The sequence below is a fragment of the Lytechinus pictus genome, chromosome 5 (genome assembly GCF_037042905.1).
Source record: "Lytechinus pictus isolate F3 Inbred chromosome 5, Lp3.0, whole genome shotgun sequence".
NCBI classification, from domain to species: domain Eukaryota; kingdom Metazoa; phylum Echinodermata; class Echinoidea; order Temnopleuroida; family Toxopneustidae; genus Lytechinus; species Lytechinus pictus.
The window spans coordinates 17,210,433-17,354,611 of NC_087249.1; the positions used below are offsets into that span (position 1 = coordinate 17,210,433).

The 144,179-nt window shown below is 36.6% G+C and overlaps 5 protein-coding genes across 8 annotated transcripts; 2 read left to right on the top strand and 3 right to left on the bottom strand.

Moving 5' to 3' along the window:
* Nucleotides 1-22,762: 22,762 nt before the first annotated feature.
* Nucleotides 22,763-39,021, top strand: LOC129262341 (alkaline ceramidase 2-like). 2 transcript variants are annotated; one of them, XM_064099932.1, is made up of 5 exons: nt 22,763-22,962; nt 24,196-24,344; nt 27,646-27,902; nt 31,873-32,010; nt 32,596-39,021. In XM_064099932.1, the coding sequence occupies exons 2-5, from the start codon at nt 24,255-24,257 to the stop codon at nt 32,912-32,914; spliced, it is 804 nt and encodes a 267-aa protein (XP_063956002.1). In that variant the 5' UTR covers nt 22,763-22,962; nt 24,196-24,254; the 3' UTR covers nt 32,915-39,021. The 2 variants fall into 2 exon arrangements, with proteins under 2 accessions (XP_063956002.1, XP_054756422.1); XM_054900447.2 differs by having other exon boundaries at nt 22,883-22,962; nt 24,218-24,344; nt 32,596-35,946.
* A 1,426-nt stretch (nt 39,022-40,447) lies between these two features.
* On the bottom strand, nt 40,448-48,658 carry LOC129262340 (frataxin, mitochondrial-like). The gene is made up of 5 exons (XM_054900445.2): nt 48,185-48,658; nt 45,447-45,616; nt 44,198-44,318; nt 43,516-43,613; nt 40,448-42,987 (listed from the first exon to the last, which is right to left on the bottom strand). Exons 1-5 carry the CDS (start codon nt 48,272-48,274, stop codon nt 42,843-42,845), a joined length of 624 nt encoding a protein of 207 aa, XP_054756420.2. The 5' UTR covers nt 48,275-48,658; the 3' UTR covers nt 40,448-42,842.
* LOC129262339 (ubiquitin-associated protein 1-like) lies at nt 48,383-72,765 on the top strand. Of its 2 annotated transcripts, XM_054900443.2 has the most exons (8): nt 48,383-48,519; nt 55,222-55,273; nt 55,466-55,584; nt 56,397-57,323; nt 60,929-60,958; nt 62,386-62,580; nt 65,702-65,803; nt 67,231-72,765. In XM_054900443.2, the coding sequence occupies exons 1-8, from the start codon at nt 48,508-48,510 to the stop codon at nt 67,354-67,356; spliced, it is 1,563 nt and encodes a 520-aa protein (XP_054756418.2). In that variant the 5' UTR covers nt 48,383-48,507; the 3' UTR covers nt 67,357-72,765. The 2 variants fall into 2 exon arrangements, with proteins under 2 accessions (XP_054756418.2, XP_054756419.2); XM_054900444.2 differs by lacking the exon at nt 60,929-60,958 and having other exon boundaries at nt 67,231-68,418.
* A 16,430-nt stretch (nt 72,766-89,195) lies between these two features.
* LOC129260445 (uncharacterized) lies at nt 89,196-95,954 on the bottom strand. Its single transcript, XM_054898421.2, has one exon. It carries the CDS (start codon nt 95,280-95,282, stop codon nt 93,297-93,299), a length of 1,986 nt encoding a protein of 661 aa, XP_054754396.2. The 5' UTR covers nt 95,283-95,954; the 3' UTR covers nt 89,196-93,296.
* A 23,884-nt stretch (nt 95,955-119,838) lies between these two features.
* LOC129259298 (uncharacterized) lies at nt 119,839-136,161 on the bottom strand. 2 transcript variants are annotated; one of them, XR_010293670.1, is made up of 3 exons: nt 134,503-136,161; nt 125,120-133,429; nt 119,839-124,734 (listed from the first exon to the last, which is right to left on the bottom strand). XR_010293670.1 is itself a non-coding variant. In XM_064099933.1 (2 exons), the coding sequence occupies exons 1-2, from the start codon at nt 134,603-134,605 to the stop codon at nt 129,768-129,770; spliced, it is 3,765 nt and encodes a 1,254-aa protein (XP_063956003.1). In that variant the 5' UTR covers nt 134,606-136,161; the 3' UTR covers nt 119,839-129,767. The 2 variants fall into 2 exon arrangements, 1 of the variants encoding a protein (XP_063956003.1); XM_064099933.1 differs by having other exon boundaries at nt 119,839-133,429.
* Nucleotides 136,162-144,179: the final 8,018 nt, after the last annotated feature.

Here is a 144,179-nt window from a genome sequence, read left to right on the forward strand (position 1 = left end):
AAAATGTATATAGATATTATTAGTTTGCAATATTATAAGTTGTACTTTGTTGAGTAGACAAATAAAATAAATGCTGGAGACCGCTACCATAAGCAGTGCTTGACTAGGGTAGCGGCCTCAAACGTAATAGCGAAATAAACAAAAAAGAAAACGAAGTCAAATTCAAATCGGGCATTGACTTAAATAAATTATAAACAGATATTATTAATACGATATTTACATGCAAGGACCTTGTATGCCTGATAATATGTGCACAGTTGACGTGTTTGCATGTTTTTGTGCATGTGCAAACGTGTGCGTGTGTGCAAATGTATATTTAAAATTGTGTATACATGTATTTGATTTATTACCCTTGTATGTATGAAAAATGTGATAGTATCTGAATAAAGGCTTAAAAAAAGAAAAAAAAAGAAAAAAAGTGTGTATGTATAAGTGTGTGTGTGTCGAGAGTGTGTGGGTGTGTGTCGATATATGAGGGCGTGGGGGTAGTATTGATTAGGAATTATTGAATGGTTCCAGGATTACAGCTTGAACTAATAGAAACGTTTGATACTATGACTATACTTTTTTCAAGACATGATTTTTTTCTGATGTAACAGTTTATGAGATCAGATAGAAATTAAAAATTGAACAAGAAAATTGAAAATTGACCAAGACCCGAAGAACTCTTTTTATATATATTTATAAATTAATCAGAATTGTATTTGCGCATCATAATCTTTTTAAAGGATGATTTGAATGAGTTAAGAGAGGGACATTGTTTTAAGTATTGTGGTAAGGAATTCCAGGTATCTGGTCCATGATGGCGAACTGATTTTTGAGCAAGAATAAGTTTGGGGCTGTGTAAATGATAATCGGAAGAATGGCGGGTTGGATATGCATGTGTATTTGAATTTAAATTGAATAGACTTTGGAATAATGATGGAAGATTATTGTAAGTGTATCTAAACTTAAATATACCTGTTTGTAGAGTGTGAATATCCTGTAATTTAAGTGCATTTAAACGCTGAAATAGAGGTTCTGTGTGGGAAAAATAATGTACATGAGTAACGTTACGAATTGCTCGTTTTTGAAGAAGTAGAAGAGAGTTTATTTTCGTTATACTACAGTTACCCCATACAATATTGCAATACATCATATGTGAAAGTACTAGGAAGTTATATATAGAACCAATAGTGATTTTTCAGAAAGAAAGTCTTTTAATTTGTAAATTATTCCTATGTTTCTTGATATAGATGTATGTACATTGTGTATGTGTTCATTCCACGTTAGATTGGAGTCAATTGTCAAGAATTTGGTAGAGTGCTTTTCAGTAAGAGGTAAATCGTCAATTGATAAATTGGGAGCTGGTAAGTGTGGAAAAGTGTGTAAAATTGGTTTTGTTATGTTAAGTGAAAGTTTGTTTGTTTTAAACCATTGGGATATTTTAGAGAGTTCTGAATTAAGAATATGAGTTAGAGCATCTAAATTAGCATGGGAATAGAAAATACTGGTATCGTCGGCAAAAATTATGAAATTTAGAATTGGGGATGAATTTATGATATCATTAATGTAGATAATAAAAAGTAGGGGTCCCAGAATTGATCCCTGTGGTACGCCGCACTTGATATTTTGTTTTTGTGAGTTTTGAGATTGGAAATGTACGTATTGTTGTCGATTATATAAATAGTCTTCAAACCAGGATAATGCTTGTCCCCTTATTCCATATGATTTTAATTTATGAATTAATATTTTGTAGTCGATTGTATCGAAAGCTTTCGAAAGATCCATGTAAATTCCAATCAAACGTTCCTTTCTGGTGAAAGCTTCAATCATTTTGTCGTACATATATAATAAGGCATAATCTGTTGAGTGTCCTTCTCTAAAACCGAACTGATTGGGAATCAAAATATCATTGTTTTTCAGAAAAGTAAAGAGTCGATTATAAATAATTTTTTCAATAATTTTAGATATTGATGGTAGTAAAGATATGGGCCTGTAATTGCTGATTAAGGAGGAATCTTCTTTTTTATAAATTGGTATTACTCTTGCGAGTTTCAGGAAATCCGGGCATTTGCCTGTCGAAAGAGAGAGATTAAATATATTGGATAGTGGATGAGCAATGTAATGAATAATTTGTTTAAGCAAATAAACGCCAATTCCGTCATGCCCACAAGACTTGCTAGATTTCATTTGTTGAACAATACTAATTATTTCAAGTTCATTAGTTGGTTTTAAAAAGAGTGAGTTTTCACATGCTGGAGATAGGAATTTAGTGAAATGTGAATCATTAACATGAATGTTTGAGGCCAGATTGGGACCTACATTAGTAAAATAATAATTAAATGCATTTGAAATTGTTTCTGGGCTAGTAATTTCTTGACCATCAACATTAAAACTATTTGCAATATCATGTTTTTTCTTACCTAAGAGATCGTTGACAGTTTTCCATAAAAAAGTAACATTATTTCCGTTTTTCTCTTTATTTTTTTAATAGTACAGTTTTCGAGATAATGGATGTAAATTATTTTTATATTTTTTTAAAATGTTTCCTTACATTAAGTTTTTAAAGCTTGCTTATAGAGTTTATTCCGTGTTGATATTGATCGTTTAATGCCCTTTGTGATTTATGGCTGTTTATTCTTTTTAAGGACCTTATCTTTTACAAGAGGTATGTTTTTGTTATAATAATGTAAGAGTTTTTGAATAAATATTTCATAAGCAACATCAGCGTTAGTTTCGTTCAAAACTTCATTTCGATCTTCTTCAGCTAAATCAGTTTTAAGTGCATCGATGTTGCGTTGGGTTTCTTTTCTGAACATTTCTTTTTTGTTTTTATTTGTATGTTGTTGAATTTTAGCTTGATTAGAAATAACAAATAAAGGTAAATGGTCAGAAATGTCAGAATAAATTATGCCATTTATGAGGTTTTTGTTAGTTACATTGGAAATGATATTGTCAATGAGGGTTTTAGACGTACTTGATATTCGTGTCGGATTACTAATGTGCGGGTGTAAAGAGTGTGAAAGCAATGAGCTACATGTAGTAAATTTTAGAATGTAATTATTGTCAGTATTAATAAGATTAATGTTATAATCTCCCATTATGTAAATGTCTTTATTTTCCCGAGAAATAAGATTAAGACATTGATCGAGCTTATCTACAAACAATCAATGTTACCATTTGAGGGTCTGTACACATTACCTACGATTATGTTTTCATTTTTACTGTTTAAAATTTCAATGAAAATATCTTCCGTGCCTTGGATATGTATATCTGTCCTTACTTTAAAATTTATATCATTGCGCGTGTACAAGGCACCCCCTTTCATAGGCGGCGGAAGCGGGGGGGGGGGGGGGGGGACGGGGGGACTAAATTTTTTGTTGATAACCTTATTTATTATTATTTTTTTTTTTGCTTGTCAATATTTTTTTCCTGCGTCCCCCTAAAATTTTTTGTTGGTCCCCCCTAAAAGTTTTGGCTTCCGCCGCCAATGGATGCCCCCTTTACCATGCTTACGGTCAGAACGAATCAATTGATAATTATCAATGTTAATATAGGTGGTGAGTTTATGTGCAGTCAAGTTTCTGATAATAGAGAAGGGGTAATTGTTAATATCGGAAAGAAGTAATTCAATAGAATCAAATGATTTATTTAAACTTCTAGCGTTTATGTGCAGAAGACCTAAAGAATGACTAGACAAAACATGATTTTGAACACTAGCAATGCTGTTAAAGGATGTGTTGGTTTCAGTTGTAATAAAAGAATCATTCGGTGAAACGTTGAATTTTTTATTAAAATCTTCCGTTGTGAAATATTTACTTTCTGAGTCAATCAAGTCTTGGTCATGCATGCTTTCGTCACGGGGTATCATTTAGACTTTTTGAATGAAATGTCTAAAGGTCAACGAACTTTCGTTAAATGGCAAATTACACTGAGGGAGTTAAGAAAGCTTTATTATTATTTTTTTGTATATGTGTGTACTTTTTAATTTCGATTTTGATAAGTTCATCTTCAGAAGTCCTTATCCAGAAGATATAAATGGTCAAGCCAAGGTCAGGGAAAGGTCAAAAGTTCAACAAACTTTCATTGGTAGCCAAAATACACAAAAAACGGTTAGAATCTTAGAAGTTGGTTTTTTTTTTTGAAAAGTCTCTAATTAAGAAGACATTATCTATTAGATAAAAAATGGGTCAAATGTGCTCACTTAGGAACAAAATAGATAAACAGAGATATAGACGTCAAATACATTCAGTGTGGTTTCATAGTATTGCAGGAATACCTTGAAACGACTTGACAAACCCTTATGCCCTTAAAATCGTATCATCTTCATGATGTTATATAAGTGCAACCAGCTCTTTCCGAGTTTCTTGATTTAGGAATTCAATTCAAGTCCAATTCATTTTCAATAGTACTAGTCTTTGATATGTAAAGAAACATTTCATCCATTTGCTTTGTACAGAATATTTTATTCAACAGAAATTATTGTAATGTATTGGGGTATATGTGTAATACTATGTTAACAGAGTAAATACATCGATTGATCAGTGCTCCCAGCTCCTAAGAAAGATGCCTAACATCTTATTTGGATTAACTTACGAATACGATAATGAGGTTAGGATTGAGGATGATATGATAAGTTGGGCTCCAAGTGCTCCTTAATTAATTATAATGTGTGACGGTTATATTATTTCTGACAAAGAGGCAACATCGTCTATCTCTGTTTATCTATTTTGTTCCTAAGTGAGCAAGAACCAGATTCTAACCGTATTTAGTGTATTTTGGCTACCAATGAAAGTTTGTTGACCTTTTGACCTTTCCCTGACCTTGTCTTGACCATTTATATCTTCTGGATAAGGACTTCTGAAGATGAACTCATCAAAATCGAAATTTAAAAAGTACACACATATAAAAAAAAAAAAAAAAAGAGAAACGAAAGTTCGTTGACCTTTTGACATTTCCGGTCTTAATTTTTTAACGGGAGGTCAAGAGTATAAAGTTGTGTACACTTTCTTGTTCAGTATAACAAGACAAACAATTTGATGTATGACTCGACACAATCGGTGCAATTTCAAAAATGTACCCCTATTGACCCTATTTTGACCCATCACATGGTCAAGATGACCATTTGAAATTTGTCACCAAGTTGGAAGTTGTTCCTTATGATATCACCAATCACATAAAAGTGAAAAATTAGACTTAGCCAATTTGTCGAAGTAGATGACATATGCTGCCTGACTATTAGGAATAAAGGATTTTACTTCCGAATATGGAATAACACTCCTGTCGATCGATTAGGGATTTGAGAGACATACACTTCTAACCACATGGCCCTGGGAGGGGGCGGGGGGGGGGGGGGGTGGTATGTGTTATTCATCAGGTAGGTATGCTAAAAAGTAGAAATTCATCCACTATCACCTTTATTGCGTACTGAAAAAAAAATGCTTGTCAATTTTTTCAGATCGAAATCGCTTTCGTTTTGACGTAAAAACCTACTTTTTTTGCTTGTTTAACTTTTCTTCAAAACCAGCACCCGCTATTAAAAATCGTTTCCAGTGCCCTGGCTGTCCATTGGTCTGTTTGGAGTAGGATTAGTTGGTCTGACTCCTGCAACATACAGTTGGAATTTTACACAACACTGTAAAAAATTATGTGCTAATTCAGCACTTACAGTGATTGTATAGTGACTGCACTACGAGTGCTGATTTTCTAGTTCAAATTTAAACTAGAAAATCAGCACTCGTAGTGCAGTCACTATACAAACACTGCATGTAAGTGCTAAGTTAGCACATCATTTTTTACAGTGAACCTGCAATATTTTGCGATGCTAAAAATAATTATGATAATGATCTGTGTCTCCTCAAGATACAGTCACTTTATGATTAATCACCAAATATAATAGGCATTGCAATGACTCGATCTCCTTTAAACGATGGATGATGTGTGCTCAATTTATAATTGTGGAATCAAAACTTGATCATACTCTATATTTTCACAGATGCACTATAACAATAAAACATGACAAATATTTGAAATCGTTGATACGGATACTAAAATACCTCCACTTTCTCGAAATTCCGTCACTGGAACAAATATAATGCATAAATATCAAACATTAACTTAGTACATACCATTCCTTTGAAGAAGAAACACCAAGGAGAAATCTTCGAAATTCAGACTGCCATGATCTTACATTTAGCTGGATTTCAAAGAGTTAGAAACGATTGAGATGACGCCCCGTGCGAGTGGTCTGCACCGTGATGAATGTTTCGATCTGACGAGGGAGTTGGGAGTATAACTGGTGTGGTACTTTCTTGATCAGACAAGAAAGATACGGAGCGAGTGAAATATCAACTGCTTTTATAATGACTGCTTTCTCTTTGAATTGACTGGAAAGGTTGACGCCAAGCGACCAAATGAAGATGCTCACACGATATACATGTACATCAGACATGTCGGAGGATGTTGTCTTCATGTAATGGAGAGAGGGAGGGTGAGAAAAATAGAGAGAGGGGGGAGGGAGAGAGATCGGCAATCAATATATTACATTTAAAGGAAACGTCGCGGGGGCAGGGGGTGTCCGCCCCCATGATTTTTCAAGAAGAGAAACATAGATATATATATATGTGTGTGTGTGTGAATATTTATTTTTTACTGCAGTATATTTTATACTGCAGGGTAGGCCTGTCCACTTATGCAAAACTGCTTTCCAAAGGCGCCCTGTAGTTTAACGAATAACTCTACATCAATAGCAATTCAATGTATGTAACATAAATTATAATCAAGTAAAACTGAATACATTATACACACTGTAGTCACTATACAAGCACCGTAAGTGCTAAATTAGCACTTCATTTTTTACAGTGCATATAGAGCGAATCAACAAGTATCATGGAATCATTACATCAAGTTATTCAGTGTAATTACATGTATGACAGCCAGAATTTTAATGATTTACGGTGGTTTTTAATGCATGGTGGAATGTGCATTTGTGTATACCACAAGGGAGCGAATTAAATTAAGACGGCAGCAACGTCACATTCAGATTTTCTTTTATAATCCGTCCTTGGGCAGTGTATTTGAAGGGGACAATGTTCAGAATATCGTGTTTTATAAGTTACATTACGTTTGCAGATAAGTGGTTCTAGATAGGCTGGTGCTAAATCGTTTTGCATTTTGAAAGCAAGAACACAATATTGATACCAAACGATTCCAAAATTACTGCACTTGAGATCGAAAATGGAAACAAAGATACAAAAATTGCAAATCTTGTGAAACGTCTTGAAAGTCAAGAGGAATCGATGACTCGACTTCAAAATAAAGCAAAGGATGCTGAACAGTACTCGAGGAGGAATTGTGTAAGAGTATTTGGAATACCCGAAGTCAAAGGTGAAAACACGGATGAGATCATGCTTCAAGTTGCCAAAGAAAAGCTCGGCATTGACCTGCGCATCGACGACATCGACCGCAGCCACCGCGTCGGACCGATCCAGAAGAGAGAACCAGCGAGTGGAACGTCGCAGTCTACAGCAAATTCAACGCCGGATAGACAAATTAGACAAGCATCTTCACAGTCGACTTCAACACCGACATCGTGGGCCACGATCGCGTCAGAAGCCAAACGAAAAAACGCACGTCATCGCCCAATCATCGTGAAATTTGCGACCTACCGAGCGAGACCATCCATAATAGCTGTGAGGCGCCGACTGAAAAACTCCGGTATATCCATTGCGGAAGACTTAACCTCATCAAACTACGAGATACTGAAAGAAGCACGAATGTCACCAAAGGTATCTGCAGCATGGTCACAAGATGGACGTATCCTTGTAGCTTTACCAGCAACAAACGGAAAATCCATCAGAAAAGTTATCAGCTCTGTTGACGAAGCACGAAAACTGAAATGAACGATATGTTATATGTTTTTATTATCTCCCCTGGGAGGTCTGCGATATACCTCTCTATCTTAATATTTCAAACTTGACTTTTCACATTTCATTTTAAATTCCATACCCCCATTTTTGCGTTTGCTTTACTTGGAAAATATTTGAACAGTTACACAAAAACCCAGTTGCTATATATATCGCGATTGTAACATTGCACTTTTTAAATTGGAGTGCATCTTGCTTTTTAGCTTCTACTTGTTTTGTTTTGTTTTGTTTTTTGTTAATGGGAAGGGATCATCTTTGTGGGATATGCCAAAAATCCGTGAAAGTAAATCATAAAGGTCTGCTATGTACACAATGTTGTAAATGGATACATATTTCATGTGCCCATGTGCCTCAGAAATCATACAATGATCCATTTGAACACTTCATAAACTGGATTTGTCCACGCTGTGTATTTGAACATTTGCCTTTTCATCAGCTGGGTGAGACTCATGTCAACCCAAATAATGAGCAAAACAGTAAAGAACAAAGTATCAATATTTTTTGTGCTAATAAGCATAGTGATTCTGGTAATACTTTCAGGGAATTACATGGAAGGGGTTTGAAATTTCTTCAATTAAATGTGGTTAGTTTATTAAAGAACTTCGATGAAATTGGTGATATATTTTGTCGGAACGATATTGATATTCTGGCTCTCAATGAAACCAGGCTTGATGACTCGATTAAAGATAGTGAAGTATACATACCAAATTACAATATTGTAAGGAAGGATAGAAACAGAAATGGAGGCGGGGTTAGCATTTATATACATGAAAATATTATATTTGAAAAGCTGTGTATACCTAGTTCAGCTGAAAATTTAGAAATTATCTGTATTCTTATTCGCATCAAATATTCCAAACCTGTCATTTTTATAAATTGGTATAGACCGCCAAATAAAACAAATGTACTTCATTCCTATGAAGATTTATTAATCCATTTAGGGGGATTCAACGTTCCAATGATATTAATGGGTGATGTAAATTATGATATCATGAAACATCAAACTAATGGAGATACTCGCAAATATTCTGATATTAATGATATATATGGAATGTGTCAAGTTAATAGAACGGAATATACTAGAGTTACCCATGAATGTTCTTCTTTGATCGATCATGTGTTGACAACTAGTCCAGAAAAAGTTAATTCATTCGGAGTCCTCCATAATGGACTAAGTGACCATTCAATGAGCTACTTAATCTGGAAAGCTCACACCAATAATGATCCATTCATTAACTACGTAACCTTTAGAAAATCACATCAAGTAGATTTTGACAAAATGAAAGCTGAACTTCGAGAACAAGATTGGGCTGAAATCGAGGGAGTTAATGACCTTGACAAAGCCGTTGATAAATGGGAAAGGCTTTTTCTGGACATAGTTGTTAAATACATGCCGACGAAAAAGAAACGAGTTCGCAAAAAACACTCGCCTTGGTTGAATGAATCTATTTTCAAGCTCATGAAGGAACGTAATAAAATGAAAGTAAAAGCTAAAAAAAGACAAAGTGCTCTTTTTTGGACACAGTACAGACAGTTAAGAAATCGAGTGACATTTGAATTAAGACGAGCAAAAAAGAAATATTACATTGATAAATTAAGTTCCTGCAAAGATAGAACGAAATCTTGGAGAGTGTTGAAATTGTAGAGTGGCCAAATGTTCAATGATACACCTCACATAACCATTCGTAAAACAAGCAAACTCAAATCATATCAAACAGCCAGAAGCACCAAATAAGAAGGACCTAAAATATAATGAAGCTGAACTAAACTCAAAATAAAGATGTTGACAAAATGAAGTCCAGTGATGCTCTAATTTATTGGTCTGCAATCTAGACCTCACAAGGCATTGCCTTCACAAATTATATATTCAAATGTATTCAAAACATAGTGTCACATGATAAATTCAACCAATAAAGAAAGAAAGAATGGAAGAACCCAGAAAAGTGGAAGAACCAAGGGTGAAAGGTGAACCAATGAGAATGAGATAGGATGATATGAATGAGGAACAATGTTCTGAATGTAAATGAGAAAATGACAATAGAAACATGTGGAGATGCATGGAGTTGGAATGGCAATGGAATGATGTGATGTAGAAACTAAGGAATGAGAGAAACAGGTGTGTGACAATGGTATGGAAATAGAAAGTGAAGAGAAGTATGGAAAGCAAATGGTGAAATAAACAATAAGATTAAATAAGGCAAAATTCAACTCTTACATAAGCTTCCTTCTTCACTAAAAATGTCCTCATTTTTATAAGTTTCAAATTGATACCAAAAAAAAATCGTCAAAAGTAATTTTCTGAAAACTTTTGGATTTACAAAATGAGGATGAGTACTTTCTTTGAGGAAGGAAATCTATACATTATTTTTGTACATATAAATATCTGCATTTTTAGTTGTTGCATCTGTCAGTAGAACAGTTAAAACTGGTTATCAATGATGATTAACCAAAATCAGAATATCTAGAATTAAACATTCAAATCGGGGCCTTTTTTTTGCCTCTTACAAATAAAAACAATATTCTTATCAATTCGAAGTGAATAAAAGAACTTACAATAGATGCTGCTCTTCTGCCATTTGCAATATAAGTTCATGAACATTCAAATAATCCGTTTGTCTTTCATGTCAATAAATATATACATGGCATCAGATTTGTTTTGTCACTTTTCAATATACATGTTGCCGACAGAAAGAAATATAACAACTTTTAAAAATGGATTTTGATACAAATTTAAGTTTGTGTCCATTTGAACTGACACATGGAAATCTTTTTTTTTCTTCTTCTTTCAGTTGTTAAAATAAATTCTGTAACAAATTTGGAACTAAGTGCATTTTGGTAAACATGGAAAAAAAAATTGTATTCCATTTGAATAAGGGAAAGTATAATATATTTCTCTCCGTGCAAACAGAATATTGTTTGATGATACTAGATTGTCTTGCAGAAATTAGTCTTTTCTCTTTTATTTCCAAGGTATAACAAAATTTAGTTTGTATTTCCAAAAAGATTTTCCCTTTTGAATTTCTGTAATGAAAACAGCATTGCTCTTTAAAAGCAAGTAGGAAAATACAGAAAAATAAAAATTTTGAACAAATTGTCCCTAATCGAAATTAGAGAACGGAACAGGGAGAAAACACAATTATTTTGCAAAAACAACCTTTACAATTTTTCCCTGATATGTCCATATTTTTTTTCGTATTGGACAAAACATCACATAAATACTTTAAACGCTGATGGTAACATTTCAACATATAAGTCTTTTCTTTAGATTTGGAAGAAATATTGATTTCCTTTGTTTTTTTTTTTTTTTTTTGGGGGGGGGCTGATAATAATAAAATATGAATAAAGATAACTAAACTGTTTTTTTTTGTAACAGTTCATTTTGGTTTGAATTACAAGATGGCCAAAAATAGTTTACATCTTGCATTAAATTTTTTTTCTTTATTTTCTTTTTATCATTATTATTTTTTTTTTTTGGGGGGAGTGGTTGTTAAAAAAATAATCTGATCATAGGAAAAATTATTTGGTTGAAGCAACTATTAAACTAACAATTTTTTTACTATAAAACATAATTCCTTTTGAATTTGGAATACTTATACATCCATTTTCCATATTTCTTTTAGATATAAAAACAATTCCAGTTTAAGTATAACTTTTGGAAAAGAATCTGGAAGGTTAACATGTTGAAAAATACATAGTTATCAAATATTTGAAAATGTGAAACATTTCAGTCAAAACTTTTTCTTGTTTTAAATCTTTTGAATTTTATTTTTGTTTTAAATCAGTATTATGTAATATTGTTGCTTTTCCTGTTTTCACTTTGGATTTGTTTAGTCTGCCAAAAGTTATTAAAATAGTATTTTATCACATAAGAAAATAATTTGGACTATTTTCTTTCTTTTCAGAAAAAAAATCGTTCTGACTTTTGGTCTTAAAATGTGAGACTGAAAAGTTTCAATATTTTCTTACAAAACATTGCCATCTTCTTTTCTTCTTGTCTAGTCTTCTGCCCATCATTTGAGAATATAGTGATTGGCAGTTGACATCTGTGGCCATACTTCAGATCTTGAAGCAAGTCCATGTAGTTCGTAATGACTGTCAGCTTGGGTTGGTACCGAGTGTGTATGAAGACGTACAGGTTTGGAGGTGAGCGCCAGGGTTGATGGTACCCTGACCTCCCTTCCAAGAAGAAGGATGATACTCTGCTGTGGAGATCTCAGAGAGAATGAAAGAATCAGAGTTAAAGGTACTCTGATCATTCATCCACGAAGGAGGGTGAATGCTAGAATGGGGAGAAAAATGTGGAGTCTTGAAGTTAGGGTGATTACTGTAGGTGAAAGGAGACTGGTGAAGGATGAAGTTGGAGGCATCATCTTCTGTAGGAGACTCAACGATGCTGAAGTCATCTCCCGAGGTAGACTTGAAATTGCGAGAGTCAGCTTCTGTGGAAATCATGCAGACGTTTGAGTGGATATCTTTCGAGGAAGACCTGGGTTTCTTCTGGTAGTTGGATTGTTTCTTCCCAGTCTTGGACTTTTTCTTACTTGGTCCATCTTTGAATTTTTTTCTTGGTTGGCAAGATGTTGGGTGTAATAACTTGGTTCGGCAGTCTTTGAAGTCTTCCTGTGGTTGGTATGATGAATGGCTGATCCGGGAAGAAGGCTGGTTACCATTGCTTGCGTATTGGTTGGGATGACAAAGATTGCAAGTCTTGCAAAAGTTCAAGATGTCTTGGTGCATGAATGGCCAGAATAGCTCAGACTTGGCTTTCTCCAGGGTCTGATCAATGTCAAGGTGCTCTGCTGACTGATGATCATGGAGAAGTGGCAACATCTCTGGAATGAGATTCCTTGGGATGACCGCTTGGAAGATCCGTTTCACTTTCTTCCTGTCCATCTTGGATCGATAGAGGATGTCATCTTTAATGCAGAAACGAGGTAGTTGCCATAAGTAACGTCTAATTCGCGGGTGGTATTGACGAATCTCTTTTGGCGAAAATCTTTGTCCATCAGTTACAGTCTCTCTCAGTTTCCTTATTTCTCCGTCTTTCTTCTGATGTTCGAGAATTTTCAGTTCGAGGCTGGTGAAGGACTTAGCTGGATGAGGACTTCGTTGGTTGATTGAGATAGGTCTGCTGTCAGTGGTTTTCTCCAGATTGGTTTGGGTACCTGCAGAGACTGATGAAGGAAGCATGGGTGTGATGACTGAAACAATTGCTGGAGGAGGCTGAAAATTGGTAGGTGTATGTTGCCCGAGTTGGTGCTCTTGTCTGTTAGAGGGGGCATTCCTCTTGGCTTGGTGTCTTAGAGGGCTCGATGGACTGAGCTGAGGTTGTTGATGTGAGTGCTGGAGTCTCTCTAGCTTTTCTTCTAGTTTCTCTAGACGAAGGAGGACTTGCTGGAGCACTTCACCTACATTCCTTAAGGCAGCAACCTGAGACTCTTCATCTGGTGATGATTGCGATGAAAGGGAGTGGTCTGGTTCGATGAAGGTTGCTTCACTCTTGGAATGCGCATCAAAATGTTTCTGGTTGGTAGAGTTGCTGGATGTCTGGAAGTTGTTCGGGTTGCCTCTTCCAAAAATCGCAGATAGGACAGTCTTAGCTTCATGGAAGTCTTTCTGTCTAGATTCTGAAAAGCTCTCCCAAACTTGCAAGGCGGAACCTGCTAGACACGAGGGAAGGAGGACATGTATACGGCTAGGCGCATCAGGTACCATCTCTACGGCGACTTCAAACCGTCTGACCCATTGTCGAAAATCTTGCCCATCATCTCCTGTGAACGCCTCTGGTAATTCAATGTCAAACATGGTTAAACCTATGTCATCAAATAACTTGACACTGCTGAAAAGGGTAGGCAATTAAGACTAGAAAATCCCAGAATAATTTCAGAGTGCTGGAGAGGGTTGAGCATATACACATGAAGGAGGATGTGACGTAGTTCTAAACAGCTACAAACATTTCAGAAAGGACTTCAAAGTTATGGTAGCACAGCTTAAATGGAAGCAAGGCTGAAAATAACTGTTTCATCAAGTTGCAGTTTACAAAACCAACATGAAGAAGGGTGACTAGTAAAGGCTAACTATGATGAGAATAACAGGATTATACAGGCAAAAGGCTTACCACAGAAATAAGAGCTGGAACTAGCTGAATAGATTGAGTATTGAACTTGACGAAGGATGCTAGGGTGTAAAAATCTTGAAGAAAGGGCGTGGCAGGCTCGGAGTTTCCTGGGTAAGACAACAGGACCACCGCTGCTACCAGTTGTAGAGTGGCCAAATGTTCAATGATACACCTCACATAACCATTCGTAAAACAAGCAAACTCAAATCATATCAAACAGCCAGAAGCACCAAATAAGAAGGACCTAAAATATAATGAAGCTGAACTAAACTCAAAATAAAGATGTTGACAAAATGAAGTCCAGTGATGCTCTAATTTATTGGTCTGCAATCTAGACCTCACAAGGCATTGCCTTCACAAATTATATATTCAAATGTATTCAAAACATAGTGTCACATGATAAATTCAACCAATAAAGAAAGAAAGAATGGAAGAACCCAGAAAAGTGGAAGAACCAAGGGTGAAAGGTGAACCAATGAGAATGAGATAGGATGATATGAATGAGGAACAATGTTCTGAATGTAAATGAGAAAATGACAATAGAAACATGTGGAGATGCATGGAGTTGGAATGGCAATGGAATGATGTGATGTAGAAACTAAGGAATGAGAGAAACAGGTGTGTGACAATGGTATGGAAATAGAAAGTGAAGAGAAGTATGGAAAGCAAATGGTGAAATAAACAATAAGATTAAATAAGGCAAAATTCAACTCTTACAAAATCATTGCTACCTAATTCTAAATCAGTTACTAATTTTCCATTTTGTGAAGATAAATGTAAAGAAATGGCTAATGATTTTAATGAACATTTTGTAAACGTTGGTAACCAACTGAACAGTGATATTTCTGGAAAGTATGAGTGTATGACTTCTGAAGAATTAAATAGATTAGCATCATGTAATACAGCAAATATTAATTTTATTGTTCCCATTGTCACTGAATCAGAAGTCTTAAAGGAAATCAATCGTCTTAAGAACAAGAAATCAATTGGAGTAGACGGGATTGATTCTTTCCTATTAAAAACATTTGCACTAGAAATTGTTAAACCTGTCACCTATTTAATTAACAAATCGATTAACGAAGGGATATTCCCATCCAGATGGAAGATTGCAAAGGTAATTCCCCTGCATAAGAAAGGAGATAAACTTGTGGCTAATAATTATAGACCAATCTCTTTACTGACCTGTTTATCGAAAATTATTGAGAAAATTATACAAAAGAATCTAATTCGATTTCTCAGGGAAAATAACATTTTAACGGATTATCAATCCGGCTTTCGTCCAATGCACTCCACATGTACAGCCCTTACTAAAGTAACAGATGAATGGCTCCATTCAACTGACCAGGGATTATATACAGGAGCTCTCTTTGTTGACCTCCGTAAGGCGTTCGACTTAGTTGATCATCGAATACTGTTAAAGAAATTGTCTTCTGTAGGTGTTAATGGTCATATGCTCAAATGGTTTTACAATTATCTACATAATCGAAAGATGTTTACATCCATAAATAATTGTTATTCTGACGAGTTAGTAGTAACCCACGGCGTCCCGCAAGGCTCAATTTTGGGCTCCATTTTGTTCCTTATCTACATAAACGATCTGTGCGATGTATTTCAATTTTGTCATCTGCATTTTTATGCAGATGATTCAGTTATATATTATTCACATAGAAATCCTAGTACAGTTCAATCAGTAATTAATCGGGAATTAGTTTTTCTTTCAGAATGGATGTCCGAAAACAAGCTATTTATCAATTATGACAAGACGGTATCTATGTTGATTGGCAATAACACCATGCTTAATAAACAAGGTCACTTGAACTTGAAAATAGGACATTATGTTATAAATCAGGTAAATCATATAAAATATTTAGGGATGATCATTGACTCTAAATTGAAATGGAACCTCCACCTAAACGAACTAATCAAGAAAATAGGGAAAATGGTAAGCTTTTTGGGCAGGTTAAGGCACTCACTAAACGAGTCCTATCTCAATATAATCTATCAATCAATTATTCTCCCTCATTTTGATTACGCTGATACCGTATGGCAATCATGTCCAAACATCTTTCTGGACCAACTTCAAAAACTCCAAAATAGGGCTGGGCGCATAATTCTCAGAATAAGTCCCCACACTCACATATCTATATTTCAAATTCACGAACTTTTAAATTGGGAAACCCTGAAAACTAGGCGTAAAAAACACATGTATGTAATGTTGTATAAGATTTTTCACGATTTAGCTCCGAAATATTTACAAAATAATCTCGTTCACAAAGAAAGTATTTATGCCCTAAGAAATGTTGAAAATCTTGTATTGCCAAAACCTAAGACCAACTATTGTAAGCGGACATTCTCTTATCGTGGATCGAAAATATATAATGAACTCCCACTTAATCTTCGCAGACCCAACACACTCACTTTATTTAAAACTGTAAAACTTTTTTCAAAGCTGTCTTTAGCAATGTCATTTGGCAGTAATGTTTATCAACCTATGGGCAGAATTCTGTGCAAAAAGGAAGTCGATTTGTTTATTTATAGATGAGTGAGCACGCATCAAGGGGGGGGGGGTGGGCATTTTTGATACCACAGACTCATTTTCGGTTTCAAATTCGGTTTCAAACGTGACTTAATTTCCGTTTTTACTTATCATTCATCATTTTTTAGTGAGCACACTTGAAAACTTAAGAATGAATGCTCTTTGTACTGCAGAAATGTTTTTCTTTCCTAACAATTTTCAGGATCAGCTAGTTGAATTTGTGGACACATCAGTGGTGGATCCAGAAATTGAAAATGGGAAGGGCCGAGAAATTGGGGGTCGGGAGCCACTAACATTTTCCAATTTTTACCATAAACCCCTATGATGATCCGTGAAAAAAAATGTGCTCACTCAACCATGAGCATACGTTATCAAATTTTTGTTTGGAGTGGCTAAATGATGGATAGTAAAACAGAATTAACACCATAAAATTCACCACAAAACAACCTTTGCCCAAGTTTGTAATTACACAATCTGAAAAAAAACGACTCTTGTGACTTTCAAAAATTGTCATTTTTAATTTAATCTTTGATTGCTCATGCATGACTAAACCAATCAATTTTATTTTTCTTAAGGAGTTGCTTCATGAGTGTAGAAAGTCACCTAAGAAATGTTTAATCCCAAAGTTATTCTTTATAAAAGTTACAGCATTTTGATTTAAGGAAGACTTCCTTTTTTTTTTGTTTTGTATAGTTGAATAAAGGAACTGATAGATAGAGGGCGCGCGCCACTTAATTTTTTTTTGGCAATCGATTTCAGAGTTTAGATAATAATAATAATAATAATGATAATGATAATAATAATAATAATAACAACAATAATAATGATTATAATGATTATAATAATTATAATATTAATAATGATAATAATACTACTAATACTTATGTTTTTTTTTTACCCAGGGTAGCCACTTCAGTGAGAAAACTGCTCTACACTGTTAAAAAAAAACTGATTTTACACATAAAAAAAGAAAAGATATTGCAAAAAGCAATAACAGAATCATTCTGTAAATTCATGAAACAGGAAATTTTTCTGCAATTTAACAGAACAGGTCTGTTTAAAAAAGGGGAAAAGGGTGTTTTATTAAAGGAAATTTGTAAGGTTCTATACACGAAATACCAATTTCCTGTAATTTTACATGATCTGGTAAGATTACAGGTGTTCTCGAGACTCTGCTGCAGGAACTTCTTTTATTTTAAGGATACATTTTCTAACAGTGTACCAGCGGGCCCTGCATAACATAATGTCATTATTACCCTTCTCCAAACTAATTGCTGAGCGCCGAGCAAGAAGGTAGAAGGTCCCATTTTTATAAGTCTTTGGTATGGTATGACTCGGCCGAGGATCGAACCCACGACCTCCAGTTAATGAGGCGGACGCTCTACCACTATGCCACCATGCATATACATGTATATGCATCTGTCAGTCTGTAGCAGGCGTTAATGCGGTGGAGAGCTGCTTTGCCCAGTTCTTCGTGAGATTTTTTGTTCGTTTGTATGTTTGATTTTATTTTTCACCATGCATAACAAAAAATAAATTGACAAAATATGATATTACATTGATAATAATAATACACAGTAGGAGCAGAGTCCCTTAAGCAAGGGTTAGCCTCTTGTCGAGGCCCTGGCGGCTGCTCCCCAAGCGAAGCGAGGGATTTCCTAATTCGCAGCCGCCAGTGCCTCGACAAGAGGCTAAAGCAAGGGCGGATCCATGATTTTCCAAAAAGAGGGGGGGGGGGAGCACAATTTTCAGATGAAAATTTGAAAATCAAAAAAGAAAGGGGGGGCACACTTAGGTAAAAGCGGGATATTTACATTACAAATTTGATTATGGCTCTGGCTCGAGTAACTTCTATAGAAACAAGAATCTTTCTTTGTCCGAACCAAGACTGCTCTTTTAATATGACAATCATTAAGATAGTGTTACGTGCATTAAACTAGATTAAGATTTGCATGAAAAGGGAAATAGATAAACTATTTCATGAACAACAACAAAAATGAAAAAAAAGTTTCACCCTGATATCAATTAAATTGATTTGGACAGAACGATAAAGAAAAATGCAAATAGATAAAAGTTTGTCCACCTAGCTCCCGAAAGAAATAAGCTTAAGACAATGCAGATCCATCCAATCTTTCTTACCCACTTTCTCCACTCACAATGAGTGGGAATGTGACTGCTTCATTCTTCTAATTCTATCGCCATTTTCCTTCCGTTTTCTACCTTTCCTAGATATGCAATACTTTTTCTTATATTTTCAAGGGGATCCACATTCCACACCTTAAAAGCATTGCTTTCGGTGCTACTATACTACTACTACTACTACTACTACTACTACTACTACTACTACTACTACTACTACTACTACTACTACTACTACTACTACTACTACTACTACTGCTACTACTGCTACTACTACTACTACTACTACTCCTACTACTATTACTACTACTACTACTACTACTACTACTACTACTACTACTACTACTACTACTACTACTACTACTACTACTACCACTATACTACTACTACCACTACTACTATAATGTACTAGTCTATTTCTATACTATACTACTACTACTACTACTACTGCTACTACTACTACTATACTACTACTACCACTACTACTATAATGTACTAGTCTACTTCTATACTATACTACTACTACTACTACTGCTGCTACTACTACTACTACTACCACTACTACTAATGTACTAGTCTACTTCTATACTATACTACTACTACTACTACTACTACTACTACTACTGCTACTACTACTACTATACTACTACTACCACTACTACTAATGTACTAGTCTACTTCTATACTATACTACTACTACTACTACTACTACTACTACTACTACTACTACTACTACTACTACTACTACTACTACTATACTGCTACTACCACTACTACTATAATGTACTAGTCTATTTCTATACTATACTACTACTACTACTACTACTACTGCTACTACTACTACTATACTACTACTACCACTACTACTAATGTACTAGTCTACTTCTATACTATACTACTACTACTACTACTACTATTACTACTACTATACTACTACACTACTTTATTTTATTGTATTCTCTCAAATCAAAATACACATTCACATTCCATAAGCAACTTGTACAAACTATTTGATACATGATTATAAATTATACAATAAATCCATAACAAGTATAATTATACAAATTATACATCAAACTTCAAAGATACTGGAAATTAATACCAATGCGTTTCAGCAATTACAAAATGAAATATTAACAAGATGTATGAAATGATAAGAGAAAAAAAAAGAAAGATAAAAAGTGATGTTCTTCCTCCCACCCCCCCCCCGTCCCCAGGTTAGGAGCACCCTCCCCTTTATGCCTATGATTTCTTCCCTAAGAGAAGCCTCTTTGCTATCTATTTTCATATTTCGTTTCCAGCTGACTGGAATAGTTTTATAAATTGACTCTATCAAATGAAAATCATTTATGATTAAACCCTGTCTTTGAAAATACGAAAATGACCTTATGTTCCCATCATAATCCATAATATGTTTCAATCTTTTAATATTAATCTTTTAATCTTTTTTGGTTAAATATGCATTTCCCTTCAATTCGTACAAATTTATTGTTAAACATCATTATCGTAATCATCGATCATTATCATGTTATCATTGTCGTTTCTATTTATGCTATCATTCAGTTTTAAAATTATTTTTCGGCGAGAGTGGCCTTGTTTTGCAACTTCCAGGCGACAGTGGCTCAACTCTTTCGCAAGATATAATATGGCAATATAATTCGATTAGCTGTATCTATCTATCTATCTTTACTAGCACTTTCCCAGAGGATATGAAAATTGCAAAAGTAACTCCTATTTATAAGAAGAAAGATAAAACTGCTGTTGAAAACTATAGACCTATCAGTGTTTTAAGCATAGTATCCAAAATTCTAGAAAAGGCGGTATGTGTTCAGATCGAAAAATATTTTAAAGAAAATGATATGATTTACGAATATCAGTCTGGTTTTCGACATGACTATTCGAATGAGACATGCCTTATTCACTTGACTGATTATCTGAGAACTAATATTTCTAAGGGACAGTTTGTTGGGATGGTACTCCTAGATCTTCAAAAAGCATTTGATACAGTTAATCATGGCATCTTATTGAAAAAAATTACAAATAATGGGTTTTAACCAGGCTACTGTAGCATATGGTTCAAATCCTACTTGTCGAGTCGACATCAAGTAGTGGCTATTCGCGATATTCGTTCCAAAATTATGCCTATAACGTGTGGAGTTCCACAGGGAAGTATTTTAGGCCCAATTCTATTTTCAACTTATATCAATGACATGTCTATTTGTATTTGTATAAAAGCTGACTGTAAATTATTATTGTATGCAGATGATAACGTACTACTTTCTTCAAATTCCAACCCAAAATTTGTTGAGGAAACACTTAGCGAACAGCTGTCTATACATGTGTCGATTGGATGACTGATAATAGATTATCGTTACACTTAGGCAAAACCGAGAGCATTCTGTTTTGTTCTAAAAGTAATTATAAAACTTCATTTGAATTTGAAGTATCATACAATAATAAGATAATTCAGAGGAAAGAATCTGTAAAGTATTTAGGCATTGAATTGACTAGATCCCTTTCATTTTCATCTTTAGTAGAATCAATCGTGAAAAGGCGAATGCCCGTTTGAAATTTCTGTACAGGTATCGAAGTTGTTTGGATAAAAAAGCAAGGCGTATTCTCTGTTTTGCTCTTATTCAGAGTTTATTTGACTATGCTAACCCTGCTTGGTTTAGTGGCATAAGCGAACTCGATAAAAAGAAGTTGAAAATTATACAGAATAAAATGGTTAGATTCATTAACTGTTCTGGTCCCAGAACCCATGTTGGCTACACCGAACTCTCTGGAGCAGGTTTTCTTGAAGTCAACAAAAGATCAAAACAGCTTATTTTGCACCACGTGCATAAAATCTATCACAATAGATCGAATCGTTACATTGGATCAAACTTTAATCTAGTTACCGAATTACATAACTATAATACAAGAAACAGCCATTTCAACTTTTGCTTACCAGAAAGGGTAGGTAGTATTGTTAACTCCTTTTATTACAATGCTATAAAACATTGGAATTCCCTTCCCAATGATATAAAGGAAATAGGAAACTTTTTGCATTTTAAGAGGAAATTGAAAGAATATCTTTCACTTGAGAGTCAAAGAGAAGATGCAAATGATATGTTATACGGTTGATTTAGCCTGAATACTGACCACGTTCTTTTCTCTTCTCTACCAGGTATTATTATTTATTTTACATAGTTTGATTGAAGCTTCGATATGTCCTTTCTTCTATTCTTTCTATTTCTTTGATCTCTTCCTTCTATTCTCCTCTTCTTGTTGTTATTGTTGTCGCCGTTTTTGCTGTTGTTCTCCTTATTATTTTTCTTCCTCATCCTTTTCTTCCGTCTCCTTCTCCTCCTCCTCCCCTTTCTTCTTTTATTCCTCCTCCTTCTTCTTCTTCTTCGTTATATTTTTGTATATATTATCTATATATCTTATTTATTGGTTATAGTAAATTCTGATATTTTCTTCACTTTTTTTATATGTAAATAGTATAATTTTACCATTTCATTATCTTAATTTTGTATGTCGAGGACCCCACTGGAAATAAGCTTTCGAGCTTTCGTGGGTCATCCTGTGCAAGCCTGTTGTTTTAATGCTACTGTATATATGTTATGGTGACTTGCCAAATAAAATCAATCAATCAATCAATCAATCAATCAATCAATCAATCAATCAATCAATCAATCAATCAATCAATCAATCAATCAATCAATCAATCAATCAATCAATCAATCAATCAATCAATCAATCAATCAGTATATTGATTGTTTAATTGTATAGTTCTAAACTTACACCCATACACATCCCATGCTCTTATTTTTGCCTATGATGCGGCTCATCATCACCCCACCAAGAACCCGTCAGGTCATGGAAAGGTCATCTTTAAAACGGGGAAGCAATTAATGCAGTGAGCAAATACAAAAGTGATTTCAAGAGGAAGTTACAATTAATTATTTGGCGTGTTTAATTTCCTTTCTCTGAAAGCAATTTTGTGACAAGACCCCGGGACAAGACTATCCGCAGGCCGCAGTGATCATTATCTGACGCAAAACAGCTGACTGTGACGTATGCAAGTAAACAAAGTCGTCAGCAGGGCAGTCCTTTTTTGCAAGCGCTGTGCATACATACTTCGATGGTAGTTCTATGGCTTATGGTGGTGCAACGATGGACTCTGAACGCGGAATAAACACGTGCAAGTTGAATTAAAGATACCATTATTTATTGATGTACAGGGGAGACAAAGGCTTTCTTGAAATAGTACTCTGGTAAGAATGAGGAGTATTCATATTATGATTCTGTAATGTGTTTGTACATGCACATGCATGCATTTATTTGCATGTGTGAAACTGAAAATCTTTTGACTTTTGTCGACAAAATGAGTCAGGTGGCTATTTAACGTAACCCAGCCAGGGAGCTTCGGCCCGCTTCTCCCGGGCCGGAGCCCAGGAGTCGTCCGTGTAATACTACTAGGCAGACATGGGTACTCTCCAAAATGGGTTATAATTGGGTCACAATAGCACTCGAAATAAAAGGGGTAAAAATAAACTATGCACTTACCTCGATTATATGGATGAAGGTCTATCGTGACACAGAATCCTGACATCAAGGCACGAACTGGACACTCAAAAAAAGGAAAAAGTTAGACCTTGTCGCGTTCGTCATGTTCGTTCTCGGTATCGATTGGCCATTTTGTTTTCAATTTTAAAAGGAGAACGAGCAAGACAGAACTTTTCCTTTTTTGAGGGTCCAGTTTTGTGCCTCGATGTTGATTCTGTGTCACGTACGATAGACCTTCATCATGTTCATCCATATATTTGAGGTAAGTGCATATAGAACTCTAATTTTTTTTCTCCTCTTTTATTTGGGGTGTTATTGCGACCCCATTTTTGGAGAGTATCCTCTGCCTAATATTACACGGACTAGTCCTGGGCTCCAGCCCGCTTCGCGGGCTGGAGCTCCCTGGGTTATTGGCTATTGACAATATAGCGCATGGGGGATATTTACGATTCTGTGAATACAGCTCATTTGAATTTACGTGAGTTAGGAGCTAAATCCCCGGTCTCAGGTAGTCCTAACGTTAAATCTATAGCAAATTACTTAATTTCTGAATCTAAGTAACTAATAGTAAGGTCAACAGGTCAAAGAATCATCATCATCATCCTCATCATTTATGATGATGATCATCATCATGACATCATCATATATCATGACATCATATTCATAATCATCATCATCATTATCATCATCATCATCATCATCACCACCACCACCACCATCACATCATCATCAGCGTCATCAACATCATTATGTATAGATCTAGATTTATATCATTATCATCCATTCATTGTTATCATTGTCATCAGCGACCGACGACATCATCATCTTCATTCATTATTATCATTTTTTTGTTAATATTTCATTATTATTAGTTTACTAGACTTAGAAGAGTCTATTATTTTTATATTGAAATATTGATTATTTGACTGTCTTTCATGTAGGTGGAGATATTTTCTTATTTAGATCTACTCATAAACTGAAGGTCGGAAACAATTAAGCCATGGACAATCTGGAGCGAGGTAGTGCTGCTATTGATTGGTGTGAGAATAATTACGCCATAGTTCCTGGTATTGCAGAATTTTATAACACTGTAAGTATTGTACTGCATAGTATTCTCACTCAGACTCGCATTAAAATTCCTAAAGCTAAAGCACTACGTAGGCTCAATGAAACAAATCTATTATTCGGAAGCCAGTGGTAGGAAGATTTTTTATTGAATGCATCTGAAAAATACCCATCGAAAGTCCTAAATATGTGCGTATGATTGGCACAAAACCAAGTTGCATTTGATTTTATGAAGTACTATATGTAGTTATCATAGCAATTTTTATCCTTTCTGAAAAGAAGAAAACTGCCTTTGTTGCAACATCTGTCTCTTTGGAGAAATTTAACTGTGAGTGCTTCAGATTAAAAACATCTGTATATGCCCTGTTAGATATACTTAGCATATGTAGATAATAGCTTACACCAGATGCAAGCATGACATCTGATACTAGGATAGGGGTATGTTAAGGACTCAAAGTGAAGGTGTGAAGGATGTCTAAATTATATTGCGAAATTTGAGCTTATTCAAAGGACAATTTCTGACTGCAGTAAAGAGGAAAGAAGTAAATTTGAGCTTTGAAGTTTTTTTTCAATTCAATGCAATTGTCTATTTCATTTCATTTTCAAATAATCAACATGGTAAATATTTAGGAAGAATATTTTAGTAGAAAACTATACTGCGAATGATTCCTTCTCTCAGTTGTCCTCAGATTGTATCTAAAAACACACCGTCATGAAAATTATGTATAAAGACGCATGCGCAAAATAATGATAATTACTTTTGACCCTATAATGTTATATGTGTATGAAAAGCATAAATGAGAGGAATTAAAAACAACACCTTTAACCCTTTAGCACCTACAGATTCCTATGCATAATGGCAATTACTCACTGGAGGAAGCAATAAAACTGGTAATAAGTAGGCATTGTTCCAAACAAATTGAAATAGTTTTTTATAAATTTACTTTTGTTCATTACAAGTTATATTTATTTTGTAGCATAGGACCTGTTGAATAGAATGGTACATGGCAAAGTTCAATCAGATGTACGAATATTGACCTTTGACAATCGTTCGCAGCGCGAGAAGAAAAAAAACAAAAGTTCGGGTTTCAGCCGCCCCAGTCCCACGCCTTCAAAAAAATGTAAAGTATCACTGACAGAATACTAAAGTTTTCGCCAAATCTTGGATCAAATATGTCAAAAATTAATTCCAACTCACATCTAGATGTCACTCTGTGTGATATCCAACGTTTTTGATGAACTTATAGCAACGCCCGAGCTTCTTCGGCGAAGTAAGTGGTTTTCCGAGACATGGACGCAGCCATCTTTGCCGAGATCGACTGCGCAACAGTCTGGAACTTGCTACACACCGATGCATGTCAATCGGTTTTTGTCTCACCTGCATAGCAGAGTGAGACTATAGGCGCCGCTTTTCCGACAGCGGCGGCGACGGCGGCGGCGACGGCGGCGGCGGCGTCAACACCAAATCTTAACCTGAGGTTAAGTTTTTGAAATGACAGCATAACTTAGAAAGTATATGGACCTAGTTCATGAAACTTGGCCATAAGGTTAATCAAGTATTACTGAACATCCTGCCTGAGTTTCATGTCACATGACCAAGGTCAAAGGTCATTTAGGGTCAATGAACTTAGACCATGTTGGGGGAATCAACATCAAAATCTTAACCTAAGGTTAAGTTTTTGAAATGTCATCATAACTTAGAAAATATATGGACCTAGTTCATAAAACTTATACATAAGGTTAATCAAGTATCACTGAACATCCTGCATGAGTTTCACATCACATGACCAAGGTCAAAGGTCATTTAGGGTCAATGAACTTTGGCCGAATTGGGGGTATCTGTTGAATTACCATCATAACTTTGAAAGTTTATGGATCTGATTCATGAAACTTGGACATAATAGTAATCAAGTATTACTGAACATCCTGTGCAAGTTTCAGGTCACATGATCAAGGTCAAAGGTCATTTAGGGTCAATGAACTTTGGCCAAATTGGGGTATTTGTTGAATTACAGCCATAAATTTGAAAGTGTGTTGGTCTAGTTCATAAAACTTGGACATAATAGTAATCAAGTATCACTGAACATCCTGTGCGAGTTTCAGGTCACATGATCAAGGTCAAAGGTCATGTAAGGTCAAAGAACTTTGGCCACGTTGGGGATATTTGTTGAATTGCCATCATATCTCTATAAGTGTATTGGTCTAGTTCATAAAACGTGGAAATAAGAGTAACCAAGTATCACTGAACATCTTGTGCGAGTTATAGTAGTTTTCAAAATCAGCACTGCTGCTATATTGAATCGCGTGATGCAGGTGAGACGGCCAGAGGCATTCCACTTGTTCTCTATTATACTCAATAGGAGCATACACTTTTCTATGCAGATCTATATAGTAGCCAACCTATACGGTATGCACACGCATTATTACCACGGTAAATCATAGACAAGAGATACTATAGCGCAAAGAAAACGTACGGGCGGTTAAGGGCGGTTCAGTGTGTAATAGGAAGGGCGGTCTCGGGCGGTTCAGGTGCTATAGGGTTAAAGTTGTTGGGTACACCAATACTACTTTCTCCTTGGCTCAAACTTTGATATTTTTCCAAGATTCTTTGGTATATTTTGCTCCATAACTTCTAATGCATACACCCTATGCCATTTTTAAGTGCAGTTTTGGAATCCTCAGTTAATTTCCTATCAGAAAATGTATACTTTTTATGTACAATGGGTGAAGTATGTCAAAGTTACCGAGATTTAAATGAGAAAGGACACAATTTTCATGTTGCGAACACATGTCACATAAAACCGGCCCAACTCAAAACACATGGCCTTGTGCGTATATTACGAACAGCTATGAGAAGGCCCCTCAGACTGATCTAACGTTTACGTGGAGGTTTACAGTTCACCATGTGTAATATGAAGAAGGAAAGGAAATGCAGGCAGAAAGATTTAAATGGAAAGACGAGATACATGTAGGATGAAAAGAGGAAATTAGAAGTATTCTTTTCTTGAAAGTGAGTGAAGTCCTGAAAAGGACTGTAAACCAGATGAGATGAGCTGAATATGGCTCGAGTAGCGATGGTTTGAGTAGTAGCAGGATGAAGTGAAGAGAGGTTACTCGACGTTTCGGGCAGGTTGACTGTCCGTCTTCACGTTATAAACTCCACCATGCAAACCTACAAAGATCATCTGATCTAACGTTATGGAGAGGGTGCAAATTCTGCTGATCTTCTCTTGTAGCCTTGAAAAAAACATTCAATGGTCATTTGTATAAAATTAATCGTCCACCCTCTCTCTGATTCTGTTTTCAATCCTTCCTTCCCTCTCTAGGTCAGCAACATCCTGTTCTTCGTCATCCCTCCCCTCCTGCTCTACCTCTTCCGACAATACGCGGTATGGTACAACTGGCACGTCAACATCATGTGGATCCTTCTGATGGTGGTCGGGATCTTCTCATGCTACTTCCATGCAACGCTCAGCATGTTTGGACAGCTCCTGGACGAGGTGGCCATCATCTGGGTGGTCCTTTGCGGCGTGGCGCTCTGGTATCCACGGAGGTACTATCCAGCTAAAATCCATGGTAGCAGGTAGGTTGACCAATATGAAAATTCACCTCAATACACACAATGGCACTTTTCTGAAATCAGGTTTAATTCAAACTCTGGACTAATGTTTTGGTTTTACTATGTGTAGCCAATTTTGACATAAATTTCTAAAAGTAGTGGTTCAATATCCCAGCTCATTTGACTCTCAAATCATTATTAACTATCTAGGAAAGATAAAGATAGTTGTATTCATCATTATAAGTGTTGATTATTTTCCTCCTAACAAGGAGGGAAATAATCAACTAGTGGACCAAGAGGAGGAAGCAGGGCTTGTAAACAATTGGCCAACGGTAGAGAGCGAAAAGAGTAATTGGCATATAGAGTGAAACATAGATAAATTATACACCATATACATGTACATTATATTTTGTATATGTAAGTACAACATCACATGTATAAATTGAATTATTAGTATTGAAATAAAAAATAGCATCATTTTTAACTAGATTTGAGAAACAACATTATACAAGAAAAAAAATCAAATTTACAACAACATCTTCCCCACGATTAATGTCATAATGTTTGAAACAAATATAAAAAAAACAAAATACAATACCAGAAACATGAAATGTAAACAAAATTTGGACATATTTGACTTCCCATAATTTTAGCACAGTGTTAGACCCGCCAAGGGGGGGGGGGGGGGGGGCACTCGGTATATAATGCGTGGTGGATATGTGCCGCAGAGAGGACCCCCATTTGTACACTCAAATTTCCGTTCCAAAGCATAGCATTTTTATCTTATTGAGAAAAAGAATAAAGAAATCCGTTCCAAAGCTTCGCATATTTTTCATTACGCCGTACCGGCCGCATTGATCCGCTACAATGAGCTGCATTTTTGGTGAAAAGCGGCCCGCAGAGCGCTGACCGACCATCGCCTCTGACCATGCGCGTGTGCCGCCGGGCTAGCTGCATGCATTCTCATGCAGGCGAACCGTTCCAAGGACCCCAGCTTTCACAAACATTTGTAGTTCCGAAGACCCTCCTTTTTACAAGCCTGTTCCAATGCCCCCGTTTTTTGTCTCGCCCGTGGCACATACCTACCACTTTTGTGGTCAAGTGCCCCCCTGGGGTTAGACAATGGTCTAAATTTAACCTGACTTCAGAATACGGGCTAATAATACGTCAGCCAAAATAAGTTTTGAAATGAATTTTTTTACATTATGAAATCAATGTGGCAGTGGTTTTACTCACTGGACCAAAAAAGAAGCCAGAATGCATATAGTATGTGAAAGCCCCAATATGTTCTGTATAATAGAAAGCCTGAAGAAGCCTAAAATGGGAAGTGTCAGGGCCTGAAATCTGGAAAAAAGGCTTAAGACTAACATCTTTGATTAGACAAAGCAGACCCTGAGCTTTAAAATGATGTACAGTGCGTCCAGAAAAAACGAAACCGAGATTTAGCGATGATTCATCATAACTTAATCATAAATAAAATAGACAAATGACCTACCAATGTAAAGCTTAGAACCTCTTCTTTCATCTGGTATTACTTAGATTATTCCTCATTCACGCATGAGTGAGCATGAACAATTAGAAGAAAGGATGCCAAAAACTCATTTGGCGGGGGGTATCTGAATTTCAAAAGGAAAATCACATGACTAAAAAGTTCAATATCTGCTCTTTTCTTTGATACATTAATCGCAGAAAATGGTCGAGAAGTAAAAAAGTTATGATCCCTCGAAACAATGCTTGTATTTCCATAATTTCATTAAATAAACTTGTTTTCACCGGTTTCCCACAGAAGCCATCGCACGGTAACAAAAGACTTAATGCATGGCTGATCGTCAACAAAACGGAGTGTCGAGTGAGTTTGAACGCTAGCCTGTAAAACCTCTTCATTTTTTGAAATTATTGAAATTCAAGCCTTATTTCAAATAACCAGAACTTTGTTATATTTTGACCATTTTCTGTAATTGAGGTATCAAATTAAAGAGCAGATACTGAACTTTGAAAAATGTGGTTTTCTTTTTAAAACCCAGATACGGCCCGCAAAGTGACTTTTTGGTATCCACTTTTCAAATTGTTTTCGCTCACTCTTGCGTGAATAAGAAATAATCTAAGTAATATCAGATGAAAGAGGAGATTCTAAACTTTAAATTGGCAGGTCATTTGTCGATTGTATTTGTGATTAAGTTACGATAAATCATCAATAAATCTCGGTTTCGTTTTTTGTGGGACACACTGTATAACCCATTGGGTTAAAGTTAGGATTACACTACCAGTCACAATCTTATCAATTCAATCACTATTACCTGTCAAAACCAAAGAACAATAGGTTCGGTCCACTGAATCTATTCTTTGGTTTTAGTGATTCAAATGACTGGTAGTGTATATCCATTGAAAAAACCAAGTTTGGAGTTTCATATACTTTCAAGCATGAGGAATTTATTTTGATACTGACTGAGCTAGACCAATTCAATTCAATGAATAAATGGTCTTTATTGATAATCAAACAAGTTAACAATCGCACATGAAAATAAAGCAGGAGCTGGAAAATTCATGTTTACAAGTTGATGTTGGCACAATAAATTACATAGTAAAAAAAACCAAAATGCATTAAAAAGGCTATACATTTAAAAAGCTATAAATGCAATTCAGATTTAACATGATAATGGCAGACTTGAAGGGGAGGAGACTGGCTTTTATTTTAGTGACAAAAGTAACTGTTTGGTGAGGTGGGGGTGATCATTGTCCATTGCCTTTCCTAGTCGACACACTCATCTTTTGTTGAGTGTTTCAACCTAAAAAGGAAATAAACTGTTTTTAAATCTTGTTGTTCTTATTTGTAATTGTTGATAGTTTATACGACAAAGAGATATGTTTGTATGTTTTTACGAGGTAGCCATGTCTTACACAGAGGATGAATTGAAAGTAATTTTACAAATTCTTTATGCAGTGCCAGTCTTCTCTCCTCAAGTGTTGGTAAATTACATATCTGACATGCAATTGAAATTCTCAATACACTGTAGTTTGAAAAATAATTGCAAGTATCTTGGCTTTAATAGGTATAATTTTATGATTTCATGTTTGGACAGTAAGCCACTCTTTCTGCTGAACCAGTTTATTTTTTAAGCCTACATCTGTTCTGACTCACACTGTAGAACCTTGCCACAAGACTTATTGTGGGTTTTGAGGTGGCTGATCACAAATAGTCTCATGATGAGAACTTTTTTAGTTCAAGTAGTTTTTGACAGAGAAGTTTGATATCCTTGAATGGAGCTCTTGCTCCGAAAGCAGTAGCAGTAGTTAGTTTGTGTATACAGAGCAACTTAATTTCTCATATTATATTTCAATTTCAATTTTCAATTTCCATTTGAATCTTTATTTCCAAATTCAAGCATACATTTTACATTAAAAAATGTATGAAATAGTATAACAGTAGCATGAGTATAGAACATAAATATCAGAAATATATCTGGAGCATAAGAAAGAAAGAAAATGGTTTAGACTGAACAGCATTAAAATCGGAAAAAGGTGAGCAAGATTATAGTCAGGGTTGAGGCTTGTATGTTTTATCCCTACCTCAATGGTAATTGGGTACATTGATTATTTTGCTGTGATCATAAATTCATATAATTATATTAAACATTAATATTCACATTATAACACATACATGTACATGTAGATACTTGATTATGTAAAACGAAACAAACACGGGTATTCTGTACTTTTATCTTGTCTGCTGACCAAATGATTCATAGGGCTCTATGATGATATGTACAGTGAACCTGTCTAAAGGCCACCCACAGAGACTACAAAACTAATTCTTTATGAGCATGTGGTCTTCATGGGTAGGTTCTTCCAATGCATAACACATGTTTCAATGGACATTTCTACATGTATATTCAAGGAACACCACATTTGTGGCCATTATAGACAGATTGCCCTCCTCTACAGGCTTTCGATAGAAAGATAATGGCAGTATTATTTATGTTTCTCCTCTATATAGGAAGAAATTCAAGCAGATTATGTTGGTATTCACTGTTGCCAGTACCGGCCTTGCAATGGTCAGGCCGGCAGTCAACTCTTTCGTCATGATGTCATTCATCGGACCCTGTATATGCATGATGGTCCTAGAATTACGGAGGTAAGATGTCGTTTGTTCTTATCACTTTTGTTCTTACTGAATCCTTTGATAGCATACTAGCCAAAATTCACAAAGAAGTTGATATGTGCATGAGGGTTCATGAAAATAATCTGATAAGCAAGCAAAAAGAGGGCATTACTTCAAATCCTCACTTCAACTTCCTCCAAAAGCAGTTATGGTAAACTTGCCATTTTGAGGGGAGGCCAAAAGTTTTACTGTATTACTCCCATTTGATGAGAAGTACCCCCCTTCGAATTCTGCTCCCTTTTTGAAGTGATGCCCTCTTTTTTTGCTTGCTTGTCATATTATTTTTATGATGAACCCGACATGTATGTCACTTTGTCTTATCCCCTCTCTTTTAATCTCTATCTTTCACTCGCAAGTTCTTTGTCTCATCCTCTATCTTTCTCTTGTATTTGTCATTGCTGGTATTTCTACCACATTCACAGTTCTTTCCTTTCTCTTTCGAGTATTCATGTAATTAGAACATATCTGCCCCCCTCTTTCCCTCCCCTCTTTCCCTCCCCTTTCTGTGCTAATTTGTTCCTTCTCTCACCTCTCAAATTCACTTCTGCATTTTCTCAGGGCACACTGTCCACGTGTCGTCAAGCTGGGCAAGACCTGTGCGTTCCTGTGGGTAGTATCGGTCACCTGCTGGCTCAGCGATCGATTCCTCTGTGACTTCTGGCAGTCACTCTCTCTCCCGTACCTTCACTGCGCCTGGCACATCATGGTCTTCATCTCGGCGTACACGGGCTGCGTCCTCTTCGCTTACTTTGACGCAATGAACGAGTGTCCGGAGATGGGTCCTGTTCTAAAGTATTGGCCCAAGGACTCCTGGGTGAATGCAGGAATCCCTTACGTAACCCTTCAGTGTGCTGGTAACAAACCAGGATGGGACTAAAGGTCTTAATAAGCCATGGGAGTGTTTCATGAAGTGTTATAAGCTACTGGAAATCCTTGCATCTGATTGGCTGAGAGCAGATTTGTCAGTGAAAATCACTCACAAATGTCTTCATGAAATGCTCCCCATTCCCCCCCTGCAGAAGTGATCAACTCGAACAATCCCGATCAACATATTTCAGACCTGGGCTCCGTAACACAAAGATTAGCGATCAATCGCTAAATGGACTGGCCAATAAAGATCAATGTTACACGCGCATTTGGTTGAAAATACTGACCAGGAACCAATCAGTGTGGTTCTTTCATATTTGCAATTCATCGCAAACCTATGTGTTACGGAGACCCGGGCCTGTAACATAAAGCTTGGCAATCCATAACAGAAACAAAACTATGATCGATTGCATCAAAAATAATGCACAATCAATTGTGAAAACCAATCTTACATTCAGTCAGTCTGTCGGCTTGGACCATGGTCTGTCTACCTCTAGTGCAAAGAATTCAGGGTCGATCTACCATTTTGTGGCCAGCCAACCTTGATCAAGTTTACTCAGCTTCTTTACACAATTATTTTGAATTCTAGGAGGCAGCAAGAGCATCATGGAAAGGCCTGCTCAAGACAAATTTTGACCAGCCACCCCTAAACCAACAATAAGTCACCCAAAATAAAATTTGAGATTTTTGTTGAGCTAAAAGAAGCACATTCTAAGTTTTATGACTTGTCAGAATTGATCAACAATAACCCACACAAGTAATCAATTGAATACACAAGAAATTCAGTGAGAGAAAACAATGTTTGAAGTTTGGGGCTCACTCAAGCGTGAGAGGTGGACACTGCAAATTCGGTGAAACTTCCACAGGGGTGTGAGAGTTCAGATTTTTATCTGATTTCAGATTTTTTTGTTTTGATTTTCAGCTGAATTTCAGCTTATATTTGGCTTTCCTCTGTACAAAGAGTATGGGAGCTCTTTCTATTTCCGACTTTTTCAATACTCTTCAGCTTTTTTCAGATCTTTTTATTTGTGACCACTCACACCCATGCTTCCATGCAGTCCGCAAATATCAATGGTGTCAAAGGAAATCTTGTATGCTGACTTCAACTTTACAACTGCAAAATTTGACGATATGAAGGATAAGAATTACTCTTTCAAATAGCTAAGTTTCAAATTTTTCCTTTTGAAGACCAAATTACTATTTTGGCTACTGGAGTAGAAGAAATAATCAGTTGTCTCACGATGGATCAAACATTGTCAGAATGCGACGTTTCGTCCGCAATCTGCTAGGCTTCGTCAGGCAATGAGCATAGACACTGCTGCGCGCGTGTTATATATCGTCGGCGAGGGGCCAGTGTGCCCGACTGCACGCTATTGTCTGGCTCCAATCGGGCGTGAGCCGCGCTGTGATTGGCTATTTACAGAGAAACTTTCATGGTGACTTAATGTTGCTTTTTTGGGGTAGCTGGTCACAATTGACCCTAATTAAAATGCTGAGCAAGATTTATCGGGGCCTTGTTACACAAAGCTTTGCGATTAATTGCGGGATCGATTTCTACGATGGATTGCATCGATTATTGTGTATGATCAGTCGTAAAAATCAGCCCTACAATCAATTGCTATTAAGTTTTATGTTACAGGGTCCAGGGGTCTGCAACTCAAAGCTTTTAAGCAATTTATCAAAGAACAAATTATTATGATAGACTGCACTGACCGCAATGCGCAATCTAGTGCAGAAAGTAAACAGTAGGATCAATTGCTTGGCTTTATGTAACAGGGGCCCAGGTCTGAATTTGATTTCTAGGGTCCAATGGAGTGGTGAGCTTTATAGCTGCTGGAACCTACCATTATCTAGTGATCAACTTTTTGAACATTTCCTTCCGTTATAATTATGCACTTGTACTTTCTATTCTTCCATGTTCACACGTTGCATCTCTAGTGTGTGTATCTAAAAACTATTCCTTTTCTTCGTGCACAGGTGGCATCTAGTGTGTGTGTTTATCTGAAAATATGACAAATGTCTCGAGGCTGACATTTACTTCTTCAGAAATTTTTAAAACTTTTATTAGGGTATAGTTTTCATGCTGTATTTATTAAATAAAATGATTTCTTGATGGTAGCTTACATATTCTTATCTAGGAATCTCTGTATTTCTTGAAAAGAGTACTGAAAAAAGTGTATTATTTTTTTTTTCATTGTGTCTTCCCTGTTAGATTAGATAGATATTAATTTCATATTTGATATGAATTAAAGCCTATAAACTCCAATGATGATGTGCATCAGTGACAATTCAGGATCTGTCTTGTTAAAACTCTCGGGCCCTTATTCTGAACTTGGGTTTAATGTACGACATCTGGTTTGTAGTTGGGGTTTAATTATGGATAGCCAATGGTGAAACAAATTTCTTAATAGAGGTTCAATTCATCACCACATGTGGTGCTCAATACATTCATTACTGTTTAAGAGTAACTGAAGTAAACAGGAATCATTTAATTCAGGATCAGTCTTGTTTGTCTTCTTTGTTGAGCGTTGTGGCCCAGTGGATTAGTCTTCGGACTTTGAAACAGAGGGTCGTGGGTTCGAATCCCAGCCATGGCGTAATTTCCTTCAGCAAGAAATTTATCCACATTGTGCTGCACTCAACCCAGGTGAGGTAAATGGGTACCTGGCAGGAATTTATTCCTTGAAATGCCACCGCGCTGTAAAAGGCTGCGGGGCTAAAGCCAGGGTAATAATATCCAATTAAGCGCGTAGGGACGCATTTGGCAGTGATATGCGCTACATAATGAAGCATGTTGGTAATATTATTATTTAATGTACTGGTAAACAAAATTTTTTTTGGTCATTTTTAACTTCCCATAATTTGAGCACAGAGTTAGACCATGGCCTTGGTTAAACTGGACTTTAATAAGGATGCAGGCCTCAGATTCCATACTACATTCAATCAATCAATCTTTCCATAATTTTGTCGCTATCATTCTTTCGCTCTCTTTCTCTACGTATCCCCATTATCTCTCTCCCTGTTGTATTCATTGGTGTGAGGAAAAAGGAAAAAAGTAGCAGTGCAACACATATGCTGCCAAAATCAAACAACTCTGGGAAATTCTGAAGGCTAGTAGCAATATTTGCCGGTAATTACTTGTTAGATTGTGTGCTTGAAAATGCTAGCTTTAATAGCAATTTATTATTGTATCTGATTTTTATGGGTTGGCTGGTTACTTTAATGTATTTTATTTTTAGTTTAATTTTCAGTGTTCTTTTACATGGTTGGCTTGAACTCGATGGTTCAACATGAAAGGAGTTATTATAAGAGCTGCTAAACGAACATCAAAGCGAAATGACTTTAATCTTGCCAGAATAGAATAATGTTCTTCACATTACAATTTTCCCTTTCCCTTGGTAATTTTACAGAATGTTCTTAAAAGTGTGAGATATTTGTGCATGCTTGTTTAAATTTGGAATACACTGTATCACTTATTTCTTTATGACTTGGTAGTATATTGGTGGGATTTGATAGATGAAAATATTAATATTTTACTCTTGAAAAGGGGTTAAAACCGTATCGGTGCTGGGAGGAGTTTTGTAGAAAACTGGAAAGATAAAATAATCTTGTTGCTTTATATTGTCAAATAAATGATTTTAGTGTTTGTTGTTAGATGAATTGGCAAGAAACACCAGATATTTATGTGAGCTTGCCTTGTAGTGCACAAATTTTGTCTCATTTTTATGCCAAATACATTTAATTTAGAATATTTTTTTACCTCAAAAGGAACTTCAAAAGCCAAATGGATGACTTTTATTTTAGTTGAACTTAAAAGAAAATGGGAATGAGCTTTAAAGATGGTAAATGTTTGACTTTTAAGGAATTCACTTTGAATCATACCCTATTGTTTTACATTTTATAGTAGCAAATTACTGTGCAAGTTATTACATTGTCATTGTGAAATGTACAGTAATGAAAATACAAGGCCAGTCAAATATTATGAATCAGTCAACTTCATTTGGGTAATATGAATGTTATATTAATTGTACTCAATTCATGTAGGAAAAATTATATTTTCCTTCAAATGTTGTTGAGCACTGCAACAAATTTATCCATCTTGTTTTAATTTGACTAGAAAATAGTTTTGCTTGTGCAGGTTTGCCTGTTTCAAGGGAGTGATTTTATGTTTAAGTTTTGAGTTACCCATCTTCAATTCAGTATTCGATGCTCCCATTCAAGTAAATCATGAGGTGATTTTTGTCTCACCTGCATAGCAGAGTGAGACTATAGGCGCCGCTTTTCCGACGGCGGCGGCGACGGCGGCGTCAACACCAAATCTTAACCTGAGGTTAAGTTTTTGAAATGACAGCATAACTTAGGAAGTATATGGACCTAGTTCATGAAACTTGGCCATAAGGTTAATCAAGTATTACTGAACATCCTGCCTGAGTTTCATGTCACATGACCAAGGTCAAAGGTCATTTAGGGTCAATGAACTTAGACCATGTTGGGGGAATCAACATCAAAATCTTAACCTAAGGTTAAGTTTTTGAAATGTCATCATAACTTAGAAAATATATGGACCTAGTTCATGAAACTTATACATAAGGTTAATCAAGTATCACTGAACATCCTGCATGAGTTTCACATCACATGACCAAGGTCAAAGGTCATTTAGGGTCAATGAACTTTGGCCGAATTGGGGGTATCTGTTGAATTACCATCATAACTTTGAAAGTTTATGGATCTGATTCATGAAACTTGGACATAATAGTAATCAAGTATTACTGAACATCCTGTGCAAGTTTCAGGTCATATGATCAAGGTCAAAGGTCATTTAGGGTCAATGAACTTTGGCCAAATTGGGGTATTTGTTGAATTACAGCCATAAATTTGAAAGTGTGTTGGTCTAGTTCATATAACTTGGACATAATAGTAATCAAGTATCACTGAACATCCTGTGCGAGTTTCAGGTCACATGATCAAGGTCAAAGGTCATGTAAGGTCAAAGAACTTTGGCCACGTTGGGGGTATTTGTTGAATTGCCATCATATCTCTATAAGTGTATTGGTCTAGTTCATAAAACGTGGAAATAAGAGTAACCAAGTATCACTGAACATCTTGTGCGAGTTATAGTAGTTTTCAAAATCAGCACTGCTGCTATATTGAATCGCGTGATGCAGGTGAGACGGCCAGAGGCATTCCTCTTGTTAGGATTAAGATTTGTATTAAAGCGACCTTTCTGAATATATGATTTTGCCCTGTTTGATTGATCTGATTTTCCGTTTGTTTTCAATTGCAATTTAAATTTAGACAACTTTTTTATAACTTAAAAGTAAAAAATATCATGATATTAAGATTAATATCATTATTATTATTATGACAGTGTATTTATCATCATCATCATCATCATCACCATCACCATCACCATCATCACCATCATCATCATCATCACCATCATCACCATCACCATCATCTTCATCATCACCATCGTCACCATCATCATCATCATCATATTCATCATCATCAACATCATTATTATATAAAATATAATGCTACATGTATATAAAATATAATGCTATACAATAATTGTATAACTTTGTAGCTGAAAATGATAATGCTTGCCAATTCATGCACATTATTTTTATGTTTGAAATCAGTATTTGAACATGGATAGGAATTCTTTATGTTTTTAACAGTAATCAGTTTCTGTTACCAAATGTTGAAAAAGGTTATCATGTAGTGCAAAGATGTTGTTTTCTATTTTAATATTGTCATGCTATGAAAGTTTGCAGCTACAGCTTTCTGACTGATCAGGTATCATTTTCATCCTGGGTGGAAAGAGGCAAAAAATGGATTACGGTCATGCCAGAGGGCTTTGTGCTTGACTGGGATTTTAAAAGAATCGAAGGTTTTGCAATCCTAGGTTGTAGATGTCTTCTACAGTAAGAGAGAATATCTTAACATGGCAGATATTAGCTAAAATGTCAAAATCACATTAATGCTGCATTATTCATGTGAATGAAAGCAAACACTCCTGATTATGACAGGATGAGATACAAAAAGAAGATTCCACTTCTCTGTTTTGACAGTGTATTCTTGAAATAGCAATCAAAATTCATTACAAACTTTTTACTCTATGTTTGCCATACCGTACTTTGGTTTGTGCTGACATTGAATTTGCGAAGATTGAGGAGAAAAATATTCACTTTAACATTCTTTGTAAAATGAGACTCCCCTCACCCCAAAGAAAAAGAAAAAGAAATGGGAAAAAGAGAAATTGCTGCTTGCACTGGATCTCCTTGGATTAGGAGGGGGGTTCCATTATGCAAACGATTTTGCAAATTTAGTTATAGAAAATTTTATGTTTGATGCATTTTAGAAAAACATCCCAGGAATAACTGTTTTCTGGGGATTTATCAATAAATTTCTGACATTTGAATACCATCCTCTTCACAGGTTGTGCGAGATGGTGGAATGTACACAAACAATGGTCCTCCATTTTCATTTTTTTTTCAACAGTTTACAATATCTAAATCAGGCCCTTTATAGTCAAAATCTCTCAGGATGATTGTGATAGATATCTGTTTGACTTGGGCAAAAATCGACTTAGAAGAGGCAAAGAGCACATGCTTTGCATAATATGGTCTGAAAATTGATTCGACAGACAATTATTTTAATTTTATATTCAGGTCGAATTTTTTTAATAATCATGTTTAATAGTAAAGTATACTTGCCTTAAATGTGTGGGCTTATAAAAGGGTATCAAGAATGAAGATAGAGGCAGTATAGAATTAAGAGAGTACATTTTTTTTTCTGTAAGACACTTTAGGTAATGCTAAGAATGCAAAGTGTAATGTAAGTCAATAAATTAAATTGTTTGTGTAATTCATGTGTGTAAAGTATTTCTTGTGTTTGGAGTGAATGTACAACATTTTATAATGGACCTGTTCCACAAATGAGCCAGTTGGGTCTTATAAATTAGGAGTAGGGATGTTTCACTGTGTTCAAAAGTGATATATTTTTAGTGGTAGTAATGTGACTGGGATGAAGGTTATGATGATGACGATGATGATGATAGTGGTGGCGATGATGGTGGTGAGGATAATGATAGTGATGATGAGGATGATGATGATGGTTATCATGGTGATGATCATAATGATCATAGAAATGATGATTCCTTACTGATGATGCTTGTGATGATGATTGTGATGATGATGATAATTAATGATGAAGATAAATATCTTCTGGTACTCAATGAAGTGGATATAGCAACTGGGAGAGAGTGGATAATTAGTGGAAAAAAAATATGGGCCATTCATAAATCGTTCTTTCACCAAGCTTGATATTCCCCCCTTACGATAGGACCAAGTGCTCTACAAGCAACTCTTGTCAATGGTACTAGACAAAATGGTGTGAATTCAAGTAAATGTGACAACCTGTGACATCTTTAAGTTTTTGACATTCATTTCAAAGATAGATTCTGAGTTTAGAAAAGTGCATAAGTAAAAACCTTTAATAAATGCAAAACGGCTGTAATAAGTGCAGAAAAATCTTGACATTCAATATCTTTAAATTTTGAATTTAATAAAATATTCCATAAACATTTGAACAATAAAATGCATCAGCATTGCTTTTGGAACAATAGAGCACAACAAAATACAACAGATGCTCTTACAGTTAATTATCTTTATTAATTCAATATCTTAAATCCTTTCTATCAATAATTCAATATCATAATTGCTATTAAAAACAGAGGTTAAGCAATGACAGCTGGCCCTGCTTTATATGGAACTATTCTATTTTTTCTGAACCTGATATATTGCATAAAGTCAGTTTGAGATTATTATGAGACTATATTACCTCTTGGATGAGTTTGATATTAAAGGAGAATGAACCCCCAAATTTTAGCTTGTATGAAAGCAGAAAAATCAAATAATAACATCAACAAAAGTTTGAGAAATATTGGACAATCAATAAGAAAGTTATGACCATTTGAATGTCAAGATCACTAATACTCAGGAGATCCTTCCTTTCGCAATGCAACCAAATCTGTGATATCACATATGTACAACTCTTTGGACAATATACCCAAACAAAACTCTTTTCACTCATTCTAATGATAGGACAAACAATTCATCCATGATACATTGTTGTGAAACATTAGATAAGATACACTAGATAAGAGAAAATTTAAGTAAAATATGTACCCAAGTAATAGGGAAGTTGTGACATCACAGATCTTGGTTGCATTGCCAAGGGGAGGATCTACATATCATTAGTGATCTCAATATTCAAATGCTCATAACTTTTTTAATATTCATTCAATCCTCCTAAAACTTCATTGATCAATTCCTTTAATTTTGTCTTTTATATGAATTCATCTGGTTTCAAGGATTCCATTCTCCTTTAAGAACAATCTTCACCCTTTCAAATGAGTTTTCATGGAGTTTGACAGAAAAAAGTTTACCATACAATCAAAGATTCAGTGCACAATCAGTACAACAATGTACAAATAAAATCGTTTTGAAATGGATTTTGGAGGGATATACATGAAATGAAAGTAAAAGGATAGATGGAAGTGATTGCACTGACTAATAAGCAATTATTTTCTTTACCACACAATTTGCTTTGTTGTTTATTGTACAATGTCCGTGCAGCAAGCCAAAGCAGTTTACAATAGACTTGAATACATTTTCCTTACTAATAGAGTCATACATATATCATGTCGATTCATTTCCGTTTTTTTTCCTTCAAATGACTTGTGTGGTTCAATCAAATAAACAGATTCACAATGAGAATGTGTCAAAAAATGTACTGTCTGTAACAAAGAATATCGTGTGTGATAACTACTCATGATGAATGGAATTTTTTAAATTCAGACTGATTTTACGACTTAGGTAATAAAAAAAGGGTTCGGAATTAAAAAAAAAATTCCAGAAAAAAACTCCCATTGATAAAAAAAGTAAGTCTGCAATGCTGGATAAAAAGAAAAAAAAACATCCTCGTCAATAATACTGTCAAATGGATCGGCATGTAGCCAGAAATACCTTTTTTCAAGCTATTCTTAGCATTAGTAAGCATTTCAACAGGATTGTCTTTCATGAGGCAATTTGTAATTTAGTTTCATCAACTAAGTCTCTCTCAGCCAATCAGAAACAAGGATTTCAGTAGTTTATAATAACTGTGAAAATCCCTGAATATTGATACATGAAATTTTCCATGATACATAGAATGAATGTTCAACGAATCAGAAAGCAATGCAGCCCATTTTGATTACATCCATTTCACAATTTTTGCTTTAATATACAGTGTATTTGAAATCTACAAGATTCTGCTTAGCCTTTCACACAAAATTAACTCTCAAAAATTCCAATTAAACTCATCTCTTCTTGTTGAATGTCACATTTCTCGCTTCCATCAATATGAAATCTACCAGATTCTGCTTGGTCTTTCATGTAGAATAAGCCAGGAATCCCAAGTTTTCAAAATAGTCTCATCTTGATAACTGTCGCCATTCTTGCTTCGATAAGTATAAAATCTAAGATTGCTCGGTCATGTACAAACTGAGGAATCTCAAGAATTCAAAGTAAAGCTTATCTTGATCGATGCCACAATTATTGCTTCAATCAATATGGAATCTACAAGATTCTCCTTAACATTTCACAGCAAATTGACCATCAAGAATCCCAAGAGTTCAAAGTAAGCTTATATCATTTTGATGGAAGTAAAAACTCTTGCATTGATAAATATGAAATCTACAAGATTGCTTGTTCATGTTGTATAAACTGAGGAATCTCAAGAATTCAGAGTACTCTCATCTTGATAAGTACCACCAAACTTGCTTCAGTCAATTAATATGAAATCTACAAGATTCTGAATATATCCTTTCATATTGAATTATTAAAACTCTCAGAAATGTCAAGAATTCCAATCTCATCTCGTCTCGATCAATGTCACGTGTCCCACTGCTCAGCTTCTGAGACGTCTACAGGAGAATCAAGGATCTTGGATATCTCTTGTGAGAGAAGGTCGTGAATGGCCATGCCATCATGAATATAGATCCATCTTTTGTTGATATAGTCATACCTCTTCGGTCCACTGGGGAGAGAGTAGTGAAAAAAGATCTGTGAATGACCACATATCATAAGAGTGGAAAAATTTCCAAAAGCTTCTATACTTTTGTACAGTCTAAGACATTAAAAAAATGCTGAAAATAAGCAGAAAATTTCAAACAAAGCAAACTTACGTCTGCTTCAAATGTAAACTCTCACACCTTTGTACAAATAAAATGATAGGCTTATTCTTTCTCTGTATTATCAATACATATTCAATGGTAGGCCAGTTGTACTTCAAGTCCAAGATGAGTTGGTGGGTATGTGCGCTCTACAACTATTGTTATTGTTGTTGCTATTATCATTATAATAATTTTTATTATTCATTATTATAATAATTATTAATGACATTGTCATTATTATTATCATTATTATAATCATTATTATTATTATAATTATTATCATCCTAAAAACTATAACACACACTCAATAAGGAAAAACAGTTGGCTCGCTCTTGCATTTAAATGTTCTGTACAACTGATTAAATGTTGGATTCTTTATCTAGAGACCATACCTCGTTGGTGATGAAAGCCAGATTTGTTTGTTGGGTGTTTGCTTGTTGATTACATAAGTGCCATGCTCCTGACCGAAGGCAACTGTCAATACACCAGACTGTGAAAACGAATTTCAAATAATTTGAACATTTTTTATCCAAGACATTTTCAGATTTGCTCCTGTACGTTTAAAAGATTACATTTGATTGATAACTTGCATTTGTTTGTGAAGTTTTGTCAATAGGCCTAAGATAATCTAAGGGTAACTGTCAAACTGAAACAAGCATTACAAAAGTGCCTTAGAATTGGATTGAAAATCCTATTAAATCATTTTAGTGATATAAATATATATCAAGATATACATGAATTATATCATAGAAATTCAATAATAAATATATGATAAATAATAAAGTAATGAAATATATATGATAAATCTTAATGATAATAGACAATTCCATAAAATAATTGACTTTTTTGTATGTCTGACTGCTCTTTTTCTCCAATTCACTTCACTTCATGAACTGCTCAAAGCAATAATAACTTGAGAACACTTTTCATGACCCAAAAAACAGAGACAAATAATTTCTGATCCCAAATGCAGGTAAGGGGGGGGGGGGGGGGGGGGTCAGACGTTCACATTTTATGCAATTGCCCCAGAAAGACATTTCGTGACAAAATCAATCTACATGAAACAAAACTCACACTGTACATGACATCAAATTCTGATGGGCAATTCTCAGAATCTCCAAGAATTTCAAAGAATTCTGAAAGATGATCCAATGTCTGGTCAGCTATCTTTTCATATTCAAGGTCACTTAATACTCTGTAAGAACAAAAAGACAATGGGGATTTCAAGTTCAATATTTACGTCTGGTGTAAGTGCTGGTGTTAAAGGTCAAGTTCACCCCAGAAAAATGTTGATTTGAATCAATAGAGAAAAATCATACAAGCATAATGCTGAAATTTCATCAAAATTGGATGTAAAATAAGAAAGTTATGACATTTTACAATTTCACTTATTTTTCACAAAACAGTGATATGCACAACTCAGTGACATGCAAATGAGACAGTCAATGATGTCCCTCACTATTTCTTTTGTTTTTTATTGTTTGAATTATACAATATTTGATTTTTTACAGATTTGACAATAAGGACCAACTTTGCTGAACCATATAGTATTTAACAATGCTAATTCCACATGTTTAGGGAGGAATTAATCGTTGTTTCACTTGACAATGAGGTAATAATTAGAATTTTTCATATAATAAAATACAAAAGAAAAAGTGAGTGGATGATGTCATCAGTCTTCTCATTTGGATACCGACCAGGATGTGCATACAACTGTTTTGTGAAATTAAGCGAAACTTTAAAATGTCATAACTTTTTTTTATTTTACATCCGATTTTGATGAAATTTTCAATGTTATTCTTGTTGGGTTTTTCTCTTTTTATTCAAATCAACTTGTTGTTGGGGTGAACTTGTCCTTTAATAATTGTATTCAAATGTTTATCAAGCTGCCGAACCAAGCACAAACACTAAATATGGGTTTATAGAATTGATTTCAATCAGTACTCAGTGACAACACTTCAAGATATACGCTGTGGTTGGTGCAAAAAAATCAGCCAATCATCAGCTCTCAACACCAAACTTAAATAACAAATTGAAATCGACATGTACACTTTATGAAAGCAAGCAAGTAATTTAACAACTAGTAAATCACTCAGTGTATAACCTCTAATTTATTCAAATAAAAACTTTATGTTGGGGCAACTCCCTTTCACACATTATTCAATTAAATATATAGAAATCTATGAAATAAGACATAATATTCATAGAATGGAAAACTCCAGTTGTAGAATGAAGTATATATTGCTTTAAAAATGTCCTATGGTAGACCTACCATACTCACTGAAAAATATATATATATTGAAATAAACTAGTGTGTACTTACGCCTTTTCATTGCCTCCACTTGAATTTCTGACACAAATTATATATTTATCTGCTGATGATTTAGTGAGATGTGATGGGATTGTTGCAGTTGTTGGTTTCCCTAAGGCCCTCGGCAAGATGGAGTTGACAGCACTTGTTCCTTGCTGGATTGATGCTTTAGGTAAATGTGCCTAAAACAAAATGGAGATAATTAAGAATTTACACCATATAATAACCCTGATTCAAACTCTGTGGGAGTGATTCCTGAGCCATACTGGCAAGGATGTCTTGTTATATTCACTTTTTCTACAAGCAGTTGATGTACTTCCCATTATGAGTCATACAGTCCAAACAAGCTCAACCCAATTTGTCTACTTTCCCATTTTGTCTCATACTTGATCGTCAGGAATTTGTGATTTCTCCCATGCACCTTTTCTCTTGGGACAGAAAATTAAATATATTACAAAATTATAAATAGCATATTTGGTATATCAATATTTGGTCCAATCAGCATTTGGTCTGTGCACTTACGCTTGGTCTACAGTATGCCCAGTTGGTCAGATATACACAATAGTTAAATCCCTGCGTATATAATGTTACTTGTCAGCACATGAGTGATAAGGTGTGAATCATACTCGCTGCACTCCCTTGCAGACTCACACTGTATGGCGTGATGCCCTTAGTCTGTGCAGCACCCCATTGTCTGCTAATGTTTGCATCTGCATGATTCTCATACAATGGCCACAAAGTTTATATCTGCATTGCATAAACAGATATGTTCATTAAATTTCTTATTCAAACTGGTGAATCAACATTGAATTTTAAGTATTTCATGCCATAGTCTCGAATTGCAGCCTTTCTCATCAAAATCCCTGAATCATGTGTAAAGTGAGTGCATATGGCATATGCAGACACTGGCAACAATGTTTTTTTCAATTCGAAAATGCCTGGCTGCAACTATTTTTTTCATAGAAAATCATATATTTCTCTCACTTTTTTAATGAAATTTTGGCACACTTACCCTCACCAAATGTGGAACAAAATAATTTTGTGGAATCCATGTTTAATCAGACATGGCAAAATCTAAAAGCTAAACAGTTAAATTGTAATTTTTGGAACAACTTGTTACAAATTAATCTGGGAAAATCTACTCAGATACATACTGGCTACCTTTCATTAAATCAAAACTAGATCTAGATCTATTTGGAAGTTTGAGCAAAAAGACCTTGCCAAAATTGTAAATCCTAGTTAAGTTAAAAAACGCTCCCAGAATCCCATCTACCTGACACAGCAATTTGCCATAGATCTACAGATCTAGACAGCTAAAATTGATGTGTAGGCAGGGATCTTCATGTTGCAACAATAGATTGCATGCAACTTGCAAAGGAACTAGCATTTTTTTACAAGTGATTTGTCTTTTTGATTATTTTCATTTGAATATTTTGATTGCACATATTATTTTTTGTTCAATTTGCAAAAAGACCTCAGGCCACATACACACATCATGAATGATGCATCAGAATGATAAATCCGCTGTTTCAGAGGGATTTTTCTACATTTTCTGAATTTTTGTTCTCCTACACAAAGAGATGACGGCCATTGGGCTTGTAATGGTGGAGCCAAAAAACGCCGAAAAAATAAACTTAAAGGACAAGTCCACCCCAACAAAAAATTGATTCGAATAAAAAGAGAAAAATCCAACAAGCATAACACTGAAAATTTCATCAAAATCGGATGTAAAATAAGAAAGTTATGACATTTTAAAGTTTCGCTTAATTTCACAAAACTGTTTTATTCACATCCTTGTCAGGATGCAAATGAGGAGAGTGATGACATCACTCACTCACTATTTCTTTTATATTTTATTATATGAAATGTGAAATATTCAAATTTTCCACCTGTTGTCCTGTGAAACGATTAATTCATCCCTGAACATGTGGAATTAGCATTGTTTAATACTATATGGTTCAATCAAGTTGGTCCTTGTCAAATCTGTAAAAAATGAAATATTGTATAATTCAAACAATAAAAAACAAAAGAAATAGTGAGTGAGGGACATCATCGACTGTGACATTTGCATGTCACTGAGTTGTGCATATTACTGTTTTGTGGAAAATACCGGTAAGCGAAACTTTAAAATATCTTAACTTTCTTATTTTACATCCAATTTTGATGAAATTTTAAGCATTATGCTTGTTTGATTTTTCTCTATTTATTCAAATCAACATTTTTCAGGGGTGGACTTGACCTTTAAAAGGAAAAAAAGAACCCAGTGACTTAATTACTTAGCTTCGGGCCTTTTGGCTGTCGCGCAACTCCCACTTCCCTGGTTTATCCCACTCATTCAATGAACAAGGTTATGATATAACGGTTTATCCAAACTTTATACATAAACATATGGCCATTGAGTCCCTGTAACAAGTTACAGATCAAATTAGAACTTCAGTCTCTGTGATTGGTGAATGGAGCCAACAGAGTTCAGCAGCAGAATAATCAATAAGACAATAACAGTCAGAGACCGAAGCTTATTTTGGTCTAATCCCAGACAAAAATAGACATGATACCGGAGGGGTGGGGGCACTTCCATTGACAATGGGAAATTATGCGTGTAATTTATTAAGGGCAGGAATTCTTACCCAAATCCTTGTACTTATGTTATTGTTAACTTAACATGCAGTGACAGTCAGTGCACTGACACAGTGGTGGAGGCTCAACTAACACAAAGTTGAATAGGTGGGACATATGTAACTCATACGCACCTGATTCAGCGTATTTCTTGCAACTCTACGATAGATAAGCTGGCGGAGTGACAAAGAAGACATTTGAAATTGTCTCATTATTGGAAACATGCTTGCTGTTTCGGATGATAATAGCTCTTTCGGTGAAAAATACACAAGTTACTTCTCCAAATTACGAGTTTCAGAAATCGTCTTTCAATTTTATTGACGCCCTCACTCGACTTACTGAGGAGAACTATGATGTGAGAAACTATTTTAGGCGATTCAACAATAAATGAGCTGAGAAATCTCTTTCCTCCCTTGGTCTTAATATTGATTTTAAATGCCACTTAACGGATCATTTCATGGTGCACAATGTAAGTTTTACGATGTATTATAAAGAGAAAGACAATGTTATGGATTAAGTATTTTTTTTAGCTGAGCCGTGCCTGTCTCGAGTTGTTGAACTTGATGTCTGACTCTGAGTCTGACTGTGTTAAACTGTTATTTGTGACTGGACTGTCAGTGGTCTGTGTGAGACTGAATCTGACTGACTGATCTGATTTTAAGTTTGAGGGTGCCACGAGCCTAATTACATCAGGAGGGCTAAAGATATTCGTTCGACCCAACCCATTCGAATTTTTGTCAATTTGATATTGCTGATTGACAAAAATGTATGAATGTGATTCAAAATCTAACACTGATTCTAGAAATGGTAACTACTGAACTTACTTCGCCCAAATTGGGAAGATAAATAAGTGATTTGGAACTATTTTTTGACTGGCGGAATAATTAGGGCTATTTCACTGTTTCAGTTGATGAATTCGATCGATTCATAGTTATCTTCATAAATGGCGATTTATTTTTAAAATGAGCTGGCTACGGTACCCTTTCCTGGTCAGATTTGGAATGTCAGATATATATCTTATCCATTGGTAGTAAACATTCCACCCTCTAATTTCACATTTATTTTTTATGAATTTTTCAGTAGTGCCATTTTAACACACAAGTCTATGGGGAATGTTTTACGCGCGTGACACCTGTAAGTAATATGGGAAATCCCTAGTAGTGGATGGAATACCTGGCCAAACTCTTCAGTAGCAAACAGTTTCTCACTGATATCAATATGTTTAGTCATCAAGTGGTGCAAAAAAATGGATTTAATGGCTAGCAGGGCTACATCAGGTAAAGTTAGTAGGTCTGTGTAGCCTAGGAATGTATGTATATTGGTCAATGTATAGAGACAAGGCCTCTTTATGTTCTGATTTATCATTGTTTTGTGTTAGTGTACATCACCTACTTAGCATTAGAAAGACCTTTAGAAATTTCTCATGTTAAAATTGTTCTTAGGAAGGGGGTAGGTAGAGAGGAGATAGAACTTTGAGAACTGGTGCCTTCAAGAAGTCTATTTAGAAAGGGGCACAGAGTAAGGTAAGGTATCTAATAGTGCTCAACTAAGGAGGGAGGGGGGGGTGGCTGTGTGCTGCAATCTTAGTATAGCCCCCCCCCTCTTTATTAAGCCATGCCATCTATAAAATTATTTTTCTTTCTCTCTCTCTCTCCCCCCCCCCCCCTCTCTCTCTCTCTCTATGTATCTCTTCCTTTTTACATCTGAGAGGCAACAGCCCTAGGAAGATTTTGAATAGGTCAAATGCAAATATACTAAAGTAGTATCTCATTCTTTTATTGTTTCCTCATCCAATCTCATGTATATTTGGTAATTATGTTTGGGACAGTTCTGGTATCCTGATATCTACACAGAATTTACATACACTTTTATATTACAATTGATAGGGACCTATATTGTCATTGCATTCACTGTTGGGCTATATGCAGGAAGGATTTGTATACATCCATATATAGTGAAAATAACATGTATGGGTAACACATTAAAATGGGTCATTGCATAGAAAATAGGCATTTTCAATGCATTTCTTTGTGCTAGTGTGAGTGTACAGATATAAAAGAATAGAAAAGTAGCTATTCAAAAAAATAAAATACATAAGTCACATAATATAGGTGCCACGAGCCTAATTACATCAGGAGGGCTAAAGATATTCGTTCGACCCAACCCATTCGAATTTTTGTCAATTTGATATTGCTGATTGACAAAAATGTATGAATGTGATTCAAAATCTAACACTGATTCTAGAAATGGTAACTACTGAACTTACTTCGCCCAAATTGGGAAGATAAATAAGTGATTTGGAACTATTTTTTGACTGGCGGAATAATTAGGGCTATTTCACTGTTTCAGTTGATGAATTCGATCGATTCATAGTTATCTTCATAAATGGCGATTTATTTTTAAAATGAGCTGGCTACGGTACCCTTTCCTGGTCAGATTTGGAATGTCAGATATATATCTTATCCATTGGTAGTAAACATTCCACCCTCTAATTTCACATTTATTTTTTATGAATTTTTCAGTAGTGCCATTTTAACACACAAGTCTATGGGGAATGTTTTACGCGCGTGACACCTGAGTGAAAGTTCCTGCAACTGCCTTCTGCATTCAGTTTTGAGTGCATTGCCATTTTGTCATGATTGTGTGGGGCATGGACATGATGGGTCTGCATGAGCAGCCATGACAAAGAAGCAAATCAAATGAAAAAGCTTGTTGAGACAGAGAGAGAGAGTACTACTAGTGTACTACTACTACTAGTACTACTAATATACCGGTACTATACAAATAATGCATGCAGCCGAGTGCGTTAGTGGAAATGCAGAACACGCGAGGTTTCTTAGATAGGTGCCGCACTGTGCACGAGCCGCTGGCGGCGAGTGCCCAGTGTGCACCACCATCTGAAGAAACCGAGCTTTCTCTGCATTTACTTTTACGCACGACAGAGCAAACTTTGTTTTATAAAATAGCAACACAGAAACAAATTCTTAAAAAGTTACAGTAGGATGGGGGGTCGGGTGTCCGGACACCTTCTATTTTTGAAGCCTTTTTTTTTGTCTTTGGATTACACTAAAAATATGAATTCAATAGTTGTAATCATCTTTCATTTTGTTCTCCATAATATTTCCTTACATTTTGTACGAAAAATTGATGAAACTTCGCTTGAAAATTTTTCCCAATGACTTTCTAAAATTGATCGTCCGGACACACAACAACTGGGTATACAGTTTCGTTGGACTTCTCCCGGGACTTTTACCGCATTGGTTTGCTTGAGCGTGCAATGTTAATTTTCGTTGCGCACCTTTTGCACTGCCGTGCAGTGCACCAAAAAAAGTTGGATGTCATGTGACGCGTATTGGCCAATCGCGATGCTTGAAATAATACACCAATTTTATAATGAGCTTCATTGCATGCCATCATCATGGATTGCCATGCCATTCATTGTTTTGCCAGTCCATCCACTCAAGGAAGGCCGGGGGGGGGGGGTGGTATCTGTAACTTGTTTGGGGTTTTTGGCCCCAAACTCTTGAGTTACTGAAATCATGCCCTTAATTTGCGCAGATCTACATGTATGTAGACGGTGGCCTGTATAGACAAGAAGAAGAAGATGTCTACATTGTCTATGAAATGAGATTGATATAGGGCAGGAGCTTGAGAACTAAAACGAGAATCTAGGTTGCACTCACATTTAAAATTATGAAAATGGGGGTGCTTGCCTTGGGAATTGGAATTTATGTTCACATAAATGGAGCGTTGTGGCCCAGTAGATTAGTGTCCGGACTTTGAAACAGAGGGTCGTGGGTTCAAATCCCAGCCATGGCGTAATTTCCTTCGGCAAGAAAACACTCGACCCAGGTGAGGTGAATGGGTTCCCAGTAGGAAGAAATTCCTTAAATGCTCGAGCGCCCGATCAAGGTAGCCATGCTAAAGCCGGTGTAATAATAATAGCACTAGCAGTGCACGCTGGAGCTACAGTTTTCGGAACTGAAGTGGCTACCCTGGGTAAATATGCCGTTATTATTATTATTATTATTACATTATGGGTGACCGGCATAATTGGCGCACATTTCACAAATTATCATGAAGTTGATTTTCTATCAAAAATTTCTCACAGTTCACACACAATCAAAATCATAAATACCAGACAGAAGGCAAGATCTGAAAGTCTAATTCGCTTGACGGAATTATAAAGTAGGTCAAGGGTTTCGCTCGTATCGCGATCTCAGAATTCCATGGCGATCGACTAGTGTGTGCTCGGCTGCAAAAGTGTCATAAAAAAGTGTCACCTTACTTTGCGCACGATCGTTTTGCAAAGCTTTAGAAACGAAATCAAGCAGAAAAAAGTAATTATATCAGATGGAGGTTACATGTAAAATGCCATAAATTCGGTTGGTATCACACTTTTTTTCTTACTTCTTTAGAGACCTCGCTTGCAAACTGGCAGTTTCTTGATGCTTGTCGAGAAGATTGGATTGTCTCGGAGTGGACGCAAAAGTTAACAAAATTTGCTGATGTTTTGCTTTTGCCAATGTTTTCACAAATTGAGTCCTTACCTTCAAGGTAATTACCATACCAAGTAATTTTGAGTCGATTTTCTGTTGGTGATATCAGTTTTGAAGATATTAATTAGATATTGAGATATTCGACCGTGCGCAAAATTAGGTAACGCGCGAATTAAGGTCACACCACCATAAATTACAACGCATTGAAAAGCGAGCCAACAAGCATACAAATTTTGTGCACATCCGCGATAATGCTAGTGTAGGGTTGAAAATAATACAGTATATGGGGGAAATAAATGTTCAACTGAAGATGGGAATAACACAAGCTCATCACACATCCAACAGAAGCAAACGGAGAGGAGAAGATGGAACTTAACTACCGGTATGAAGACACAGGAACAAAATTGAACTTAAATAGACCAGTTCGTAGTTACTTCACAATTTTGGTCAAATTACCTTTCTTTTCTTTCAATATGATAGGCAGATTTCAAAGCAAGATATTTCATAAGCTTGCCTTACATAGCAGGATGAAGAAATTGAATAGACCAGGTGACTAGAATAGCACACCAATGAACACTTTATGAAGGTATTTGTTGCATTTTTACTTTGAATGCATAACATGGCATGTTGGACAATGTACTTGGCAAACTGTGAAATACAATTTGTTTGTGGACGCATTGTTGTTTTTTGTGGATGTAAATGGAAAACACAATTCAAAAGAATATATGAATAATCAAGACCTCAAAGTTGGTGCTTATCTCATTAAATTTTAAACCACCCTGTCACTTTAGTACCAATGACCTTCCTCTGATCATGCGCAGAATCTTTTGATCATGCGCAGAAAGGAACTACGAACTGGCTTATTGATGAAGTCTGGTAGTGCACTGCTTTATTTGCTGGCTTCCTTGCCTCAGTAAACTCAGAATTGCATTACAAAATTAGCATTATATACATGTATTCAAATTACACAAAATCAACCAATGAAAATAAAGAGAATGGAGAAGCCAACTGAAAGTGGAAAAATCTAATTCATAAAATTAACCAATAAGAGATAGAGGATGGAGATGAATAAGATATTGGGATGATTACATGATTAAGAATGCTGAACAAAAGAATCAGATGTAGGAATGTAATGAATGAACACATCTGAATAGGAAAGAAATGACAGGAGAAGCAGGTTGAATGTCAAATGTAAATGGTGACAACAGAAAATCAAGAACGTAAACAAAGCTGAACTAAATACCGAAGTTCTAACTGTGAATAACTAAACTATTAAAGGAAACCAAATGTCAAAATAACAGTCCTTCACTGGCTTAGCCTATCTTTGTACTGTGACTGTGAAGGACTTGGAACCTGTTTACCAGCTGCAGTAGTAGATGCTGCAACCCTTGACACATTTGTGGCAAGGGTCAGCGAGTAAACTGCATCACCAGCAATGTCTTTTTTTATTTTGAAAGAAAAACAAAACCAATGTTCCAACAGTACAAACCAAACTAGTACCAACCCTGAAGGAAATGGACTACCTGTATTGTAGAAGGATGTGTGCTATGCAACTACCTTCAATCATGTACAGACCACAAACCTATATAATTCATGGCATTGATGATGTGAATAGAGATCTATTCTTCACATCAGCTACCACTCAAGCAAAGCGTGGCCATCCATACAAGCTGTTTATAGAAAGTGGACTGAAGGTACATGTAAGACAGAAAACTTTCAGTGTCAGAGTGGTCAATTCTGGAATTCTTTGCCATCTGAAGTAGTTCAACAGCATCAACGGTCAATAGCTTCAAGAAGAAGCTAGACAAGTTTTGGTTTTTGCTGCGTTATGTCCACCCATGGGAACAGTGACCTTTTTCATTGCATTAAATAGCACACAGGCACAGACACAGTGAGAAATTTAAGATAGGAAGACAACATACAAGATTGACCTGGAAGCTTTTCTGTAGTTCAACAACTGTATTTTTCCAGTAGATCGGTATAAAGGTATAAAGTACAGGAGGACATCATAGACAAGGTCAAGTCAACTTTTTCATCTTTGCCATTGTGGGCATCAACAGAAAGACAAGACAATTATGAACAGGAACTTTTAATTTTTAGCTTTTACTCAGGTCCTGTGTTTATGACAAAGCTTCTATTAATGTTCGCATTTTCTCAAACAATTCGCAAAGAAAAAAAAATCTCAGGATGTACAGGCCACTGTGTATTATGGGTTTACCCTGGTCTAATGGTTCTGACACTCATCTTTTTAACAGGGTCTTACAAATAACATGTAGGTACGAGTCCCAGCTATGGCATGTTCTCCTTTATCATGAAATTTACCCACAGTGTGCAGCATTCAACCCAGGTTACATGTAGGTGAATGGGTACCTGGTACGACCAATTCCTTGAATGCTGATGAATCTGCAGCTCAAGATAAACCCTGGGTAATAGTAGTTGCGCAAATTGCGCTTGCGCTATGCACCCTCTGGAAAAAAATCCATCTAGTATTGTAGATTGACCAAGTTTAACATGTAGCTTGTAATATTTCTGGACTGTCACTGTTTGTGTTTTCATTGCTAAAAGCATGTACATGTACAGTACTTTTCCTAATAATCCTGGCAAAGCACTCCATCTCCACCCAGGAATATACTACCCTGATTTTTTTGTTTTTGTTTCATTCTTTCATCTAGATTGTAGGCAACATGGCTTATGGTTCGCAGACTCTCCACAGGGCCTACTCTGGTAAGTGAGAATAAACTTAATTTCACGTGAAAACTTTGACAAATAATCATTAGAGAAACTGGTCGTACACAGTGTAAACAATGGGGGATGAAAACCAAATGGATAAAGTGTGATTAAACTATTTGTCAGTATACACGTATTTCAATTTTTAAGAAGTTAATCAATTGATTTTGTTGACTTTTTTTTCTGAAGTGTCCAGTGTGGAGGGGATAGAGTTGCGACTGAGTGATAGGTTCAAGCCTACAAAGAAAGTTGTGCTGCCTCTTCAGTATAAGCACAAGGAACCAAGGCCTCAGAAATCTGAAGAGGAGGTGAGTAAATCTTAAGTTCATGTATACATCAGTGAAAATGTAGTTTTTATCTGGACATACATGTACATGTGCATGATTAATTCTTTTTGTAAAGTGTGTTTTTTCAGGAAGTAGATAAAAAAGAAGTGTTCTGATTCATGAGAGAATAAGTGGACTTCTTACACATAGTTTTACCACTCTATCTCTCAGATCTGTGTAGGGCATTCAAACACAAAGTTACAGAAAAAAACCCACATACAGTGTATGTCCAGGGGCATGTGATACAAAGCGTGGCAATCATCGTAGAACACTTTTTACAAATGATTGCATTGACTACAATGTGTATTTTATCATGAAAATCAAGCATACGATCAATTGCTTAATACCTTTGTGTTACGGAATTCAGATCTAGTTCACTAGAAAGAGGGTCGGGGATATGGGAGTGAGGGATCACAAATGAAAATTGACATATTGCGAACTAAAGCTATCCCAAACAATTCAGGATTTATTTTTCTTAAAATCTTCATAACTTTGAAATATTTAAAATGCCAAGCTTAATGGTTAAATACAAATATAATTTACATCGAAGGTTTACAACAGACGCCATGGTCATGGATGCCTTGTTAACTGGTCTGGATGATCCTCTAATTGGCCTTACAGATTTGCTGTGCCCAGTTTTATTGTTTTGGAAAATGTACACTGTAGAGTAGTTTTTGATATCAGAATTTTAGGCCTGCCATCTTTTCCTGATTGTTTGCAATAGCCCTATGACCAATTTTCATGTAACATCTAATTCCTAGACATTTGTTGTCTTTTGTCACCTTCCATAACAGTATGACTTCCAGACAGAGAACACCTTTCTAGAATGGCTTGATGGTGTGAGGAGAACTGAATCTGAAAGGGAGGAAAAAAGGAAGCAACAACAACTTGGAGCTGAGGCTGCTGAAGCAGCGCTGCAACGAGAAGAGACGGTACCGGATGGACCACACACAACTAGCAATGAGTTTCCTATGCAAACTAACTTGTCACAACCTCCTCTGCGGCCTCCGGTGGCAGCAACCCTTAGCAATGAGATCCTCCAACCAGTGCCTCTCGCAAACAGTATTTCCAAACCAGTCAATAACCAGAGTGCCAGGACAGATAACTGGGATGATTTTGAGGGTAGGTCGCTTGATCCGTTCGAGCTGACTGAGCTGGAAACGATAAACGATATGGAGGAGCTGCGCAGTGTCCTGGCCAACTCTGCTCCTGTGGCTACACCTGCTGTCCAGAACAACCAACTTCAGACGTCCAGTCCTCCCCCAGTGGATGTAGACATGGAGGAGGCTGTGTCTTCGTTTACTGATGCTGCTGACTTGCCTGCATCAGAGGAAAGCAATCAAGTACAGTTTGAGACAAATTTCAATCAAGCTTCATTCAAACCAATCCCTAAGGACAGTAAACCTGAGCTACCCGCTTACCAACCCACAGAGCAATCTAAACCTCCCCTCCCCAACAGGACTATACCTAGTACTTCAGCATTGCCAGCCCTGCCACCGTTGAGGAATGTATCCTTTGCATCAAACAGTCCCCTTCCTCCTATCAGCCCCTCGAGGGAGAACTCTGAATCCAGTCTAAGTTCTGGAGGTGTTGGACCTCTTCCCCATGATCAAGGTAGAATGTCACCTCCTCCTAGCTACTCGTCTCTTACACCAACAGCAGTGTTATCAGGGAGTTCTCCTGTCAATGCAGCTATTGATCGTCCTCCAAACTACCCCATGGTGAGTCATTAACCTTCATGTTTACTGACTTTGAAAAACAAACATATTATTTTTCTATTCTTTTGAAAAATCATTGGAGGGGGTAGGTTGCCCCCTATGCAGTGCTGCTCCTAGTACATGGTGAGAAACAAACATTTTTTTTCTATTCTTTTGAAAAATCATTGGAGGGGGAGGTTGCCCCCTATGTAGTGCTGCTCGACATTGTGAAGGGTTTTGCCATTGTGTTTTGGTGGCTACTGTATAGTACATGTATATGTTTGAGTTTGTTGTGTGTACTTCATAAATTATCATCTGTCTGTCATCTCTTTAATTTTCTAAAAGCTTTGATACCATACTTCAGTTGCTTCCTTTATTTTGGAAAAAAAGAGTTATTTTCTCATTCAAATTTACATGTACCACTGTTCTATTGTGTTTGAAAATGATAATTTTGTTGACTTTTTGCAAGATACATAGTTTTCTTGGCTGAGATTTCAACTAACTTCGCACTGTAACAAGCAATTGTACCTGTGCTCTTGTTCATATACTGATTAAAGGTCAAGTCCACCCCAGAAAAATGTTGTTTTGAATAAATAGAGAAAAATCAAATTAGCATATAACTGAAAATTTCATCAAAATCGAATGTAAAATAAAAAAGTTATGACATTTTAAAGTTTCGCTTATTTTTCACAAAAGAGTGATATGCACAACTGAGTGACTTGCAAATGAGACAGTTGATGATGTCCCTCACTATTTCTTTTGTTTTGTTATTGTTTGAATTATACAATATTTCATTTTTCACAGATTTGACAAGGACCAACTTGACTGAAGCATATAGTATTAAATAATGCTAATTCCACATGTTCTGGGAGGAATCAATCGCTTTTTCACTTGACAATGAAGAGAAAATGAGAATATTTCATATAATAAAATACAAAAGAAATAGTGAGTGGATGACATCATCAGTTTCCTCATTTGCATATAGACCACGATATGCATAATAATAATAATAATTCAACTTTTTTTTTATCATTCATATAACACGAGCAAACACCTCTGTGTGTGAGTCATAAAAAAGGGACAACCTTGCATCAGATATGATATGGGCAACCACTATGTGTATAATCAGAATCTACATGTAACATGTTGGCCATGGGAAGGTTATTCAGGGAATGATTTTTACTTGCCAAATTTGTTTAATATTTTGGGTTACAAGAGAAAAGTTCTCAAGTTAATATGACAGTCCTACATGTATTTATACTATCTGCTGCACAAGAGACATTTTGCATACATGTAGCAGAATTTAAAGAAAATGTGCTGCAAATTATGATGCGATACCATAGAAATTATTCCTGGTCTTTAGGCACAAAGCTATTTTAAGCAATTTTTCGTACCAGATTATAATGTTAAACAGTTCAAGTCAAATTTATCTGTAAGTCAAAAAATTTATATGGTCCCAATTCTCTAGGGATTTGAATACAAAGTTACGCAGGTACCTCTATTTTGTGAGACTTAAAAAAAAAAATTTATTGGGCAGATACAATATCCAACATACAATATAAAACAAATCAATTAAACGAACACTTCAATAACATGTACAATAAAGGCAAAAATAACTGTTGCAGAGAACGCAAAAATGTTTTTTGGGGAGGGATGAAGGTTGGCCTTAATGCGATCAAAGTGGAAAGCTGTTAAATGACATAATGAAGGGTAAAGATCTTCTCACAACTTGACAATACTGTACATTGTACATGTAAGTCACAATTTCATACACAATCTGAATTAATAGATACTCATCAAAACTGAAACCTTGTGTCACCCTACAGATGCAGTATACATCCTGTCCCCTGCCCTCTGACATTGAATCCATTGGCACACTATTCTTGACATGAGTAAAATACAGTGTTCATACAAAACATTGAGCACTTCATACATTCATTGTACATGGCTTGCATGCGTAAGTGTAGTATTTTGTATATCAGCCAATAGGGTCTTTTTTTAACATAAGGCCTGTTTCATTGATATTTTATGGGAAATGTTATAAAGGGACTTCCTGTTGTCTCCCTGTAATTAGAATAGCAGATGTACATGTACATGTAACAAGAGCATGTTCTGTAGTTACAATACAGTAAGCATGAAATTACTATCTCACTATACATGACATGTACACCATGTACATGTATGTGTAGGCAGGGTAGGGAATAATTTTTATTTTTTAGAGGCTATTTTTCTTTTCCACATTCAGGCGATTGCAGAATTTTGGTGGCCTTTTTTTTCATTCAAATGAAGGGCTGCTTTTTAGGGGTAAAAAGCAAATATTATTCTTTTGCCACAGTTAGACTATTGATTTTTTAAATAATCTTGAATATTGCTTGGAATAGGTCTTGGGGCGACTCTGGAAAGAATTGTCACCCAAAAGCAATGCATTTTGGGGAAATATTTGGGGTGATTTGGTTGGGCTGTCATGAGGGCGAAATCGCCCATTGCCCTCATGTATTTGCCACGCTGTGTGTAGGCCCATGGACCTACTAGCATGGTAGGCCTAATCAACTTAAATGTACAGAAAGCTGCATTATTTTTAGCATACTACATGTACTTGGCTGTATTCAGGGAATAATTTTTCTGGCATCATACAGTGTATTGCAATTTGCTCCACATTTTTTTAAAGAATACACATAGCTGAGCCACACAAAAAGTCTTTTGTACAGTGCATTTTTACATCGCTCTTGAATCTACAATTAATACATGTTTTTACAAATTGAATAGAATTTACATTGGCATCTACATGTATTTAATAATAATAATAATTCAATACTTATATAGCGCCTAACAAAATTTCTCTAAGCGCTTTACATCACAAAACCTAACTACTTAACTTAATAAACTAAACTTACTTATCAACTTAACTACCTTTAATACATAACTAAACATCCAACGTAACTACCTTACATATCTAAAATACTAGCTTAACTACGGGCATATTAACTGTAAAAATCATACTATTTACGGAAGAGATATGTCTTAAGTGCTACTTTAAAGGAACTTAGAGAAGAATTGGATCTTAAGCTAAGAGGAAGTGAGTTCCAGAGTGTAGGAGCCACAACTGAAAAGGCTCTGTCGTCATGGGTGTGGGAGGTTGCACTGGGAACAACTAAAAGGTTCTTGTTGGATGACCGAAGTGATCGGGAGGGTTGGTAGGTGTTGATCATGCTCGCGATGTATGAGGGGGACTTTCCTTGGATGCTCTTGAATGTTATGACGAGGATTTTGAAGATAATACGCTTACATGTACATGTATATTGGATAAGGTTATTTGGAATGAATACATGATACTACATGTAATTAATACAATTACAATGTATAAATCTTTCCACAAACTTCCTCATCTACATGTTCATGTACTTCTACATGTATTTCATAGCCTGCATGGTACTGTAAGTGGGTGAGATTTTATAGATCATGTTTTGTCTACACTTAATAATTCAATGTGTGCATACATGTGTAATTCTAATTTTTCAACACCTTTTATGTTTTTCTATTGTTCATTGCACTTTTGCACAGTTGTTTCTAAAATTTTGATAAATCTTGTGATTGCAGTGGTGTTTTCTATCTCTTTTATTTTCTTCTAGGACGAACTAGAAGCTAATTTCTCTCCAGTGGTGAGTTCTGTGTAACTGACTTTTTTTGTAGTAGAGATAAAAAAATAAGATTAATTAAGCAAACAGTTATTAACTACATTATTATAATTTGATTATAATTTTACAGAGGGTATAGTTTATGTGACTACGTACGTGTATATAATGTACAAAAAGCCTGTGGTCATGCATTGATCATAACCTCGCCTACTTTTTCATTACATGGTGTTTTTTTTTCCTTTTTGGCTGTAAATGTGAGAGTATCTTTTCTTTTAAAAGGTGAAAAAATAAACTGAAATAGAAATTGTACAGATGCATACATGCGAGTTTAGATAGGTACTCAGCTTTATACTGATTTGTCTACAGTCTACATGTACATCTTTATGTACATGTATAGTGTCTTTGTCTTCAAAATAGCAAAACTTTCTAATGAATTTATAAATATTTTTACAATTATCTCCCCTCTTTACTACCTTGTTTATTACTAAAAAGTGGTATGTTGTGTAAACCTTTGGCATGTTCAAGTTGCATCTCCATGATGATATTTTCATTGTCCCCCCATTTTGCTATTCCGAATTTCTCCCCGGATATCCCTGTACATATAATTGCATGCTTTGTTATTCATACATTAGAGACAGTGTCAATATCTCTTCTTTGATACTAGCATTGTTTGTACAAGTAGTATGTTTTTTTAATTGTAATTAAACTTTATAACTCAATTTAACATAAATTAACCTTTTTTAAACTGACCTTCATATCTTATACTGCCTTTAACCTCATCTTGATTGTTTCATTTATATGATAGAGTCCAAAAGTGACATGAACTTGAATTTAACTTTATAACTGAGCTCTAACTTCAATTTAAGTTACCGGTATAACTTTATGTACCTGATAACATTTAGGCTAACATGTAAGTGACAATTAAAATTCAATGTTACTTCGAATTTCAGTAACTTTTATACAGTACATCTAAAAAACAGTCTCTCTCATTCTCTCCGTGGATATTATGTACGTGTATGTATAGACATACATGTACATGCATACTTCTCAATGCCCTAAGGGCGAAAATTTGTTAAAAATCAATTTTCCACGGATTTTTAATACTTTTCTTTGTTTGAACCTACATGTACATGTATTCAGAGGTGGATCCGGGATTGACCAGGGGGAGGGGCAGTGGTGAACAAAACAAAACAAAATTGGGTCTATGCCACCCCTTGCTAGCTCTGCTGTGCAAACCCTTCACTCAAATTAATTGTACACATACTACAATGAATTGTGTACATTGAAACAACAAGTTTTATATGTGCTAGTCTTTTGTGAAGACATTTGTTGATCTCAGTTGCAGTTGGGGTCTGTGCCTGTAGACACCCCCCCCCCCTTGGCACCCATCTGCCCTTTGTTCCTATGATTTAACATTGACTGAACTTATTTTCCCAATTTTATGCACACAGAATCTGAGTCGTTACTCCCCATTGCCACCTGCGTCATCACAACATGTCAGCACCATCAACACGGAGCCTCAAGACCCGACGTACGAAGCGATGAGCGTCGAGGAGAAGAACTTTGTGAACACTATAGTCAGCATGGGTTTCCCCAAGGGAAGGACGGCTAGAGCTGTAAAGAACATCGGCAGTGATGATAGACAGGTAGGTGTGTCGAAGATAAGTGTAGGAAAGCATTGACATATGTTGTCAGACAAGTTGTCAGATCTGACACCTTTCTGAGATTTTGATTGGCTGTGAAGCACAGTCGCTATGGTAACTGTCAAATAGGTAGGTGTGCAGATGATTATAAAAGGAGAATAAGGCCCTTGAAATCTGTTGAATTGACCCCCTCCCCCGAAAAGTCAATGAAAAAGGAACTCATATTGCAATTGTTATCATCATTGTAATCATACTATACAGTGCGTCCCAAAAAAAACTATACACTTTTGAAATGGCTGCCAAATAAAAAATGTAGCACTTTGGGGAAAAAGACTTACATATATGAAAAGCCAATAAAGTCAACTTTCAAATGACACCAAAAGGTTGGAAAACTATTCATGCTTGAGCGAGCACTGCCCACTGAAACAAATACCCTTTTTACACAGGATTTTCTTAACCCCGGACTATCGCTAACCCCGTACTATCCTTAACCCCGTACTATTTTTTTTCCTTTTCACACATGCCAAATTGTTATCGCTAACCCCGGATAAGGAATGCTTGCTTTTCACACACGAAACTCGCTAACCCCGGACTAGTGGTTTTTGTCGATCATTCGTAGTACAAGTACTTCACTCGTACCTTTTTACACACGCTAAAATTTCCTTAACCCCGTACTATAGGTGGGGCTAAATTGCCATTTAGCCCCACCTATAGTACGGGGTTAAGCTTAGCCCACTTTCGTTTTACACTAGCGATCTTAGCCCCGTACTATCGCTCTTAGCACCGCAATTGCTGGGATAACCCTGCTTTTTTGCAGGGCCAAATAATCCCGTACTAAAGGTGGGGTTAGCCCACTTTGCAAAAATGCTGTGTAAAAAGAAAGTGGGCTAAGCTTAACCCCGTACTATAGGTGGGGCTAAATGGCAATTTAGCCCCACCTATAGTACGGGGTTAAGGAAATTTTAGCGTGTGTAAAAAGGGTAAAAGGGTATGAAAATTAGGGTGGGCTGGAATTAGCCTTCCAATTTATGTAAGTTTTTGAGAGGCAAATCCTTTCGAACTTGCAAAGTTAAGGGCGATGTGATAAATTAATGATCAACCATGACCAGTTTTGGTTGCTTAAAGATAAATTCCAGTTTTGGTACGATCTCAAAATGACTTTTTACATAATCTAATATAATGACCACCCAAGTGTCTGTTTGTATGAATAAAAAATATGTGCCAAAGGATTCTGGAAGAAATTGTGTAATTGCTGAGAAATAAGCAAAATAAACGCGGATTCTGTCACTTCCGTCGGGTCTTTATTCCAGCAATAATAATACACTGTCCCACATGCGCTTATCTGTGTTGGTGATCTTCAGTGTGAACATTTTTCAGCGTAGATTTCAAGATTTCACAAAGTTCAGTTCATGTAACTGTACCAGATCTAGATCCTCGATGATATACTGACAATTAAGCCTGGTTTTACAGACTTTCTCATGAAATCAGTGTTTACTGCAAATACTGGCATTTCTCTTTAAGCAAATTTTATAAATTATTAAATTGAACTTCAATGCATGAGTGAACACAAGGTACACTTTTTGGGGAGCATTTAAACTTTATCATTTGGATCTCTTTTTGGGCAGCATTTCAAATTTATCATGTGGATCTCAGCAATGTGTTCATGGGCGTCGGGAGAATAGGGGGTGAGATAGGACTTAAGTGAGAGAAGTAGGTTGATGGAATAAGGGTCAACAGAACATTCAGCCCCCGCCCCCTCCCTCTCTCCCGCCCTCCCTCCTGTTGAGAGACTGATGGCTATTGTCATGTACGCGTGAAGTCCAGAGCAGAATGTTGATTTAATGATTAATTCTGAATTGGGACATCAACTTTTTCCTATCAATCATTTAATCAACAATTTATCAGTAAATCAACTTATTCAATGTGCAATGTGATCAATCAAACATTCAGTTTTTTTCAATTAATTATTTCATTAATCATCATAATCATTAAATTTCTTGGTAGTCATTGAAAAAAAAAACTGACCATCAGCCACCGGTCACTTGGCAGTTAAGTTTTGAATAGGCTACAAATGATGCAGGAAGTGAGACAGAGAGAGGGGGGGGGGGCTGGGAAATGGAGGTGGAGAGGGGAGGGTACATATGACTTTTAATTTGTAAAAGGAAAAAAAAGAAGAGGAATGCCCTTTTAACCAAGTCTTAGCATATCTCGCCCTCTTGTTTGTAACGGGTACCATCACATTACTCTGACTCCCACGAACACACTTTTGAGGTTCACAAGATGAATATGCTACAATAAAATTACAATTCCTGTTCACTCATGCATTACATTTCAATTTAGTAACTCATGAGATTTGCCTAAGAAACCAAAACTTATCTCACTCATTAATTTAGCTTAACAAGTTCCAAAGGACTAACCACTCAAAAAACTGTAAGGCTAATTCCTGCCCATCCTACTTTAGCTGAGCTTAGTCTCTCAGGAGGAGAGAAGCGGGGGGGGGGGGGGGGGGATGAGATTGAGAGAGGGGTTGCTAAATGTTCTGTTGACCTTTATCCCATCAACGTACTTCACCTACCTAAGTCATATTACCCCCTCTTCTCCTGACTGTCGTGAACACATTGTTGAGATCCACATGATAAGAGAAAATGCTGCACCCAATTCATGATCACTCATGCATTAAATTTCAATTTAATAACGCATTAAATTTTCACAAACAACAAACTGATCACAACTGATCTTTAATTCACCAAATAACCATCAACTTTGCAAGTACCAAACAAAAAAAACTGAAAGAAATTGGAAGGCTAATTCCAGCCCACCCTAATTTTCATACCCTTTGTTTCAGTGGGCAGTGCTCGCTCAAGCATGAAAAGTTTTCCAACATTTTGGTGTCATTTGAAAGTTGACTTTATAGGCTTTCCATATCTATAAGTCTTTTCCCCCAAAGTGGTACATTTTTTTATTTGGCAGCCATTTCAAAAGTGTATAGTTTTTTTTGGGACGCACTGTATATAGCAAATGAAAATATGAGTATCTGTTCAAATTGTACCCAATAATATCTTGGTTCTTTCCAAAGTCATGTACTTTTATAAAATGTTCTCCCTTTACAATTTCATTTTTCCAGGTTGTGGATCTTCTATGTGCAGTTGATTCTCTGTGTGGTCAAGGGTTTCCAGAATCAAAAGTAGAGGTTGCTCTGAGTTTGCAGGACAACAATCAAGATAAGGTATGTACTGAATGGAAGCCATGGGCCTGTCATACCTAGATGTCAATAGCGAGAGTATGCTTGCATACTGTACATGTGGCCAGCTGTTTTCTCCATGTCTTGAGATCAAACATACCATTCTTGATATTATGGAGACAATGTCATGGAGGTGATATCAAGAAGTGCAATGTGTTGACAACAGAAAGTAGTAGTATTAGTGAATCCAAAGTTTTGAATACGGTTTTGTCTCCGTGAGGGTGTGGGGGGGGGGGGGGGAATGGCTGGACTCGCCTCACTTGCCACAATCGCCCTTATCCCCCTTCTCTTTGCCTGATTTAATGCATTCTCCATCCTCAACCCAGCCCTCCTACTCTCCACTTGCTTCTTCTACATGTATGTCTTCTTTAGCCATCCCCTTCTCGAACCATCCACCTTGAGCTCAGAAAAAAATATAAAGAATTTATCATTTATGTTTATGTAAAAAGGCAATTGTTGATATCATGATTTGGGATTAAGGAAACGGCTTGTCATATGGCCTATGTTGAATGGAGCATTGTGGCCCCATTGATTAGTCTTCTGACTTTGAAACAGAGGGTTGTGGGTTCGAATCCCAGCTATGGCGTAATTTCCTTCAGCAAGAAATTTATCCACATTGTGCTGCACTCAACCCATGTGAGGTGAATGGGTACCCGGCAGGATTAATTCCTTGAATGCACGAGCGCTGAAAGGCAGCTCAAGCTAAAGCCGGGGTAATAATAATAATAAACAATGCGCCTCGGAATAGAATATTTCTAGATAGATGGTGCTATATATTAATGGCATACTCTGGCTGAAATGCTCAGGTGTTGGTGTGAAAGCTCCTAGTTGTATAACACTCATTCAGGTAGAGGTGCTTTGGATCGGTGGAAAAGTCTCCAAACTTTGAACAACATTATCCGGGGTTCATATCCTACCGCAGCACTTGCATCTTTTGACAATTTATTAAACCGCCACTCTCCTCCCAGGTATAGTAGTAAATGGGTATCTGGAAGGAAGGAATTTTTTGAATTTTTGTGCACCCAAATCAAGAAAGTATTGTCTTGTCTTTCCGTTAATGCCCACAATCATCATATTATTTATGCCATACTAACGACAAGATTGACTTGACGTGCTAAACCGCTGGTAATAATACAAGGTCCATCGTTTAATGTGTTGGGTACTATGTTGTCATAGTAATATGACAGGGTATTGATTACATGCATTGATATTTCTAGTTATGAATGTGTGACATGGGCTCTGTTTCATTATATGACAAGATGAAAACTGCTAATATGCCTGTAAGCAGCCTATATAAGTTACCAAAATTGTGGCATTCGATTGGCTCAGAACAGATTTGTCACAGCATTTATTGAAAAGAAGCTTAATGATTGGTTTGTGTCACTGATGTATTTCTTCTGTACTTGCTGCAGGCACAGACTTTCTTGAAGCTATGGCAAAGGTTTGAGGTACTTGGCTTCCAGTCGGAGGACATCAAGAGGGAACTCATTCTCCATGGCAATGACGAGGAGAAGGTTCTTGATACCCTGACTCGATGACATCCATCATCGTCATCACCATCATCGTCGTCATGATGCATGAAATCACACTGCTAGCTATACAGCCTCGTGGGCGTTTTAACTTTACGCACGACAGATTCTCAGGTGCTAAGTCAGCTACACATAGGGATCTATCATTTAGCACCAGAAAGGATCACTTGTGTGTGTTAAGTCATATGTAAATTACAAACATCTTTATGAAACACTCACCCGGTATACAGCCCGCAGTGTGCATTTAGCCAGCATTTATTGCATTGTCACTGCATTGCATTACGCTGCACTTTTCCGGTCACGATTCAGCTGCATTTAACCTTGCACGGCAAGTAATAATAATAAAAACAATTAAAAAAAAAAATTAATTAACAGCAGCAACAACAATAATAATGTAGGGTAGTTTTAGTGATCACATATCCATCTTGTAAAGATTACCCCAGCTATAAGAGCTAGTCTATCAATTCCGGTGCTCACACCGCTTTTTTTAAGCAATGCTGCTACAGTATACAGCCGTCAGACTAGATTTACCCAGCATTCATTGCTATAGCAGTAGTTTTTACAGTGATTGATGGTGCATCGTGCAATCTATCACCATTTGCCATCAATAGCATTCCCAATCATCATCAGTGATAATGTCTGAAATGGGATGATAGTCACACATTCTATCTATCTCTACAAGGAATTAATTGACAGAGCCTGTGTGAGACAGTTTACAAATAGTGCACTTAAGGACGTTCCACAGTTAAAGTGAAATCCATGTCATTTTCACCAAACTTTGCACATAGATACTTTAGAACCTTAATATTTGAAATATGCAAAAATTAACATAGGTCCATGTGCTTGATTTTTTGCTATAGAGCTTCAAAGTTCACCCAAAGTGATGTTCTTAAGAATTGCGCATTCAAAAGAATTTGGCATTTTTAGACCGCCCAAGATTACTACAATGAGTTTAAACCTCCATTACTCAGTCAAAATACATGAAAAAGTCATCAAATTTCGCAAGAGAGTTAATCATTGTATTGTTAGAATGGAGAATCTATTAATAGTGCTATTTGTTTGCAATTTTAAGTTTAACAGCACTGTCAGTTCTTAAAAATGGCGTAAAAGATAACAAAATCCCAATCTAAAAAATGTAAAATTTCAGTAACAAACTACAAACGTACAATAAATGCTGCACTTTATTCAAAATCCATGTCATTTTCACAAAAATTTGCAGAGTTGTAGAGGAAGGTATACCTAAGAGGTACAAACATTAAAAAATAGGGGTTCATGTGCTTGTTTTTAAACTATCAGCATTTTTATTAGAGCAAATGTGCTTTTTAAAACACCAAAAATGGGCCGAATGCTTAGTATCTATGTGAAGAAAAAATCAAAACCACTCTACCATTCATTCAAACTCGGGGTAATATTCGTGATTCTTGGCAGCACTGCAGAGTAAAGTATTTTGAAATTATAGAGAATATTTTTTTGAATGGTCCATGGAATAATTCAATTTTTTAGCTTCATGAAATAATGCATCGGATCTGCAGTTAAAGTGCAGAAGATGAGAAAAATCAGCTCATACCCGCAGCTAATTAATCACCTGTTCATCCATTGTGACGTCAGCGCGCAGAGTGTAAACTATGCGCAGATCATAATGCGCACAAATATAACTGTGGAACGTCCTTAAGTGCGTGCTTGCATTGCCAAATAATGAATGATGTGCGAGAAGAGCCAATGGATATACCGCCTTAGGTCTGCAGGACCGAGTGCGTATATCCATTTGGCTAGTCGAGCACAGAGTTCATTATTTAGGTCCTCAATGCACAAGAATGCATGCATTGTTTGTTTTATACAACCCTCCCCCCTCACCCATGTCACTGAGTTCCCCCGAATGCTATATTTGATCTAAATTCTAGTTGTATCCCCCGAACAGAGTTCAGAGGATACTATGGATTTGGCCTCGTCGTGCCGCCGCATCCGCGCCGCCTCAGAGATTTCCTTGTGAGCGCTCTATCAGCTGCATTTCTTCTCCGATCATCTTCAAATTTGGCATGAAGGTTGAGTATGGTATAGCAAAGCCGCCTATCGATTTTGGTGTGGGCGGAGACATCGTTGCCATGGTAACAGGAGTTTTTGTGGAAATAGCAGAGTTGTCCTTGTGAGCGCTCTACCAGCTGCATTTCTTCTCCGATTTTCTTTAAATGTGGCATGAAGGTCCATTATGGTTAAGCAAAGCTGCCTATTAATTTTGGTGTGGGCAGAGACATTGTTTCCATGGTAACAAGTTTTTGTGGAAATAGCAGAGATGTCCTTGTGAGCGCTCTACCAGCTGCATTTCTTCTCCGATCATCTTCAAATGTGTCATGAAGGTCCATTATGGTTAAGCAAAGCTGCCTATTAATTTTGGTGTGGGCAGAGACATCGTTGCCATGGTAACGAGTTTTTGTGGAAATAGCAGAGATGTCCTTGTGAGTGCTCTACCAGCTGCATTTCTTCTCGGATCATCTTCAAATGTGGCATGAAGGTCCATTATGGTAAGCAAAGCTGCCTATTGATTTTGGTGTGGGCGGAGACTTCGTTTCCATGGTAACAAGAGTTTTTGAGGAAATAGCAGAGATGTCCTTTTGAGCGCTCTACCAGCTGCATTTCTTCTCCGATCATCTTCAAATGTGGCATGAAGGTCCATTAAGCGAAGCTGCCTATTGATTTTTGTGTCGGCAGAGACATCGTTGCCATGGTAACAAGAGTTTTTTTTGAAATAGCAGAGATTTCCTTGTGAGTGCTCTACTGGCTGCATTTCTTCTCCAATTATTTTCAAATTTGTCATGAAGGTCCATTATGGTAAAGCAAAGTCGTCTAATGATTTTGGAGTGGGTGGAGACATGGTTGCCATGGTAACCATATTTTTCTGGAAAATTTGGTTAAACCTGCACTCTGACGTCAGAGTGCAGGATAGTGCATTTTGGATGCCATAGTGCAATTCGCTGAATATCACGTGATCCGATTTGGACCAATCGGGGGAGCGTTTCATCAACATTTTCATCCGACAAGTTGTCAGATCTGACATCTTTCTCTGATGTTGATTCGCTGAGAGGTACTGTTACTATGGTAACTGTCGAATAAAATGGGACTTGTCGGATAAAATGTCCGACAAGTCCTTTCATGAAACGCTCCCCAGATTACAGAACATTTTTGGGAGTTGTATAATATATGCAGCTTTGTAGGAATAGGTGTTTGTTCCTCAAGTGCATGAATTACTGGATCCCTGATTCGGTCGATTTGACAGTTGTAATTCAGTTTCACATTGTCAATCAGTTTTACAAATGACGGTAGAAAAAAATGAATCTATTCATCTCGACTTACTTTTTATAAAGCAGAGAACAGTTTCACGTCAAAACCGGTTCTTCAGCTTGTCTGAAGTTTTACAAAGGAATTCATCCTGGCTCCTCACACAGCATATGCACATTCTTCAGATTTTCATTATTCACATGTTCGTAATATGGTAACCCTGTCACTTATACTCACAATATTATGTATAATCAGGGAATAATTTTCCTGGTATCGCATCGCGATTTGCTCCACATTAAGTCTTTTGTATAGCATATTTTTACATAGGACTGTATATTACTTAGTTGAGAGCTTTTCTCTCATGACCAAAAATGCTAATTCAAATTTGTAAAGCAAAATTATTCTACTCCTTAATTCTATAGAATAGTATTGATTAGGAGTAAGTTTATTGAAGTGTTTTTTTATCCTTGATTAAGGCAACTGTAAGGTTGTACTTTCCATACAAAAGTAGAACTGGTATCGTTCATGTGTACTAAGCGATCACATCGATCATAAAAACGTCTGGTAAGCGAAACGATTATCTGAACAGTTAAAATGCACTCGTTCTGCAAGTGATTTGATACGATTTCGAGCATATTTTACCTTGCCGTATTCGATATGCATACGCCTATTGATATGAAATCATACATGTAACTCCTAAAATTTCCTGCGTCCATATCAGGAGATATTCAAGCAATATTGATACCATTCAAAGAAGAAAAGAAATGAATGAAAATTTTTTTTTTTTGGTGCGATGAATAGTGTAGACAGGTTGTGACACAAATGCCGGTACATGTATGTGTACAAGTACCCTGTCATTTTCAAAGGCAGTTTGAAATAGGTGTGTGAGGAATATTGTGTATGTACCTTCTTGTGTTGTTTCAAAAGACAGGGTGGGGGCGGGCACTGGCGTAATCATTGCGTCACACCTATTGTTCCACCCCCCCTGAACAATAGATGTGACACAAGGATTTACGCCCGGGGGGGGGGGGGGGGGGGGAGGTATAGCAGAATATTTCATAGTATACAAACAGTGAATAGGCAGCGATTGTATGTGATTTTGCTGTATGTGAAAGAAAAAGGCATTCAACAAGGTAGTGCTAAGTTGAATAGATGCGAAACCCTGTACCGTACTATTCTCGTTGTACGTACAACACCTTGGTAGTGAGTGAAATTGTAAATGCAAAGTGGTGAAGATTAATAATTTTTGTTTGTGCTGTATTCCTTGAAAATGAGGTAAATCCCTGAGCAGCATGCCTAGCTAGCAGTGCTTCGAGCTTATCCCTACAGCAGCAGTGTGCGTTTAGCCAGTAGGCCTATGCATTTTTGCAATTGCATTTATCTGCAATAGAGCAAAGAACAGAATCATACTTGTATTGTGACGTCACCTATTATGCAACGGTACACTTTGGGTGGTAGGCTACATGTAATGTATGTGTGCAATGGTATAAATGTTATACAAACATCCTCCCATTTGCTCTCATACAACAAGCTCAGCAGGCATACAATGCAAGCATATTGAGACAGAAACAAAATAATATAACGAGTAGCACTACCAATTTGAACAGCATGATCAGAACGCAGGGTTATGAAAAGCAAATATATTAATGACAATATAATACATTTCCAGGGAAATTATGGACTCACATACACATCCATGATTTTGATAGGGAAAATATATGTGATTTTTCCACTTAAAATATATTTAAAGCAAGCGTTTTTGTCTCATTCATTGACATTTGATGGATTCGGTGAAATTGTTGAGTGAAAGTACTATTTTTTTTAAAGACCAGGATGGTACGTGTATATGTGTGGACATTAAAATGTATTTAAACTTTATGATGACCAGTTGATATGAAGATAATTTCGCAGCATGAATGATACATTGGATCTGGGAGGCTTTTGTTTATAGTATAGCCATGTTTTAACACCCCTAACTTTTGAAAATTAAACAACCAAAAAAAAAGGTTCAAGTACCAGTTAACATTATTTCCTCATACAGTGATATTCCTACAGATTGGCTTTCCAAGTAGCACGCGGTTTCATGAGTTTTATCCAGATTAAATTGTTACATGAGTAGTAAATATATGGCATGAACACTTTTTATATCCTGGACATTTGAGCTATTGTTGATTTATTGTCTTGTCAGTTGTTGGTCGATGATACATGTTTATTTAATTAAAGGGGAATCCAGCTTAGGTCATAATATGTTGTGTTTGAAAGGAGAAAAAAAATAAAACAGAATGGTGAAAGTTTGAAAGAAATCGGACAAGCAATAAAAAAGTTATGGCTGTTTTAAAATTGAGATCTCTAAGACTGTAGATTGCAAATTGGCAACTGGGTAATTAAATTATGACAAGGGGCAAGGACAACTTTCCCATATGCCATGTACTTTATTATCAGGGATTTGTGGTTTTCTCCTAAGTACCCATTCACCTGGGGCTGTAATCTGAATATAACCCAGGTAGTATATTGTTTTATGTCCTAATGAAAGAAAAATATAATTTGAAGTAAAACATTTGAAAAAAATATAATTTTAGTCATTTTATGTATTGGAGTACATGGAAGCGTAGCCCTTGCCTTACATCTCTATGACATCACATTTGTTGCCAATTTGAAATCTCCAGAGGTATAGTGATTACCAATATTCACAACTTTTAAAAATTTATAACTTTTTTTATTGTTTTTCCCATATTGTTCAAGTTTTCACCTATCAACTTGTCTGATTTTCCTTTTTCCTCTAAAAGCAAGTTTTTATTTGGGTTGGATTCCCCTTTAATTGCACGTGGGATATTATTACTAAGAGTTATGAACATTATTAATATTTTTCAGCCCTTTTATATATATTGGGTATCAAAGAAAGCTGTGGCATTAATAACATAAAATCACTTGGAATGTAAGTAATATCAGCTGATGTAAAGTACTATTAGAAATATATTACAGCTAGTAGAGACAGGGCAAGGGAGTCAAAGTTTATTTTTACATATGAATAGAATTGGTCACTTCATTTACTTGATATTTGTCTTTTTCAAAAGCTGGCAGAGATTGGTGGAAAAGGCTGTGGCATGGATGCCATCTTGTTATTTCATTTTGACTTGACATAAATTTTCAGACAAAAGAACTGTCATGCATGTAAGGTAGGCCTACTTACTAATGATGTTGGTTAGATGAGCTATATTTTCCTTCAACTTTATGAGTCCTTTTGTTTAACTCAATCATGAGGCTGTGAGTTCACACGGTATACTCAGTGTGAATGAGATTTCCACTTCTAAGATAATTAACAAATCTTTCCTGGTGATTTTTTTGTTATGTCATGAAGTTGCATTGGCATTTCGTCGAAAGGTACTATCAGTTGTACTCGTCATGTAAAAGATAGGGGCCCCATATTCTAATGTCGGGATTAATTTACACTCTGGTCTAAAGTTGTGGTTTAACTATGGAAAGCCAATTGTGATACAAATCTCTAACAGTAGAGATTCAATGTATCACCTCATTTGACTATTAAATCATTCTAAAATTGCCTGGGAAGGATTCATAAACAGTCTTCTTCAACATTAAATATGCGGGAAAGAGCACAGTAAACATAAGAAACGTACAAGATAAATGCAAACTTTTGACATGTTTGGCTTCCCATGGTTGTAGCACAGAGTTAGAACATTGTCTCTGTTAAACCCGACCTGAGAATACGGCCAGGGTGTTAATTATGATTTTCACGAGTGCAGGATTTGTTCTCTCTCCTGTAACACTTCTCTCATCAGCATGATATAAAAATAATACACATCATTGCAGGCAGAATTACATGGACAAGCTATCTTTGGAACAGTTCCAACACCCACAAGGGTTGGACTGTTTCAAAGGTACAAGTGAATGTTATACTAAAGCTTTGGCCCAGTCTTTCAAAGAGTTACCATTGATCCGATCAATCACAACTATGGAAAGTCAGAAACATCAACATATAAAATGCATGTTTGTTCAAAATGTTTCATAGATAATTATGCTAGATACTCATACATTCATCAATTTCTTTAAAATTGAATTTGCTTCTCTTTGTTTATAAAGGACATGGTGCGAATTTCCAGTGAAAAAAATACGACATGGATGGATTTCCATACTGTTGAGGTTGATCGGATAAATCTTAACTTTTTGTAAGACCGGGCCCATGGGAGCGATTCATGAAAGGACTTGTCGGACCTTTCATCTGACAAGTACTGTTTTATCTGACAGTCACTATGGTAACGGTGCCTCTCAGCCAATCAAAATCAAGAAAAATGTCAGATCTGGCAACTTGTCGGACGAAAATGTTGATAAAACGCTCCCCAGATCAGGCAGATCTAAAGGATGTGTATCTCATATTTTATAAGAAAGTGGTGTGAGTCTCTGTTTAATTAACCATCATCTCAAAACGATAGAACTAGTAGAACAAGTCATTAATACCAGTTATATTGGCAAATTTCATGTTTGCAGAAATATATGATTGGTCATGTTATAGATATTGGCCAATCATTTGATAAGGATCCATAACGGGCCTGATACATATCCCCATTTTATAATGTAGAATATCATACCAATTACACTTTACCGATTTGATACTAGTCAATTGTGTTAACCAAGAAATTTTTGTGTGAACAATAATAATAATAATGATAATATGTAACATTTACATAGCGCATACATTTTTAAGTGCTGTAATTGTGTATGATTGTATAGGGATTATTTATATCATGATTATTTGTGGATTCTGCACCTTTTGGATATTGGTTTCCATTTTTGTCATTGAATAGTTAAGGTATTATTAAGTTGAACAAACCCTTTTAGAAAAAATCTTGAATGTATGACCAAGCATAAGTAATAGGTTGTATGCAGTAAATCCTGTGTTATGTATTAAAATGTAATGTTTTATGAATTAAGTTTTTGTCATTCTATTCAAATTCATCTTTACTCTTTTTTGCTAACCCACCCCTTCTCCCCCAAAAGAATGGAACAATGTATAACATATATTCTGTTTCTTTGATATCATAATTTGCCATAAATTTTCCCCTTGTTAGGAACTTCCACAACACTACTTAGCAAAATCTAATTATTTTGCCATAGTGCAAAAGTATGTTACAGGAGTATTTTATCATACATGTAATTTTTTCTATTTCTGCCCTTTGTATTTCATTTCCTTTTATTATTCACTCAATAGGAATGTTAGGTTGGTGGGAGAATTTGTAATTTTTTGTTACCATAGCTTTTTCGTAGTTAAATTATCATTTACCCCTTTCCACTTACAACTTGATATAACCCTTCATTTGGAATGCTACATAGTTGGGGGCATTGCTAATATTTAACTTTGGTTTCTTATGGTTTTTACCTTTTTCCCCATTTTGATTGAATACTATTAAATTTCATGCTTATTGCAATATATTTTCTGTAGAAAATTCGTACCATTCATGCTGTAAATTATTTGAAAGATTTATATATCGTAATTGTGTAATATTACATGGCTTTAATAATAAATCCATTAAAACATGAAAAAAAAATCTAAGCGGTCATACAGAGTTTGTTTTTCGTTTGTGTATTAACTATATTTGCAATTCAAACTTTACAATATTTGTTTGATAATTCTCTACTCAAATCGAGCAAATTTGTGAAAGAGACGATGAGAGAGAAGGGAAGGAAAGAGAAAGAGAGAGAGAGTAAAGGAGGGGAGCAGAGGGAGAGAGAGGGGGAAGAGAAGTGGCATAATTATAAAGGGGAAAGGGAGAGGAGAGCATTAGATAGTGCACAGAGGGAGAGAGGTTGAAGGACCTTCTTTCATAGACCTCGATCACGTTGTTGACATACGGCATGATAATCATAATAAACTTTAATCATCTTCAATTATTGAATACCCGGAAGGGAAATATTTGTTTATGGCAAACTATTTGGTCTCTTCCTCTTCATGGTTCAATAATACTTTAACATTGTCTTTTTACTCATGGCAGTGACCTCTACACACATCCACAGTTGTCTTCATTGAAATGCCACAGTCACACAAATATATAACGATATTGGGTGATTAAGCTCAGTGTTCACCTTTTGGTGTTGGTGTTAGGTCAATTGTTACATGAGTGTAACACCAAAGAAAAATGAAATTTGTCCTGAAAAGTCTCTTACTAGGTGTTGAGCCGTTAATGTGATAATCCGAATTTTCTTTCCAACACCAACGCCAACACCGGACTTTAAATCTCTCATTTTACAATGGTATACTATCGGTTGGATTTGATTAGGTTTGGTTTGTGTGACTACTGTAGTAATACGTATCATTCACACATCCCAACCGATACCAGATCGATCAAAAATATATTAAATTATTTTGAATAACCTACAATCGATCGATAATGGATATAAGAGGATGCGGTTAAAAAATGTTAGTCTGGCACATAATATAATCCTTCTTAGTTGAAGAGGTAATCCCTTGAGCATCTCTTTTCCATGCTTAACTTGCCGAATATTGCTTTAAGAAACCCAATTCAACTCTTAAGCTATAGGGTTACACCAAAACCGAATTCTCCCGAATAAACTCGGACCGATTCTGCCCGAAAACGGCCCGATTCGGATAGTTTCGATGGATTCGAATGTTCCCGAATCCCTCCCAAATTTTCTCGCATTCGCGGAGGCCAGAACAGAATACTCCCAAAACCACCCGAATACGTGTACTCGGATTAATTTGCAGCTGATTCGGTTCCGGTGTAACCCTAGCTTTACCGAAAAGTAAAAAGCAAGAAAAGAAAAGAAACATTCTGCTTTGTATATTCTCTCCTCGTTTCTATCAATTGAACCCGTATAGATTTTAGTCCTAGTACGACTAGTACATTAGTCCATTTGTAGAGCGCCATCTCAAGTCCTAACTCTCCACAGTCTTGCAACTTTATCCCATAGAGATAATTACCAGTTTAATAGTATTATAATTCATACTTGCTGTACCATATACAACTTTCATTCCATAATATTTGCCAAGAAGAAATATGTTTTATGTTTCCAGTCATTCTTATTTTTCAAAAGAGATCAAATAGCAATCATATATTAAAAACAATAACAATATTATTATTTCCAGTTGTTTAATATCAGCGTAAATTTACTATGTACTTAGGTCGGTGCCCTTTTAATATATGGCCAATCTGGAAATGGGTCACTGAAAAATTAATAAAAGCAAGATGAGGTTCATTCTGGTTTTCCGACAATTGTTTATTTCATTTTTTTTCATCTTAATGTTTCGTAACCGGATGTGAATCAGTATAATAACATAATTCGGTTTTAGGGTGATTGTGTCAAATATGTGGGACGTATGCATATTGTGAGTGCAAACAGTAACCCCAGTCCCACTTACAATGTCGTATCTGATATTCATTAAAATATTTTTTCTATTTGTAAAATAATGATTAAAAGTAAAAAATAAAAATAAAAATGGGGACTTATAAGTCTACAACATGAAAATATTAGATCTTAGCTATATAATTCTTTTTTATCGATGATTTGAGTATAGTTGTGTCTATCTTTGTTATATTTCTTTGCTCCTCACTTGTGCGCCTTGAGCAGATACCGATTTTTTGAGCAGATTATTATTATTATTAGTGTTATTATTACTATTATTATTATTATCATCATTGCTATTATAATTAAAATTAGTATTATTATCATTATATATTCCAAAATCATGTAAAGTTTTAGTCTTGTCACAAATTCTCAATCTTAACAAGAACATGTATTTTTATGATCTGATATCATGTAAACTGTGTCTAGTTATAAATCATGAACTTCAGGGGGGTGTAGTTTTCAAAGTTATTGAAATTTAAGAAAAAAAACTTTTTTCTAAAACAACAATGTCTCAGAGTGGGATTTTTAAACGATCCTAGAACAGAGTAAGTCGGTCTATGCTGTTAAAGTGAAGGTCCACACAACTTTGATTTGGCATGAAAAAAAAAGGATATGGCACAAGGGGTTTCAATTTTAAGGGGACAGAGCATAGTGTGTGTGTGTGGGGGGTCTTGAATTTCAAGCGTAATACCCAGAAATAATTCAATATCTTACACTTTTCCCCTTTCAATCTCCTTTTCCATTCCTTTCCTTTTCTTAGATTTCTTTCATTTCTATCATGAAATGTACTCACCCGAAAGGTGAAAAAGCGAAATTGTGCTTTACAAGAAAGGTCTTTTTACGTCTTATAAACAGGAAAAGGCGCACTACTGAAAAAAGAAAGAAATTCGTGTTAAATTAATCAAACATATCTAAGAGCACTTATCAGACCTTTGTTTCATGCGGCACTTAACATATATCACAATATCAGGAGCAAAAGCGGAAGTAACACTTGCAACCTGGGGCGGTGGCCGGACCTTTCTATAGGGGGCGGGGGTGGGAGTAACACTGTAAACAGGCAAAGAAATGTTTGTTCTCAGTTGAATACAAGGGGTATTATAGGGACTTAACTATAGATAAACAACTCAAACTCAATTTATGTTCTTGTTTTTTTCGCCGTTCCTTTTTCTTCTAGCATGTCTATTTTCCTATTTTTTTTGTTTACTATACTTGGAAAATCTGAGGGGCGGTCGCCCCTGCCCCTCCCCCTCGTTGCACCACCCCTGCTAAAACAGTTACAATATATACAGAACGGCTAATTGGCAGCTTTAAAATTCGGCATAAAAATATATGAGGGGTGCTCATATCAGAGGTGGAAATGGAACTTTTTACATACATGTATAAGACAATGAGAGTTAAAAGGGTCACCTATTAAAGGTCAAGTCCACCTCAGAAAAATATTGATTATAATCAATAGAAAAAAATCAGACAAGCACAATGCTGAAAATTTCATCAAAATCGGATGTAAAATAAGAAAGTTATGACATTTCAAAGTTTCGCTTATTTTCCACAAAATACATGATTAATTTAACACGAATTTCTTTCTTTTTTCAGTAGTGCGCCTTTTCCTGTTTATAAGACGTAAAAAGAGTCAGTTACATCCAAATGAGAGAGTCGATGATGTCACTCACTCACTATTTCTTTTGTTTTTCATTGTTTGAATTATACAATATTTCAATTTTTACGAATTTGACAATTTGGACCTCCTTGCCTGAACCACAAAATGTTCAAATAATGGAATTCCACTTGTTCAGGGAGGAATGAAACTTTATTTCACATGACAATGACGAGAAAATCAAAATATTTCATATTTCATATAATAAAATGCAAAAGAAACAGTGAGTGAGTGATGTCATCAGTTCCCTCATTTGCATACTGACTGAGATGTGCATATAACTGTTTTGTGAAATGAAGCGAAACTCTACAATGCCATAACTTTCTTATTTTACATCCGATTTTGATGAAATTTTCAGCATTATGCTTGTTGCATTTTTCTCTTTTTATTCAAATCAAGTTTTTGTTGGGTTGGACTTGTCCTTTAAAGAGGTATTATACGTTGAAATCAAAGACGTGTGTTGTCGAACGGGAAATGGACGAATTAATGAAATATTTATCATGTGATAATAGGCCTAAAGTTAAGAAATTTGATATGAAATATTGAGACCTCTCTCCCATCATGCCCATCCCTTTGCATAGCAAAATATTATTCAATTCTTTATTTAGTAATGATGATGTGGATTAAGTGTACTTCTTATGTATCTATCATGTTACCCATTTACAAGCGTGAGTTCATTTTTTGTTGTTGCATTCTTGCATTGATTTTGCTTTGTATGTTGAAAATTGCCAAAAATTAAATGAACCTATAAATCAAATCAAACCAAATTAAATCAAAAATCAAATAAAATCAAATGAAATCATGCATTATTGAATGACCTCGATACATAGGACATACTCAGAGCCTAGTTGAGCTTGTTTGCTGCCAAAAGTTGTATTTTCCTTATTTAAACGTCTAAATTTTCATTACATAATCATTTCATTTATTCCGATTTTAACAAAATCCAAATCAGTAATATTCACTTTTCATTTCAAAATAATCAGTATTTTACTATTTTTACTCTTTAGGCCTATCACGATCTTATAAATGCAACTTTCTAACACGAGCCAATTTTTTTTTGTTTTTGTTCGGCGGGGGTACAAAATTGTTATTTTTATTAATGAGGGGGTGGGGCGAGCAATAGAGCGAAGCGATTGAGCTGTCATGGTATCTCTTTTGATTTTCATTGCTAAAACATTCTGATGCATTCGCCATTTAGCATCGGTATTTTCATTCAACTGCTCTGACTGACTGACCTAAATACTTAGGAAATGGTTGACAAGTCGGGCAAATCTAAATTCGAAAAGGATTTAACCGTCATTTTATTAGTAAAAATGGAATCGTAAGTATATTTTTTATTCATTCAACTGTATTACAAGGGTGGCGCAAAACGACCTATGAATTTTCAAGTAGTAAAAAAGGAGAAAAAAGTAAAGGAGAATGAAGGAGGGAAGAGAGTCGAAAGAAGAGCAAACACATATAGGGATGAGGGTCATGTACCTCTAACTAATTCAATTAAAAGAGAGAGAGGGAGAGAGGGTTGTTTTGCCCCCCCTCTCCTCCCAATAAAAAAACCCTGACGTCACATTCTGCTCTGTATTTGGCAGAGTTAATGTTAACCTATAGGTCCATTACTAATTATGTACATGAACGCACTTTAGACTGCTGTGATCATTCGTCTTGTAGCAATTTCCCAAGTTACCATGGAAACCTTCGAACAAAGTTATAAATGGTCAAGTTGATTAAAATAGCCGTGGATTATTAGAATAAGGTCTCTTGATTGAAAAAAAAAGAGAGAAAGATATCAAATGAGCGGCGGGTTCCGCTGACATCGCGGAAGTGTTGAAAATCACCCCCGCAGTGACCATACGTAATCTACACATCACAGCCCAAATCAAACACTTTAAAGTGCTTTGCCTCTTCATTTACGTGGAGGGGCGTATATCGTGGCCTGATCGTGGCCATGATGGAAGAGAGGGGAAAGAAAATCGTTGGACATTAACGATACACATGAAAGGACGACGGGGGTGGGGGGGGGGGGGGGGTTTGGTGGGCGGCGATTATCTCTTCCCGCCCTACCTATAGGTCTCTAGCCCCCTTTCCCTCTCCATATGTCCTTTGTGTGAAAGGTAATGATGATGACGATGGTGGTGGCGGTGGTGGTGGTGATGATGATGGTGGTGGTGGTGGTGAGAATGATGATGATGATTTTGATGATGATGGTGATGATGATGATGGTGGTGGTGATGATGATGATGATGGTGGTGGTGAGAATGATGATGATGACGGTGATGATGATGACGGTGATGATGATGAACATGATAATGAAATCACTGAAATTATTATCATAATGGTCTAATCGTTATAGCATTGAATGCACCATATATGCTGTAACTTTCAAGGGGGAGGGACGGGCCGGATGTTCCCCCTGGATCCACCAAGTGTCATAAGCTACATAGACCTACATATAAATTGTAATCTTTTTCTAGCACCGGCGTACAAAATAATGGGCATCAGCGGGGGGTGGGGGCGTGGACACCGAAAAAGTTTCACGACCAAGAAAACAAAAAGGGATAAAAAAAAGAAAGAAAGTGGAAAAAAGGTTGAAATGGAAATTGGGAATTTCATTTAAAAAACTGTCACAATTTTTTTTATAAAAAAAGCTTTACTTTTTTATATAAAGTTTGCCCCTTATGAGATGAGTAAAGGACAAGTACACCCCAACAAAAAGTTGATTTGAATAGAAATAGAAAAATCCAACAAGCATAACACTGAAAATTTCATCAAAATCGGATTTAAAATAATAAAGTTATGACATTTTAAAGTTTTGCTTAATTTCACAAAACAGTTAAAAACTTTTTAAACCTCTCCATATTCTTGGTTTATAACGTCACTGCTGAGTATAACCATGGAGCTATTAAGAGCTCTATAATAATAGCTCTATGGTATAACCATATAATTCAGACGATTCCATCCAGTGGTAAGTTATGATTATTGTGTGTGACAAGCAGGAGCGTGGAGAGCGAGGGGGGGGGGGGGTGCATCTCCAAACTTCCAGGTGGGAAGGTTTTGTTCAATAGTCTCTCAGATTTCATGTAGAAATATGAAAATTTTATTATTATATTCTCTGTAAGATATTAGAATTGTGGTTAATATTTTCTTTTCATCCTCATTACTATTGTATTATTATTATTATTACTATTGTCATTATTATCATTATTATTGTTATATTTATCATTATTATTATTATGACTATGATTATTATTATCAATATCATCATCATCATCATCATCATTTTGCGTTTTACATTAGCTTATAAACGAAATGAATTAATTGATAGAAAAGTTGCCCCCTTCCCTCAACAACCCTTCATATGAAAACTTGTCTGTCTACGCCACTGGGACTGTAAAGCGCACTAGACCACGGAAACATAAAAAAAAACATAGCTGGAGTGGAGCGAATGTACCCCCGTATATATCCTTTCCCCTTTCATGATTTTTCATCAGATAAATTCAGCCTATGGTCTCCCACCGGGCGCGGTAATGAGTGCTATCCGTATTGAATTTAAAATTGATGTTCATGCATCAAGTTAGATTAATAGCGGCTCGAAAAAATCACCTTCGGCAACGACAGAAATAAACCCGTCAGCGGTCTTGAACGAAGTTCCTGAAAATAACCTTTCGACAAACGTCGTGAAGACAATATTGTAAAATATGAATGAATGAAGATGTATAAAGGTTATGTCCAATTAAATTGGAGGCAATGTCTTGGTCTTATGTAAAAGTGTGGTTGAAATTTGAATTTGAAGGAAATTCGCAAATGAAAATCAATGTTATTGTTTTGAAAACCTAATCAATGACGCAAAATCAACCCTTCATACCGCTGCCCATTAAGCGTTAACAGTAAAAGGTTACTCGTGGCTGGAAACAGGATTTCAAGTAACCACTATTCATACAAACAGTCATACAGAATACGCATCTGAAATGACTTTTATATGGTGGGGGGGGGGGGGGACTAGCAGTTCTACAATCATGATTAGGGCCTATATGCAGCATTCGCATATCGCGTAATCCTAAGCGCTTCATAAATACTGCGGATTAATGTTGATGAAACTCTGATACTCAAATGCTCAAATTATAGTTGTGCGAACTCCGACACTGTACAACTTGAGGTGTTAAAATCGACACTTGTTGGTGTCTCTAGAGGACGACACTCTGAGGTGTCAGAACGACACCTTATAATGTGAATATAACATGAAAAAGCGTTAAGTAACAACCAACGGTGTTGTAATAACTCCCATGTCATGCATGTGTGTTGAACGATGGCGTGATGAGCCCAATATTTGTTATGGTCAGACATGGCGTATGGGGGCAAACATTCTGAAAAGCTGCGAGCGAGTGAAGCCAACGAGCAAAACTTTGTATCCTTTTATTCTATTCAAAATCTTATTTTGTGATAGATTTGATATATTATTCATGCAGGGAAATATCACGTTTTATCACTTTCCTCTCCTTTCCTTATCTCTTTTTTTTTCTTGGTCTTAAAAATGTGTGGTCCATTGCCCCAAGCCCCCCATCTGCACACCAATGGTGTTGAACCAATACCACAAATTTAACACCAGTATACGGGGAGGGAAGGGGGGGGGGTACATTATGTACACCAGCCAACACCAGAATTTTGATTTGTACTTACATACACTCTAAAAACAAATCAGTCAAAAATGACTGGTTAATAGGGTCAGCTGGGAGCAACTGTTATTCTAGTCATGTTTGACCATTTTCTAGTCACATTTTACTAGAATAGAGTTATTTCTGACTAGAATATATGTCAGAAATGTGATTATCAGTGATTGTCATATCAGTTGCTCCCAGCTGACTACTGGTCTAGTCAATTTGACTGATCTGTTTTAAGAGTGTAGATATGTTACGGAAGCTTAAAAATGCCACCAGTTGTTCAGATAATCATCTCATCATGTCGACATCTCTAAGAAAAAAAGGTGAGATGACGAAATCTCTTGGATCTCGTCATGTATGTATCTTGTACAAGGGATGATCAGATGACGTGATCTTGGATCTCGTCATGTCTACATATCCCGTGGGAGAGATAATCTGGGGAGAGTTTCATGAAATGACTTGTCGGACGTTTTATCCGACAGTTACTATGGTAACAGTGGCTCTCAGCCAATTATAATCAAGGAAAATTGTCAGATCTGACAACTTGTCGGACGAATTATGTTGATGAAAGGCTCCCCAGATGACGTGATCTTGGATCTCGTCATGTCTACGTCACGTGAGAGAGATGATCAGATTACAAGATCTCGGATCTCGTCATGTGTACGTCATGTCTACGAGATCCGAGATCTTGTCATCTGATCATCTCTCCCACGGTATGTAAACATCGGACGAGATCTAAGATCATGTCATCTGATCATCCGTACAAGATGCAGACATGACGAGATCCGAGAGATCTCGTCATCTCATCTTTTCCCCCAAGAGATGTCGACATAACGAGATGATTATCTGAACATCTGGGTGGTACTTTAAGCTTCCATTTGATGTTAAAGAATTCATGGTGTATGACAAAACTGCACTCTTAAAAACGAAGTGCTAATTTAGCACTTGCAGAGCTTGTAAAAAAGTAACTGCACTTCGGAGTGGTGATTTGTCTAGTTCAAATTTGAATTACTAAGTCAGCACTCCGAAGTGCAGTCTCTATACAAACTCACTAACTTCTAAATATGTTATTAGCACTTCATTTTTTGAGTGTGTTGTAAAATCTTAAAAAGAAAAAAAAAGATATCATTCAATTCACTTCATTCTTTCATCTCATATTAAACAAGACAGTTATTCCTTATAACTTTGACTATATAGCTCAACTTTTGTTCAGCTTTTGTCTTCAAAGATGAAAATGATTTTGCAAAAAGGGTGTCATTTTCATATCATTCACAAGGACCCAAACCTGCGGTTTTGTTTCTAACTTGCATAGGAAATAACTTTCAGGGCTAACAGGAAACTTTAACTACCTGTTGCTGTAATGACATTCATTTCCCTTTAATTTTACACCTAACAAAGTAATACAGTTGCATTCTTCTGCGCATGCAGAATTACAGAATTAGCGAAAGAAAATATTATTATTATGATCATGATGAAAGATAGGAAGTGATTTGTCAAAAAAAAAATAATGCAATGATATTTTAAAGATTTTGCACGAAAGGGTTTGCCTACATTTTCATTGTGTTGACTTACTGTATAACATAAATCTGTTGAGTGAATAAATAAATACATTCATTTTTTGTAATTTCCAGGAATATAATGACATTCAGTTGATGCAGAAATTCGTAGCAAAAGACACATTATACAGTCGGCAAACAGAACACGCACACAAACAAAACTTGTTTTTATAACGTTTATTTGTTCACAAGTATATTTTGGATGATGAAATTACATTTGGACGATATAAAATTAAAATATATATTAGAATAAGCGAATTTCACTGACTTTCGAAACAAGAGAGACATACCAACATGATCATGGAGCAAATTGAAGAGGAGAGAGAAATAGATATTATATATATAGATAGATAGATATATTAGATATATATATATATATATATATATATATATATATATATATATATATATATATATATATATATATATATATATAGATAGATAGATAGATAGATATATATAGATAGATAGATAAATAGATAGATAGATAGAGAGAGAGAGAGAGAAATAGAGAGAAGGGGGGGGGGGAGGGGGAGAGAGAGAGAGAGAAATAGAGAGGGGGAGGATTGAAATTGTGATTTGATATGCCTTTTGACTAATGTTAACCTTTACGAACACCGTATGTACGAACGCAAGGGCCCTGGGAACGATTTTTTTTCAGTGGGGTGCTGACATGGGCTGAAATCTCTCCTAAAAGGTGAAGGGGGCACAATTGAGTTTTCATTGTTATTTTATACACACATGCAAGGGCACACCCCACACACATATATATACAGTCACTTCTTAGCTTTATTCTTATAAAAGAAAATAGATATTCAATAGTGCGAGCGCGAAGCGCGAGCATTAATTTTTGGGAAATTTCATGTATTGTGTCCTGAAAATTGAACATTTGGGGGCAACGTTTGTGATCCTGAACAAGATACATATGTAACAAATATATACTGTGAGCGCGATCAGCGCGAGCAGATATTTTTAACGTTCTGGACCTAATCGACAAGGGACCTGTTATAAGGACTTTGCAGTTACCCATGAAGACGATACATATTTGAACAATCAAATAATGCGAGCGCGAAGCGCAAGCTGAAAAGTTTGACTTCCCTACAAAAAAATTGACATTCTATGCACTTTTTGTAATCATGAATACGATATAATATAACTATACGATTGATGCGAGCGCGAAGTGCGAGCTGAAACAAAATTGAGATTGCAGACCTAAAAACGGGACATTCTAAGCATTTTCTAATCCTGCACAAGATAGGTATATAACTATACATTTAATGCAAGTACGAAGCGCGGGCGGAAACCAAATTGAGATTTCAGACCTAGAAACGGGACACTCTATTCATTTTGTGTAAATCAGGTAAAGGATGGGTATTTGGGTATCTTCTTACACTAATAATGTGAGCGCGAAGCGCGGACACAAAATTGTTGATATCCTCATCTGAAACTTTATAATTTAAGTACGTTTTAAATAAAGAAAACATACAAGCTGCGTATCTAAGTAAACATGCGTGCGCGTGTTTAGATTTAGACAAAGAATAGGGCATTCTAAATACTTTTTTTTTTATTATGAAAAATCAATAATACATACAATTTAAGCACTATTTCAAGCACAGCGTAGGGAAATTCTCAAGGGGGGTTCCTACCAAACGTTTTTTTACACTTCTGTCATTCGTCATACTTACCAGATTTCCAGGGGGTGCTGCATATGGAAAATAACACATGCAGCACCCCCAAGGAAAATGTTTGGGGTGCTTCATCACCCCTGCTTCCCAGGGCCATGTCATACGAACGATTTTATACATAGCAATAAATGGTATCGTTAGTACGGTGTTCGTGAAGGCATTTTTAACCGTAGCATGAGATATCTTAAATCATAGGGCCTACATGTATATCAAAATTAGCAATATATAGATTTGATATTGATCCATATGGCGTTTGGCACTAATACCAATCTCATACAGGTCCAACGCGTAAATATTGACCAAATTCCTAAAATTAGAAGTCCAATCCTTTGCATGCAGGATATGAGTTTAATACAAATTTTAGGAGGAAAATGATATACATAATTTATATAGCCAGTACAAATTTACAGGAGCAACGCCGCACTAATTATAATGGGATAATTTTTAGAGGGAAAACTAAATGTAAAAAAAAAAAGAAATAAAAAGCAGACAGAAGAAGTTGATAATATATAAAACATACCATGACCGAGCATACATGTATGCCTACCTGATGATGTAGTATCATGCTAATTTTAAGTATATCCTTTTCCTCCTAAAATTTGAATTATGATACGATAGTGATTTTACGCAATTGAAATCATGGGCGGCCAACTCCCGCCCCCCCTCGAATTTCGATTTTTGTTAAGCAGCCTATTGGAGATGGTCAACCCCATGGTCCAAAAATCTAACGAAATCACCGCGCATTGAAATTACAAATTTATGACGCATCAATTATTTCTATAATCGCTTTAACATGCTTAAAACGAGGAAAAACAAGAAAATTTAATGAAAATATAACTTCCGCTTTAAACGTAGAAACCGCAAGCCAAATGAATTGTAAGTATAGGCTCATGTACCCTTTGTTCATAGATATTGGTTTACGTACGATTCCAATGTACTAAATCATATCTTTCTTTCATGAGTCCTCTTGTTTCCCCCTTCTATAAACATAATATCCGGGGGGGGGGGGGGTCGAGTGACGTGGTGAGCCAAAAGTTTTGAGGTAGTACAAGATGGTACAGTGAGAAATCCTTTAAAAAAATCTCAAACCGGAGACATGATTGGCCTTTGGAAAATGAATGTCTATTTTTTGATAGATTTTAACATGATATTCAACAATTGATACAAATGATAATGATAATAAGAATGATAATAATAATGATAATAACAACAACAACAACAATAATAATAATGATAATAGTAATAATAATAATAATGATAATAATAATACAAAAATAATAATACCAACATTTTTATATAGCTCATATTACTGCCAGATGCGTCCCTATGCACTATTTGAATAAGACAAAAGAAGAAATGCAATGAAAACAGGAGGAAAAAAAGTTAAATATCATGGTAAAAACTCATTCAAAATACTTTTTAGATAAGTATAATGTCATTTTCACCCTATCATATTTTTCTTTTTTCTCCTTTTTTTCCTTGTTTTACTTGGTCATGGAACTTCTTTCTGTAATAAAAAAAGCATTCATTATTATTACTATCATCATCATTATTAATCTTAATTACTTTCATTTTTATTCAATTTAAAATTATCTATTTATTTAGTCATTTATTTATTTATTTATTTATCTATTTATTTATTTATTTTTTTTTTTTTTGGGGGGGGGGGGGTTCAAATCCGCCACCTGTTTGCTAGTGATTGAAGACTCAAAGTAACATTGAGGAATCTCTATAAATTCTTCGTAAAATGCACAGGGACTTTTTTAAATCTAAACTAGAGTCATGGCCCTGGGAAGCAGGGACAATGGGGGGGGGGTGTACTGAAGCACCCCCACTATTTTCCTTGGGGGTGCTGCGTGTATTATCTCCCATAGGCAGCACCCCCCTGGAATTTTGGAAGGTGTGGACAAAAATTATAATTATAATCCGAATGATTCTTTTTTGTAGTGAACATTTTTTTTTGCTTTTCAAAATGAACATCAGCCACCCCCATTCAAAACGTTGTTCCCAGGGCCCTGACTAGAGTGAAACGCTTGACATTCATGATGGTTTACTAATTGCAATGGCATGATTGTCATAGTCTTTTTATTCACGTTTAGAATATGATTTTGACGTGCAAAACTTCTTTTGGATTTCTAAATGATTATCGAAGTAAGATTGAAAGAGACAGAAACTGAATAGAGTTGTCTTATTCAGATGACGTGGGTGGAATATCAAACAGTCTGTGAGTCAATTCTGAAGTAATCCCCTTAGTCCTTATTAAAGGCTGTGTGACCATTATCAGTTACAATGGATTTTGCACACAGAGGCGGCATCAGAATGGTTAAATGAGGGGAGGGGGGGGGGGGGTGGACAAGAGGACCCAAATTTGACGCCATTTTCCTCCCTTGAATGGCAAGGCTAATGTTGAGATACACGACACAAAACTCTGTTTATCGTAATCTTCATTCGTATACCCATTTTCTTTTTCTTTTTCTAATTTTGAAGATATCGCAGAAGGGCGTACACCCCACTGCTCCCAGCTGTGGCGCCACCCCTATTTTTTTACATGACCGAAACGGTCTCAACTCTCAAATAGTCACAAGATCAATCATAAAAGCCCCTTGAAATATGAAACACCAACGAAAGCAACCGGAACCCTTATATCCGGGTTTTCCAGACGCTTCAATATAATGACTCACATATTGAATACATATCTAAGACATATCAGATACAATCTTATTCATACGATATAATTAGCATCCTTTAATTATCAAATGACCAACTAAAACCAGATGTAATTTTATGTTCAAATGCAATCGCGTATTTACAGCCCGTGCTCTTAAATTATGTGATCGTTTTGCAAATTATCTAAGGAAATATCAATAATGCAAGTGGAGGAAAGTGAAATTCGATATACTCTGAAAAAAAAATAGTTTCCCCTCGAAATAGTGTTTAGCAAAAAAAAATATACATGGTATTGGTAAAAATCAAACCTTGTTAGGTTGCACATCTTATTTAGTCGTCATCACTTAGTGGAAAATTATATTTTTCTGAGAGCATAACAGACAGATTTCTTTTATAAATGACTTCCAGTAAAATGACAAAGAATTGAAATTTGTTTTCCCCCCATCTTGGGAGGAAACAGAATTAGTCAAATGAAATGATAACCGTGACAGAATGTAGAATTACATGAACTAGAACACCGTTCACTAGGTAGATTTCAACATTGAAATAAACAAATAAGAAAAGAAACAACCAATACATTTCTGGATCTCGTTTCATAAACTTGTTATTATAACAAATTCAATTTCTTATAACTAGTCTACGGTCAGCTAATCTATTTCAATGATTTTGGTAGCTTAAAACTGTTATTTCAAATTTTTATTGTAAAAAGTTTTATGAAAAGAGTCCCTGATCTTTCTGTTAACCGTTATTCTTGCACATCTTATGAAATCTCGAAGCAGAAATCATGTTAAAGGAAATAATAAAGCATTTTGACCTAACTCAAACGCTATTCTGAAAATCTATACGATTTTCTGTCTCCGAAGTGAGCTAGTAAGTAAGCGTCATACGGTTTTCCCCAACTGCGAGTTTTGTAATAAGCCGAAGAATTTCGGGGGACATAAAATGGCGGTTTGTAACGAAACTTCCAAGTAAGTGAAGAGAGCAAGCAATTATTGTTTTCCTTTTTTGAATAAAAATGTACTTTTCTTTTAGATTTGGACAAAATATTTAGAAACTGACACATCTTGCCATCATCCTTCCCTTTGATCCCTCTTTTACTTTGTCAAGATTTTTTTTAATTATTTTTTTTGAGGGGGTGCATGGTCCAAAGTTCCCTATCTGTTCGTCAGTGCCAAAATGGCACTTATTCAACCTTTGCTTCTGCAAGGGAGGGAGGGGTGCTGTTTACCATCCATTCAGAGTTCGCTCTGAATGTGATTCATAAAGAAATTAAAACTTGTTCTTAGGTGCTACATCACATTCTAGTGCGTATAAAAAGAGTTTACACTTAGAAATAATAATTTGTTATATACTGATGCTCTTTCCACATATTTACATTAATTGGTACAGATCTCTTTAAGCGAATGACGATAACTGACGAATAATCTTTCCGCTTGAGTGAACACCGCTTACTTTGGAAAAGTTCGTAAAAAATGATTTGCACAGAACTTGGAAATAGTTATAGGGATAAAAGTAGACATTAATCATGAAAAACACATGGACTTTAGCTTAAAAGATAAATTTACCTTTTTAACTTGTTTCCTTGTCCAAAACCCCAAAACACTCCATCGAGTGCCAATGCGACCCCCACACACACTGAGACCATCGTGATGATATCTGCTTTACACGGAGCACTGGTTCACATGAAATGGCTTATAGGCTTGGTTTTCCTTCTGTAACTCAATGTCATGCTTGTGAAAAGTGTGAAGAAACAAGTACTCAATGAAAAAAAAAGAACTGTAAACCCAATTTAAATGATAAAAACTTAGTAAAAAAAATGCTGGAGATGTTTGAAATAAACTTTTGTTTACATTCAGTTATATCATCAGATCCAGATGGCGCAAAAAAGGTAAAGGTTGTGCTTACCTAGGGTTAAACTATTAATTTGGGTAGCAAATTTGTTATAAAATGTTAGAATATAACTGTTTTTACTTCAGTTGGCTGACAATGCAAAAGAAAAATATGAGAAATGTACCGCACGGTCAATATGTTTTCGCCGTTTCCCGCGCAAACCAAATTTTGCGAGCTTTACAAAAATGGACAGTGCTCTCTCATTGCAATATTTTTACTTTCATTTGATAGATAAGACACGAACCAAAGATTATTATGTGAAAAAATATTCCCATGTATCTTATTCGATTCCCAAGACTTTTTCAAAGTGTAAACTTTTGATTGATACGCCACATTCTTATTTCCTGTAATCTGAGCTTTGTTAATTGGAATTTTGAGGATTTGCGAGTAAGTTTCATTGGTTTATATTTGATTAGGTCTGAAAGAAATCCCATACTTTTTGTTAAAACCCAAGAGAACATCTAAGAGCAGACAAGAACAGGATTATCAATCATGCGTAAATCGTGCGCATCTTAACCCTAAATTTGGCGAAAATACAAGCAAATCAAAAGGTAAAATTAGAAATACATCAGAAATTCATAAAACAATAAAATACATTTCATTCACTTCATTTTCAAACTAGATTTTTTTTATTTGTAATTGTTAGAAATGGTATAACGAATATTAACACCAACATTTAGCATTCTAGGAGCTTATTTGGTAAATTAGAACAAGAAAGTATTATTTACGCATAAATTAGCATAATTAAATCATAGAAAATCTTATTATTTAGGGAAAATTAACCACACAGCCTTGTAGATTACCTCCCACACTATTATCATGCCAATTTTCACGGCGTTCACACGATGGACAGCCGAAATCTCATATAACACCCCAAAAGCCCGATCTGGTTAGGGTTAAGAAAGCCTTTGAAATATCTAAGCTGCGTATTGAAAATGACATATTGAAAGGTACGATTCCCTTTGGAATTAATAAATTTCGTTCAACGAATTAACGACATAAGTGCGATCAATAACACATTTATCTAATCATCATCATCATCATCATAAGAATAAGAGTTTACACAGTAAGCTAGACTTAGTCATGTACATGTATAGGTCCAAACCATTCCAATAAGTGGCACAAATTAAAGGTCAGGAGTCCGAACAAGTTTCCTGCCTGTGTTCAATTTTTGGAATCACTTTAATTCATTTAGTTATTTTGTTATTTGTGCGTATAGCGGCGGTTCGTCGTATCCCGAAAGTTCACTTTCTCTCGTTATGTCATTCATGTCATCTAAAGTCGAGTCACTCAAAACTGCATTCATGTCCATGTAATCTGACACCACCGTACCCCCTTCGACATCGTCAACGCAGGCGTAGCTATCTCCGTCGCATACAGAACCGGTGAACGACTTTACAGACCGTGTGTCGGAAACGGCGTAGTTGCACAGATTTTCGATCGAGCCTGGTTGGTCCCAGCTCTTTCGACTCTTCAAAGACAACCCCTTTTGATTCCTCTGTGGCTTTTCAGGTTTCCCGTAGAGCATCGACGCACTCCCAGCTGACTTCATCCCACCATATCCTCGGTACCGTCTTGGCGATCCCGTCAATGCTGAGTCTTGATAGTAATGGGAGACAGTATGTGACTTGCCGCGCATTTGCTTGGCATCGTTCACGGCGTCGTTGTCGATGTCTTCATACGGATTCGAATAGAGACCGGGTTTCATGTCGGATGTTTGAACCGCAAATTCAGTTTCCCTGAATTCAGGGCCACCGTAACTTTGTCGACGTGGGGTGTAATGGCGTGGGGGATACCTGGCGCCCCCGTCCATAGTGTTTGATTTTCTTGATTTATCCGGCATCGCATAGATAGGAGGCAAAGTAGAGTGAGCCCGAATAATATCAGGGTTTGTGTCGGCGAAGATCATCTCCTGGTCTCCACCGAGATGAGCCTTATCTTGACGGTTGTCACGCTTACTGCGTTTTCTTCTAGAGCTCATACTTCGACCCAGTGCTATCCACTTATCACGTCGCGTTTTCGATTTCGCAAGAACGATGATGACTACGCATAGAACGATGATCAAGAACAACAAGACGGCGATTATTGTTAAAATCGTCGAATTCATCAAGGGTTCTTTCTTTCGTGGTGCTACACTGGTAGTTGTGTAGCGAGTGGTGATCGATTTCGATTTAGATGTCGGCTGAGTTGATGCTGATGTCGGTAGGTACACTGAGAGTGACCCTGCGCCGTGGGCGACTCCGTCTACGCTACGAGCAGTGCACATCACTATCACGCCATCATCCGCGTGTTCAACGCTCAATATTCGCATTGCTTGTTTCATAAGACCCTTCTGACGCTCCCCGAGGTCGATCACCTGTCCATCTTTCGTGATCGACCATGTATACGTGATTTCCTGGCTGGAGAATGATGTAAACACATGTTCAGCTTGACATTCAAATCTTGCTGTTTGACCCACTGCAACACCGTTTACGAATGGGTCAACGCCGAGGATGATGGGCGCTTGGGCGCTCTGCTGATATCGACAAGTGTTGATTTGACCCGTGGTCAAAGACGTCCATCGACATTCGAAGTCGTTTAACTGATACAAATTAGCCAGAGCTTGTCGACTTATTACCCGATCGCTGAGTTGAAAATCGATTGGCACCAATTGTCCATTCTTGAAGATCTCCGCAGGAGGATTTCCTGCAGCAGGCGACCACACACAATGAAGATCGCATACAGTTTGGTTTAAACTTGGTACGCTCACATACTGACAAGAAGGGCTTGGTTCAACCGAAACAACCGTTAAAATTGCTGAGCCCAATAGTTCATTGGTTGGTGGGCTAGTATGTTCATATCGACACTCATATGTTGCCGCGTCAGACATCTCCAAGTTGAAGATCTCCAAGGGAAAACTCGGTTCGTTTTCGTCATTGTGTACGACGTATTTAGGATTGTTGCCGAAGACATCCCAATTTCTGCTGATGTACGTTAGTGTTCCATCTTCCGGTCTCTTTACCCAAATTACATTATAACTATGTTTATTCCGAACAGTACACTCGAATGTTACCGAACTACCTACAACACCAGTAGCATTCATTGGAGCTTCGTCTAATGTTGGTAGCTGAGCTTCTGCCCGTTTGGTCAGGATGTAAAATATCATGACCAGACATGGTTTAAAGACGATACACCAGGACATGTTGGTAATGTGCTTATTCCACTTTTATGCAAAACAATCACAATGTACTTTCCATGAAGAATTCTCTTGGACTCAATATCAATCCAGTATTAACTCAACATAGACATTCTCATTCCGTCTTGACCGTTTGCAAAATAAAATGATATCCAACAAGAAAAATCTTCGAAAATATAGATCCTTATATAAGTTGAAAAAAAGTAGCAAGCACTCACTCTCGATCCGTCTTCTTTGCAATATTGCGTTTATGTTGCATCACTGAGATATAAACCAAAACAAGCGTGAAAAGGTAGAATTCATCAACTCGAATAAGAAGATCTTAAAACTCTCTATAAGTTGAAAATGAATATTTAAAAACTATCTCACGAAATATGTCGAGTGTAAGCTAATTGCTGAATCATGTCAACCAATGACGACGAGGACTTTCGAGAAAATTATTAAGCCTCATTTATGTAGTCTATCGTGCTGTGTATTAACCTCACTCCTTATCACAAAATGACAAGGTGTGCTCTCGCTATCTATCAACCCGTAGGATGGATCTCTTGCCTAACTGGAAATTGCCTCATGAATATCCGAAAACCAGACAGTACTGTCAAATAAGGATGTAAAAACGGATTTGAAAGACTGAGGTCTACAGCTTTATCGTCACGTCATAGTGCGGGCGCTCTCCATACAGGCATGATGTCCGCTAAAAAGTTTGAAACTGCCGAAAAGCAATAGTCTTGATTTCTAAATTTAAAAATAGTTTCTTTATCTAAGAATTTGAGTGTGTGACACGTTTCAAGTAGCCTAAGTGATTTGAATCCAGCTTCTATAGTTTCCATCTCTTACTGCTTGTTATAGGCTTATATTTTTTTGCTTGATGTGGTTTTGAAAAATAAAGTGTTAAAATAGTAAAAGCTTTCTCACAAAATATTGATATGTTTCAAAAGTTAAACTGAGTGAATTAATGAATTCAATTTGCATTCGTGAAAAAGAAAACTGTCATGCTACTTTACAAACTTTAACCCTTTTTAGGGTTCTGTTTCACCTCTCTTTTGATGATTTAAACTTTCCATAATTGGCCATATTCTCTTTGTTGTATTCAATCAGTTTCTCTTTGAAGTTATCATCAGGTGTCAGTTCATCTTATTCTTCTGATACATGTCTAGTTATGTCGTATATTCTTTATGATTTAAAAATGTACCATGAAAATAAAAGGACATGAATATATATTTTTTCGAAATGGTAGAAATCAGGGGAAATAGATTACGTGCACACTCCATTGGTTTCCGGAGACTGTATCGTTTCCTGTATTTTTTCTGATGATATCAAATGAGATCATGGGCAGGAACAGCCGAGTTTTTTTTTTACCTCAGAATTTCCTGAACAATCGATGATAATAATGGTGATGATGATGAAATAAATGAATACATATACGAATTAATAACAATGAAAATAATGATATTCTACACTTCTACTACTACTACTACTACTACTACTACTACTACTACTACTACTACTACTACTACTACTACTACTACTACTACTACTACTACTGCTGCTGCTGCTGCTGCTACTACTACTACTACAAAATACTACTACTACTGATGCTGCTGCTGCTACTACTACTACAACAACAAGAACAACAACCAATACAACTACTACTACAAACTACGACAAACAAATATTACATCTTTTACTACTAATAATTATACTACTTCTACTACTAATGATGATGGTATTGATAGTTGAAATAAAGAAGGTGACGGTGATTTTTTATCAGATAAAAAAAATCTATTGTCACAATATTCTTAAGTATTGTATTGCTTTTCGATGATAAAAGTCGTGCTGCTTAAAGATAAAGATAAAATTATGAGAATGTGTAAAAGCGCGGTATGTAAGAATATAAAAATAATAATGATGATGATGATGTAATAATAATAACAATAATATGATAATAATAATAGTATTAATAATAATAATAATGATGATGATGATAAGAAAGATTAGGCGTAGGAGAAGGATAAAAGAAGAAGAACAAGAAGTAAAAAAAGCTTCATTACACATTAAAGTTATTTTTTATCAATTTTATTTGACCGTTTCTGGCAAATCGGTCGAGAGTATTGTTACAATTACCCTTGCCTGAATGGCTGAGACTAGATGCTCACGCTCTCTCTCTCGCTTTCTTTACTTCTTACCTTTACCATGCATGTACACAACTATGTCAAAGTTAGTTCCTGCTACCGGAACTACTTTCCTTGCCAGCTTCCTCTCCCCTTTTTCTTCATCTCGGTCTTGAAATAATTTCCCACAAACGTAATCAAAATAATCACCATGATACGCAAATGGTTGCCATGTCTGCCTTAATTTAAATTGACGGCTCAGTTAGGCCAATGTGATATATATAGGCACTTTAAGAAAATTAAAAAGGCCGTTCGTGTATTAATTTGGGGTTGAGATTGGCCGACCCAGAACCAATTATCGCTTGAATCACCGGATCAATATTCCACGTAGAGAGAAGAGAACTGCAAAGTGACCGACTTTGAATAATTCAATATTTGGATTTTTTTTGTTCAGGTGCTCAACTTGTCAACTGTGACATAAATACAGTTATCAAAAAGGTAAAATTCTGTTGAAATGGTTATAATTACGGCGGCCCGTTCCATGACATTTGGCACGGCGACAATAATATTGCTTCGATGGAAAATCTGAACGTTAAGCCAAACAGTATGAAAGCCTGAACGTCCCAAACTAAATAAACCCAGATCTCTATCTTTAAATTATTCTGAACCAATTAAACAAACTATTATAATCCTAACTCTAACCATATTGGCCTTCTGAGATATTAAGACCGGAGCAAATATCGTGTCACCATAATTACTATATGTATGTTTTAACTCCCACATCATTTTCCCCAGTTCCTTATATTCGTGTACGAGAATTATAGATTCGTCCCGATAATTCGAATACAATTTAATTGCAACATAATCAGGTTTCATAAACTATAGGTCCATATATTTTTGAAGTTATGATGACAATTCAAGCAATTAAACTTGTTTAGGATGTCAATGTTGATGAATAAAAAAAAATGGTCCAATTTCATTGACCGTAAATGATCATTGACCTTGGTCATGTGACCTGAAACGAAATGATCAGTGATACTTGTTTATCCTTATACCCAAATTCCATAGACTAGGTCCATATACTTTTTACTTTTTGACGACATTTCAGAAACTTAACCCTTGTTAAGATTTTCCATGTTTACGGTGCTGCCCCCATCGCCGCCATCACAGCCATCCATCGGAAAAGCCTTATAGCGCCTACATTATCGCTCTGCTAGGCTATGCAAACGAGAAAAACAAAAGAAAAAGAAAAAAATCGTGTAGACACACATATAGTGAACGAAGTTTAATTGTTGGCAAGACTTCTATGACTACAAGCATTTTTATTCGAAGGAACACTTCGAACTGTTGTTTTCAGTGAACAAATCGTCCAAGGGATGACGTCACGAAATGGCTACCCATCCGTGCATGCGGGTCAGACGATTACAATTACTGAAAGTTAAATGATTTAGCGGTCAGGAAACTCGATAGTATTGAAATCTCTCTTTTTTATTCGAAATTTGTATAAAAATATTCATTTTAGTTTAATAATTATTTTTATACAAATTTACATTGATAAATGATCAAGGATTTACAAAGGAGAACGTGGAGCTATTTCTGCTTCGTAACTGCTACAATATATACTGTAATTTTCAATTTCATGGTGATTACATTCAAGTTCAAGCTCAAGTTCAAGTTTATTTTCCATTTCCATTATCAACATAAGCAAATACAAATCAAACATACATTATAAATATAAACAAATACAAAAGAAATATGATAACAATGATTACAAAATATTTGTAAAATAGTTTTAACACAATCTGATATGGAAATGAGGGAATCCACTAAAAAGCATCGCTTGTAGAGCGTGGATCCCCTAGGAAAGTATATTAAACATTTGAGAAATCGGACTCATTTGCAGGTGTAAATACAATAGGTTGAAATAGAATATTGGAAATAATAAAAAGATGGTGAGTAATAGCGAGAAATGATAAAAAGATGACAGAGATATGGGACGATACTAAAAACTAAAAAGAAAACAAAGACATGATGAAGAATAGAGGGCAGAGAGAAGGAATAAAGTACTGAAAGGGGAGCGAGAGAGAGAGAGAGAGGGCAAATATAAGTGGGGAGAGAGAGAGAGAGAGAGAGGGGGAGAGAGGGAGGCACACAAACACACACAGACACAGATTATGTGGAGAGAAAGGGTCGGAAAGAGAGAGATAAGGGGGGGGGCAAGAACGAGAGTGCAAACGTGGATCAAAGAGAGTGTGACTTAATAGCGTGCTTAGATAATACTAAAAAATGTACGAACTAATTAATTACTTTGGTAAGACAGTAACATCATTTTTTGTGTTTTTTCTTAAAGGAGTTGATAGAGGGGGCCTGTTGAACATCTGTATGGAGTGAATTCCAAAATTCCATTACCATCAGCTTGTTTTGGGGACTCGTGTTTCAATGTAAGCTTCTAGCGACACCCTGCAACTATAATTTTGTGATATCAAAGTTGTTGTTTCGTTCAAAATGAGAATATATTAGCATTGATCATACGGGCTTCGAGATCATGGCGAATTAAAGGTTAGTCATGAACAAGATGCAGTATCGCCCTCTAGTGACTTACCTGACAAAAGAAGCGAGAGAGAGAGGGGGGGGGGGGAGGGGGGAGGGAGAAAAACAGAGGGAAAGAGAGAGAAGGGGTGGAGATAGACAGTATAAAGGGGGGAGGGGGTTAGCAAAATTTAGGACGAAGTAAAAAGAGAGAGAATAGAGGCAGAAAGACAAATATGTTTGTAACTTAAATTGATAATATTATTTTTTTGATTTTTCTAAATGCTGTCCAGATTTCTTAGTCGTACAAAACCATATTACTTTATTATTATTATTTTTTTTTTGTCGTAAGAAACAAGTGCCCCCGACATAATATCCTCGATAGAACTATAATGCATGAACGAGTACAATACAGCAGCGCACTAAACGGAAACACCGCAAAACTGAGAGATAAGGGATAACGCAATAGCTATGATTGGTCAGGCAAAGGTGCATGTGACATAACAAACCATCACCCCCAACGCAAATCGCAGCGGACACACCCCCACCCATCCGCCAATTCCGTGGTCAAAAGTGAAAGTAAGTTTAACTGTGAGCGATAGCCCTTTATCTCATTAATTAACAATAAAAACACGTAATTTATGATCATGATAATAAGCATTATACTAAATATAGGTATACCCCTCGAAATAATGTACATTGTATATTGCCTGGAAGAAGCACTTTGTGAAATTCTAGACGTCCACTTACAGATCATTAACTGATTCTGATTTAGTATTCATCTGTTTATTTGAGAGAAGTACAAAACTCATCAAGTGAAAACCAGATGATCATGTTCTCTATAATGTTCAGATGCGTTATGCATTTTTACAGTAACATTATGGGCCTACATAATCGGTGGTCATTGTAAAGTCCGTCACAGAAAAAAGTGGAAAAGATTTTTGTTGCCAACTTCACTCTCATAATCATTAAACTGTTTTCTGAGAAGTATGTGAATTAAAAGATACGCCCCTATTTTCCAGTTGGTGCAAAACTCAATCATAATTATGCATGACTGACTAAGAACAATTGAATTAATGTTTTTATCTGACACACAAAGAAACATTTTTACTGAATTTCCAGGCTCTTCTTCAGCATAAAAAGTAATATCCATGATTTTTTCTCATGAATGTGTACAATTCATAAAAATAATTTCTACGTGCTCGAGAATACTTAATTCTAAAATATGTTTCGAGCTTCGATTTTACCTCCATGATGTACCTGTAAACTGCAAAAGCCGGGCACCATCTTACGAAGAGTTACGAATGACCATATCCACCACAACGATGGAAAACCAGCAACGTCAACATTTAAAATACATCTAGATGTAATGTACAATCATACATTCATTGTTTTCCAGAAAATTCAATGTGCTTCTCTTTGTTTAAAAGGGACATGATGTAAATTTCCTGGAGAAAAAAAAAGACATTGTTGGATTTCCATATAGTTTAAGATGATCGGATCAATCGTAACTCTTTGTAAGACGAGGTCCTGCAGTGTTTACCTAACCGGTGCACATCAAGGACCACGTACACCAGTATTTTACTCCAGTGTTAAAACTGTGGTGTGTGTCTATTCACCGCCCATGGGTGTAAAGGCCAACACATACCTCACGATTGGTCTGCGACACGATTTTGGAATAAAACGCCACCAGTAGAATTTGATGCTAATATTGACACATGGAACATCATACTGTGTAATGTTCTAAATCATTGTAGGAATACCTGTACGTTCAAATCTGTGACTATAATGCTATAATCCCTATTAGAATAAAAGCGAATTTAATATCAAGTCGTAATGACGTCATAGCAGTCGTACGATTGGCTACGTAAGGTGTACGGTGGAACCACATTGCCTTTACTTGAACACTCTTTGTTGTTATATTCAATGTCTATTGTGTAATTGTAACACGTTACCAGTTCTGGTTTTGGGTGAATTAAATAGCGTAGAATATGGAACCATTGTCGGATACAATGTTAGGAAAGTTGATTGTTTCTTTGTCGACTATACTCATCGCATAGGCAGAAATTGAGCATCATTTAGTAAACCTTTCTTGTGTATACTCCATGCAAAGTTTAAATGTGAATTAAAGGACATTAGGCCTATAGCAAATGGCCTTCTCAAACAAATTTATACCTAAACTAGACTAGTATAACAGATAATCATTATAGCAACACGCCACAGCCTAATTTAATATCTTTGGTTCAGTCCGGAACTGCTCAAAAAGTTCCTAAAATGTAAATTGTTGATCAGACGATGATTAATATACACATCAAATAGCATCCTAACGTATTTTCCAAATTTTAGGAAGAAAAGATCCATACAATAAAGTTAATGAGGAACCAAAAGAAAACACAGATTGCCCTAGAACATCCTAGTAATCATGGTAAATTGCAAATTCGTCTACTGCCAACTCGTCCACTCACCAAATCGTCTACTTTCATTTAGTCTGATGCCATTCCGTCCATCAACATTTTGTCTTACAACCATCTGGTCCAATATCCATTTGGTCCTATCATCACTTCGTCTCATCACAATTTCGTTTATTTCCATTTCGTCCCATGACCAGTTGGTCTAATATCAATTTCATTTTCATTCATTTTGCACAGTTAACACTTTGTCCAATTAGACCAAATGGTAGATGGACTAAATGGCTATTAGACCAAATGGTTGCTAGACGAAATTTCATTTTTTTTTATTGCATGTAGTTTTTCTTTTTAATTAATTCTGTAATTGGTCCCCACTGTATTATGATTGTTATATGTATTTTTATATGTACAGGGCTCTCTCGAAAAACATTTTTTTATGTACTGAAGAGACCACCCTGTTTAAAGAAAACATAAATAAATAGATAGATAAATAAATAAATAAATGGTGAGTGGACGAATTGGCAATTAGACCATGTGGATAGTGGACGAACTGATGGTAGACCAAATGATAGTAGATGAGCTGGCAATTTGACGGATTGGCATTAGACGAATTGGAAATAAACCGTAATCATTACAGTCATTGCACTATTAGTAAAAGCATGATTATATAACAAGATAAAACTAGTAGTTTTGCTTTCAGTTTGAGTTATTATGTTAGCTTGAATTGTTGATAAATCAAAACGCCGTTTAAAACTTACGCCTAACCTTATCGTCAAAATGGTACATACCATTGGGCAGCAAAGTTAGCATAATCATGATAATAGTAATATTTATGCAATTATCTCTGAGTCTGTCCAAGGAGTCACCTGTGCAATTGATCTATTTTCAAGACAGTATTCCTAAAATATGATTAATATTATTTTTTGGATGAAAATAGAAATGATAAATACTTATATCACACACTGTCGTCTCATCTACATGTCCAAAGTTGTATGTTGTAATTCAGAAGTCATCCACAATGGCGTAGACAGCATACTGCGAAACGCTCGTAACATCGGCTGTATCCTGAGAATCGTCCACACCAAAATTATCAACCATTTCATAGACACCGTTTCCATGGTTACCATCGTCTGCCACTTCCCCCAGTTTCGGTTCTTTCACAGGCACTTTTTGATGAAACGATCGATGTGGTGTGTCGTATCTGGGAGATTTTGTCTGATCGACGTCGCTTCGATCGTTACCTTTGAACTGTTGGGCCATGATTTCGTAGTCGCTGACGACGCTGTATGCACCTTTGGCGAGGAACTGCGACTGGCATTTCCCTCGCTTGGGTTTGGGTGGGGCAGACGTTAGCGCTGAAGACCCGTGTAGGGACGTCCCTTTGATATCTTTTTTCATGAATCGGTTGAGATGTGGGGGTTCATGTGCACTCGGTCCCTCCCCATTGATGAATCCATTGCTAAAATCTTCAAGAGAATCCTCACACGCAATAGCCGATACGGCATATGAGTTTTCGTCTCCAACATCAGGCCTATGCTCTCGCGTTTTCTTATGTCTGTTTGTTTTCTTCGTTTTATCTGGTTTCGAATAAACGGGAATATGTCGCGAAGAAACGCTTCCGTCTGGGGCGTCGTCTGATGCTTTGCTCTTAATGCTCATTTGAGTGTATTCCGTGCTAACATTTGGGTCGCTGTTGGAAGTTGGTTTCTTGAAAGACAGAGCTCGACGGCCTCGCGGGGGTGTTCTTAATGTGCTCCTTTTCAACTTTTGGGATGTCCATCGTTTGTTGCTGGAAGTGCTCTGAAGAGAAGTCATTGACCGAGACCTAGGTACTTTGCATTCGTCGGTATCTCCATCGCTTGATACTAGCTCATAGTCCTTGTCGTCAAGCAAGGGTGAAGACCGAAAGCGGGAAATCTTATGTTGAGTACTTAATGACGTATGCGACCGTTGTCGATGGTAATTTTTCATCACGTCCGTCATTGATTCGGCTGATGAACCCAAGGTTTTGCCATTGCACAGGTCAGCGTTGACACTAGTCCCACTGTTCATTGCTCTTTTATCCTTCAAAGACACGGCGTAAAGCTGGCCTTCGTTGATCGTTACATGAGGTATATACATTTTCTCGTGACTATTAGTTCCATAGGTGACAGGGCAAGTTTTGTCCCCATCTGATTGTAAAGCTACTGATCTCCTCTTACGCATCAACACGATTATTATTATAATTACAGCGACAATAACGAGAAAAACAAGGAGAATAGCTATTATAATCTTTCGGGTTCGTCCCGTAGTGTTGGGCGATTTTGTTATTCCAACATCGGTATTCACATTGAATGTTGTTCTCTCATAGGTTGATGTTGGTCTTGGGGATAACTGCGAGTCAACGGTTGAAGATGATACGACGCGAATTGAGGCAAAACTTGAAACCCAGGTTTCATCCCCCTGCAGAATTGCTCGACACTCAACAAGCAGATTCTCATCTTGCTTATGAACGCTGCTGATTTTAATCTGGGTCCCGTTGTCTACTCTGTTACCCACTGATAAAAAGACGTTCGTCATGTTGACAATGTTCCAGAACTTGGTTTGGACGTAACTTTGGTCACCTTCCGTGCAACTGAAGACAGCATCGGATCCTAGAGCAACTTCATTGATCAGAGGGTCGACACGTATGATACCGTAGTTTCCGGTGCCGAACCGGTCCAAATTCGAACACGACTTCGTAACCGACCTCACTGCGTCACCAACGTTGTACACCACTGTACAGCTCAACATTACATTTTCAACGGTAGATTCGATCTTAGTTCTGCTTATGATCCGATCAGGGAACACTATATCAGACGGGATATCAATGCCATTTCTTTGGAAAGTGGCAGAAACGGTAACGACTTCCCTATTCCAGACGCAGGACATCTCAACCTCTGCAGATGCGCCAACTTCCCGAGGAGGCAAGTGAAGGTAGTCACAAGTAAAGGAGAACTCCTGTGGCAGGACGGTGAGAAAGGCCGTAGCTAATGCTTTATATAATGCATTCTGTCCGTACTGGTAGCCGCATTGGTACAGGGATTCATCGGGAACCACCTGCGTCCGTTTGAACACCAACTCGTAAGTCTCTCGATCGTCATCGACAACGACCTGGTAATTTTGAGGATTGACGTCTGACTGGGGATAGATTAAGTCATTGTGACTGACATACCTTTCAAATCCTCTTGAGTCGACCCGTGTCCATATGATTGGCTTGTCGTTGTCGTCATTGAAGTCACAAAATAGTGATGTCGAATCCCCTTCGAAAACAGTTTTGTTTCTTGGACCTTGCTCAAGCGTTGTAACCGAAACTGATATAGTTATCAGACAAGATAGCCACATGAGAGTACACACGAGAGTACGCACCAGGTAACAAGCCATGATGCCATTCAACCTCCCCAAAGCTGGTTACAATGTGACCAGATTTCTTGACAAGGTTCTTCGAATTCAGAGTTTGTCAGTTATCAATAATATTATGAAGTTTTAGATGTATTAATGGAGATCCAAACGGGCCATAATAATGGCTGTGATTGGGTGAAATGGTGCACTACCAAACATAACAAAACAGCAATTAGTGCGATGATTGTCTTGACAGGATATACCAGGATGACGAACAATGATACGTCCATCATTTTCCACTTAAATCACGTTTCACCTCAAGCGATCACGTTTGTAGTTGCCTTTTAAATCATAGCTGTTAAGAGACGCTAGTAATTAATAACATTCCTCATCTGAAGAAATGGTAGACCACTTCGTTATTTTGGTTAGGAAAGATGCCTCTGAGCCTTACAAATTAGACGACTCTCTAATGCCATTGGTTACAGATTCATACGCATTGCTATACCACATACGCCATTAGGCCATACCAATTATCTAGGATCCTTGATGAATCATAACGAGAATTCATGTAAGAATCAGAGTTTAGTCATGGCGGACTCGCATGTCAATTAATGTTCTTGATCCGAAAATTCCCATACGACTCGCCAGAACAAAATTCACATTCCCAAAAGGATGACCAGTTTTGTATCCTGATCATGTTTGTTGTCTATTCTTGGTCTTGGTGCAGGACTGATTTGAATAACAATACACCAAGATGTCGGTTCTTCCGGAAGAGAAACAGTCCATTTCCGTTTCCGGTGATTCCTAATCATTCAATCCTGATAACACATTCGTTGACCAACGTTTGCACTTTGCGAGTGTCAATTAGTGGTTTAATTGTTAATAACACGAGGGCATTTTAGTATTCATAAAGAAAAGGGAACATCTCTCAGTAGAAAATAATAGGAAGTGCTGCCGCTAATGGCTAAATTTTTATACATGCATGTTAAAGGGGTACTGTTTAAACAGATAACAAAAATAAAACACTGAAAGTTTAATCAAAATTCGACAAGGAATAACAAAGTTATTACATTTTAAAGACTTGCATTATTTCGGTAAAACAGTTCTATGCATGTCTTTATGAATATTCAAAGAGCAAATCGATGATGTCATATCACCGCTCGTTCTTTTGCATGTTATTTAATTATATGAAGTTACATTTATGCGAACTTTGTCCTCCAAGAATTAAAGTCATCGGATAAACAACTAATTTAATGCATTAGGTAATCTTTGCTGCAACTTTTTTTTATCATAAGGGAGACATATCATACTCACACGAATGGAAATATGAAATAATTATAATTTCATTTGATAACAGAAGAAAATGGAAAAAGGGGACATGGTATTATCTGCCCACCTGAAGAATATTCACATGCACATAACTGTTTTCACAAATTATTATTAAACTTTAGAAATCAATAACTTACTTATTTCTTATCAAATTTTGATTAAAAAAATTCCAGCATTTTTTACTTGGTGAATTTTACTCTATTTGTTTTGATATAATTAATTTCGGCCAGGAGAACCCCTTTAGTTCGATGAATAAATCAGTTGTGATTACAGTGTACACTGACAAGGGAAAAAGCAGTTTGCATTATCATGCTAGTTTGCATTAACAGATTAATGAGTCATACACAAACAAAAATATAATGTGGGTTTTGTACAAGGTGACTACTGTATTTCGTGTTATACATTCGTGTTGTATCATGCATCCTTTTCAATGATTAATCGTTTGATTTTGTTTTTACTTTTGAAACGGTGTCTGTCCCGGGTGTCTGTCATCCCAATTCTGGGAATACAAACAGGTCACATGGGAATATTGTGAGCGATCTGCCCCGATACACAAAACTTACTAATTTGATATGTTCTCCAAAACTTTTACTCAGATCCATACTGTTATTTCAAGTAATTTTAACAATTTACGACTTAAGCGATCATTAATAACTGCTATGAGAAAACATGCACGAAGAACATGAAGATGAGGAAAATTAATAATTAATCAAAATGGTCAGAGTAGAATAGAATTGTCCCTTCTCGTACCATCGCCGTTCTACGCCACTCCAGCCCCTAAATGCCCAAAACGATCTCAAACCGTCATAATTTTCTTATTCCTCGCCGGGTTTCTGTCGAAATTCCAATATTTTTTTGGTTTCAATTCCCCTTCACGAAGATGATTATTTCATTACCATCTGTGGATTTACCCAAAATAATAGGGCTACCCAGAAAAAATATGGATTTTTGTTGAAAATTAAGTCCGTTTTAGTTCGAAATTCTAAATCTAGTAAAAATTTGTAGGTGAGAATGTTTTATTTGATGGCACATTATCATGGCAACGTTTCCATCAATAATTATATAGCTCACGGTGTTCTACATATACACGTTGAATATAATGTGAATCATTATGCTACCTGTATCACCATTGTAAAATAGTAGATTAAGGGGGGGGGGATAAATGAATTGAATCTCTCTGTGCTTTACTTCACATTATTTTTTATCATAAGACAGGAATGCCAGTTTATGTATGCTCCTTGGGGTTATGTCATGCCACGGCGTGGGAAGAATAGATCCAAACCGCTCTGACAGGATTTCCGACAGTTTAACCATAACTAACAAAATCCAAGTGCAAGATAAGTGATCTCTAGTTATATAGATCATGTATATTTTTAAAGTAAAAGTCATTTAATGATGTATGAGGAAATTATATGTAGTTATTCTCACATGATATATAGGTGGACTTTTTCAGACTGCTATTTATATAATTCCCTTTTTCGCTGATAATCTGGTTCACACAATTTACTTGAATACGGTGTAGCACACTGGCGTAAATCCGTGTTGATGAGTGGGGGGGATGACTGAAATATTTTGGAATTTTTTTGCAATCATGTTTTTAGATATGCAAGGAATTGTCATTGATATGTCCACAGTGGCGTACCGTGGGTCACGGCATTGGGGAGGGGGGCACCAGTAAAATTTTTGAATCACTAAGTGAGTGCGCGAAGCGCGCTAAGTTGCCAGTTATACTGACCTAATAGAGACATTTTAAGGACAATGTCATTAAACGGATATGTATCTCACTGATCAAATAATGCGAGCGCGAAGCGCTAGCTGAAATTTTTTATATTCACACCTAAAAAGGGACAATATAATCAAATTTGTGTAATCATGATAGGTACCTGTCTCGCTAAACAATGCGCGCGCGAAGCGCTAGCTGAAAACTTAGATAATTCAGACCTGAAGTGGGGCATTCTAAGGTTTCTTTGTAGGAATTAACTAGGACCATACGTATTTCATTAACCAAATGATGCGAGCGCGAAGCGCGAGCTGAAAATTTTTGATATTCAGATCAGAAGGGACATTTTAAGGACTGATTTTAGGTATTCATGAAGAGCAGACATATCTCACCAATCCACTAGTGCGAACGTAATCATGGACAGGAAATGTTTCATATATAAGAAGACCTTAACATGGGGCAATCACTTTTGAGTCATGAAAAAGAAGCATATGTCACTACATAAAACAATGATAACTCAAGTGCTAGGAAATATATTTGGCTTATATTGACTTGAAAACGGGATGTTTTAGTACAACAGGATTATATATCTCGTTAAACAGACAATGCGAGCACCAGGAACAATAAAAAAAGACGTAGGCCCTGGGCAAATTATGTTTCATAAAGTTGTAATGTAACATTACATAATTATAATATAATATAACATTATAATGAATATTTTCTTCTTTCCCACTACGTTTCTCTTCCTTTCTCCCTTTTTTCTCTTTTCCCCCTTTCCCCGTTTTTTTTTTGTCAGCCGATGGGGGGAATATGCCCCCCATGCCCCCCGTAGTTACGCCACTGTATGTCCATATGGCAAATACCCCTCCAATATTATTATCTTTTTTTACCCCATGATGGTTTAATGGTTTTATTAGAGATTACATTCAAATTTTTTTGACATTCCATCTTAATCCCTTCCCAAAGACCCCAACATTGATGAATTGGAAGAAACAGGGGTTTCTCTTCAATGTTATAATAAGGACATAAGTATTTCGTTTGGAAATGGTGAAATGGCTCTTTATTTGCATTTACGATTCAATAATATTGTTTTATTTGTTAAGCGGTATTTTAGGAAGAATTTTCACCAATAAAACAATTATCTCTTGTTATTTTTTTTTCATTTCTTTCGTAAAAAGTGGGGGGGATGTTTGTACAGGCCATCCCCCCCTCCTCGAAAAGTGGGGGGATATATCCCCCCCATCCCCCCCGGGATTTACGCCAGTGGTGTAGCATATCCTTCTTGCTGAACCCATTGACAAACTAATTTGTCGACATGACACAAAGGGAGATGGGGGTGGGGGGGGGGGGGGTTGGTTCCAAGAGGGAAGTGCGATTTTTTTTTTTAATAAGAGAAATGTGTGTGCTTTTTGTCCATCCATTAATGGCGTCAGATGTGATTGAAGTGGTAACCATTATTTTTTTCTGCATTAGGAAAATGGCGGAAAATTCGAAATGAAGGTGACGTTAGATCTCTTTTTGGTGGTTGCGCATGTAGGAAATATTTGGAAGAAATATGGTCCACATCGTCACTTCTAGTCAATCCTGAATGCCCCGCTGGATATATTTAAGAAGCTGCTTTTAAAAATGTATCAATCATGGTTATTGTATTGGCAACAAAATGAATAATGTTCTTGGCCATTACTTTTACACCCAAGGCTCCGCACTCATACAAATCAAAGCTACCATGAGAGTAGTAAAGTCCTCATAATTGCATACTCAGTCATTCCTATTAAAAAAAACTAATAATTCTCTCTTATAAATGTTTTAATCTCTCCCCATCCTGCCTTTTCTGTCAATTGGTTCAAAATTTCATATACATGAACATACTATTATTATACCCCCGAAAATTCATTACATTCCCACTTTCTCCCTCTCCCTTTCTCCTCTCCCTTTCTTTTCTCTTTATTCGCTGTTTTAGTCTCTAAACCCCTTCTAATCTTTCTCTCTCCCCTTTAATCATCTTTTTTTATCTCTCATATTCAATATCATTTTAACACTTCTCTGTTATACACATTCTCCCATCTCTCACATTTCAATTTCTCTATACTACCCCTCTCTTTTTCTTTCGCTCCCTCTCAACTATTTTTTTTTTACCAATACCAGAATAAAAACTAGTCTGCACAATCACTTTTAGAATACAATACAATCTTGTTATTCAGAGTCAGGATCCTTGCAAATTGTCCTTGCTGGTAGAACCCTTTGAAACACGTACTGGTCACAGTGTGTTCACTTAAATGATAGAATTTGACAATGTCAGGACAATTATTTCATACTGCCATGACTGTCAACAATCCCAAAAGACGACATACATATACATGCGACATCATAATCTCATAACATTTTAAATTTAAGAAAATTAAATTCAAATTTCAGCAAGTTTCTATGATTGTTAAAGAAAACACAACAGTTGTATATTTTCTGTTGGCGGCATGATTATATTTACAATCATAGGTCTCCGGTCTATCTGAGAAAACTTACTTAGCGGTGTACTAATTTTTCAAAATTTCCCTCACCACAAAATTATATCAATTCTTGTTGCCTTTTATATAATTATTAAATATCAAATCATTATGACTCTGATTTTAAAACCCTTACAATAAAAACGAAACAGCAGCCTTATAGCCCCATATCAGATCCTCACTTACTTATATGTACATCTGGCCAGCATTGTGTAACATTTTGAGATGTGTAGTCTTGTAATATAGTGCCACCTGAATGATAAAACATTAATTTACCACTCAATTTATTCATACTATACCAATTATGAATACAAAGTTGCACAAAAATTACTTACCTCTTAAAAAACACTTTAGTTTCTCTGTATGAATAAAATTATAGGCTAATTCATTCTTTGTATTCGGACGGTTACCTTAAAATGTATGTTTTCAAATACTAGTTATTTATAACAAACAGTCAATGTGAAACCACACAAAATGTTTGTCAGTCCCCCCCCCCCCCGCATTTAAAATTCAATGCTAATTTTTTTCAAGAATGTTTGGAGTAACTTATAAAAGACAGTACTCGGTATCAAAAATACAATACAAAATCATGAATATCAGCACATTTTCAATTAAAACATCGTGTTTTCGAAATGCAAACATATTGATTTAGCATGTAACTCATTGAGTATTAAGGACGTTCCACAGTTAAAGTGAAATCCATGTCATTTTCACCAAACTTTGCTCATAGATACTTTAGAACCTTAATATTCGAAATATGCAAAAATTAACATAGGTCCATGTGCTTGATTTTTTGCTATAGAGCTTCAAAGTTCACCCAAATTGATATTCTTAAGAATTGCGCATTCAAACGAATTTGGCATTTTTAGACCGCCCAAGATTACTACAATGAGTTCAAACCTCTATTACTCAGTCAAAATACATGAAAAAGTCATCAAATTTCGCAAGAGAGTTAATAATTGTATCATTAGAATGGAGAATCTATTTATAGTGCTATTTGTTTGCAATTTTAAGTTTAACAGCACTGCCAGTTCTTAAAAATGGCGTAAAAGATAACAAAATCCCAATCTAAAAAATGTAAAATTTCAGTAACAAACTACAAACGTACAATATATGCTGCACTTTATTCAAAATCCATGTCATTTTCACCAAAATTTGCAGAGTTGTAGAGGAAGGTATACCTAAGAGGTACAAACATTAAAAAATAGGGGTTCATGTGCTTGTTTTTAAACTATCAGCATTTTTATTAGAGCAAATGTGCTTTTTAAAACACCAAAAATGCGCCGAATGCTTTGTATCTATGTGAAGAAAAATCAAAACCACTCTACCATTTATTCAAACTCGGGGTAATATTCGTGATTCTTGGCAGCACTGCAGAGTAAAGTATTTCGAAATTGTAGATACATTTTTCTGAATGGTCCATGGAATAATTCAATTTTTTAGTTTCATGAAATAACACATAGGATCTGCAGTTAAAGTGCAGAAGATGAGAAAAATCAGCTCATACCCGCAGCTAATTAATCACCTGTTCATTCATTGTGACGTCAGCGCGCAGAGTGTAAACTATGCGCAGATCATAATGCGCACAAACATAATTGTGGAACGTCCTTAAGGTGATGCTTCATACCTTGATTAAGATATAACTTTCAATAAAATTATTGATCACAACTTTCAGTGGATAAATATCTCGGCTAGAATGATTGACATGATTTATTTTTACTTTTCTATATGCAATATTAATTATGCATAAATACTAGGTGATTCTAATCGGCTTGAGTAGCAGAATGGAAGTTGAGGTTTCAGGTGATAAAATTAAACAATTACTGATGGGCGTTTCATGAAGCTGTTCGTAAAGTTACGCATGACTTTACGAACAACTGGAACATGTTATTAGGTGGTAATTCAATAACATGGGGATTGTCATGTATCACGAGAAAGGGTCACCAGTCGTTCATAAAGTTACTTGTACCATACGAACAGCTTCATGAAACAACTACCTGGTTCCTATGAGTCTATACTGTAATGTGAGTCATGTTTATTGATGTAAAAAAAAATAAACTTCTTCTATGGTCTATTTTGATAGCCTCTCACCTAGTATCTGTACATACATTACTCTTCAAACCAGCCTCTTAAGCCTTCCTGATATATTCCGGTTTGCATATTTTTGAAAGGAAACTCTAAGGTCATTCTGAATAGGTATATAGTCCGAAAACACGTACAGCCAATATATACTGTATAAAACAACATCAACGGGAACTAATATCATTCGTTACCTTACATTTTAATATTAGATATAAATTATTCTGGAAAACTTTTACCTTGATATTTCATACTATGTTTCGGTGGCATATTTTGTTCGAATATAAATTTTGATTTAAACTAGAAATAAACCTTTCTCTTTAAAAACAACATCGACAAACTGATCAAGTTTTTTTAAGATCATTGGCTTTAAAATAGGAATAACTAGCTCAGAGCATAAGTATTAAAGTAACCTGTACTTAAACTTTACAGTTTAGGCAATAATACATTGTCTGCCATCATAATCATCTAACGCGAAATTTAATTAAACTCATTTTAGAAATCGAAATAATTATGGAAGATGTGGAGTTCATTTTCAAGTAGACTTACTGTACGCTAGAATTGAAAGTAATCATAATGAAACATATAAATGGAAATATACAAATCAATTGCTCAAAGAAAACTAAACATTCGTAATAAATATTCCTAGGTGATGAAGATTAGATTATTGGTCATTCCTAATTAGTCAATGTCGCTGTAGTCATTGTCAGTTTCCTGTCGACATTCGGATGCATTTGCATCACCGTCAAGAACTGACGAGTATGCATTCATAGTTTCACCAATATCAGCATATTGAGGTGACGGTGGAACGTCATCAGAACCTTGACAGAATCCTCCTTCACTTCCGATTAATTCATATTCAGCATTGTACAAACTCTTTACCCTCCTCCCCTCTCTCCCGTAACCTTGCTTCTTCATCGCCTCGACCGCCCCTTCGTTGAGTCTCGGCAGGGTGTGGGCTGCTCTAACCTGCATCGAGTTCCTCGGTTGGTCATAGTTACCCATTTCGTGTTGTCGTTCGCCTTGAGAGCAGTCTCCGTAGTCAACATCGTCCTCGTTGATTTTATTGACTTGACTGCTCATGATCTCATAGTCGCTGATGGTCTGGTAGGTGGGAATACCCATGGACTGGCACTTCCCGCGTTGTGGCTTGGGTGGGGCTGGACGAGACGACATTGATCTGTTAAGTGAAGTGGCTTTGTTGTATCTCATATTTGTAGGCAAAGAAGAGTTAAAAGAATCATGGATGTTACTCAGGTAAGTATCAATGAGGTCATTGCTGTTCTGAGACCTGTCACCAACACTTTCAATGTCAGCGTAATCTGAACCGATGTTATTTTCAGGATCATTGGCATTTTTATCAGGTGAGGAATTCTCGAATCTTCGTGACTTCTTTTTGCTTTTGTCAGGTTTTGCGTAAAGGGGAACTTTTCCAGGGGACTTGGTGACATCAGATGCGTTAGATGCTTTATTTTTGATCGTCATTTTAGTGTAGTCAGTGTTACTGTTACTGCCTTCAGTTTTGACTCCTGGTTTCCGGAAGGACGTTGCGTGTCTTGACATCGGAGGTGTCCATGGTGCATCCTTCTTCAACCTTTGAGAAGTCCATCTTCGGTCACCCCGAGTACTAGAACTGACCGACAAACTCGAAAGAGTCTTTGCCATCTGTGTCGAGCGAGCCTTTGGACCCTCTGATATTGTTTCGTACTCGCTACTGTCCAAGAGGGGCATTGAGTTACAAAGACGCACTGGGTTCTTTTGGAGCTGGTTCTCAGTCGTTCCGTCGGCTTCGGCGTAGATCTGATCTTCTGTGGATTCAGGTTGAAGGTTGAGCACATTGCAGGAGGAGGAATATGAACCTTTGAGATTGCTCTCATCGGCATCATGGCCATACTCGTGATCCATTACAACGCTTCGATGTCTCTTCGTTTTCTTGTCTTTGAAAGATACAGCATATAGCTGTGAGCTGCTATCGTGCTTCGTGTGGGGAATCTTCTGCATTTCAATCGCGTCGTAAGTGTGTTGTTTTTCCTGCGCACACTTACGTTGTACGGATCCTCTGTTCCGCCTCCTTACCATAATTATGATGACGATGATAAGTGCTATCAAAACTATGACGAATATAATCACTACAGTTACAGCTATCCCCATATTACCGCCAGTCCTAGGTGGAACAGGTCTTGTTACTTCAATGACATCATTAGGCATCGTGGTTTTGTCGGTTGTACGATTAGATTGACTCTCTCCAGGAGGTCTTGGAGTCAAGGGCGTTGTGACTTCCACGATCCGCAAAGACGCAAAACTTGACACCACCACGTCTTGGGATATGCGGACTTGACACTCGACTAGGATTTCCTCGTCTTCAGCTTGAACTTTAACGATCGACATAACTTCACCACTCTCGACAAGTCGTTCTTGGTGTTCACTTCCGTTAACACTTACATCCCACGAAATGTCTGGAGAATAATTTTGATTACCAGAAGTACAAACAAAAGACGAATTAGATCCAAGAGCAACTTCGCTGACGAAGGGGTCCACCCTCACGAGCCCAGGCGTATTATCTCCGATACATGGTGCGTTTAAAGTTAGTGAAGTATCACTCTCTAGCATGAATCTACAGATTATTCCCGGAGTATCTTGAGACTGAATACGACTAATGATACGGCCTGGGACTCTGAGATTAACACTGATATAATCTCCATTGTTATTGTCAAAGTGTGCCACACCTGCTTGACTATGAGTCCAGGAACATGCTACTTCATAATCATGGCTAATTTCTGATCCCAAAGAAGGCAAAAGATATTGATGACAACTCACAGATTCTGTAAAAGGTCTTACAGAAATGGTTGTTGACGCGAGGGGTGTATATTTCCTATTGGCGCCATAATCATATCCACATTCATATGTCCCCGATTCTGTGGACAAATTTATGCTTTTGATAACAAGCTCGTAGATTTGTTGAGACTCATCAATAATTACTTCATAGTTCTCAGGGTCCACACCATATCCTGTACTGGGATATATGTATCCATCGCTACTTACATATCGGCGTCGCGATGGTCCGAGCAAATAAGTCCAAAATATTGTCTTATCATTGTCATCATTAAAATCACAAATCATTGATACTCTATCTCCCTCCACTACAGTCGTGTTTTGGGGTCCGGCTTCAAGAAATATAGCATATGAAACAAAGTGACATAAAATATATATCCCAAACATCAAAGTCAATTCAAAGTTAAAAAAGACCCTGTTTGAAGCCATATTCAATGCACAAGATATATGTTCACTCACTAAATATTTCAAGAACCGTGCTTATAATATAAAATGCAGTGCACGTACGAATCCAAGATATGCTTGATGCTGATATGCTTTTATATCTCGGCGATTCCTTAGACGTTGCTATGACCATGATGGCCGTATATATTAAATATCATGCAAGTCATTATCGGAGGTCTCCACAACAAACGATGAGTTCGCAGTGAATATCAACAACTAATAAGAGCTTCAGTTCGTATTACGGAAGCTATTGGACACCCGTCCTATAACAATGACGAATCTATCTAGAATGATACGGAAATGAGCGAGGCCAACTGCAGAACGACACCATCCGATACCAGACCACTGGCTTCATGTTACAAACTAATGTTAGTACATATATTTAGTTTTAGTTTGGAAGTTTCTTTCTTTCATTTCTTGATCGATGAGGAATGTTAACCAATCCGAAATATGGAGTCGTGTTGTCTCTTCCTTTTGCACTTACATCAATGAGAAGGGATAAGCTAAACAAGTTTCACAGAGCTAAAGTAATACTGAGAAAGTAACCGGGTCAATAAATCAATTCCCCAAATTATATAACGAGACTCCGTTGCATAACACGTAAACAAGCAGCAAAGGTCCTAATAAGGTATAAAACAGAATAAAAATTACGGGACTAAGTTTGGCATATTGTGGAAAAACTCAGAAATTTGTGAGCGAGCGAAACAGCATTTATAATGTGATTGATAATTCCGGTCTGTGAGTAGGGGACTATATGATTTATGGGTTCTTTTAGGGAAAACTAGAATTGCTACAGTCGTAAGGGAAATACGAGAAATCAAATCAGCAAAGTACATGTTTGATAAATCAAAATTTCAGTAGTCAAAGCACCAAATTATTTTTATGAATTCCCATATGTTTCCAAAGACTGTATACGTGTACATTATATTTTGCATGTGAAGCATAATAATTTAGTAACGGTGATTTATGTTTCTATTTTATTTATAGTACACAAGAAATGCTACATTTATTTTTTACCAACGACTAAAGCGTGGGAATATAACGCAGTTTAGGCGTCTCGCGCGTAAAACATTCCCCATAGACTTGTGTGTTAATTGGCACTTTTGAAAAATTCATAAAAAATAAACGTAAAAGTAGAGGGTCGAATGTTTACTACCTTGGATAGGGTATATATCTGACATTCCATATCTGACCAGAGAAGGGTATCGTAGCCAGCTTATTTTACATGTTTTAAAAATAAATCGCAATTTATGAAGATAACTATGATGGGATCCAATTTATCAACTGAAACAGTAAAATTGCCCTAATTCTTCCGCCAGCTAAAAAATAGTTCCAAAGTCATTTTATATCTTCCCAATTTGGGCAAAGGAGGTTCAGTAGTTACCATTTCTAGAATCAGTGTTAGATTTTCAATTATATTCATACACTTTTGTTAACTAGCAATATCAAATTGAAACAAATTTCGAATGGGTTGGGTCGAACGAATATCTTTAGCCCTCCTGTTGTAATTAGGCTCATGAAACCTTTAGTAAGTGAGGTAAAGTGCTAATATATTGTTAGCGTAGTTGAAATCATGGTAATTTGCTGAGTGTCATTGGCCCGAATTCTCGAAAGGTGGCTAACTTAGCCCATGGGCTAAATCGCGTCATTTGACATGTTTGACGTCATTTAGCCCACCGGCTTAATTTTGCATTTCTCGAAGCTCGGCTAAGTGAGCCACCCTTTGAGAATTTGGGTCATTAATTATGTTCAAATGTGTGAACAGCGTTCTATAACTTCAGGGTCCCGATCGTCTTACAAAGATTTGCAATTGATTCGATCAACCCCCCGGGGGGGGGGCACTCAGTATATAATGCATAGTGGGTATGTGCCGCGGAGGGGACCCCCATTTTTACACCCAAATTTCCGTTCCAAGGCATAGCATTTTTGTCTTATTGAGACAAAGAAAAAAGAAAGTCGCTCTAAAGCATAGCATTTTCTTCTTATCGAGGAAAAAGAAGAAAGAAATCCGCTCCAAAGCTTCGCATATTTTTCGTTACGCAGTTCCGGCCGCATTGATCTGCTACGATGAGCCGCAATTTTGGTGAAAAGCGGCCGCAAAGCGCTGTCCGACCATCGCCTCTGCGCTAGCGCACCCGGCGCCCGTGCCGCCTGGTGCACGTATGCCCGTTCCATAGGGATGAATACGCACTCACGCGAAGGCGACCCGTTCCAAGGACCCCCGTTTTCACAAACATTTGTAGTTCCGAAGCCCGTTCCGAGGACCCTCCTTTTTACAATAAGCCCGCTCCAAGGCCCCCGTTTTTTTTGTCTCGCCCGCGGCACAGGCCTACTACTTTTTTGGTCGAGTGCCCCCCCCCCCCCCGGGGATCAACCTGAACTATATGCATATCCACCATTGTCATAAATTATCCTCCTGGAAATTTGCACAATGTCTTTTCTAAAAAGAGAGGAAGCACACTGAGTTGTTGAGACAACGATGAATGTAGGAGTGTACATTATATCTACAAAATATTGGGAACAAAGAGACATTTTAGATGTGGGCGTTGCTGGCTTTCCATAGTTGTGGTCGTTCTGATCAATCACAACTCTTTGTAACACGGAGCCCAGGTGTAGAAATAATGTAAATACATGGGGAAGGGAACATGGACACGATGGATACACAAGATAAGCGTATCAAAAACATTAACACTCGAAGCAGGAAAGGAAACAACATTAGTGGAATAGACAGAATTTACAAAACAACGGATGATCTGATCATATCTAGGGGTTGACGAATCATTAGGCCTGTCGCACTCAAGTGTCTCACAGTCAAGGAAGGAGCCAGCAAAGCTTCTTATATTTTGCCTGCTTCATTTACTTACTCATGTATATGAATGGATCAAATGTTATGATCACAAAGAACTTCACCGATAAAGCATCATAACATTTTAGTTGAAAAATTACTTCAAGGGGGGGGGGTACTTTTTATGTTTATCTCTTTATGTAGAAAGCATAGCGAGTTGTTATATATTCTTTGAAGAAAATCTGCTATTTCCTAATTCAACTTTAAAAATAACAACCCCTTTCTCTGCGAAACAACTTTTAAGGCGGTCACTGCATGGCCTCCGATAAATTTTTCCGAATTTTTTTTTTACATTATACTCATTGTATTTGTATCATTAAAAAAATCAGAGAACGACAGGCAAAATAATCATATTTTTTGTCGTTCTAAATTATTCTCGGCAAACAAAATGACAAAACAAAATAATATGCGATTATGTCGTGGCTTTATTCAATAGAGATGAACGCTTCCCGAAATTGGTGTCACAATCACATAAGTATAAAACATAGATATGAATACCTCTGATTAGAGACTTACATTCATGTATATCTGAAACCAACCGATAGCCTCGAATTAGCTCCCCGAAGGGGGGTTAAACCCCCGGCTAGAAGGCCCCCCTCCCAGAAAATTCAACGTTAAATTTCGCGGCTGCTTTCCCACTGGTTCTCTGCTAGCCGGACAGGAATACCAGCACAGCTATGAACTACATTTATGAGCTACCGGCAAATCGGTGGATTACAGATGTCATACTTATATCATATAATATACATATATATATATATACCAGCCTTCCCGCATGAGAACTTGGGTGAGGCCTAAATTTCACGAAAAATATAAATGTATACAGAATACCAGCCTCCCCGCCTATGAGATCAGGTGAGGCCTAAACTGAAAGTTCGAGCGTGACACCCTTACATAAAATATAAATGTATACAGAATACCAGCCTCCCCGCCTATGAGATCAGGTGAGGCCTAAACTGAAAGTTCGAGCGTGACACCCTTACATTCAAATCTACAATTGCGTTCTTAAAGTACTATGTAAAGTTATAAATAAATCCCCTTCGTCTAGGTACCGAATGAGGACCCGATTCAATATGAAATATTAATCAACGTACATGGCATCAAAGTGGAAAATCTAATAACTAGAGGCGAAAATATAATTCACTGCTTTAAACACCTTGCAAAAGTGACCATTGTGGATTAAAGAACATATGCCATGACAATAATATGACAATACAATTCATGTGAATTACCAATATATAACGAACACCCAGCCACAAAAACGGGTAAGGGCGAAAACCCACCTGACCACAGTCCAAAATAGATCAGAAGGATAAAATTCCCTTACGGCCCACATTTCTAAATGCACGACGATCTTGGTATTGTTTTGGTGTGCGACCAGGCAAACTGCCTCCGGATTTGAATTCGTGTTTCGTTATATAAATCAATATTATATTCATGTAAGTAAACTAATTCAAATGTCCATTATCGACAGTTCTACATCCCGTTATTCCATCCTGAACGAGCTGTACATTCCAATAAAACACAAATCAACTCTGAATGATACGTATAGCGTATCTTCATTCTCGACCTTCTCCAACGCATGTGTTTAAACAATATTCCAACATCGTTTGACCCAAACGTACCGTTTACATGGGTGGTTGTTGGGGAGGAGGTGGGAAAATTACAAGCGAATATTTTGGACGTTCATCTCCGTTGAAAGCCAAGACTAAAATGAAGGATTTTTCGCGCCTTCACACCTAGGCGCGCGCGCCAAAACATGCGCGCTCCTTGCGCCCAGTACAAATTATTGTCATTGTGGGCATAAACCAAACAGGCTGGCGCGCCATTGTGACGTATCACCTCGTCAACCGCGCCATTCCAAATTACAAATACCTTCATGACCTGGCATTGTTCACCGACTAATAAATCATTTTAAATCGCCGAGTCGTCTTTAAAATACATTATTCTCGGCAAACAAAATGACAAAACAAAATAATATGCGATTATGTCGTGGCTTTATTCAATAGAGATGAACGCTTCCCGAAATTGGTGTCACAATCACATAAGTATAAAACATAGATATGAATACCTCTGATTAGAGACTTACATTCATGTATATCTGAAACCAACCGATAGCCTCGAATTAGCTCCCCGAAGGGGGGTTAAACCCCCGGCTAGAAGGCCCCCCTCCCAGAAAATTCAACGTTAAATTTCGCGGCTGCTTTCCCACTGGTTCTCTGCTAGCCGGACAGGAATACCAGCACAGCTATGAACTACATTTATGAGCTACCGGCAAATCGGTGGATTACAGATGTCATACTTATATCATATAATATACATATATATATATATACCAGCCTTCCCGCATGAGAACTTGGGTGAGGCCTAAATTTCACGAAAAATATAAATGTATACAGAATACCAGCCTCCCCGCCTATGAGATCAGGTGAGGCCTAAACTGAAAGTTCGAGCGTGACACCCTTACATAAAATATAAATGTATACAGAATACCAGCCTCCCCGCCTATGAGATCAGGTGAGGCCTAAACTGAAAGTTCGAGCGTGACACCCTTACATTCAAATCTACAATTGCGTTCTTAAAGTACTATGTAAAGTTATAAATAAATCCCCTTCGTCTAGGTACCGAATGAGGACCCGATTCAATATGAAATATTAATCAACGTACATGGCATCAAAGTGGAAAATCTAATAACTAGAGGCGAAAATATAATTCACTGCTTTAAACACCTTGCAAAAGTGACCATTGTGGATTAAAGAACATATGCCATGCCAATATATCTTATGACAACAGTGTTTAGGCGGCATAATTTGACAAATTACCGCCAAACGAGAATATATTTTATATATATGATCGGCCGCCAAACACTTCATTCATTTTTTAAGCCTTCGTTCATAATTTAGTCTAGTTTTGCATTAGCTGGCCAAGCTAAATCAGTTATCATGCATATGTAGTCAAGTAGGCCTCCAAGCCCTCCAATAATTTTAAATGAATTTAAAATATATCATCTTTGTATAAAATCTTTGTACAGCCTTGACGTCGCTGTCTTACATGACACAGTTACCTGAAGGCTGGCATTCTTTGCCTCTAGCTATTCTGGCTGATATAAGAGTGATCATTTTATACGCAGTATACCTGTTTTCTATTCTTGACCAACATACCAGCCCGTTTTAAACCAGCATGAAATGACAAATACTTTGCACCTGAATATTTCACTTATTGCATTCCAAAACCAGATAGAAAAATCCAATTCAAGTATATGAACAAATATCCATCTCAAGTATAATGAGAGCATGAAAAACACTTCAATGTATTCAGCTGTTGGAAAAATCTCCCAATAGAAATACATTAAAACATAACCGTGTCAGAACTTCATTCACAATTAAAATCTGATTACCATGCGCAAAACTAAACAAAACATATGAAGGAAGACAAGATAATATGCCATTTGAAGTATCATGATTTTGATACAAATCTATTGCAATCTTCAAAATTGAAATTCATTGCATCACCAATTTTGATAAGTTATCAATGGTGGCTGAACGCCTTCAGCTTGACCATATAATTAACAAATACTGGCATCCCAACATTGCTAAACTAGCAATGCATGCCGCACTGAGGTACTGCCTCTGTCTTGTTGTCCCATTTGCCATACATGTATAACAGTGCATAATCTAACCCTATGCACACAAATAATTCAATTGTGGACAATCGATCGATAAAAACCAAACACGGCATTTAGCTAGTCACTTCACACTTAATTCCAACAAATACGGTACATACCATACTTTATTTTATTCATTTTTTCATTATTAGTATTTATTTTTGATTTGATATACCGGTACTGTTCTGTTGGAACTGAGATAAGATAAAATCTGAAACTGAAAACTTGAGTAACATCCACAGAACAACCCCATATAACCAATGGGGTATAACCATGATAACTGAAGGCACTAAAACCAATTAGATGGCCGAAAGCCATCAGTTTGACCATATAGTTAACACATACTAGCATCCCAACATAGCTAAACCAACAATGCATGCCGCACTGAGGTACTGCCACTTTCTTGTTGTCCCATTTGCCATATAATTATAACAGTGCATGACTTAACTCCATGCACCCATATGATTCAATTGTGGACAATCGATCAATTAAAATCCAACCACAGCATTTAGTTAGTCACCTCACTCTTAATGCCAACAAACAGACATCATACCATTCCTGAGTTATAATGGATTTTGAAAACTGTTCTGTTGGAAATGAGATAAAATAAAAACTGAAACTGAAAACTAGAGTAACATCCACAGAATAACCCCATATAACCAATAGAGTATAACCATGATAATTGAAGGCACTAAAACCAATTTGAACATGAACCCTTCCCGTCAGAACTACTCCGTTTATAGAGCTACACCCCTCATGCAGCTAAACTAAGAACCAGTGAACATAAACTGGAATTTTACCGGGGATGTTTCATTTTTCGATTATGTATTCACATATCGACGTAAAACATGACTGACTTTTTGTCTTATCATCTTCACCACATCCATGAAATAATTGTTTATTTCAAAATTAAAATAACATCCGACGAGTAGTCCTTCAAAGGATAATGAATAAAATTGAAGTGCCTTATACATTTATACATGCACATATATATATATTTGTCCTGAACAATATGTTACATTCTTGTTGGCAAAAGCGCAAAGAGGCAAAGGGCTTTCTTCATATGTTCAAGTTCCAATCCCTTCCAAGTGAACAATATGGAGGACCTCATAAAAAGTCTGAAAATGAAATCATAATGAACTCATCCTCATATCATGGACTCATTATTCAAGATAGCCCACTGTATCATGATGTTTCAAACATGAAATTGTTTTCCCTGCTGCAATACTGTTCCTTGAAGGCTAAGATGTTTGTTCACCAGTTTTTTTTACTGAAGAAAACCTCTATTCCTTGGACTACGTATTATAAATCCACACCTGTCGGTAAATTATTAATATGAAGATGAAGACGTTGACCACTGCTCCAATTAGGGTAATTTCCGGCAGCATAGTTCTCAGGCTATACCCAGTTCATTTCTATTTATTACAAGAGCGTATTAACGCCACAATTGACATCCATTACCATGGACTCTAGGCTATCTGGTCAGGAACTAGATCCAACCAAAGGGAAACTCTTTGGCAGCCAGACTTGGAGCGTTCTAGGTTATACTATAGTAGGTCCGATTGTCATCAAACTTTCCTGCCAGCCTACCTTGCCTCGCAGTAGTCAGCTTGAATCCATTTTATCCAAAGAGCCGGCTCTGCAAAAGAAAACAAGAAAAAAGCCTGGGCAGAACACCTAAATCTGTATCTCGTACCAAAACGGGTTTGTCCCTCTGCTTTCCCTTTCAATTTATCACTCAATTATGAGCTTAACACGAAAGGAGCAGCTTCCCGAAACATCTGAAAACCGCCTTCACGGAATAATCAGTAGTCCTGCTCCTTATGTTTCATTTTTAACTTTAATTTTCCAATTCCCTACAGTACAACCCCAACCAGCGATGCAATATCATCTGCATACATGTGCGTGTCGCAACTTAGAATATATTTCAAAACCAGATTAAGCTTCAAATAATCTGTTCCAAATGACTATAACTTGTATTATTTTGAAATATATTATCATTATTATATCAGTATTCAGTTTACCTCATATCACTGCAGAAATAATCGAGCCAAATTATTGCATCCAGCCCATTGGAAACATTTTCATACTCAACGGGCCACCAACAAAATATTTCACACGCTGTACAATTCCAAAAAAGAAGATGTACTTTTGTAACCTGGTTCCTGATTGTGCAATCGGTAAATTTCGTTTGATTGGCCAGTTTACCTACATGGCTCATTGCATTAAAGGCATCCGTATTGTGTCCCCCGAAAGCAAAGGGGGGGGGGGGGTGACAGCATGGTGCATCTACAAGATTTCAGACTTTCCCACACATGCCCATTTACATAATTACATAATTATCATTCTTTTTAAAATGATATTATCTCAGTTCAAATCATTGACCAGCCAAATAGGCCTATTTGATAAATACCTTGAACCATGAGGTGCAACTAGGTTCAATTGTGAAGCGCTTTGAGCAGTTCGACTTCGAGGTTGATATAAAGCGCTATATAACAACCAGTAATTAAATTCAATTCCAATAGGGCCTAAGCATTTCTACTTTTTTTTTTTTTTTACACAAAATAAAATCCACACAAAATCATCGCACATAAACGACTCCTATTACATAAAGGTTTCTTATTGGGAGGCCTATCATATTATAACAAACTGCTCGTTGACCACTTGACTTCAATCTAAACTAATTTGGGGATTCCAAGCTAGTTTGAAATTACATCCGACTATTATGTGCATGGTAAGTCCACTTTTACGTGTACCATGTTTCCTCGAAATGTGAAGCTCACATTTCCACCAAGCATCGGCATTCAATTCATGCAAAGTGAATTCCAAAAACCAACCCGTTTCAAGGCGTAAATGTATAAACAGAACTGCTTGGTGCAAGGTGGAGGTATTTATATTTAATGTATAATCATTATCACACTGTATCATCAACATCAGCAATAAATAGTATTATTTTCAATACTTTAAACTCTAGTTATTTTCCTTTAAAAGACTGTAAGAAATCCATACAATCGCATGTCATAATGCTAAGCCACATCCGCTACTTTTCAAGTGACTGATTCAACAATAATATCATGCCCGTCGCAGTCTGTAGATGTTCATTTAAAAACTGAGTAGACGTATACATATCTAGTATAAGCTCTTCCACCACCGGTCTATCCACATAATTTTTAGACCGAGAACACAGCTCATGCTGGCCCATATCCAGAAAAAGTCACAGAGGTCAAATACTACTTTTATAGGCCTAACTGAACCAGCTGATTTATCCCCAAAACAGACATGTAAAACCGCGTCTACTGTTAGTAGATCTAACGTTGGACTTAGCCTAATTTCCTCTGTGGTGTCACCATTAAATTGTAGTCCGAGTACCTGTACTAGTAGTAGACTACTTGTAAATTTATAACAAAGACAAAGTGACATTTCTCACTCAGTTATTTATCAGCACCGAAAAAGTTCGAACTTTTTGCCAATCACTAGTAGACCCTCTGCTATTCTCACCATTTTTGCCAAAAACGGCGGCTTAAAATTAATCATGGTCTTAAATACATCTTAGCCTAGCCCATCACTAGGCCTAGAATAAGCTGTAAATAATGGCTGCTAGAACCAATTTCATATCGGCCTCTATAGACTTCATTTTTCTTTGATTTTCCATCGAAAATATACATCGATTCTGGCCGAAGCTTTAGAACCTCAATGTAGTCATATACTGAGGAGACTAACCCCAATTTCCAAACCACCGGCTGTGAAAATGTATTTACATCCATATTAACCACAGCCATGAACTAGGGCCTACACCTAATACGATACGGTAATTAACGTTAATAAAATTGTTGAACTCTTTTTAAAAATCACCATGACACACCTAGTGACCTAGTTCAGACACTAAAACAAGTCGTCAAGTAGGAACAGGCCTAGCTAGGCCCGTGTTTGAATTATGACGACAACCCCTCCCTTTTCCATCATGATCGTATAAACCGCTTGGACCAAATTAAAATTAATTCCAGGCCAAGTCCAAGCTATGTCTTATTATGGCTTGACATATGACCTACATTCAAATCTAAACATTGTGTTGACAAGCCAAATAGCCCCCCCCCCCCCATCGAACCATGTTTGCCTGACTACCTTAACTAGTCTTATGCCTGGCCTATGGTTGGTAATAGGATCTTCGCGTTCTAACGTGAAAACCGGGGGGGGGGGGGGGGGTTGACGGGCCATGAAATTGAAATGAAAAGGACTCAGAGCCTATTAACTCCTGACCAATAAGAACATGATTTTGTTCGAAATCTAAAGCCAGGCCTAGACAGGCCTACCTGCTCGTTACAAAGCAGGCCTCTTCTACGATTCATTTAAGCCTAACTTCTACTCTAAGTTAGCACTACAGTATACTAGGCTTAACGTTAGGCCTAACGTAGACCTACTACTAGTACTAGGCCTAGGCCTAGGATACTATTTGACACTAAACCGTAGACCTAAATCTAGACTGAGTCTAGCCTAGATCTATTCCTGCTTCGTACTCACCGGATAGGCTAGGTCTTGTAGAGACTGAAACTTGTGAATTCTCTGGTAGTGGTACCGACCACGAGTACCCCGTTCCCCGTTCCGTCTGCCAATCCAGACCGTCGCCTCACCTCCCACAAGCAGACTCGAGAGCTCGGACTCAGGAGTAGGACCTCTGACTTCCGACAAACATTAAATTAGGGATAGCACACAAAAATTAAAACTAGCTAATATCCATTCAAAATCCATTCTGTCTTATAGAGCTTTGTGAGAGCTTTATTTTGATACCAACTTCATGTAAATTGACCAATGTTTGGTAAAGTTATGGTCGATTTAAGTTATCGGAAAAAGGGTAAAAACCTGCCGGAAATCATCAAAATCGCCCTAAAAAGGCAAAAAATGCGTTTTTGGGCAAATTCAAGTATCTGTCACATGAAAAATATGATTATATAGTGTCTAAAAACAATTAAACATAGCTATAGCACTTGTGTTCTACACAGTCTGCAAAAACGGGATCACATGAGTAAGTTACTGCTGAATTATAGTCGTCAGAGTGGGACCTATTAATTCAAAATCACCCATCCGCAACCACAGAAAAACCTTCAAAATATGCAAATGAGAGCTAATTAATATGCGTAAATGCAATATCTCCAGTTATATTAGGTTTCACGCAATGAAACTTGGCAAGATGTTTTCTTGCACTAAGACCTTTAATTTTCACCACTTTTGTACAATCTTATTTGACAAATATGCAAATTAGCTCATTTATTATGCAAATTAGCTAATTTATGCATAATTATTAATACATAATTCATCAAAGATTCATCGGCAACAATCAAACCATCCTACAAATTGTCTCTTTCATATGGGTTATACAAGGTTGATAAACTTTATGATTTCACAACACTTATCTTTTACCTATACAGTGCTGAAAATGAGTTTAAGAACAGCACTGGACAGATAACCTTAATGAAAGAGGATATTATTATTAACATGCCAAAGACAGCACATATCTGTTCTTGGCAGTTCTGAAATTGAATGATCAGTTGCTGCACAAGTCAATCCAGGCTGGTATTTGAGTTTTCTTTCAAGTATCACAATAATATTACAGATGCTGTTTCATTAGATATTTTAATATATTCCCAATTTTAGCATAATAAATTGAATTTTTAATAACATTGATGTTTAATACATTTCTATGAATTCTGACTTCAAACAATTTAACAAAAAATAACTGTAATCTTCATCCCATTTCAAGTAGGTCATGACAAGGACAATGAGCAACAGCCAAGGGAATCAAATCGAGAAAGGGGAAACTGCAGCCAGACACAAATGAGCGGACAACCTGATGAGAAGGGATAAGAGGGCATTCAAGGCATAGTAAAAGCCATTGGACAGTCTGCATAAGATATTCTACCTCATTCATTGAACTTGAGTTTTTTTTTTAGCACAACAATAATATAACAGATGCTGTTTCATTAGAATTTTCCAAAATCTGCCTGGTAGATTTTTGATTGCAGGTTTGTATAAAGTGTAAGAGTAAAAAATTAATTGGTGGACTGGTACAAAATTTTGAAAGACATTCATATTATATGTACCACAAACTAGTGTCTCAATATGGCAGGAAATATTACAATTCAATGTTTTTATGTATTGCAAAAGATGAAGTAATCTTGATTTACTACAAAAAGAGCAGCTATAAACATGTACTGAGTAAAAATAATTTGTACATTAGTGTTATTCCCTGAACATAATTGTAATTGGTGGATTCATGCAATAAATGCAATTACATTGAGTAAAAACGAAATTTATTTTCGGTGTGTGCATGAATAGTTTCTTTTCAAACACACAAAAAAGATAGCAAATTTATTTCACATACCTCTTTATCTGTCGACATGGATGAATTACTGAATTCCAGAAGATATATGTTCCATTACTAAGCATTGTCAAACCACCATAGAAGTCTGATATGTAAATAATTTGTCCAAATAATAAAGGTTAGTGATCCATTAAGTATTCATTTCAATATCCTGATGAATTGATAAGTAATCTTTCTCAAATCAATGCTATAACTCTGAAGTGAACTTGGGCCAAAATCTCTTGTGCAGAGTTCATTTTCAGTTAAGACATCATTTTTCTTTCCTTTGTACAAATGAATAACTTTGGCTGCCTTTCTTAGATGAGCTCCAGACAATTATCTTCCCATTCCTTCTCAAGAGGATATGTGTACAGGTTCTCGTCATTGTCATACACAAGGGTGCAAAATGTATAACCTTTGTCGAAATATTCCTGATCGTTACATTCCATCAAGTCTTCAATGTCCTGTTGAGTACTCTTTCTCAACACTCTGCCATGGTATGTGACAAGACGTTTGCCACCTTCAGGAAGAAACTTGTGTTTAATTCTTTTGTGTAAAATGGTAGTTTCAGGAAAGGGTTCTTTGCGCTTTCTCCCTGTCACTTTTGATAGCAGTTTCTCTCTTAATGCCTTCCTTTCTTCTTGAAGAGTGTCACTATCAGGGAATGTGCAGGATGTACCAGATTCAGCATCTTCTGACTGACCGATGGGGGCTGAATGAACAACCTGAATTATCTCTTTTAAGTTGTCACACAGGTCAGATGCGCTTAGGGGTTTACCAGCCTTTGACTTAAAAAACAAAGCACCTTTGACCAATCCTTTGTTAACAGACTTGTAGTAGTCAATCTGTGCCAACAGAGCCTTTCTTTGATCAGACGGAGCCTTCTTAGCCATCATGGACTCCACATCAGCACTGGAGGTACAAGGACCATCACACAACTTGTTTACCATCTCAGTTGCTCTGACTGCTGTTGCTACTGATTTTCTCTTCTTTTCTTCTTTTGCTTGTTGCTGTCTGTCCATCATCTCTTGCCTTTCCTTCTTCATATCCTTAACCTTGTCTTGGTACCTCTTCATAACTATTCTTTTATTCTTAGTGGCAGTTTTGATCAGTTCTGACTTTTCTTCCTCAGTACACTTATCGAGATATTCCATGGATTTGTTTTGGGACCACAGCAAGATCCCTTGCATTGCAAGGACTTTCAAGTTGGGTTTTGATCTTCTCAGGTAGTCTAATCCAGCAAACATTCTTTCAGCAGCTATGTTATCTTTGGGACATGTCCTTGTTTCTTGCTGAACTCTACTATCAGCATTATGATGTTTGCCACCAGGTAAGTGATCTTCCAGCTGCCGTTGAATGCACACAAAGATGTTGTGTAGGATAATGATGATTGACTGCTTCGTGTAGAAGTTTATTTCTTCATTTACTTCACTGTACAATGCTTTGTGTAGAACCTCATTGCCTTTGGGTGGGTAATCAGGATATAAAACTGCATTATTCAGGAGATCAGTAGGGTTTGCCATGTTCTCGTACACAAAGTCGTGGAGCCTGGTGTAATATTTGTCAGTATCCATTACATGACCACTTGTCTCGATCATATGCATCAGCGGTGTAGAGATATGAACACATATGATACCCATTGCCCTGATGCCACCGAGAATGATGTTGTCTTCAAGATCCCACATGACAGCCTTAATGAGGGTATTGCTTTGTTTTCTTTCAGGCAAGGTACTGCAAACATCCTTGAAATGGCCACTGACATGATGAAAATATGTGGCAGCTGAGTTTTCAAATGGCACGTTGAACCTATTCCCCCTGAAAGCACGCAGGTAATTCTGTTTGACAGAGGCTTTAAACTCTTGGGGACAACCTGCCTGTGGATGTGCATCCGGTCCAAATGCCTCACAAATGGATCTGACTGCCAGCATGGTTGCAGATTCTGACTTTTTATTCCATGGCATGTGCAACTCTCGTCCAAGCTTCCTTCCAGCAGATTCAACAGTTTCCCATGCTTGCAGTGCTGCAGCAGCATACTCTTGAAAATTCAGAACCAAGTGTTTTCCACAATATAAATCATTTACACTTGCCATTTCTTTTTTTAGTTGACCAGACAATTGCTCCCAATTATCAATGATAGATGGAAGAAACTTCTGTCTCCATTCTTCTAACAGCCTTATGAACTTCTTATTGACTATGCATCTATCAGTCATTGTATTCTTGACTTTTGCAAGGAGTTGTCCTGCCCTTTCTTCTGTTTCAGCACTGATGATGTCTAGTGAAAGAAGTTCTTTCATTGCTGACAAAGCTTCACTCATGAGTGTGTCTGCATCTTCTGTTAGAACTTCAGTGAGGCTTAGTCCATATGTTCCAGATTCTGTGGCTGTTAGCATTGTGACATAAGACTGATGTTTTTTGGTGGTGCCATCTGTTTGCAGAGTAACAGGACATGAACTCTTCTCAACAGCATCCTTTGCAACATGTTTGGCAAGAAGGGCTTGTTCGTATGTCATATAGCGGATACAGGATGCCTTAGGAAGTCTTCCACAATCTAGACCTGTAAGTCTCTTAAGAACCAGGCGTACGATATCAGATATGTGTCTTGGGCTGATTCCCTTGGCTAATAATTCGTAACACACAGTTCTTATGTCAGACGAAAATGCTCCATTTTCATAACAAGATATTTCTTTGTCTCCCATGATTTCATCTAACTGACTTCTCAGTGTATCATTTTGCCTCTCAATATCCCTAAGCTGTTCCTTCAACTGTGCATTCTCTGTATCGATTTTGTTTTCAATCTCTGTTCGCTTCTTTGTGTTGTACCTCACTTGTTCTGTTCTGTTCTTTTTCAGCCTCATAAGTTCATCAACTTCATGATTTAGTTTCATGATCTCTTTTTGCAGCTCAGACACATGTTTCTTTTCTTTGTCAAGTTGCTTCTCTTTAGTTGCTAAGCGGCGAAAAACATTGCTTCTAGAAAGTGAACAAATTTCTTTCTCTAACTGCTTGCACAGATCGTCAGCCTTCTTTAACTTGTTTTGGTATTTAGAAAATTCCTTTTGGTGGCTCTTCATCATTTCTTTAACAGCTCCTTCTGCTTTAATGACTCTTGCTGCATTCTCATCATTCAACTGTTCTACTTTCTTTCGTTTGCTTTCCACTTCACGTAATTGCCTCTCTAGGTCTTTTTTCTCCCTTCTTTCAGTCTCTAAAAGATCATGAAGAACAGCAAGTGTATCCCCATGCTTCCTTAGCAAGTAAGGTGATGAAACATCATCAAATGTGCTCACGATGTCCTCGTTGCTGTCATCTATAGTAGTCAGGGGAAGCTCACTGTCATCTTTAGTAGTCAGGGGAGGCTCATTTCCATCAGGATGGTCATCTTCCAGTTGCTCTTCATTGATGGGTCTTTTAGTTGGATAGCAGTAGGGAGTTCTTAAAAATTCCTCCAACCTTTCTCTTGATGAATCTCGGGACAATTTGATCCTCCTTGTGGCTACACTTTTCCAACTACTTATAACAGTTCCTCTATGTGGTACTTCACCAGTTTTTTCTGGAAAAAGTGCACACCACCACTCATCAAGAACAGTCTTCCAAGGAATGGAATTTCGTCTACGATAATGAAATAGCTCTACAATGATTCCATTTGAGATATCTCCTTGTAAATTACTGCATCCTTCTTTCAACAAACCAGGAGTAATTCCCAATTGCTGACATGCTGAACCAATAACACGATTAGACCCAGACAAGTCTGTATATTCTTCACATAGGGATTCTAAGTTATCAGCACTGATTGCTTTTAAAGCACTGCGTTTCACTTTGGACAGGATTCCAGGTAATGTGCAGTTAGGTTCTTTGATGCCCATGCTCTTCAAAATATTAACAAAGTCTTTCCGGAAGCTCAAGCTCTCAGTGTCATCAACACATTTTCTGATGATTTCCATTAAGCCAAAAGTAGGCCTTGGGTCCTCCCACCAGTGATCTGTAATTAAAAGAAAAGGAAGAAGAAAAAAAAAATGTCAATGTAGGTTCTTTGCCTGAGTGATTTAAAATCAACGGCATACTAATTACTATATTTACTCAAATAATTGAAAAAAAATATCAATCAATTATTGATCTAAACTTTAATTATTGACATTAAAAAGTGTTTGCTACCTTAAATAAAAGGATAATATTTGCTAATTTAAGAGGGAAAGTCTGGATTTATAAAATAAAAATAATGTGAAACTTGAAAATAAATGCACATACTGTAGACCAAAACAAATATTAGGACTGAACCAATATATGTGTTTCTTAAAAAAAAAAAAAAAAAAAAAAAAAAAAAAATTGGGCAGGGGGGGGGGGGGGCCACAATTCTTTGTCAATGAATTAAAAAAAAAATAATTATGAACGGGCACTAAACAGAGAAAGGGTTTTAAAATTGATAGGGGAAGGATGTGTTATTCACAGCAATGGTATAAAGAAATTCTGAGAATGAGAAATAATTATTAGCTTATAATAATTTTTAAAGCCCATTTGAAAGTATAATTTGTTTCTTTTGTAATTATGTCTCTTTGAGGCCCCCACCCCCTCCCCCTCCCCCCTAAAAAAAAATTAATTAATAAAGGAAAAGAATTGGTTATGGGCACAATTGAGACAAAATAATTCAGTAAATATGACCAAACAATTAATTAAAAGTGACAAATTTGACTTTCAAGTCTAATTTCTTGAATTGCCTGACATCACACAACTATTGATTTGAAAAACGTACGAGGAAAATGAAAACAGTCGTTCCAGAGGGAGGGAGAGAGGCAATGGAATATCCATACCTTAAACTGCGCATGCGCAGAAAAGAAAAATTCGGTCGGCGAATGTGGCCGGTCGACTGGAGAAATGGCTGTGCAATTTTGCGCGCACTCCCTCTGCACAATCACGGCAAAATTGTTCATTAGATATTTGAAAAAGATCGACATTTTTCACATTTCATGTCACAATCACAACCATTTCACATCATTTCATAATAAAAATCCAATCAATCGGGTATTAAGAATACGTAATCGGCACAAATCTACTCACCAGGACATTTCCGTTCGTGTACAAGAGAGTGAATTTCATCGGCAGTCCATCCGGTGAGTTGGAGTATTCGTGTATGTTCTGCGCTGAAGTCAGCGGATGCCATGATTGAAGTCAAGCGCGTAGTACCTCGAAATCGTGAACCAAAATTTGGTTTGCTCAATTCAAAGCCATTTCCTTGCTAGTTACACTCATTTTCAGGACAAAATAATATCATCCCTAAAAAATGTAACTCCTAACCTTTACAACAAGTACTTCACTCTTCGGAAATACACTTGAATACCGGAGATATGAAGAATCCAAGCCACACGGTAAAATCGCCTGCGGTGTGACCATAAATTGGTTTCCACGGAAGCAGAATACAGGGTCATGATCGGAAAGGTCACGATATCCTTATATGGAAATTTCATGCACATATTTAGAGTGTAACATGTGAGGATCGTTGATTTTTCTGAGGGGATGTTTTTAGTCATTTTCAGGGCGTTTTCAAAAATACGCGAAGTTAAGCGCCACGCGTCATTTCCCCCCAAATACCGGCGGTGTGCTTGGAGTTAAATATTGATTAGAAATATGAATTCTTCATGAAAAAAGGTGAGAAGCGAGACAGAGCATATTGACAATACAATAAAAATGGAGGTAAAGAAATTAAAACTATATACTTATTTTTAAACTCACAGGAATGTTTTAAAAAGTAACAAAAATTATGTTCACGCAGGAATGGATGAATTTAGCATTTCAAGCAGACTGTGTGCGCATACGCTGTGCTATGCCTAATTAAATACTCATAGTCATAGTCATATCATTGGGTGATCATGATGAATCATAGTCGACTGTATCATGGCGTCGCCGACAATGTCTAACTTATGCATGATTTTGTTGCCAATGTAGGCCTAACTTAGGCCTAGTCTCTAACCTTGTGCCAGGGTCCGTGCTCAAATGTTTTGTTGGCTGGGTTGGCTGTTGCCAGTCCCAAATCCTGCACGTTAACGACAAGACTCTCAGACTCAATAAAAATTCCAGGCTTATGAAAAGCCGAATGAACTGAATTCCACCTAGCAGCTTGAGTCACATTCTCATCATTCGTTCCCATCGTTGCTGAAACCAAACAGCTCAAAAGTTAGGGCCCAGCCGATCTGCTGACTGCTGTAATCGATACAGTCGCTCCCCGTCGTATTAAACTTGGTTCAAAGTCAAAGCAGACGAGTTGTTGTTAATGTTAGGCCAGGCAAGAAATAGAGTATCATCAAGTAATTCGGACTGCATTTTCAGCTTCATAAGCGAAATTGTTGTGAGTCCCGATCGATGATGGTTTCAACAAAAAATTCTTGTAGATTTCGTTGCTCTTTGTAGATTACGACGTCTTCAAAAATGCAAGGTCGTAAGAAAAAATTACAAGCGAATATTTTGGACGTTCATCTCCGTTGAAAGCCAAGACTAAAATGAAGGATTTTTCGCGCCTTCACACCTAGGCGCGCGCGCCAAAACATGCGCGCTCCTTGCGCCCAGTACAAATTATTGTCATTGTGGGCATAAACCAAACAGGCTGGCGCGCCATTGTGACGTATCACCTCGTCAACCGCGCCATTCCAAATTACAAATACCTTCATGACCTGGCATTGTTCACCGACTAATAAATCATTTTAAATCGCCGAGTCGTCTTTAAAATACATTATTTCGATATCATTGTCGTTTCATTGTTTGGAGATAAAATAGAACAAACCAAGATAAAAAGAAAATACTCCCATAACAAAAAATGGTCAGAGAAGACCTAATTGCGCACATGGCAATGAATTATACAACTATACAAGGTATCATAGAAAAAATGCGGATGCATTAAAAAAAACTTGAATGTGAGACATCTTCTACAGTTCTACACATTATGAAAAAGAAAAGCAATTTGCGTTCCTAAAATGTTGCACTTGAAGCCAGTGTTTTTGTGGAGATTTTTATACATAACTTACACCGTAGGTGTAGATGTGTACCATGATTTAAGAATGTTAAAATTGGCACCCTTTTTATACAGACATTTCTAAGATTAACACCTTTTTGCAGAAATTTCTTCAAACAATGCAAATTGGCATCATGTGGTCTGCAGAAAGAGCAAGCAATACCAAAGTGTGCATATTATACTATACCTCTTTTCATAAACGATAGCACCCCCAACCAGTCTGCTACTGAGAGTGTTTTGGTCCTGATTTTTTCTTTGTCTGTTTGTGTGTACCGTATAGGTAATGACACCAAAATAGTTGAAGATGGTACATGGCGCGTTTGTGATAGCTCGCCTTTTTCCAAATTTGCACGTTTTCATGGAACCGCATTTCTTCTGAACAGGCATTTCAGAATTATGGCTTGTGCGATGTGGGGGAAGTTCTCATCAAATTTTACATTCACTTCAGCGCCCTTCCAAAACAAAGAAACAAACAAACGTCCAAACACATACCCCAATATGAATGGTAATTCCCATCCGTTTTTAAATCATCTTTCGCCCCAAATTTGAAAAAAAAAAAATCGGTATCGAACCGAAATCTTTCGTAAAATTACATGATCTGGGTATCATTCTCTTTATCGGGTGATGCTTTAACGAATAATAAGAACATAACTTATTTAATAACTTGCAAATATTTTGCTTTTGTGACACCCTATACTATAGGCTTGCATATAACAAAACCAACCCACGTACTTATAATCCAAATCTTCATCCCTAAAGGAAATTGGCTACCATGCAGAATACCTATGTAAACGTAAATATATGACGTCGAATTTCCCTCACCTTCCTTCCGTTCTTTCGCCATGCCCTAATTAAAATATTGATCATGATGACATACAGTCACATCAGAGGAATCGGATCCAAACCGATCTATAGTCTGTCATTGGTAATTTAGCGTAGTAGCTTCTGTCGGTCTGGAAGCAGTTTCACCGGTGGGACTGGTTTACTTGCATGAGGTACCAGTCACCGGCTATAGTAAAACAAAATCGGCCGACAGAGCTTTCATAACTTTGCACTATTATGTGTATCCATTATGTCCATGGTAACGAATATTGGATGGAAGTTACTTTACATGGCTTCGTTCATGAAAGATTATGTCTTTGATATACTTGTCATCACATATACGATCTGCTCTCAATAATAACGATGATGACGATTATGATAATAATAATGATAATTATAATCAGAATGATAATAATAACAATAATAATCATAATAATAATAATAACAATAATAATAATATCAATAATAATATAATAATGATAATAATAATTATAATAACAATAACGATCCCCGAGGATAAAAGAAATGGAAAAATGACCTAAGTGATAGTTCATAAATCTTTTCGCATTCAGAATTTAAGAACGGATTAATGCGCGACTGGTGTCCAGATGTACGGTGCCAAAATAATTTTTTTCGATCAATTAAATGCAATTTGTAGATTAAAATACTTGTTACGAAATAATGTGAATATAAAGTTAGAAAAATATAGAAAAAAAAATGAAATGGTCACTGCCACTGTATTAAAAAAAGGGAAAATTATATAACTTTTTGCATGAATAAGCACGAGAAAGGGTCATCAGTCTATGTACTCTCGGATGATGATAATGATGATGATGATTACTGGCGTACAGATAGGGGGGGGGGGACTCGGGACCATTGACCCCCTCTCTTCCAATTTTCACGATCAGGAGAAATATATGAGAATGGTAAAGGAAAATGGTGAAATGCGATATTATTTCATGAATGATATGTCAGAATCAATCACAAAATTAGATTTTAGGTTTTGTTTTTAATGGCATCAACAAGACTGATATCAGGATTTTGTTCACGTCTTTCTTCTCGTTAATTAAGTACGTCAATGGAATTAAATACAGTCAAATATTCGCATAACCCACTTTTGCGTGCTATTTCATACATTTCCGTAATCATGCTAAGTACACGAACGGGTTTGATAATTATATTATATTTTTAGAACCATAATCAGAGAGATAAAAAGTGATTGATGTTATTGATATTATCTCCATAATTACACTAATGTCAATGAATATCCAGAATGTAGACCTCGTTCACTCTAAAAAAATATTTAGTAAAAGTGCTCCATACGGGTAATTATGTGTCCAACCAACATTGGGCATCTCTTTTGGGTATTTTTATTTAGCCAGTGTGATGAAAATTTTGCCCATTCTAAAGTAATTGCTGCTTATTTTTTTAACCTTACTGGACAATATGATTCCCGCATTGGGTAAAATACTGCCCAAAATTGGTTGGACACATGGTACGTTTAATAAATATCATAAACCCGGGATTATAAAACGTTCTATTACGTACAGAAAACCTTCTTGTTTTCAACTTACTGTCTTGCCTTTCTAAGAAATAGACAAATACTCATACGTTCAGGGACTGTATTCGGGACTGTATTTCTATTAAGTGTATACCAAACATAAACGCTTGACTGAAGTAAAATTCTTCAACCAAAATTGTGATTGTTGATATTTCTAATTCTGTGACATGAGCAGCGCCCTCTACACGTTGAACGAAGAAAGATTTGGAACAACCCAACTTTTATTTTCTTCAATCGATTTAATCAATCGTTATGTACTGTGCATCTCTTCTTAATGTAGCAGATTGCCCTAATGATTCCCTTAACAACATAGGGCCTATGGGTAACTCTCAGGGAAGAATTTTAATGCATTTAGTTCTGTTGAGTAGACACATGTTATGAGTTAGATAGTTCATGTGTTGTAAATATATCAACCTCGGTATCAGGAGGATAAGCGTCGGGAAAAGCAGTATTTAATAAATTCAGCTGTGCAGATGCACAGGAGGTTATCTTTTTGTAACAGGATTGTTTTACTTGATATGCTGTTCATAACATTTTTAAGAGTGCTTTCCTATACGATAGAGTATATTAGGGAGTTGATTTTAGATAATCAGGGAGAACCACCTTAAGCTAAAATTGACCAGATTTAGGCAGTAAAAGTTATCTGGAGGAATCCACGTCGGTGACGAGTCTACGAGCCCAAATGCCACCCGGTTCTCCATCGACATGTCATGTCAATTTTCGGGGCTCGATCTCGTCCGTAATCGTCGAAGTCCGATCTGAGGGGCATCATCATCTGCGGAGGCCAAGGGACCGACTACCAAGGGCCAAGTGGGGGCAACGCCAGCTGCGGAGGCCAGGGAATGAATGTCAGAGGCCGAGTGGGGCGTGTTACATCCAGACGGACGATGATTCAACTTTATTTTGCCTAAGTAAAGTTAGATTTATTTGTGATCATTTCAATATCCATTATATCATATATGTTTATGAACAACCTTTGTGAAACAAACCCAAATTGAAGAAAAGATTTAAACATTAAACTTTTATTTAACTTTATACAACTTGTTTATTTATAACTTATTTGGTGTCTCGAGTAGCAGGAAATACATAATTGAAGAAAGTCACTTCACGTGACAGTCACTTTCGAAGACTTCACTAGCCTGACTATTAATTCATTAACACAACGCTGTCTCATCTCCCAGTCAGTAAAACTCCTTCATTCTCCTCCCGGGCGCCTCTTATGTTATTTTTTTTAAACGATCCTCTTTCATTTTCTTGTCATATCATTTTGTTATTTAACATTTCATACGAGGTTGTTGTCTCTTGGATTAGTCTGATGACAATGACAAAATACATTCAAGAACGGGAATGTCTTTTAATAGCAACTAAAACCTCTCTGCTTTGTTCAAATCTTACCGATATCAAATTAATTGTACTTTACTTTCGAAAGCACTTCAGAACGTACTCTACAAGTCACACTTTCACATCATCTTGACGCACATGAGCTTGTTAATGATTAACAACTTTCGAGATGTGTAATTAGGGATGAGGAAGTTTGATGAAAAATAAGCGAGATTATGAATACCTCAGTTGGCTAACAGCATTAACATGATGAACATGACAAAGCTAACAGACAGCACGACGTTCAAATATTAAACGGTGACTTCTAAGGCTGTTGATCTGCATATTCTGTCTTGATGGATCGTTGAGCGTGATCATTCCACCACAAAAATACGAAAATAAAAGAAAAGCAAACGAAGTTTCAACTAAACTGGAATCAGATGATAAACATGGGAACCCATTCAGTTAAAGAACATTTAGCGATTTACTTCCTGGTAGGAATATTGTGTTTGCCGCTTGCTTCATGCATCACCACAACGCCAGAGACACAAAATTTCGTCGGAAGTACAGCCAGTATTACAGAAGAGAACTCATGCGACACGATTCTTGAAAATGGACCAAGAAATAAGACTCAGTTTGAGAGCGTGAGGATGACTCTGAATTGTGATGTCAATGATAACAATACTCACAACATACTATGGAGACGTCCAGCTGGTTTAGGAAAATGGCGAACCATCAGTAACAACACTAATATTTTGTACAAACCTACTTCTTACAAACTTAAGTTTGATTCTGATGAACAAACGTACAGATTTGTGATAAAAAGTGCTGCTATTTCTAATGATTCTGGCATTTATGAATGTGGGTATGAATGCCCTCCTGGTGAATTGTTTTTTCCACTTGCGTCAGCAGTGGTTACAGTGATGCGTAGACCGACTTGCGTCGTTCAGGCTCTATCTTATACGGGATTGGATAGAAGAAATTGGTTTGAAGCGGTATGTTCTTGGGCACCAGAGCAAGAAGGCGATGCTTACATCGAGAGTAGCGGAGTTTCAAAACACAATACAACCCTTTCCTACAAAGATCGTATAATAAGTAGATTTGAATACAATGACACCAAATATTATGTCACATGCATATTCTCATCTAGCAGTCATCCTTCTCTGACTACAACTGAACCATGTACCATGAAATATGGCAAAGTCCGGGTAGACCCTTTCATCAATGAGGTGGCAGCTGGATCAAACGCATCCTTTGTATGCTCCTCTGGCTATTCAACACATTCCTGGAATATAACACTTGCTAAAGAAATATATAGTGAAGGCAACGAACGCATTGTTGAGCATGAACATAATCTAACGATAATTGACGTCAGTGAGTCTGACCAGGACATACTGGTTCAGTGTTCTGTTCAGGACCACGGAACTGGGAGTATATCAAGCTTCGGAATCATACGCGTCGTCGAGGTGACCACCCCTACTTTGCAAACTCCTGGTGACTATACCAAGCAGTTAACCTACAGAGGAACAAGTGAACGTGCGCATGAAACAAGTCCAAGAAGCAGTCGGACAATCAGTAGATCAACTTCAGCAGCCCTGACTACATATCCAAGTGTTTCCGCGCAGCTACCAACTGGTTCCCTGGCCTGTAAGCGCTATCTGCTGCCTTCTCCAGACGGTTCAGCTCTGAACCGTGAATTTGAATTCACATGTTCTTGGACTGTTAGTCAGGTAAACTATCCTCACTTTCAAGGAATCAATGGAGAAATAATCGATGCTGATATTACATTCTCTGATCAAATCATCACCCGGGTGAATTCAAGTGTTGCTAATATTTCTTGTAAATTATTAGTCAGCACCAATACGTCCAGAATAGATATGTCTACATCATGTAAGGAATACTTTAAACCCCGTTTAATTAGAGTGGATCCTTTCATCGGTAAAGTGAATATTGATTCTAGTATAGTATACAATTGCACATTTAATCAACGTGGTAAGCAAGGTCAAAAAACGCTTTCCTGGAAAGTGAACTCTGATGGAAATGTGTCTGCAATTAACACGACGAGTGAGAACAATCTTAATGGAAATGTTGACTTCTTCGTTCATGAGCACGAGAGTAAAAAATATCTGCTTGTTGCGTGCCATCTCCAGTCGTTTTATTTCATTGCTAGCAACGAATCAAGTTATGGAGTTCTACGAGTTGTCGAAGGAACGACTACGGAATTGCAATCCCAGCCTACCGCGCTTGGTGACAGATACACTAGTAACAGTAACGTTACATTAGACGTACGAGCAAGTGAAGCATCCGTCTTCACAACGTTTAAAACCAAAGTGCCCGAAGCACATTCTGTATACACTGAATTACCAACTCCAAAGTACGCTACCCAATATGAAGATGACCAAATGTTCAACCAATCCATTGGCGATGAAGGAGACGAGAATATTTCTACTGCAAATCACATCACGATTGCGGATGGACAACCTCTAACTGACTTGACAGTATCAAATAGTCACACGAATATTGGTCCTACCAAAGAGCGACAAGTATCATTAGATGCGTTGGCAACAAAGAAAACCACAGATATCATGGTCGAAACTACACAGAATGGAACAGTCAAAGTTCTTATCTCGGTGTTGGCTGTTCTTGCAGTGATAATAGTTTTGATCATCATCGTGTTTCTCAGGAAAAGGATTTTGCCATCACGACATCAAGATGAAAAATCCAACGGCATTGAACTTTCAAACATCCCCCACATCCTGCACGAAGAAAGCTCGCAGTGGTACGCCTTATCCTTCAAAGATAAGCGCGTACAGCAGTCTCCAAGTGATGATCTAGAAACCTTACATCACCACGATCACAGTGGAGATACTCTGAACAGTGCGCTGTCTACATCTATAGGAATGCTGACATTGCAGCCATCTGATTTATCCAATGACCATTTGTATGCTGAACCTGGAGCCACCGGTACTTCTGAAGAGCCATTGCGGGATATCATCTCTAGGCAACAGTGCACATTCACACCACTCACAGACAGTGATTAATCACACTTTAAAGATGATAAACTTGTGTCACAAGATATCTTGATGAGACAAATGGACGATTTCATTAAGGGTTACAGTTCGTTAAACCCAAAGGTTCGATATTCAGAAGGTCGTTAGCGAAAATTTTTATTGTTTCGAAGTTTTTGTTTAACCAAAAATGGATTAAGGGTTGACATTCCGAAATCGAAGTATTTTTGTTATTCAAAATTTTTGTTATTCCAGAGTTTCGATATTCCAAAATGAGGTACATGTATATTTCATGTTATTCTTTAGGTATTTTCGTACTTACCACTCGTATTTCATTCAGGCTATCGAACCATCGTAATAATGAACCCTTTTTATTGTAGGAATATCAAACCTTCGGAACGATGCCAACAATAAGGTGTTTTCGGGAATAACGAACTTTCAGATTAATGAACCATTGGAATAACGAATTTCGAGCGTATAGGCTTTCAAATTTAGTGTAATACCCCATTTGGTGTTAGTGATGACCCAGTTGTTACATAAGCAGAGCACGAAGCCCACAATTTTTTTTTAATTATTATTATTACTTATTATTTGTACTGCGCTTTTCCCATTAGGCCCAAAGCGCTTACAATGAATTAATTAAATGTAATATTTTAAAAACTACAAAGTACGAAAGAGATGAGTTTTTAATGACTTTTTGAAAATTGCTAATGTTGGAGACTGTCTAATTATTAGTGGCAGGTCGTTCCAGGATTTTGAAGCCGACACTGTAAAAGTTCTGTCACCAGCTAATGTACGAGTTAATGAATATGTGAGGCGAAGGTGATCACTGGCCGACCTAAGTGCTCTAGTTGGTGTATACAGATTCAAGCAGTTACTTAAATACTGTGGAGCCTGTTTATTCAGTGTTTTGTAGACAATCAAGAGTAATTTGAACGTAATTCTCTGTTTAAAAGGAAGCCAGTGAAGAGAATTAAAGAGTGGTTGGGAAGGATGATCTCGGGAAACCTGTAAAATTAAT

Excerpts from the sequence above, each read along its gene's own strand:
- LOC129262340 (XM_054900445.2), bottom strand. The coding sequence starts at position 48,274 with ATGTTTCCAATAATGAGACAATTTCAAATGTCTTCTTTGTCACTCCGC. Across the intron at positions 45,617-48,184 it reads CAAGAAATACGCTGAATCAG|GCACATTTACCTAAAGCATC; the intron begins GTGCGTATGAGT and ends ATTTTGTTTTAG. Across the intron at positions 44,319-45,446 it reads AGTGGAGGCAATGAAAAGGC|AGTATTAAGTGACCTTGAAT; the intron begins GTAAGTACACAC and ends TTGTTCTTACAG.
- LOC129260445 (XM_054898421.2), bottom strand. The coding sequence starts at position 95,282 with ATGTCCTGGTGTATCGTCTTTAAACCATGTCTGGTCATGATATTTTAC.
- LOC129262341 (XM_064099932.1), top strand. The coding sequence starts at position 24,255 with ATGGACAATCTGGAGCGAGGTAGTGCTGCTATTGATTGGTGTGAGAAT. Across the intron at positions 24,345-27,645 it reads TTGCAGAATTTTATAACACT|GTCAGCAACATCCTGTTCTT; the intron begins GTAAGTATTGTA and ends TTCCCTCTCTAG. Across the intron at positions 27,903-31,872 it reads GCTAAAATCCATGGTAGCAG|GAAGAAATTCAAGCAGATTA; the intron begins GTAGGTTGACCA and ends TCCTCTATATAG.
- LOC129262339 (XM_054900443.2), top strand. Across the intron at positions 55,585-56,396 it reads CTCAGAAATCTGAAGAGGAG|TATGACTTCCAGACAGAGAA; the intron begins GTGAGTAAATCT and ends CTTCCATAACAG. Across the intron at positions 62,581-65,701 it reads TCGGCAGTGATGATAGACAG|GTTGTGGATCTTCTATGTGC; the intron begins GTAGGTGTGTCG and ends TCATTTTTCCAG.
- LOC129259298 (XM_064099933.1), bottom strand. The coding sequence starts at position 134,605 with ATGGCATCCGCTGACTTCAGCGCAGAACATACACGAATACTCCAACTC. Across the intron at positions 133,430-134,502 it reads ACACGAACGGAAATGTCCTG|ATCACTGGTGGGAGGACCCA; the intron begins GTGAGTAGATTT and ends TTTTAATTACAG.